The sequence below is a fragment of the Liolophura sinensis genome, chromosome 13 (assembly GCF_032854445.1).
Source record: "Liolophura sinensis isolate JHLJ2023 chromosome 13, CUHK_Ljap_v2, whole genome shotgun sequence".
Classification (NCBI taxonomy): domain Eukaryota; kingdom Metazoa; phylum Mollusca; class Polyplacophora; order Chitonida; family Chitonidae; genus Liolophura; species Liolophura sinensis.
The window spans coordinates 6,336,964-6,481,142 of record NC_088307.1 but is presented as its reverse complement, the minus strand read 5'-3'; the positions used below and the strand labels follow the sequence as shown (position 1 = coordinate 6,481,142).

Here is a 144,179-nt window from a genome sequence, read left to right as displayed (position 1 = left end):
TCATCCTGTCTTCTGAACAAAACTTCAAAACACCTTTCTAATTTCAGAACTTTGTCATTGTGATCATAGAAGTAATATATATTTGAATATAAGAACAAGGAAATGAATTCATGAAACCTTATGTAACACATTTTAGAAATTTTGGGCACTCAAAATCTAACGACTATTTTTAGGAAATAAATCGCCACAAGTAAAGCTGCCTGATGATTTAAATCTAACTTAAATTTTGTGTGTGGCTGAGTGGTCAGCGTGCTAAGGCAAGACAATGAATCATGAGCCTCTCACCAATGCAATCACTAGGAGTTCAAATCCAGCTCACCGTGGCTTCCTCTCCAGTCCTTTTTGGAAAGATCTGGCAGCAACCTGCGGATGGTTGTGGGTTTCCTCGTACCGTAATGCTTATTCCAGTTTGTTGTCTCCTGGTAACATGTAAGAATCAGTGTGACATTATGTTTTCTGGAAATTTGTAGCCCTCAGAAGTTTGAAAGGCAGTTCTGCTGAAGATATATTATATCACAGCTCTAATAGAATGCTTAAGACATATAATGCCTCAGTGACACCTGGGGCCCGTTCTTCAAAGGTGTTGCAACACTGCCTCAGTCACATTTACCAATGTGAGAGATCTCTTCACTTTATATTGTCAAAGAAATTGCGCCAGGTGCAGCTTGTGTCTACTTTACAAAATGGGGCCCTGGAGGCCTTTGCACCCTTATCAAACCAGCCTTCAAAATGAATAATAATTCTTACTGGGCACAGCTCGACCCTGACAACAAATAGGGCTGATTGATAGAGCATTTTTTTGTTGTTGTTGCTAATGAAATAGTTAAGGATTTTAAAGGCATTGAGGGAGAAACCCATAGAAATATTTTTCTTTGAAGTTCATTCTGGTTTAAACTTATTTTAATGATGGCCTGGAATTTTGTGTGTTTTCTTCTGTATTTAGACATTCATTGAAGGATGACGTGCGAAGCTCTCTCTATGACCAATGTAAAGAGTGGACTGCCGCCATTGGCAACAAGAAACCATTTATGGGTGGAGATCAGCCAAATCTAGCCGACTTGGTAACTTTGTTTTTACAGCATTTTCTAAATATGACAAAGATGTTCTTCACGTGCAAGTTTTCACAAACATTGACAGGATTTATGAGGAGGTACAATATAATGATAAGTATGGTTGAAGGATTATGAATTAAGGTATGAGAAAGAAAAACAATTTTTCTTGTGGTACATTTTATATTTTTTTAAACCCTTATATCTTGCAAATTTTGTGTCAGTGGTAAGAAATGTTCAGAATGACAGCATTGATGAACATACTGGGAATGCCTCCAGATCAACATACTGAGAACACGGGACCAACTTAACGCCTCCAGATGAACATACTGGGAATGCGGGACCAGCGTAACGCCTCCAGATCAACATACTGAGAACACGGGACCAGCTTAACGCCTCCAGATGAACATACTGGGAATGCGGGACCAGCGTAACGCCTCCAGATGAACATACTGGGAATGCGGGACCAGCTTAACGCCTCCAGATGAACATACTGGGAATGCGGGACCAGCTTAACGCTTCCAGATGAACATACTGGGAACGCGGGACCAGCTTAACGCCTCCAGATGAACATACTGAGAACGCGGGACCAGCTTAACGCTTCCAGATGAACATACTGGGAATGCGGGACCAGCTTAACGCTTCCAGATGAACATGCTGGGAGTGCAGGACCAGCTTAATGCTTCCAGATGAACATACTGGGAATGTGGGACCAGCTTAATGCTTCCAGATGAACATACTGGGAATGCGAGACCAGCTTAATGCTTCCAGATGAACATACTGGGAATGCAGGACCAGCTTAATGCTTCCAGATGAACATACTGAGAACGCGGGACCAGCTTAACGCTTCCAGATGAACATACTGGGAATGAGGGACCAGCTTAACGCTTCCAGATGAACATGCTGGGAGTGCAGGACCAGCTTAATGCTTCCAGATAAACATACTGGGAATGCGGGACCAGCTTAATGCTTCCAGATGAACATACTGGGAACGCAAGACCAGCTTAACGTCTCCAGATGAACATACTGAGAACGCGGGACCAGCTTAACGCTTCCAGATGAACATACTGGGAATGCGAGACCAGCTTAATGCTTCCAGATGAACATACTGGGATCGCGAGACCAGCTTAATGCCCCCAGATGAACATACTGAGAACACGGGACCAGCTTAAGGCCTCCAGATGAACAGACTGGGAATGCGGGAGCAGCTGAACGCCTCCAGATGAACATACTGGGAACGTGGGACCAGCTTAATACCTCCAGATGAACATACTGGGAATGCGGGACCAGCTTAACGCCTCCAGATGAACATACTGGGAACGCGGGACCAGCTTAATGCCTCCAGATGAACGTACTGGAAACGCGGGACCAGCTTAACGCCTCCAGATGAACATACTGGGAACGCGGGACCAGCTTAATGCCTCCAGATGAACATACTGAGAACGCGGGACCAGCTTAACGCCTCCAGATGAACATACTGAGAACGCGGGACCAGCTTAATGCCTCCAGATGAACATACTGAGAACGCGGGACCAGCTTAACGCCTCCAGATGAACATACTGAGAGATGAACAGACGGGGAATGCGGGAGCAGCTTAACGCCTGCAGATGAACATACTGGGAATGCGGGACCAACTTAACGCCTCCAGATGAACGTACTGGGAATGCGCGACCAGCTTAACGCCTGCAGATGAACATACTGGGAACACGGGACCAGCTTAACGCCTCCAGTGCAGGCTGTCCCCTGAGTTGTTCTGACAGTCATCACCAGATTGAATGAGGCTGTTCCCAGGACTTCTGCTTGAATTGTACCTGGAACTTGATCATGTATTCCTTACTTACGTTTGGGCTTATATGGGCACTGGTTTTATTCTTCAAAGCTTTAGTGGACACAAGCATGGCTATAATCATTTGTTTACTTTCACTCTTTGCAATGTCTAACTTCTGTTACATGTTGTTGTTGTTGCAGTCAGTGTACGGTGTTCTCAACTCTATAGAAGGATGCGATGCCTTCCAGGACGTGCTGCAAAACACCAAGATAGGGCCGTGGTACGAGAGAATGAAAAAAGTTGTCTCCCATCACGGTGGTGCCAACTCGTCAAACAAGCAACGGTGACCAGGAGAAATTTAGTTGGGAACATTACTGTACTTCCTTCATAACCTGTTGCGATGACAAATTTATGAAATATATCATTCAATGCTAGAAAATTTCGATTTTGCGCATAAAAAAAATGGTTTTGGAATTCTAAACTGTATTGGAAGGACAAAAGTCTGAGAGTTTATCTAAATGATACAATAATCCAACAACATGGTAAAAAGTTGGGTAATTATGGTACATGATTGTACATTGTGTGAAATATTTATTGCCATTGACTGAAGGATTGTGTGCATGTCCGACTTGATTATCATTGTTGTGAAGACAACAGTTTTAGAGATGATATATATGAATGAAAACAAGAATGGCTACTGAGGCTTCTGTGTGTTGAAATGCTTAAAAGCTTTAGTTAATGAATTAGTTTTGGATTTGAATTTGATTTATTCCCCTTAAAGTAAAATATGTGAAATGACGTGTGAAGTGCTGTGGGGTCTGTTTCATTTGAAAACTTAATGTTCTTGTGTTGAAAAGGCAAATTAAAATGGCTATCAGCAACCATTAACATCCATTAACCATCGATGGATTGTTGTAAGTGGGAAGGTCTACCAGCAAACTGCGGATGGTCGTGGGTTTCCCCCTGGCTGTGCCCGGTTTCCTCCCACCATAATGCAGGCCGCCGTCGTATAAGTGAAATATTCTTGAGTATGGCGTAAAACACCAGTCAAATAAATAAATAAATCAAATGAAAATCAATGAAATCAATGACTGAGAAAAATAGACTAGGTACATGGTTTCTGCTTTGGTTTAGCTGCCACAAGTCTCTGTAGGTCAGTCAAATTTTTGACACCCTGCATTGTAGCATGGGTCATTCACTTAAAAAAAGGTCAAAGTATAGGCCAACACTGACTGGTGCAATGTAACAGCTATTGCAAATTTGCACTTGGTATTGATAAAGTCACCTACCAGCCATCCATCATGTTGTTCTAGCTTTTGAAATCCAGGGTTTTAGATGTACATGTAGCAAGTTGAAGGATTGATCAAGTAGCATTGGTGAGAAACATATCTTAATCTACCTAAATGTAGGTATGCCTGTAAATATCCACCATCCAAGTTTCAGCAGAGTACAAACTGCATCCTAGTATTTAAATGTCGAATATAGTTTTATGTGAGAGAAGGAAAGGAACTTTCGGAAATGCCTCCAATCAAGAACTGGTGTGTGATAATATGGTACTGTTACGAAAATCATGTTCATACCAGTGCATGGGTCGCTAAGAACAAATGTCTGTTTTAGAATGAATAAAATCTGTTTTGCTTTAACTGTTTGAACTTTCTTCATTTCAAAAAATTGAACAGAGTTATATATCCTAGACATTGTGCTGTCAATTTGCTGTGCCATTGTCCTATTTATACAGCTGACTGACTACACAGGAACAGATCTAGCCACATTATATTGACACCAAACCAGACACCCCACCCAGCCAAACAAAAAACCCCATCCAGTCAGTGTTTGTACACCAAACCAGACAATCCACCCAGTCGCAGTATATGGACACCAACCCAGAGAAACTGCTCACCCTGCCCTAGTACATGTATATGGGCTTTAAACCAGACATCTCACCTAGTCACAGTATACCGACGCCAGAGAGGACATCCTGTCACACTATACTGACACCGCACAGTCCCGAACCAGTCACAGTATACAGACACCTCACATGATGCCCCATCAAATCCCACTACAGCGACACCAAATGGGACATCACACCGATTAACAGAATACTGACAATGGGTTGACAAGAATGAAGAGTGAGTGAGCGAGTGCTTTGGGTTTAACATCGTAATCAACAATTTTTCAGTCATATGACGACGAAGGAATGCTTAAGGTGCATGTATGTGTAATGTGCCTCCTTGCTGCAGGATGGATTTCCACCGCTCCTTTATCAAGTGCTGCTTCACTGAGACGACTTACCGAAGGCAAGTAAGCCGCACCGCCCAAGCCATTATACTGATACGGGTCAACAAGTCGTTGCACTATCCCCTTCATGCTGAACGCCAAGCGAGGAAGTTACAACTTCTAAAGTCTTAAGTGTGACTCGATCAAGGATTGATCCTGGATCTACGGGTCCCAAAGCGGACGCTCTACCAACTGTGCTATCCGGGCCGGTAACAAGAACGAAGAATCAAATGTTATGTGACAGCAGTGAAGATTGTATTCCTACTCATCCGAAAAGATTTTTGATGCAAATATTTGTAAAAGTCATTTAGGTTCAAAGGTTCAGTTTTATAGATTCCGAGCTTCCATTGGTGGTAGTTAGTGGAGCTCTCGTGTAGTTCTGCGCTACAGGGCACTACAATGTATCACAAATGGTGAAGTTTGTCAGCAACATGTCCCAGGTGTGTCGTTTACCCTGGGCTCTACACTTTCCTTTGAAATAAAACTGGCTGCCATCGTATAAGTGAAAAATTCTTCCAAAAAATATGTCACTGTTCAACAATCAAAACACAAGCACATTATGGAAATAAACAGGACACCAGGAGGAGACATCGGACGTTGAAATAAAAAGGACATGACATACACCTATTAAAGGGAAATGAACAGGACACCAGGAGGAGACAACAGACGTTGAAATAAAGAGGACGAGACAACGTGTCGAAATAAAGAGGACATGACATGCACCTATTAAACGGAAATAAACAGGACACAAGGAGAAGACAACAGATGTTGAATGAAGAGGACATGACATGCACCTATTCAACAGAAATAAACAGGACACCAGGAGGAGACAACAGACGCTGAAATAAAGAGGACGAGACAACACGTGTCGAAATAAAGAGGACATGACATGCACCTATTAAACTGAAATAAACAGGACACCAGGAGAAGACAACAGACGTTGAAATAAAGAGGACATGACATGCACCTATTCAACAGAAATAAACAGGACACCAGGAGGAGACAACAGGTGTTGAAATAAACAGGACAAGACAACAGGTGTTGAAATAAAGAGGACATGACATGCACCTATTAAACACAAACAGGACACCAGGAGAAGATAACAGATGTTGAATGAAGACGACATGACATGAACCTAATCAACAGAAATAAACAGGATGGGAAGTACAAGAGAGAACACAGACAAAAGAAGCAAATAAACCAAAACATGAACATGGAAACAGAAAGAAAAATAGTAAAAATGAGAAAAATAACTACATCAATGATAGATTGAATTAATACTGGTCTTTTATTTAGTTTCAGTATCCATGACAACGATAAACTGGACTGGATCACACCTTATAATATCTAGTGCTTCAGCCATTCAAAGTTCGAAGCTTATCTATAGCAACCATCGATCGGCAATTTTCTCCCCAAAAATTCTGTCAAGCATAATGACCCATTCAACAAAATTTGTTTAAGCAAATAATTACACAGACTGATTAAAAGGGGATATGCATGACAATTTTGTGGCATAACTCCACGCCATTTTAAGGTCACATAAAGTTCACAAACTGAAATTAAATACTGATTTTTAATTCAGAGCAGACCAAAATAAATAACCAACAACTTCAAAACCAGTAACAAAGTATAGAGAAATCATAGTAGGAATAAACACCATCAAACAACAGAAAATCAAAAAATTATTAATGCCTCAAAATTAAGCCTATGTACCAAGTAACATGTAGATAAGATGAACTAGATAATACATTTAAATAGACAGTTTGCACCAATGACAACAAATATAAATAGTGTGGAACTGAAATTTGCATATTTCTTAACATCCTGAAATTGTACACAATATAGATGTTAAATAGACTTTCAGAACTAACTATTTACAAGTGCAGGCGCACTGAATTAGTATCCATGGTAACCTTGCATGCTCTTGTCACATATTTACCTAGAATTTTTCTGCCAATGATCAATTCAATTCAGTCTGCATTTCAACATTCAGAAAGAAGGCTTTTTAAATGAAAACTTGGATCCCAAACTGAATGTTAAAACGTTTTCAGAAATTAAAAGGCCCAGAAAGTTGAATGAAATGAAATGCAGTCAATAAAGGGACTCAAAGACATGCACATAAGAATCTCTTAATATAAAGGTGTAATCAAAATTTGATAAGTGTTTATTTATAGTCCACTCACTGGTGTTCAGTACAAAAACAACTTGAGCATTAAACATTTTATTAATTATAAAATTACATAGCTGGGAATCTGGCTTAAAACATCTGACGAAATGACACACAAAAATCAGAAGAAACAACAAACAACATGGAAAACACTTCAATACTTCTTCAAAATATTTGAGCTTACAGTGCTGACTTATGAACTCTTACAAAATCAATAGATTCATTGATCATTACGGCCTTCGTTATTATAGTTAAAAAAAAAAAGAAACAATCAAAAAAAAAAAAAAAACTTGCATACAAGTGACTTTCAACCAGGATAGGTGAAGCTGTTGTTAACAATCACAATTGCTCCTATTAAATAAAGCATGTAATTACTGAAATAAAAACTAATACCGAAGGCAAACTTTCTGATATGTCTCTGGGTGATAAATTTGCTTTCAATGTGTGATCAAAAAGTATACGGGTTGTTAAAGACATCAAATGACATTGACATTCATGCGATTTTCTAACCTTAAACCTTTAACCTTTAACCTTAAATCCTGGATTTTTTTCATGACCTTTCATATGTAACATCTTGGAATTCTCCGTTACCTATAATGGTAAAAATCCTGAATTTTTTTTCCAACTCAAAACAGGACTGGATATCATGTTATGACTTTTCAGGCCTGGAAAATAATCGATATTCAATGATCCCGAATGTCCAAGTTCCAGGCAGGTACACTGTTTATTAAACAGACCTCTGTCGCCAAAGAACTTTTCATGGACATTTTTCTGCCGTAAAAAATTCAGTACATCGTCTGTATTGGGCCTGGTGTTTGGTTTTCACAGAGGCCAATCAATAAAGAGAGGCCAATCAGTAAAGAGAGGCCAATCAGTAAAGAGAGGCCAATCAGTAAAGACAGGCCAATCAGGAAAGAGAGGCCAATCAAGAAAGAGAGGCCAATCAGTAAGACAGGCCAATCAGGAAAGAGAGGCCAATCAGTAAAAGATCTGTACACTGCCTATCCACCAATCTTTCATCCAAACAGGCTTCAATGCATCAAATATACCATCTTTTAAAAGGTGTATAAAAACCGACTCTTTCAAGGTGCAAAGGCAATGAACAAACCACCAAAGGTCTGATCCCTATCACCACTCAAATATCTGTCTTCTGAAAATGCTAACAACACATGAATGACAAGATCTGTAAGAAGTTTGGGGCATTATGAAGATGACTGTCACTGAGAGTATTAACACAGTGGAGCTGTGGAAGGTAGGGTTGAACTTAAGGTAGGGCTGTCATAAATTTCAGTGATATGTACTGAATGCTACGCCACAGCAAATGCCACAATATATATATATATATCTATATTTATTCACGAATACCATCATGCTATAATCTACACTTATTAATGTCTTTTCACGTTCACATATTGTATGTACTTTGCGAAGCTTGACAGGTTTCATCAATCTTCTGGGCATTGACTTATACAATGACTCGCATATCAATATAAAAACCACTGAGCAATCAAAACCAACAGGAAACACAACCAAATCAAAAAAAAAAACAAAAAACATGCATTAAACTGCAATTTTTTCTTAAAAATTCACTGGTATTAATCATTCATAAGTTTGTACGGCAAATATTTTTCCAACACAAACACCTAAATACTTCAAGATATCTACCTGCATTGAGCATGTACATATAACAAAAAAAAAAAAAACCAACCCACCCCCGCCCAAAAACAAAAAAAAACCTATGAAATCCTTGCCTGATACGTCTTGGTTAAGAAATTATTACAAAATGCTTTAACAAAAAAATTTTCCACCTATAATTCGAATGTACACAAAATATACCTTAACATAATACTGTGGGCAACTAGAGCACTGTCAACTGAAATGACTAATAATCCGAATACCCTAGATGACCTATTACCTTTGGTGCTGAAACTTACAGTTTTCCAGTAGAATATCTTATTCTGTACCAACCAAACCTTAAAAGACCTCCTAAAATCAACATAACTCACAGAACCAGGAATATGGGCAAGTTAGTCATGGACAAAATTTATGGTCATTTAGGGTAAGTTAAGACCACTGATGATCAAAAATCTAACATTTCCAAAAATACAACTATCCATAAAATGGCAAGACAACTGATAAGAGCTATCAGAAAGATGCAGTCTTCTGGCACACTTTAACGGCCACAACAGAAGAAAAAATTGGCAAGTCCAGGATTTGACCTCGTGTTATCAGCAGTGATAAAATTAATTTGGCCATACATGTAGTTTCAAATGAGAACATTTTCTACCTAACCTTTTCTGGCAAGGAGAACAGATAAACTTTCATTGTAAGAGGCATATCATAAAATATTACAGATGGTAATGAAACATTGTTCAACTAGGATACTATCCTACCTTCCAACAAACTTCGCAACATCCATCTAAGATCAATCAAACTCTCAGAATCAGACAAAATGTGCAAATCACGGAACTACATAAAGCTGCATCCTAAATTTTTGTTATGAGTACCAGGGAAGAGACTCTTTTGCATCCAAATCAGCTGAAATTTCCTCTGCTAGCCTAACCCAAGTTAATAAGATTTGGCCACTTTGGTCAAAGATTAGATTCTTGGAAAATTATGATTTCTCATTGAATTTCCAGAAGTCAGCCAAATCAGCTGAAAATTCTCATCCCTTGACTACACTTATCTTTGGACATTAAACACATATATGTAATCAATATCACGATCATATTAATTTGTAAATGTGCGGGTGATCAAAATGATATGCCAACACAGTGAGTATAGTTATCTCCTTCAACTGAATCGGACAAGTCAGACAGGATTCGTACACATTTAACATGAAGGGGAAGGACAAGGACAATACCTTATTAAAAACGATCAACTCTGACAAAGTGTTGAATGAACAAGAACATCCGATGAGATGTAGGTCAGACCGTTGTTAACATAGCAATGATTTTACTTCTCACCCGACTTCATTTAAGTTGGGAAACAAAATGTCTCTCTGGTCTCTGATATCTGGTTTCAAAGCCTTTTAGACAGGGCTCAATATTAACTGGTACCCAATTCGTTTATGTCAGTTTACATTGGGCTCAGTAGTAGAAGAAAAATGTTTCAATGATTAGCATCAATTTGTATGAGTCTTAGTTTAACAAGGAAAATGTCCAATTTGTTAATGTAAGTTCATAGATGGCCCAGTATTATATCAAAAAGGTTGTAGGGTTTACTCTTCTTGGTAATGTTGAGCCCTATACAAGAAACATGTCTGATTATTTTATTTCATTTCATCGTTTTCTGTTTCATTTACGACAGTTTATAAACTGTTCACTATTCTTATATGGAAAACATCTGATTCGTTATTAAATATCAGCTTACAAAAAGCAGAGTTTTACATACATTAAATTCATGCTGTGGTTCAGCAATTTCATACCTGCTGTCTATTCAACTGCATTTACAAATGACAACTTTTTTAAGGAGAGGTGCAGCCCACCCCCAGCATTGCATTATAAAGTAACATTGTATTGAAACAAATGACACTTTTTGTTTCCACATATGCCTGATCCCATGACTGGAATATTGACTTTTACAAGTATGTACATGAAGTTAAAGTTCAACAGATCACAGCAGATCTGTATACTGGGTCAAAAGGGCGAAGAAAAAAAAAAGGCCTGAAGTTCTTATTGTGAAAGATTTATCTAATTTAGGTTTTACCCATTCTGAGGTCAAAAGTAGCTGTGTGGGATCAGTCCAAGATATGTTAATACATGTAAAACAATCACACCTAACTTCATACGATCATTTCTCATGATCCACTAAGGAGGCAACAGCAATTCTAAATAGTATGTGCAATGTACCGCAAGTCAATTGCTAGATTCTTCTACCAGGCTGTAATAAGGACATTTCACCGGGGCAAACACAGGCGGACAAAACAGGCAGACAGGCAGGCAGACAGACAGAACTGGCAGGTATGCAGGCAGGCAGGCAGACAGACAGAACAGGCAGGCAGGCAGACAGACAGAACTGGCAGGTATGCAGGCAGGCAGGCAGAACACGCAGACAGACAGAACTGGCAGGCAGGCAGGCAGGCAGAGAGACAGACAGAACTGGAAGGCAGGCAGATATACAGAACAGGCAGGCAGGCAGGCAGAACACGCAGACAGACAGAACTGGCAGGCAGGCAGACAGACAGAACACGCAGACAGACAGAACGCGCAGAAACACAGAACAGGCAGGCAGGCAGACAAAACACGCAGACAGACAGAACACGCAGACATACAGAACAGGCAGGCAGGCAGGCAGAACACGCAGACAGACAGAAATGGCAGGCAGGCAGACAGACAGAACATGCAGGCAGACAGACAGAACACGCAGGCAGACAGAAATGGCAGGCAGGCAGACAGACAGAACAGGCAGACAGACAGAACCGGTAGACAGGCAGACAGACAGAACACGCAGGCAGACACAGACAGAACAGGCACAAATCTCCAAATGCCATTACGGTAAATGAAGGATACAACTCTGGACACCAAATCTCATTTAAAAAAAAAAACAACATCTCCGTTGAAATTTCTTTCCTTCCTCAAGAAGGCAAAATATATGTTGCGGATTTACAAATCCATGGCAAAGATCACTAAGTACATGAAATATGGACAAGAAGGCTCATATGCTGCCACTGGGACTGAACAGAGTTCAATAATGCATTGACTTGAACTTGAACTTCCAGACAGTATCAACTGTACAGACCTGAGTTGAGTTCCAGTCAAAGCTGTCCTCAGGTTTAACATACAAGAAAACATGATCCAAACTTGAGATGACAAGGTGTGAAATGTTATTACGCAATATGGTGTTAAATATTTGCTTCTATTTCTCATTTCTCAAGGAGAAAAGGATATCTGAAAAAGATTTTTGTACGGTCGGCATTTGCAACTCGTACGTATGTATTATATTTGCATAACAATGCTCCAAATGAGGATGTGATGTATGTCTTATAAATTTATCTGAATGTAAATTGGTTGTTTATATCTAGACAAATGTGTTAAATTGGAACTGTGATAATATTTAGGAATATATTGAAAACTAGTAAAATATGAATAAAATTTAACACATCTGTCAGAAGACCCAAATGTAAGCTCCAATAAATTTATTAGATTTAGGTCATTGCAACAATAAAGAAATATAGAAAAATAATAATACCTAGACATGGCTCCAAACTCACTATACAAAAATTATATTTAAATATCCTTTTCTCCTTAAAGAAAAATGAAAATTCACGCATTTTTAACTTTTCTCCAATTTTCATAATAATACATGTACCAGATATTAAATGATCAGTTGTATTTGGAAAAGTCTTGAATTTTTGGCTGACATAAAACAGTTGTCAAATATCATAGTTGCCATAAATTTTGAAAAAAAAAAACTTTCTAACGGCAGATCTTAAATTTCAGGCTACTGGTAAAAACCCAAAGCATTTTTGAACGAGCAGACCATGTATCTTCACAAGAATTAGCTGTCACTGGAATGGTGTACTCCAGATATGTAGTAAAACTTTTAGAACAAATAAATCTTTTGTACAAATTATAACAAATTACAGTCATGACAGCTGCTCAGCGTTCTACATAATGGGCTGTACTGACGGAGAGAAATTGGCTTTCTGAGCTCAAGTCGTATTTGACTGATGGACAATTTCTTGTTGAATCTGCCATTCACAAGAAATACCAAATGAGCATGGATAACTCAATTCTTGCAAAGGCCTCCATGGGTGACAATGGGAAAAATAGTTGGACAGAAAACTGAGCCTAACTATAACATCATGCGAGTTTCACCCATAAAAACTATTCACCATTTACATAGTTTTATGTCCTTTTGAAAGAAAAAAAAAAATGTTGGCACTTCAACAGTGACTGGTAAAAATCAATCATATAAGTCCTGGCATTTAATATTCAGTGAACAGAGCCTTCATGTACCTTGGGAAAATTTTCTCCAAAAGTCATGAATTGCACCGGGCATAACCTATAGTGAAGATACATATATTCATGAACGTCACCATAGCAACTGCCTTGGTGCAGCCTTGCAAGGGTTTATTGAAACTAGCCCCAGACAAGAGGTGTCAGTGGAACGGACTCTATTCCAATTTGGCAATAATCTTAGATATCAAAGTTTGTTAAACAGCCAGACACAAAACTCTAAATTTCTATTCTTTAAAATGTGTCGTCAGTTAAAGTTCAGATAAACAAGTCAAATTGGGCCGTAACTAACTCTACCAAGGCCTATTCATCTTAACGCTGGAGGTCAACAGGACAATAAAACTGCCCATGAGCAACCAGTAATTTGTCACAGTGAAATCACTCACAGTATCAGATGTTAACATGGCTTACATAGGAGTGCTTTAATATTACATGCCTGGTTCATAGCCTTGACCTGTATCTATTTCTAGAACAGATACAGTGAGCATGTTTCCAAGCACTCTCCCTGGGTTATACATGTAATTGTAAGACCACTGACTGAATGAGTAACACAATTTTCTGTGTTTCTATTATACATCCAAGGCCATATCTTGAGTGAGTTTAGTTCTGGAAAACACCTGGGTTCCCAAACTGTTGGGCAGCCATGATGGTTTTACCCATAAACAGTTTAGTTTTCATACAAATGTCTTTCATTTACAGACTTAACAGCATAAGAAAGCATTACTTTGAGTTACATTCATAAGATGTCCCATGGTCCACAATGTCACCTTTTAAGTCTGGGAGCAGAACCTTTGTTCTAGATATGGCCTGGTACATGCGCACTCTCCAAATGAGCTTGTCTATATTTGGCTTGTCTCCACAGTGTCATCTGTGTTTCACGCAGAATCTATCATAGCACATACCTGATGCTGTTAAGTGTCTCTCTGAGATAATGGCCAGACATAACCCATGGGTTATGATGTCAAATGTCTCTCTGAGATACTGGCCAAACACAGCCCATGCTTTGTGATGTCAAGTCTCTGAGATACTGGCCAGACACAGCCCATGCTTTGTGATGTCAAATGTCTCTCTGAGATATTGGCCAGACACAGCCCATGCTTTATGATGTCAAGTGACTGAGATACTGGCAAAACTTCCCTTATGCTGTGAAGTGTCTCAAAAGAGATATTGACTAAACAAAGTACATGTTTAATAATGTCAAATGTCTCTATCAAACCTTTTAATTTCTGGTTTGTTCTGCTAAATGAGTTTCTTTACTCACTACTAACTTACCGCACACTTCTAACGAAGACTGACTCTCTGAGTGTTCAAATTTTAACCTCCTGCTTCAAAACTTACAACTTTTGAGTCAGCGTCTTTCATGACTCATGCATTTCTGATAACAATAACTGTCTGACCGCTAACGTTTTAGTTCAAAACCTTACCACTGTTTTTTTTTTATTCCTGTTTCTTTATACTTGCTCTTCATACATTTCTGATGAACACTTCCTCTCTCACTGTTCCATTTTGAATCTCTACACTCTGGTTGCAAAACCTCACAACTGTTCTTCTAAGTCAGTTTCTTACTGACCAACAAATCTGATCAAAAATACTTCTTTGACTATCCAAATTATACGTAAGCAATCCATCTTTAGCATCAATCGATCTTCAGCAGGCTACAAAAGACTGATTGGATGGTTAAATCAGAACATGGACATTCTCTCACTTAAGTCTTTCTCGAGTGTCTAGATCTCCTGCTGCGGGTACTTCTCCTTGTTTCTGGACTTGCAGCATCGGAGAGATCATCTTTCATCTCCTCCTGGGTGCACTCCTCACCCTGCTCATTCTCCTCCTCAGCCAACAACATTTCCTCGTCTTTCTCTGACAAATGCATGTTTTGATAATCTGAATCTTCCTTCTCCTCTTCTTTTCGCTGCAACATTTCAACTTCATCAGGAGAGTTCTTTGGAGTTTTATCGTCATCCCTGACTTTTACGCCGTTCTCTTTGAGTACTGATTGGACGGATGCAGTGTCGGCAGATTGGGCAAAAACTGTCTTCTCAGCAGGGGATTGTTCAATGAAGATAGGCTCATTTTTCACCGTGTTCTGAACCTGTGTACCTTTTGAAGCAACAAACTCCTGTTAACGAAGAAAACACCACAAGGATTTAACGAGCATGATACAGCACATACCACTGCCCGTGGAGCTAGTGCTCATGAAGGTTTTAATTACTCTAAATGCACTAAAAGTGCATTTATTGAATCTCTACACTCTCAAAAGGGCATTTATGATATAAAATATTACTTTCTGGACACTACTAACATTCCCGAGATAATTGACAAATCCAGCGGAAGACAGACTACAGCCTGTAACCATATTGTTCAGGGGCCCAAATCAAGAAGCATAAATGTACTTGTAGATACTCTCCACAGCAAATAGAAAGTGAAAGTGAACTTAAATTACACATCTCAAATGGAGTGACTTTACATTCAATCTCTGAGGCAAAAAGAAATGAATTTATTTTATTTATTTATTTATTTGATCGGTGTTTTAGGCCATACTGAAGAGCATTTCACTTATACGATGGCGTCCAGCATTATAGTGGGTGGAAACCGGGCAGAGCCCGGGGGAAGCCCACGACCATCCACAGGTTGCTGGCAGACTTTCACACGTACGACAGGAGAGGAAGTCAACATGAGCTGGACTTGAACTCAAAGCGACCCCACTAGTGAGGGACTCCTGGGTCATTATGCTATGCTAGTGCAATAACTAACTTAGCCACGGAAGCCCTCCAAAAAACAGTAAATGAAAGTGAACTACACGTGTACATTTCAGACAACTGACAGTGGATATATTTATGATGAAAAGTACATGTAATAGATTTACATTTCCTATGGGTGAAAGTGTTACCTGATATCTGTCATAATGAGTCTTTGAGAGGCAGTGAGTCACTCTGGCAGTCGTCTCCTTGTTGTAAAACTTGTAGCAGAGTTTACAGAAGAACCCTGACACGGGAACCACAAATTCCTGACCTGAAACAAAAAAAAACAACAGATAAAAATAACCAACAGAGTGCCATGAAGATGAAACAGATGATTAAGTGAACATGATAGTTTCATAACTTCATCCAAAACTTCCCAGTTCATGGTTATTTATTTATTTATTTATTTGATTGGTGTTTTACGCCTTACTCAAGAATATTTTCACTTGCAGACGCGACGGCGGCCAGCATTACAGAGGGAGGAAACCGGTTAGAGCCCAGGGGAAACCCACGACCATCCACAGGTTGCTGCTAGACCTTCCCATGTACGGCTGGAGAGGAAGCCAGCAGGAGCTGGACTTGAACTCACAGCGACCGCATTGGTGAGAGGCTCCTGGGTTATTATGCTGTGCTACAGTTCATGATTAGATTCTCTCGTGTAAGATGATACATGTAGTGGTTTTATTGTGGCACTGCAAAAGAATGAATGAATGAATGAAGAAGTATGACTCAATGCCATTTTGGGAATATTGCAGCTGTATCATGGCGATCATAACACAAGAGTAGTATGGCAAACGATTTGTGCAGCAAGTAGGAACTCCAAATTACAAATGCATCTTAAAAATTTGGGTCACTGCAGCCATATTTATTTATTTGGCTAGAGTCAATTTATGATTTGAGGAAAAACGGCACAACCATCAGAACCTTCTAACATTATTCAGCCACTGGACTAGAACGGTCTTGATTTGAAACAGCAGCCTCAATGGTCAAGGGCAAGTTATCTTCTAGCGATCATTGCAAAAGCGCAGCAGATCAATGAATTGTTTTAATATAAAGTAGGAATTCCAGATTACAGAACAGCCATGTTTATTCTTTTAATCATTACAGGACACCACGCACACCCAAAAAACCATCCTGATATTACTCAATGGTCAAGGGCAAGTTATCCACTAGTGATCATAGCAAAAGTGTAATAGATCAAAGAATTCTTTTAATATAAAGTAGGAATTCCAGATTACAGAACAGCCATGTTTATTCTTTTAATCATTACAGGACACCACACACACCCAAAAAACCATCCTGACATTACTCAATGGTTACCCTCAATGGTAAAGGGGCTAGTTATCCTTCAAAAAAAATTCAGTGTATCCCACAAGAACCATCTTTCGTCAGTTTTCCTACTCACCCACAACTGTGACACCATCATACACAGGGACAACAGCACAGTCTCTCCTGCCCTGGATGGCAGTCTCATTTTGTGTCTCATCTCCCTCGGTTGGCCTCGTCTCAGTCTCATCCATATCAGCTTCATCAGCATCGTTCTACAACCAACATAAAATACTTTATTTCCTTCTTTGGCATCAAAGGGTTTCTTTTTTTTATTATTTGCTTGATTGTTGTCCAACACTGTAATCAAGAATTCATGAGCTGGCCAGTTTTAGGGGTGATGGAAACCATGGTGCCAAGAGTAAACCACCAACCTTTGGCAAGTTACTGCCGAACCTTTCCACATGTGACCTACAGCATATAAACAAGTGGAAAGTGGTTTCCATCACCCATTAAGTAAGAAGACATAAGCTAGTGCCGTTCACCACTTTTTTACCAGTCAAGTTCAACAACATCAAGGGAAGCAGGAAAGTCTTGAAAATTATCTGTTTACTAATGACGCTGAATTCCACACCTGCCTGAAAAGCAAGCACGGTAATTTTAGTGTGTTGGCTGAAACCTACAGATATAATATTCCTGAGTATCATGAAGTAATTAATGGCATATCACCACTAACCCACCAACAAATTGGTTTCTGTCTGAATAACTAGTGCTAGATTTTGAACACATGCTTGTTTTCAATATGAGTGTAGTAGTAACTACTACTGGTTTCTCTCTTTTTTCCTTTTTCCCCATTTATCCGTCCATTCAAGAATTGGTGAATGCAGTGGATAATATTTCCTTTTACTCGCCGAAATTGTAACAGAAACTGTAAACCCTCAATCTTTTGGTTTACAAAGATGCTCTTTACTTTTTTAAGTCTCACTAACACTCACCTTGTTCTGGTCTAGATGTCCCTCATCAGATCTCTCTGTATCGGACTGGAAAACAAACCACACATTCATTTTCACAGGTGAATAGGACTCCAAATGCTTTCATAATATATTTAAGTCATCTTTAGGCCATTACAGCTCATCTGCTATTAGTCAATGTTCATCTCCAGTTAGACTACAACCCTCCTCCTAACTGACCACTCCCATCACCATGCATGCACAATCCATGTCCTACTCCCCTTAGACCATGCCCTGGTCCAGTAAAACCACACTTTGTTCCTTTAGACCACTCCCATCACTATGCAGGCCAAACCCATGCTCTACTCCCATTACGCCATGCCTAGCTCCAGCAAAACCACACCTTGTTCCTTTAGACCACTCCCATCACTATGCAGGCCAAACCCATGCCCTCCTCCCATTATGCCATGCCCAGCTCCAATAAGACCAAACCTGCTTTCTTCAGACCACTCCCATCACTATGCAGGCCAAACCCATGCCCTCCTCCCATTACGCCATGCCCAGCTCCAATAAGACCAAACCTTGTTCCTTTAGACCGCTCCCATCACTATGCAGGCCCAACCCATGCCCTACTCCCATTAGACCATGCCCAGCTCCAAAAAGACCAAACCTTTCTTCAGACCACTCCCATCACTATGCAGGCCAAACCCATGCCCTCCTCCCATTAGACCATGCCCAGCTCTAGTAAAACCACACCTTGTCCCTTTCGACCACTCCCATCACTATGCAGGCCAAACCCATGCTCTACTCCCATTACGCCATGCCTAGCTCCAGCAAAACCACACCTTGTTCCTTTAGACCACTCCCATCACTATGCAGGCCAAACCCATGCCCTCCTCCCATTATGCCATGCCCAGCTCCAATAAGACCAAACCTGCTTTCTTCAGACCACTCCCATCACTATGCAGGCCAAACCCATGCCCTCCTCCCATTACGCCATGCCCAGCTCCAATAAGACCAAACCTTGTTCCTTTAGACCGCTCCCATCACTATGCAGGCCCAACCCATGCCCTACTCCCATTAGACCATGCCCAGCTCCAAAAAGACCAAACCTTTCTTCAGACCACTCCCATCACTATGCAGGCCAAACCCATGCCCTCCTCCCATTAGACCATGCCCAGCTCTAGTAAAACCACACCTTGTCCCTTTCGACCACTCCCATCACTATGCAGGCCAAGCCCATGTCCTACTCCCATTAGACCATGCCCAGCTCTAGTAAAACCACACCTTGTTCCTTTCGACCACTCCCATCACTATGCAGGCCAAACCCATGCCCTACTCCCATTACGCCATGCCCAGCTCCAATAAGACCAAACCTTGTTCCTTTAAACCACTCTCATCACTATGCAGGCCAAGCCCATGTCCTACTCCCATTAGACCATGCCCAGCTCCAGTAAAACCAAGCCTTTTCCTTTAGACCATTCCCATCATTATGGAGGCCCAACCCATGCCCTACACCAATTAAGCCATGCCCTCCTCCCATTAGACCATGCCCACCCCCAGTGAAACCACACCTTGTTTCTTTAGACCACTCCCATCACTATGCATCCCCAACCTAAGTCCTCTTCCTATTAGGCCCAGCTCCTATAAGACCAAACCTTATTCCTTTAGACCACTCCCATCACTATGCAGCCCAATCGATGCCCAGCTCCAATAAGATTAAACCTTGTTCCTTTAAACCACACCAGGATTAAACAAATCACCCAGCCTCTATATGGCCACACCAAGGCCCTAAATGACCACTCCCTGATCCTTGCAGACCACTCTCAACCCATGTATGACCAATCCTTGCTCCTTGCAGACCACACCCACCTCTTCATCAGACTGCCCCACGGCATCCAGAGTTACCAGATCTTCAGGGTTTAGGCACGGCACTCCAGCCAGTCCTCTGCGTCTAGGTCATCCTCAGGTGACACATGCTTGTCTTGAGCTTTTTTTTCCTACACAGGAAAGTTACATACAGGCCATACATCATGGACACTTTTAAAACAGAACATCACCTTAAACCAGTTCAACAAGCCATCAGAGTATGCTGGCAAAGCAATACGAAAATGGGTCATGGATCATAGGTATGGAAATGTACAAGTTTAAGGTTTGGTTCTTCAAAAGCATAATAAAAGTAAGCCATGATCAAACATTAATACCCCTCCTATCGTTATACAAAACTGACCAAACTGAAGTTTATACCTGTCTTACTGAAAAGTCTTTAAAGACATTCTTAAACAACACAAATGAAGAATTTGTTAGAACATTTATCTAACGCTGTTTATGGTTCAATCATGATCTACAAGGAAATCAACACGTTTATACCTCAGTCAGGTAAAACAAAAAATTGTTAGACATGCCCAAAAGAAAAAAGAAAGGTCATATTCAAACACAAAAAGAAGGAAAGCCATGCCCAAACACAAAAGACAGCAGAGGTATAAAGCAAACCCACCTTGTGAGCGAGGGAGTTCAAGTGCTTCACGAATTTTAGGGGGGACTTGAACGTTTGGTCACATACACTACAGCGCGGCCACTTCACTTTCTCCTTCATCTGCCGAAGAGTTACAGGCAAAGGGAGACAATTAGCTAACCAGTATATAAAGGGAGGTAAATTAGTGTGCAGCCTCTAGACGTCTTTAACAGGACTTATGGAGAGTTTTCATTCAATCATGTCAAAGTGGTTAAAACCAATATATAAATAAAAGGAGAATGCAAACATGCTGAAAGTATGCTGGGACACAAACATAATTAGCCACAAATACATGAAATTTGTTCCAACAATCACCGGAATAATACAAATAAGGCCTAACTTAACTAATTTGTTTTTGGGGGGGGGGGGTTAACACATTTCTCTTTTGGCCACTCAATGCTCCTCTAAGGCCTCCACTCCTCTACCCTTTATTCGGCATTATCTCAGCATTTTGGTGAATATTCTCACGGAACTACATGCTAACATCACCTTTCTCACGAATATTCTCACGGAACTACATGCTAACTGGCTAAACAACTCGATAACCGAATGTTAATGTTGACATTATTTATTGTATGAATTAAAAACTCAGTTTCCTTCACCCATGCAAAAAGTTTGAGAAATGAGAGCAAGAAAAACTCACGTGCAGAAATATACAAACTGATAGAATATACATGTAGACTTGGGGTTTAAGATCGTACTTAACAGTTTGTCAGTCATACAATAATAGCGAGTCACTAGGTGTGTGTACAAAATTAATAGAAAAGAATAAATTCAGTTATCCAAACTTAGAGGGTCTCCCAAAAAAGGGGAGTATATTTAAACAAAGAATGTAAAAAAGTGCTTCTTTCTAGCCAAAAATTTTACAGAATTTTTCTTTAACAATACAGGTGCACAAGTACTGGAAGTCCTTCCAAGTTAATCAGTCCTTAAGGTCAGAGTAGTTTCAAACTTCACATAAAATTTTGATTATTCTGCCCAATAGTTAGTGATATGGCATAAACATGTTAAGGTCAATGCCTGGTAAATGTCAAAATACATATAAACGGTTTAAGGCTAGAACAGACACTCCATTAGTTGATCAAACTTTTGGCATGAAGCTTCAAATTCAGTTGGATTGAACTTGGCCCAGTACTTTTCGTATGAGTAAGGTTATTGCCTGTTACAATGTTAATAAACTGACAAACAGATGAATGAGCAGACGGATGAACATACCCACAATACCCTATTTCCTCAACATTTCCGCACATGAAAGTGCAACTTTCTGCAGGATTTATGCACAATTTTAAATTGATTTTGGAGAAAAGACTACACTGGTTGGGTTGGCCAATTTCAGGGCTTCTGGAAAAAGTGTACCGGTATTTTTACTTAGTCTACACAGAATAATACCTTCACCATATGTTTGAATAAACATGTTGCAAATTAGCAAAAAGGTTGAAGAGTTACTGTAGTCAATCAAATGTTAAGGTCATGAACCTTTTACAGAAATTTGGTTAAGACCAACCAATCAGCTCTCGAGATATTATGTGAACAAGGTTATGGTGGATGACAAATGATGCCAACTCAAACGAATATGCCTCTTGGACATCAGTCACCGCTGCACAGGGAAAGGTCACGTACCATAAATTTCGTCCATGACTAACTTGCCCATTTTTCCCCGATTCTGAGAGTTCTACTGATTTTAGAAAGGTGTTTTGAGGTTTGCTTGGAACATGGAATGATATTCTTCTACTGGATAATTGTAAGTTTCAGCATCAAAAAAATATTTTGTAACATTTATCTACCTCTATAAATGCACTTTTGGGGGTATAATTTTAGGTCATTTAGGGCAGCCCATTGACTGAAAGACTGACATGGGATTACTGGTGATTTGAGCATGATCAGGTTTTGAACTAGTGACATTTCAAAGGGTGAAGAGCTTTTGGTCACTGCTAGCAAGAATCCTCGTAAAAAGACTTAAGAGCAGAAATCTACCTTGGCACTGGCAGCCGTGGGTGTTTTGTCCCTGGTCACCATGGTTACAGTGGCCTGGTTTCGCTGCCTGAAGTTGTGCTCCCAGCGAGACTTATGACTTGAATCCCTCTGCTATGTTCACAGAGGACAGAGAGAGAAAACATGAGAGGGAAAGAACAGAGACAGGACAGAACGTAAAGCTTAACACACACACAAATTTTATGGCACACACAGGAGTTTAAGGGCATACCCAGGAGTTTAAGGACATACCCAGGAGTTTGAGGGCATATTCAAATTGCTGTCCCTGTGTCAATCCCATATGAAAAAGTGGTTTAAGAAGCCAAAATTTAACACCATTTCACTGTTCACGGAGAAAGTTTTCACTCTCAATTTCTCCAGAGTTGGGACGGGGTGCAGCCAGAACCATACTAAAATATATGAACATGTACCCTCTATTCTTATGCTCTTCTTGCACAAATATATTTGTATCAGCTGACACGAACACATTTGCGAACACAGCCTAAGACACAACTAAACTCGACTTTCATATGGATGACTTCAAGCTATTTTGTTTTTTTTTCTTCGGGGGCCCTTAGTAACGACACTGTTTCTGCCCCTGACATTTTGATAAAGTGTCACGTGATGAAGAATTGACGAGTCATTCGCTGCATCTCTATCCAAATGAAAATTGACAGTAACCTGTGGGTTATATCATGAGACTCATCTTAGATGGGGCAAGCCAATTAATTTTGCCAGTGTTGAGTGCAACTCGTGCCGAACTCATGCTGAATTATATCATTTCACATAAATGAAACACAGTGGTCAGGACTAAGGACAGTTGGGCCCCAAGCTCCTGTGTATGCTGAACATAACACGGGTTGATTTGTCTTTCCACTGGCTACAACCTAGTAGATCACTTGTAAAGTGTTTCACGGCATGCAATGAATGGTCTGCTACAGCAAACTCTGACACTGATATCTTCACTCTCACAGCTACATGTACGAACGCTTGTCCCTTGTATTCATGCAGCTTTTGTGAAATGGTTCCTCAAGATAACGGTAAGACCAAATCCCGTCAAAATGAAATTTTTTAAAACAGCAGGTCCATATCTAGAGCAATTTTTGTTGCGGAAAATGTTTGGGCTCCAAAACTCTTAGGTGCCCAAAATAATCAATCTGTATTGAAACTCAGTGAAAACAGGCCCAAAAAACTGAGATTTCATACAAATTTCTATCCTTCATACACTTATAAGCTCTCAGAAAGCATCATTTTGAGTGGCAATTCATAAAATATCTTTACGAAAGGTGACAAATGTCACTTTTAAAGTTTGGAAGCAGAACCCTCAATTTTTTTCTAGATATGGCCTTGATGTGATAATAAAAAAGTCAGTTTTTACTACACTGTTTTTTTTATGTCAATCAAGAAAACCTATCTGACCAATCACAAAGGCTACTACTGAATGCTAAGACCCGAAAAAAAAAAGAATTCACACTTGAACAAAATGGGAAAATATATCCAGAGAAAAGATGTTCGTTGACTGGAGGTACTACACACAATTTGCCTGTAATTCTTCAACCTTTATGCTTGTTCACATGTTGTTCAGTTGTTATATTAGGCTTAGTACTGACCAAGTAAATGTTGATAAAATTGGACTTCAAAACTGTCAACATGGTTTCACTGTGAATTACAAATTTGAATGTAAAAACTGTCAACATGGTTTCACTGTGAATTACAAATTTGAATGTAAAAACTGTCAACATGGTTTCACTGTGAATTACAAATTTGAATGTAAAAACTGTCAACATGGTTTCACTGTGAATTACAAATTCGAATGTAAAAACTGTCAACATGGTTTCACTGTGAATTACAAATTCGAATGTAAACATTCTGTTCCATGTTCAAAGCGAATGAAGAATTACAGTAAATTTCTGCTTTCACATTAAATCACATTTCTGTTGAAAGATACACAAAAAATGGAATGATCAGGAGATCTGATCAAATCAAAGGAGAGTTCAGGGTTTCAGGTGGAGCACATGCACAGCTTTGCAATCAAACAGAAAACTACGTTGAAAAGCATAAAAATATGAAGGGGGAAGGAAATAAGACGAAGACAACATACTCGTTTACATTATTTGTTGTTCACGAAAGGTTTCTCGTATTCAAGAAAGCTTCACTTTCACAACGGTTACCAGGACTGACAGACCTTCTGAATGACAGCCTGGGCAGTAGCACTGGGAGCTTGATTTGATTGCTGCATTGGTTGATTGTTCTTAAATGCCATACAGAGGAATTTTTCACTTATTCCAGGGGTAACCAGGTTCATGGGCACAGGGAAACTTTAGTAAACCATTGCCCTTTGGCATACCATTTGACTTAAAGATGTAGAAGAAGCACCACAGCCTGGATTTGAACCAGTCAACTTGTAGGTCAGAGGTCAAATGGCTGCAGCAAAAACAGTGCTGTAACAGACTGTGTCAGATAGGGTCCAACCAGCTATAAATCCACAGTATTTGGGACAATACTTGAAAACACATCCAAACCTGCTTAAGAGATTAGTTATGTCAGAATCAGGGTTACCTTGTGAGAAGACGTCCTCCTGTGTCTTATTACAGACCCAGTGTATGGTTCATCACACGTCTGACAATACCCCTCCCTACAAAAAACACACACACACAAACAGCAAGGTCAGACAAGCACAAAACCAAGGCTCATTTAGCACTGCAGACGGGATTAGGTGTAGGGTGGGTGTGATTGCAATGTGATTGCAGTGGCAAAAAATAGCCATATCTATCGTCATTTCAGTTCTGGTAAACATTTGGGCTCCAAAATTGATGGCTGCCCAAACTTAACTAGCTGTATTAAAACTACATGTAACAAGTAAATTGATTGATATAGCTTAATTGGGATAGTTTACCAATAAAAAGTTAAGTTTTCACACAAATTTCTTTCATTCAAAGACTTTAAAGATGTTAGAAGTTGCACTTTTGAAACTTTTTTATATAGTCACAATGTCACCATTAAAGTTTGGGATCAGAACCTGTAATGTTTTTCTAGATATGGCTCTGGCTCAGGTACTGTACCGTTTGTAGTTTTGTAGAATGATTCATGAGAAGTATCATTCAAAATGCACTGCATTCACCATTAGTTGTTATGGATTGAGCTCAGCTATAAACCTACATTCTGTCTGTTTGCAAATTACATGTAGCAGTATCTGTCAAATTTTCTCAGGTCCTACAAATAATCAGTATCTGTCAAATTTTCTCAGGTCCTACAAATAATCAGTATCTGTCAAATGTATCAGGTCCTACAAATAATCAGTATCTGTCAAATGTATCAGGTCCTACAAATAATCAGTATTGGTCAAATGTTTCAGGTCCTACAAATAATCAGTATTGGTCAAATGTTTCAGGTCCTACAAATAATCAGTTTCGGTCAAATGTCTCAGGTCCTACAAATAATCAGTATCTGTCAAATTTTCTCAGGTCCTACAAATAATCAGTATCTGTCAAATGTCTCAGGTCTTACAAATAATCAGTATCTGTCAAATGTCTCAGGTCCTACAAATAATCAGTATAGGTCAAATGTCTCAGGTCCTACAAATAATCAGTATTGGTCAAATGTATCAGATCCTACAAATAATCAGTATCTGTCAAATGTATCAGGTCCTACAAATAATCAGTATCTGTCAAATGTCTCAGGTCCTGCAAATAATCAGTATCTGTCAAATGTCCCAGGTCCTACAAATAATCAGTATCTGTCAAATGTCTCAGGTCCTACAAATAATCAGTATCTGTCAAATGTATCAGGTCCTACAAATAATCAGTATCTGTCAAATGTCTCAGGTCCTACAAATAATCAGTATCTGTCAAATGTCTCAGGTCCTACAAATAATCAGTATAGGTCAAATGTCTCAGGTCCTACAAATAATCAGTATGGGTCAAATGTCTCAGATCCTACAAATAATCAGTATAGGTCAAATGTCTCAGGTCCTACAAATAATCAGTATCTGTCAAATGTCTCAGGTCTTACAAATAATCAGTATCTGTCAAATCTCTCAGGTCCTACAAATAATCAGTATCTGTCAAATTTTCTCAGGTCCTACAAATAATCAGTATAGGTCAAATGTCTCAGGTCCTACAAATAATCAGTATCTGTCAAATGTCTCAGGTCCTACAAATAATCAGTATCTGTCAAATGTTTCAGGTCCTACAAATAATCAGTATCTGTCAAATGTTTCAGGTCCTACAAATAATCAGTATCTGTCAAATGTTTCAGGTCCTACAAATAATCAGTATCTGTCAAATGTCTCAGGTCCTACAAATAATCAGTATCTGTCAAATGTTTCAGGTCCTACAAATAATCAGTATCTGTCAAATGTTTCAGGTCCTACAAATAATCAGTATCTGTCAAATGTCTCAGGTCCTACAAATAATCAGTATCGGTCAAATGTCTCAGGTCCTACAAATAATCAGTATCGGTCAAATGTCTCAGGTCCTACAAATAATCAGTATAGGTCAAATGTCTCAGGTCCTACAAATAATCAGTATAGGTCAAATGTCTCAGGTCCTACAAAAAATCAGTATCTGTCAAATGTCTCAGGTCCTACAAATAATCAGTATCTGTCAAATGTCTCAGATCCTACACAGTTTCGGTCAAATGTCTCGGGTCCTACAAATAATCAGTATAGGTCAAATGTCTCAGATCCTACAAATAATCAGTATAGGTCAAATGTCTCAGATCCTACAAAAAATCAGTATCTGTCAAATGTTTCAGGTCCTACAAATAATCAGTATCTGTCAAATGTCTCAGGTCCTACAAATAATCAGTTTCGGTCAAATGTCTCAGATCCTACAAATAATCAGTTTCGGTCAAATGTCTCGGGTCCTACAAATAATCAGTATAGGTCAAATGTCTCAGATCCTACAAATAATCAGTATCTGTCAAATGTCTCAGGTCCTACAAATAATCAGTATCTGTCAAATTTTCTCAGGTTCTACAAATAATCAGTATCTGTCAAATGTCCCGGGCCCTACAAACAATCAGTAACTGTTAAATGAAATATTTTATTCTTTACATTTGCGCTTCTTACAAGCTTAGATCTGTCAAACGCAGTATTTAAATTCTCTGATCTTACAATTTACGAATATATGTGCAAAAAACAATATTTGAATCTCGTCCTACAAATTACCACCTTAGTCAGACCAATTCAACATATTCTACTCATACCAATTCTCTGTATCTGTGAAACACAATATTTAATTTGTTCACTTATCTGAATGTAATTTAATTTGTTCACTTATCTGAATGTAATTTAATTTGTTCACTTATCTGAATGTAATTTAATGCCCTACTCAAGAATTTTACACTCAGCTGGGAAAACGGTCACACAAATCTACACATTCCCTTTCCAAACGAACGAATGAATGCTTGGAGTTTAACATCGTACTTAAAAATCATTCCCTGTCCAAGGCTAGGATTCAACCCTTGTGTGCTCCAGCCATTGAAAGAGACAAGCCCCACAACCACTGCCCCTGACTGAGTCCTTACTCACCTGTCATTTATGTCTTTCTCTTCAATGGTCCTGAGGTGAGCCTCAGCCTTAAGTCTGGCCTGGAGCTGGGAGGACTTCTGCTTAGTAAGGTTCAGCAGGTCCTGTAGTCTCTCCTGGTGGAACTCACTCTGCATATGGCTGGTAAAGTTCTGAAACAACATGTGTACATGTGGCTGGTAACGTTCTGAAACAACATGTGTACATGTGGCAGGTAAAGTTCTGAAACAACATGTGTACATGTGGCTAGTAAAGGTCTGAAACAACATATGTACATGTGGCAGGTAAAGTTCTGAAACAACATGTGTACATGTGGCTGGAAAAGCTCTGAAACAACATGTGTACATGTGACAGGTAACGTTCTGAAACAACATGTGTACATGTGACAGGTAAAGTTCTGAAACAACAGGTGTACATGTGGCAGGTAAAGTTCTGAAACAACATGTGTACATGTGACAGATAAATTTCTGAAACAACAGGTGTACATGTGGCAGGTAAAGTTCTGAAATAACATGTGTACATGTGGCTGGTAAAGTTCTGAAACAACATGTGTACATGTGACAGGTAACGTTCTGAAACAACATGTGTACATGTGACAGGTAAAGTTCTGAAACAACAGGTGTACATGTGGCAGGTAAAGTTCTGAAACAACAGGTGTACATGTGACATATTAAGTTCTGAAACAACAGGTGTACATGTGACACATAACTTTTGGTGGCTTTTTGTCACTGGACCATGACAGTTTTTTGTTAGAGATCCTACATGGACAAGAGTGCTAGTCTTCAATACATACAGTTAGTGACCATCTGAAAAACAGTGTACGTCTAGTTGGCTATAAAGTTATGCAACAACAGTGTACATGTAGATGTGGTTTGTAAACTTCTACATGTAGTTCTGCACCACTTACAAGGGACGGTAACCACAAGTGTTGAGTGGTCTCTACCTCATAGGTGCTGATGAGGTTTTTCTTACTCCATCTGTACATCATATCCCAAATATTAAAAAAAAAGGTGTCATACGGTAGTCTTAGAAATATTTTTCCTTAGTCTCTCTGATGACACTTTATGTTTTGTTTTCTTTCATTTAAAATCGTAAAATTTCAGAACAAACAATTCACAAGTACCATTTATTCAGTGCTAATGTTGTCTTTGTGGTAAATCAAGCCAATGAGATGAGCCAATCCCCTGCCAAGGGAAACAAATCTTGTACACAATGGAACAGAAGCACCCTCTACCCACTTGAATAACAATACAGCGTCATTTCACTACTATTACAAGCGATCATGAATAATCATAGCTGGCAATGTTACTCTAGTAAGAATTACAAAGTATTACAGCTCAGGCTAAAAGTCAATTGCTTACCGCTCGTATCGCGCTATGAGGTACTGAATAACGCTCTACTGACGCGTGACAAACTCTTCACTGAACTGTGTCAAAGACCTGCTGAGGCACGTAGGATTATCCTTGAAAGGTGTGAAAATAGTTCTAAATAACGAAGGTGTGGTCATAGTCTATTCAGTTATGTGAAAATACACTAGCCGTGAAGGCGGACAATTTATCTTGCAAACTGTAACCTACCTGAGCACAACAAAATCAGTTCGTCACCTTGAGTAAGGGAGAAAATATGTGATCGGAAGTCTTTTACTGGTGTTGATGGTTGGCAAAGGCCTACTCATTTTGTTACACATTTATATTATGAAATGCAAAACCTTGCCACCAAGATTTTACAGTAAACTTGCCAAATCTCCACATAAACTTTACAAACCAATGCGACTTTATGAATAAAGCACGTGTAATATCGCAGGCTTCCTGTCTAGGTCATCGCCCCAACACAGGCAGACAGCAGTCTCATGTGGCCATACCTTTGCGTGATTCTTCACGCTCATGTCTTATCATCTGTTGCATTTGTATAAAGGTGACAACTAAAAACGTCATGCATTTACATTACTGCAAGGAGGGAGTAAGCCTCATATCAAAAGAACTAAAAGAAAACAACAACAACTAATTGTAGGTCAGAATTGGCCATCGCCAAGCTGAACAACTTTCACTGTAGCTTACCTTTCTAGTTAATGGACACTAGTTGGTGTGGCTGGTGACTGCTGCTTTTTTTTTTCAAGTTGACTGTTGCATTTGCAAAGTTTTCAAGATAGGCATACATCAATGATTGTCTACAGACTTGCAACCAAACTGCCACACAGCAAGGTGCACAAAAGAGGGATTTACACAGAAACAGTGAGACCACCACCAGCAATTTTGAGAGATTAATTTACTTGTCTTGTTTACCATTTGTAAAACCATATGTTGTGTATCAGTTAATAAAGCTCGACACTTGTGAGTATTATTTACTCCAAATGCAATACCGTGTGCCTATTGTTCTTCAATCTTTTCACTGCTGAACACTAAAGAATGGAGGAGTTCTTGCCTGGTCTCTGCATGACACTTCTGGGTAGTTCAATTAAGCCTACAATAATTTGCTTTGCTGTTGATGCCTAACACTCATGATATTTTCTCACATTTGTATAGTAAACAGCAAAATATTACTGTCCAAAACAAAAAAAAAACAAGACAACAAGTGGTAAATATATGTTTACACGTGATACACCTATAAGCTATTCACACACATTTTGTTTCACATTTTATACAAGTTCACTAATAACTGATTCCTGAATTCATCAGGTAATGATTCAAATCATGTATTGTTAAGCCTAACGAATAAGTCGAATGAATTCCGTGAAAGCATTTTACAGTCAAAAAGGAAAATATTTCAGGCATGCTGTACCCAGTAATCAAAAAATTCAAGTAATGTGTATTGGTGCAAATGGGAAATGATTAGTTCTTTTAGTGATGGGAAAACCCTTAAGAGCAAATAATTTTCTTTTGTTCATGCGTTTACTATGTGGGTGCTGTTCCTACAAACAAACTGTTCCTGCATGGTTTTGCACAAACTTCAAATTCTTCAGAAAGTCACACAGACAAAATCTAACTTGTCCTTCATTGCGTTTTCCTCTTTCACCATTTTTATACATGAAATTCGTATTGTAATGGTGCGTGGTTGTCGTTGCATGGCGTATCAGCGTCTAAGTGTCAGTTTGGTTTTTTAAATAACCAAGTGACAGATAATTTTTCCCTGGCAGAGGACTCCCACAACAAGGAAAACTTTCTATGGAAGAGATGAAATATATTTGTCCACTTTTTAACATTTTCAAGGGAGATGAAGAATGAGCTAGTTTTGGCAGTGGTGGTGATCCATTGCAAATCTTGTATGAACCCACTTGTAAATCATTAAAGTTTGACCCTATGCGATCAGAAGTACAAACATCAGACATTTTACTTCAGTTTCGTGTACTGTGTTAGCCCCTTCAAAAATCTTTTAAATCATTCATACAAAGAACTAGATTTTTCCCTGTCAACTTTCCATAGCCAGCCCATAGACATTATACCGCTCAGCCACATGAGAGTGATCAGTCACAGTTGGACGGACTCTGCAGGTGACTGTCTGTCCCAGAGCTTTCCACAGGCGCTCTACAAACTCTCTACAAGGCCTCGAGGAATGTGCTAATCTCCTGCCTGGATCTGACTTTTGGCCTGAGCTGTAGTGTATGCATAGGGCACTACTCTTCCATGGTTCACAGGATTTGCCTCCCTTTAGAGATGGCTCATGCAATGTAAGTCATGAAATAACATCTTCAGATTCTCAGCCAATAAGGGTGAACATATGTCATGAATATTCTTTAAACTTACAGCTTTATTGTTACATTCCACCTTACAGGTATGGCAGAAGTACGGAGATTTCTTTTCTTGGGATTTCTGCTTCCTCTCCTGAAAATCAGACACAGCACAATATACAGAAATCAACCAACACAACGACGACTGATTATAAACACTGAAAAATACTCTTATGAAAAAAAACAATGTACACATCTCAAGTCAAACAATGGAGGACATACATGTGCATGTAACAGTAATGTTGTATTTAGGCTGATTCAGTTCACTTCAATATTCGTTCATAAACTCATGCAATATACATAATCACAGAAAGTTTAAGTTTAAGAATGTTGACACATCACCTAAAATTCAGCTTCTTGTACCACTGACTATTGCTTGATTTATCAGCCTTGGTGGGCCACTTGAGAATACACCAAAACACATAAGTGTTGGCCTAAAAAGTATCATTTTAAGGTCTTTATATACATTCTGAAAGTGCAGTTTTCAGGCCAAAGTCAAGATGAAATACTATGCTTAACATGACTAATTAGTATGACTACCGTTACCTCCTTTTTGTCTGATATGGAACGGCCCGTCTTGTCCACGGTGACGCTGAAGTCCCCGTCCCCCTCCTCTAGCCCCAGGGGTGATGTCTCTCCAGACAGGCTCCCCTCCGTGCTCCCTCCACGCCTCTGTCACAAGACAGGGACAGGTTAGTGAATACACGCGGGAGTGTTATGAAAATATATACTTTCATTCTTCAACCTTTTCATATGTTTGCAAGATGTTTACTCAAGCATATTCTATGGATATGATGCAATATAGGCTTAAAAATTATACTTGTGGGACCCTAAAACTCACCAGCCCAATCAACGTATTATTGTCCCCAAAATCAAATTAAAAACATGCATAAATTGGACCAAGTGCATTTATCTTCATGATTTACTTGAATGTCCTGTTTTCCAGTAAGTAGCAGTGTCCTTCTCATGACACAAATCATATACATGAATAACATTAACCATACCTGAAGGGGATAACTTTGTAAGTATTGTAAAAATGATTGTTATGAAAATCAAGATAGTCTAGATCATAGGAGGTATACACAAAAATATCATGGAAGTCTGGGTAATGCGATTAAAAAGGCACTGTCTACCCAATATCGAAATTGTGTCTAAAAACAAACTAGTCCAAATTTTTGACTAGAACTGCAGCAAGTTCTAGTCAGATGTTGCTCGATTTAGAATCATTGACATTGTAAGAGATTCAGCGTGTGTGAGGTAAGCACTCTTCTTCTTCACAATACTGTTCAAAATGAACATACCAGGCAAAAAACTAACTGCGGACGAGTCTGACTAGAACTGCAGAATGTCATCAAGCTTAAGCAATATCTGCTGCAAGCTCATCAGAAAAACCGGACTACAAACGGGCAGACAGACCATCACGCCCCCTCCCCCCATCTGCCCTTCATTGTTGTGCGGGGCTATAATATAGAAATACATAAATCAACGTAAGAATAATGGCCTTGTATGAGAAGGTGCCCGCTGAATGTATGCTTGGGGTTTTACCTAACAATTTTTCAGTCATACTGAACACAATGGGTGATCAGGTGCCCCTGATGTGTACATACCTGTTCCTGGTCATCGGTGGGCTCAGCTGGGTCATACACATCCCTGGTCTGTTGCGTACTGCCTCCTGCTCACAAACACATGACAACGTGATTACACCAAGGTTAACAGTTGGAACAAGGAGACAAGATCAACCTTACAAACATGGAATTATACACATAGGAAGAAAAACATGTTACACAATGGTTTAATGTCATACTTCACAATTTTTCAGTCATATGACGAAGAGTCATTAGGATGAGTTTGAGTGAGTGCTTAGAGTTCAACGTCATGCTTAACAATTTTTCAGTCATATGACGACGAAGGAGTCCTCAGAGTGCATGTACGTGTAATGTGCCTCTTTGTTGCCACTTTTATCTCTAGTGCTATTTCACTAAAACGACTTACGGAAGGAAAGTAAGGCACCCCACCCAAGCCATTACACTGATATGGGTCAACCAGTAGTTTCACTATTACCTTAAGGCTGAATGCCAACCGAGGAAGCTACAACTTCCTCTTTTTACGTCTTAGTTGTGACCCAACCCAGGAATGACACAGCAATGACTCACCGCCGAAGCGGACGCTCGACCAACTCAGACATCAGTGCCGGTACAAGTCATTAGGTGTGCGTGCCTATTCTGTGATGATGGATGGCATGGAATCGCCCTGCCATCAAAGTGTTGCCGCCACTGAAGCATCACCAGACATGACACCCTACCCTGTCACATTATACCGACACCGGGCCACCTGGTCCTGTGTCCTTGCTCTAACCTCTCAGTGCTGAGGGCCAAGGGAGGCAGCAAAAATTACCCATTTTAAAGTCTTTGGAATGACACCACCCAGGTTTGATCCCAGGTCTGTTCTGTATTAAAGTGAGGAAACTTCAGTTCTGTGGCATACAGAGGTTATGATTCATTAGGTGAGAGGCCCATGTTAAAATAGGACAGGCCTTTGTCACAAATTTGACCCATCCACCTACCAACACACAGTACGACTAATCGACTTACAGAGGTGTTTAGGTCGTAGCTAAAAATGGCTTACGTATCTTTTTTCAACTACAAATAGGACGATGTACATGTTGGCAAGATGGTTTAATGATTAAACCTTGTAGTTGTCTCACTGTACAGGGGACAACACAAGGCAGCTTTGAATGTGATTTTTTACAACAGAGTGAGGAAGCATGTGGGGTTTGTCATTTGTTTCTTTGTTTTTTGTTGTTGTTTTTTTTTTGTCGAAGGATGCCAGCATATTCTGGACATTTATTATCACACATCTGACACTGACTGGCAGGTGCTATAAACATTTCCCAGGTTGTGGTTCATGCATGCAAACCAATTTCAGTTTTAAAATTTAATATCTAGTCTTCTGCCTATAACAGAGGCACGTAATTCTCCTCCTAGAAACAAAAAGTTTTGCCTGAAATAAAATAGAACTCAAAGTATTTTATCATTTATATCTGCTTAATGATACAAGGTCCATGTCCTGAAATAAAGTTTATATGCAAATTTGTGCAATATATGGCTGAGCATGATGTGCTGAGTGATATGCAAATTAGGCTGAATGAAAGGGATGTCAAAACAACTCATCTCATTCCGAACTTTTCTTAGATTTTTCTAGAAGCTAATTATGAACAATAAGCAAGCAACAGTTACTACAGGGAAAAGAAAAAGACAGCATTAAATATACAAACGCAAGAAATGGACCATAGTGATACCTATATCAGATCCATGGGCCCTGTCTTGTCTATTGCCACGGCAACGTAAGCAACAACCATGACAGCACAATCAGTTCTGAATGAATGAATGCTTGAGGTTTAACGTCCTACTAAACAATTCTTTAGTCATATGACAACGAGGTGAGTGTACATAATACACTGTGTCTTTTAGTCCGCTTATGTGTCATGCTGAAGACACCAGACATGACACCCCACCCAATCACATTATACTGACACCGGGCCAATCAGTCCTGTCTCCTAGCTCTAACCTCTCTGTGCTGAGCCACAAGTGAGGCAGCAACAAGTTCAATTTTTACAGTCTTTGGTATGGCCCGACCCAGGTTTGATCCCAGGTCTCCCGTCTTGAGGCCGACATTCTAACCATTAGGCCACCCAAGCGTCCAACCAGTTCTGACGTGACCTATAAGATCTGCAAGATACAGTTCCAATTTTGCTCATTTGTTTTTTTGAATAAACTGTAAAGTGTTATGAGTACTTCTGGACTTCTGTAGTTTGAGTCACAGATTAGAGAACTATGCATTCAACCTGATCCATGTCAATATAAAGGGATGACTAAAAAAAATATCGTATCAGAATGATGGTAACCATGGTACCTTGACAAAAGCGTCTGCACACAGAACCTCACCCACTGACAGACATTGAGTGTCATGTGAGCGGTGGAGCTATAATGGCCAAACGCATATTCATGTAAGCTGACCATTACAGGCGCCACATGTGCACTGTAGACAAACCGATGGTCCAAAAAGCCACTGCAATGGAAGAACAATAACAAAACATTTGTATCCGTTGAAACTGAAAAAGAAATTTTTGAAGTTTTGAACCAACAGAATGAGGAGATTGGAGAGGCCCTACAAAACCGATCATACAAATAACAAATTGTATTGTTTTCTAGGGCCATCACAACATTCAACAAAACCCACGAACTGAAACAAGAGATCACTGTTTGATTTTCCGCATATTTTACAGATAATAGTTTGAAGTTTTGCTCAGTTGAAAGAAGGAGAATGGAAAGGGCCTAACCAGCACAGCAAACAAAAAACATTCTCCAGAGCCAAACAGACAGTGGACAAAAGTTGACAACCTATTAGTAAGAGATCACTGTCTGATTTTCACACATGTTACAAACAGAGCAAAAAGTTTTAAATAAATGAAATGGGAAGAATATAGAGGGCCTAAAAACAAACAAAGAAGAATTTTCTTGAGCCATAGAGACAGTGGACAAAACCAACTTAGGGAAGAGACCACTGTTTGAGTTTACATATGTTTTGCGTATACGTGTATATAAATTTTTTCGAAAAAATGACATGGGGTGAAAAGGAAAGGGCTTAACAAAACAGGTGTCATTACTGAAATACATTCAGCAATTTCAGATATGTTGTCTGAATGAGGAATCGTGTGTATTGGAGAACATGCACATAATGGTACATACAGTTTGTGAAATAGGGCTCTTATGAGCATTAGTACGAAACAACACCAGCGCAGCAAAAGACAAACTGTCTTCTATAAGAGACAGCAAAAGTGAAGAACAAAAGCATTTACAGGTCTTGTGATATACAGCTTGTGGCTGGACACAAGTCCATATAAAACACGAAAAGACAAAGCAATTCACATGTTGAACACTGGAAAGACCTGGCAAGTTCACATGTTGAACACTGAAAAGACAAGGCAAGTTCACATGTTGAACACTGAAAAGACCTGGCAAGTTCACATGTTGAACACTGAAAAGACCTGGCAAGTTCACATGTTGAACACTGAAAAGACCTGGCAAGTTCACATGTTGAACACTGAAAAGACAAGGCAAGTTCACATGTTGAACACTGAAAAGACAAGGCAAGTTCACATGTTGAACACTGAAAAGACATGGCAGGTTCACATGTTGAACACTGAAAAGACAAGGCAAGTTCACATGTTGAACGCTGAATAGACCTGGCAAGTTAACATGTTGAACACTGAAAAGACATGGCAGGTTCACATGTTGAACACTGAAAAGACAAGGCAAGTTCACATGTTGAACGCTGAAAAGACAAGGCAAGTTCACATGTTGAACACTGAAAAGACATGGCAGGTTCACATGTTGAACACTGAAAAGACAAGGCAAGTTCACATGTTGAACACTGAAAAGACATGGCAAGTTCACATGTTGAATACTGAAAAGACAAGGCAAGTTCACATGTTGAACACTGAAAAGACATGGCAGGTTCACATGTTGAACACTGAAAAGACAAGGCAAGTTCACATGTTGAACACTGAAAAGACATGGCAAGTTCACATGTTGAACACTGAAAAGACAACTAGAGCAAAAGACAAAGTTTCTAACAGAGAATTGTTACAACACAGGCAAGTCCACATGTTGAATACTGAAAAGACAGCTGGAGCAAAAACTGAAGTTTTAAACAGAAAATTGTTACGGCAAGTCCAAATGTTGAATGCTGAAAAGACAAGTAGAGCAGCAGCCAAAGTTTTTAACACAAAATCGTTACGACTTAAGTAAGTCCAAATGTTGAATGCTGAAGAGCAAACTAGAACAAAAGCCAAAGTTTGAAAAGACAGTTGTTACAAGAGCTACATGTGTAGGACTTGAGGCAAGAATACACCATAAGCAGAGGGCTAGCCAGAAGAGTGTCACATTTGCAAGTATTTGTGATTGCTAACAAAAAGTGATCCCTTGCACCAGACAGTAATCTGACACCCTTTCTGTCATAAGTTGCTTGCTTCTGTATTTGTAAAATTTACTGTCTGGTATCATACATGTAGAGTAGGAAATGCTGTTGAGAAACAATATTAATGTGATGGAATGATTTCAAACTGACCCCTTAGTAGCGGAGTTTGCCACACCAAGCATGATACTGTCAATATGTAACTTATTTCACTGGAAGCTAAATAATGAATAATAGTCTAAAGCTGACCTAATTCAGGCTGGCTCAGTGCTAAACTATGGCAAAGGAAAACAGCTGGCAAATGAATCAGATTACCTGTGACCACAAGGAAGAATGCATTCACAAGATTTCAACAGTCTGGTACACCCTGACATTATATACACAGTGTGTGAAATTCGAGTGCATTAGCAACATTTCAATGCCAGTAGGACTACGTCACCCCAACTACATGTACTTCAACCCCTCCCCTCTCCCCCACCCACACGAAAAAAACACATTCGGAATTTCTGTGACATTAGGAAGCAATAGGATTCTTTAGAATTTAAAAAAAAAACAAATTTAAAAGGCAATCCTTACAAAATTTTTTGTCCGGCGTAACCCAACCCTATAAAAAAAAATTAGGTCAAGCAAGTACGGAATTTTTTTGTTTTTCTTTATTCTCACAACTAAAAAAAGATAAGGATTTGAAGACATCAACATGGACAGAAAAATTAACAGGAAAAAAATTTCTAACAAAATCTCAATAAAAACTTCAGAGTAAACCCTTTTGGGGAGAGGGGTCAGTCAGGCTAAAGTTCAAAATCCATAAGATTGAAAACTGTAAGCAAGGAAATGTTATCAAATTTAACAAATCAGACTGCAGAATACAGCTGTTTGTGCTGACATCAGGCAAGCTTGGTTTTACCTTTCAGCCGAAGTGGTAAGACATCTTCTTTCCAATTTCTCTAATTTAATCACCTGGCCATCTTATAAAGAATTCCACACTGATTATTGATTACAACAGTTAACAAGTATATCAGAACTAAATGACTGTAGCCGTTAAGGTCTGGATCACCTCTTCTGAAATCACTTTGATTATATTATTTGTTATCTTTCCTTTTGAGCCACAGATTTTTAATATGTCGGCCATATAATTTAATTCAGCCATGTATTTAATCCCATCTTGTAAGTGAAATATTCTCCAGTGTTCCATAAAACACAAATCAAATACATACATACATAAATATTCAAAATTTAAACAAGATTCATCAGTACCTTGTATATAGTGAAACCAATTTCCCTTCAGCAGTAACAGGACAGTATCAGAAACTTGACTAATGGACAAAATTGGGGTTTTAGTTACCACTGCAGTTCATTCATGTGAGAAAAGACAACTCAGATGTCAGAGTTTTCAGATTTGAACTCACAAAGACATGCAGACAAGGCTGAGAGAGTGACAGTGAAAGTGAAACTGAAAGGAGATCAGTGGAAGTGTCAGACAGAGGGCAGATAGCAGATTGGCAACCCACCAATCAGGCGTGTTATATGACAGGCTTGAGGCAAAGATGAACAATGATGTAACAAAACAAGACAGCAAGACAGATATGGAAATCAGGGGGGATAATTCAGTAGAGGTTACCTTGAGCAGGCTGCCAGCGAGAATTCTGGGATCTGTCAGAATGACTACTGCCACTGCTGTCCCGTCTACCGCCAGCAAACCTTGGGACTGACCTTCTTAAGTTGTTGTCATGGCGATCATTTCTATTATCTGGACGGTCAAAGGTGCGGGGTGGAATCTGACTGAAACTGCCCCCTGTTGAGAATTGCTGTAACCAGGACAACAGGAGGGGATAACCACTGAGTTACATACACAAAGAGAAAGCTCTGACCCAAACAGTAACAGAATACACAAGAGTTATGGCCCTTTGGTTTAAGACCCAGACAATGTCTTCAGAATGGTCATGAATGTGAAGAAATGAGAGAATATGGAATACAAGAGAATATCAATGACATTGTGCAGTCATCAGTGTACAAATAAGAAATTAAATCTGCCAAAACAACTATAGATGCAGCACAAGTACATTATTAACAGATATAGATATCCAAATATAAAAGATAAGAGGAAAGCTGGTGTTCAACATTTTTGAAGAGCTATGACATTGGGTCCAATATATGTGTCTTTGATATTAGCATCTGTGTGCCAGTAGACAGGAAAAGGCTGTCACCAATACATGTAAGCTGACAATTCAAGAAGAGTTAGGAGGGTTTCTGAGGTCAGATTTAAACATGACATTACATACAATGTAGAGGACAATGTTTTGAATACTGAAATGATCACACGAAAAGAAGCAATATGGACAGCATACATGTAGATGAATCAAGACGCACTGTACATATCTGTGCATGATAAGGAAATGAAAAGTGTAGACTGTACAAGTAGATGTATTTTGTGTAACCGAGTCAGATGTCACATACCAACCAGAACCATCTGAAAGCAGTTTGACGGTGAACAAGGAGAAAATGTATATGTAGGCTCAACATGTTGGCTATGTGTCAAACCTGTTCTGTGTATCAGTGGGATACACTTTGGAATACCTCTATAGGGCCTTAAGGGACACGGGGGCCTCCGTGGCTCAGTTGGTTAGCACGCTAGCGCAGCGTGATGACTCAGGAGTCTCTCACCAATGCGGTCGCTGTGAGTTCAAGTTCAGCCCATGCTGGCTTCCTTTCATGGGAAGGTCTTCAGCAACCTGCGGATGGTCGTGGGTTTCCCCTGGGCTCTGCCCGGTTTCCACCCACCATGATGCTGACTGCCGTCGTATAAGTGAAATACTCTTGAGTACGGCGTAAAACACCAATCAAATCAAATAAAAATCAAAACTTAAGGGACACATGTTCACGGGAGTTACAAGTAGTGGCGCTTGCATATATACTGAAACTTGGGGTTACAACCCTGGTGGTACACGGTCTTCGCGCACGAACAATGGGCGAATGGAGCCTTATCTACACCAAACTTTTGGTATATGCGCGAGCGCCCCCACACAAAACTCCCGTGAACTCATGTCTCTCATAGGCCCTATAAACAGGTCTAAAGGTCCAGGTCCACTTGTCAACTGATGGCAAAAACCAGTCTATTACCACTGAATTGTAGATGTTGCATGCTAGAGGCTTACCGAATTGTCTGTAAAACAAAGGTATTAAAAGCAAAGATTCCTACTAATCAATCATAGTTTATATATGGTACAGTACAATGCCAGTCACACTGACCACTGCCACTCACCCCTAGATCTTTACGGTACCTCTTCACATCCGGTTCAAACCTGTTCCTTCCGTCCATCATCCCAGCCCTCTTTCGTTGAGCAAGTTGATTGGTCGGATTAGTATTGAGGTTAAAGATGGAGGGAATAGGCGGGTTATCTAGCAGGCCCAGGCCAGAGGGCGCTTTTCTCCCCAAACCTGCCATCTGACCCAGATTTTGAGCTCCGAAATTTCCTCCTTTCATTCCTGCTATTCCCCCCGGCATTGAACCAGGTGGTCGAGGGAAGTTACCAAGAATGCTGTTGGCAGCTCTCATCTGGTTGTTTATTTGTCCTGATGCTCCCTGATTCGACATTGCCCCCTTTAGGAGACTGTTGACAATGTTGAGTTGGGTGTCGCGTATATTCTGTGTTGGCAGACGCTGCTGTTGTTGTGGTTGTTGCATTTGTGGCTGTTGACGACGTTGCTGATGCTGCTGTTGTTGTTGTTGCTGTAAGAAGTTTCCCATGATGCCATTCTGATGCTGCAAAATGTTGGCCATCTGTTGGTTGCCTCCCTTGGCGCCTCCCATTCCCATTAGGCTCTGGGCCACTCCCATGCCAGTCCCTTGACCTGCTGACCCAAAACTGGGCATCTGCATGCTACGATTACCTGGGCCAGGGGCTTGCCCAAGAAGTGACGTGTTAGCAGGGTTAAATCCAGCAGGGAAGCCCCCTCTACCTGGGGCATCTCCAAGTAACCCAGCTCCAGGCAAACTTGAGGGCTCAAAGCGGCTTGGCCGTCCGCCTCTTCGAGAATTCTGTTGCATCATTATCTTATTTAATAATTTAATATCCAGCTGAAATACAAAAAAATAATTACACAATATAAATTTACCATCATTTACTATGAGCTTTTTTATTATCATATATATTTATAACCACTATATTATGGTATTCACATCAGTCCTAATTACCCCTCTATTCTAAGCATTCATTTCTACTGAGTCATTTCCTGGTGCGCATAAGGCACATACATTGCAATTGCATGTTCACAGGTTAAATAGCATTTGACTCATGAGCTGCGGTTATTATGCTTGACTGATTTCTACATAAACAAAGTCTACACTTTATGTCGTGAGATTTAATCTTGTAGAACAAATGCTTATTAATATCATTACATTTCAATTGATACCATGTCCACTAATTAATATAGAATTCCTCTCAATACAAGACTTCGGCCGTAAGTGGGAAGGTCTGTCAGCAACCTGCGGATGGTTGTGGGTTTCCCCCGGGCTGTGCCCGGTTTCCACCCACCATAATGCTGGCCGCCGTCGTATAAGTGAAATATTCTTGAGTACGGCGTAAAACACCAATCAAATAAATAAATAAATACAAGACTTCGGAAACTATGCAACCGATAAATGCAGTCATATAACTATTACCTTACTTTAGAGAAGTGTGCTAATAGCAAGTAAGCCATAAGTTATCTATGGAATACAAACATAGTTTCAAATATGTCTAACAACTCCTGTCTATTATATACAGACACTAAAACAAAAAATGCAACAAAAATTTAGTGGTTAAAATTGCTCAGTGAATGACTGTGAATTGTAGAATAAAATATGCTGCCATAATTAAAAACTCCAGTATGCCAAGACAGCACTTTCAGATTATAATTTAATCATTTAAGTTGATATCATTGATATGCTATGGTAAACAATGCATCACTGAAAAAAAGTAACTTCTCGGACATCTTCTTTGTCATGATCATGCTAAATAATGCAAAACACCAAGTTATCTGGGTACTGAAATAATGTCACAACAAAACCTTGAATGGGAATTTTCATGCCAGTGTGTTTTTAAACTGTAGAAAATAAGAAAACAAAATTGGTCAAGTCTAGTGTGCTTGTGAGAATTAGACCTATATAAGCAACACTTTAGTGCTCTGAAGACCCAGTATACTCAAGAACTGAAGTGTTTCCCTGTGGCCTGCAATTGATGCCCCTTGAAAAGTTGAGTTTGATCAAAAGTATGGTAATTACGTCAGACGCTAAATTTATCTCAAATTTTGGCAAACTTATAAATTCCATCTCATCTGATGGTATATCGTTAAGATGAACTGCTGAGTTGAACATCAAATGCACGCTTTTGCAGAACATCAAATTCTCTGATACGATTACAATTTATTTTACATGTATTTACTGTCCGTTACTTATTTTACATTTTCATATGTAGGCCTATATCGGAACATGATATATCCCAAATAGTCGACTGACTAACGAGAGGGCAAGACTTGACAATATCATTAACAAATATTAAGAAAATTCGCACAATGTCATAATTAAGGGTGTCCATCGGAGTGCCCGTCCGCTGGAATGCAATGTTTCCAAAGTTGTTGTTGTGACCAGTTATGTCATTCGTTGCACAACGAATGACTGCAAGTCACAGTGCTCTCTGTTTTGAATCTTATTACGATACCTAGGCACACGAGACATCAAACCGCTTGTTAAAACTCGGAAGAAAACACTCGTGGAGCTTTAAAGACAACAGCTACCTGTCCAAATCAACCCCAGTGGAGGAAGCCATCGACTTCGAAAGAAAGTCTGAGTTCAGACTTGTTTTTCTTGGCAAATATGGCCGAGTTAACGAGGGTATATGTAAAACAAGCACCATGCATGTTTAAACCGAACACGGACTTGGCTCTTTCAGTTCTGACACATATATGTACGCCTACTTATTGATATTTTAGAATTTTCGCCCTCTGCGAATGAAGATGTGATTTTAGCATATAATTTTAGCTCGTGGCCAAGAAGATAAGATATGATATGCAGATAATTAATGAAGATACCGTTATGTATATATATATATATATATATATATATATATATATATATATATATATATAAGGCCATTGATCCAGGTGTCCTGGCAACCGCGTTTGTTGACAAGTTGTTTTCGTGCACTCAAGTTGAGATCAAAATCTCGCAAGATAAGCTAGGTATAATATGTATGTATGCCTGAGGCCTGTACGTCGTTCAGCCTTTTGACGACAAGGAGTCATAAGATGTTTGTTCATATCTGTGTCTTACGACAGGGCGAGTCCGTATGCCGCCGAAGTACTGCCGCCACTGATCCAACATCATACCGCACGAGATAGGCCAGCTGTCTGGTGGGTGTACAGGCCTATTACTTTGCCTATAGTCTTCCTAATAGGCCTATGTCACTGATATTTAACTAGTGTTAGTAGGCCTGTATGTATAGGCCTAGCAGTCGTCCCAATAAAGAAACGTGTATACCTATGAATTTTCACACAGGCCAGTTTGACCTGTTTAGTTCAAAGTATGCTATAGGCCTATAGCTCATTTAAAACACCGTCATTGGAAGCAAACTTGCACAAGTAACTCAGTATGCTAGTGATTATAAAGGCTCCAGGAAGTTGTAGGTGTTACATGCTCATCTGTGTGGTAGTTTATACCTCTATACGTCTATGGCGATACGTGCGCTTTTTATGCATGTTTGTTACTTGTATACGAACCTCTTGATCACCGCTGAGCGCCAACCGAGTCAGCAACAAGTATATAATATTTTGGTATGTATATAAGTCTTTGGTATGACCCGAACCAGGCTTGCGTGCGCATTGTGAAATACCCAAGCGCCAGGGATGATCACGGTTGACTCGTACGCGTATTATAATTTGGGACAGAAATTAGAAATCCTAGACCATTTGAAAAAGCCTTCACCCATGAGACTCAGTTGTTGAAAACTCAAAATAATGTCCTAAATTGAACATTAAATCTAGCTGATGCTTGAGTGATGCAAGAATATATTCGGGTATTTTAGCAGATTATTCAGCCCTTACCTGCAGCAGATTATATTCTTTTAAGTACAGCACATACATTCTATTATTTCAACAAAGGCTGTAGCCTATAATTCTAACAAGATATCATGTTGAATGTGACACAGTATTGCGTCATACTAATCTACCGTAGGCCTATACGTTCTGTCATCACTCAGACAACAGACTTCCCGACAAAGTTAACACTTTGTCAAGCGCCTGGAGCGGCTGTTCAAGTGCTGTTCAAGTGCTGTTCAAGTGGTGTATTGGGTAATGATTGATGAGATATGGAAGCCGGATAAGACTATCATCGTACCATCGGTCCATCGCCCGGTGATGGCACGAAGCGATGGAAGGATGACACGAAGCGATAGAAGGATGGCACGAAGTGATGACTCAATCGAACGATCGAAGCAATGGCACAATTTAAAGATGTCCTGGTGGAAAGTGAACAGAACAAACACAAGGATAATTTGCTCTTAAAGAATTTGCTCTTATTCAGTTCACTATTTTTATATAACGGCGTATCATTTTATATTGATATTGATATTCCATATATTTTTAACATCACTTTTAATGTGCTGTTTGAGAGATTTATTCTGAATGTTTGTGTGAACTAAATTTTATATGTCTTTGTTAACATGGAACAGTAGACTGATCTTCTGTCTACTTATGTATTTTTAGAATCGTCCTTTATTTTGTCTGCAGTCGGCGACGCTGATTCTGTTTGTCAGGTAATTGGATCAAAATTATGTCTTTGTTGACGTATGAAACATTAGATTGTACAAATTGTTAAAAAGTTTAAATGAAATACAATGAAGTCCAGCTCATACTGCTTTGATTTCTCTCAGATCAGACATGGGAATGTTTGCTAGCATTCTGGGGGTGGTTGTGGGTTTCCCTTGGGCTCGGCTTGGTTACCTCACACAAGCTGTAGAAGTGAAATATCCTTGAGTGTGGCGTCAAACTAACTAACTAAATAAATAAATCAAATATAATACAAGCAGCACGCAGGGTGAAAAACATACATATGTAAACCTGGAAATGACTGAGCTAATTAATTTACAGGCAGTATTTAGAATATGGTCATATAGTAAATGTTGAATGAAGGACTTTAAGACCAGTGTCTCAGCCTGGAAACAAAAACACTTAAGAATTATCTCACTAGGTCAGGGTAATTAATTAATCAGCAAAATTAGTGATTAGGGGACCAGAATGTCTGTTAAGACACGTAGCTACCATGACTCAGTTCTTACACCGTGTGCCTGCATATAATCTATATGATGGATAGATCTGTGGTCGATTCCAAAGTCATTTCTGACTTAAGTCAAAATTTGAGACATGCTTATAATGTTCACTTCTGCGCTCTGTAAAAAAAATTTTGACCAATTTCTAAACGCAACCCAAAGATAAAGTGTCGAAACCTAAGCATTGTGACGAGGTTTTTAATTATGGCTTAAGTCAGAAATGGCTTTGTGGAATCGGTTTCTGGGATTTGTTTCATTCTTTGAACCCAGCTTAGCTTTCAGGGTAATCTGGAAACTGAGCTAGGAACATGGCCAACTGATGTCAGAACTATAATAGATATAACTATTTCAAGATAGTGTGGTGTGCACAGCCCTCAAAATTTGAAAAATCTGCCTGACCAGGAAAAAGATTGCGGAATTTTTATTTTTGCTTTACCCATTGGCATGCAAACAGGTTACGCCAAAACGGATTTTGCAGGAATTGAATACGAAATTCAGATGTAATAGTGGACAAGTTTATACTTGACACCCCACAATACAGTGGTCCCCAGTCATATTACATTGAGTGGTCAACAACCACTGGACTTGTGAAGGCATGAGGATTACAGAATTGCTGGGAAACACTTTTGACCTAGGAAACATTTCTGACGTTCCCACCTATTTCTACTGGGGCAATCGATTTACCTGTATATAATAATTTTATGTTAATAACATTTCATCAAATAAATCTTGGTGTCTGGTATTTTAAATTAATTACATTTAATTATCACAGAAAAATTACGATAATCTCTCAGTATTTTTGTTTAAAATGTATCAACTGTCACTGACTGATTGATGTGTCTGACTGAATAAATCTTATAATTTCACGAAAAAAAAAAGGATGGAGCACTGGGCACACTAAACTCTGTGTCACTTTGAGTTATCTCCCCTATGTGAAGAGTGCAATGCAGCAGGTCATAAATACAATTTCCGGAACAACCTTTCTCTCATATGGATCTCAGAATTTCATGTGAAGAACAATTTCCTGTGTCAAAAGATACATTCTTCCTGTGCTATATGTAATTTTCCAACATCATCAGCCGTTTTACTTCCTGCCCATCGTGTATACAAATAGCTGCAGGTACACACACAGATTGAAAAAAGGTCCACACTCCACTGAGTGGTCGACAACCGCTCGACTTTTGCAGACATGAGGATTTCAGAATTGCTGAGAAATACCTAGGAAACATTTCTGACGTTCCAGAATGTGACGGACATCTCGATAATTTAGCCTCAATTTTAAAGCTTACAACTCAAGTTAACTACATGTAGGGGCCTAACTCTTTTCAATGTTTACTAAGCACGACTGAGTGAGTAACAAAGTCTTTTATCGTGTTGAAACAGAGTTTTGGATCCACGATTTTTTCAACCTGACATGTAATATGACATCCTTTGGTCGGTAGAAATACATGTACCTCCTGTGGCACTCATTTTGCGGGGGACCTCCGTGGCTCAGTTGGTTAGCGCACTAACGCAGCGTAATGACCCAGGAGTCTCGCACCAATGCGGTCGCTGTGAGTTCAAGTCCAGCTCGTGCTGGCTTCCTCTCCGGCCGTACGTGGGAAGGTCTGACATCAACCTGCGGATGGCCGTGGGTTTCCCCCGAGCTGTACCCTGTTTCCACCCACCATAATGCTGGCCGCCGTCGTATAAGTGAAATATTGTTGAGTACGGCGTAAAACACCAATCAAATAAATAAATAAAAACTCATTTTGCTTTCCTCAACAAAGATGACAAAGTTTTATCAGCGCACTTATTGTACATGCACTTAACTGATGAAGACGTGATAACATCGCCTTTTTTCTACTTGGGTCTTTTCTAAATTTGTGCCATTTGGCTCGAATGGGAAATGTTTTGCCTGTGCGAACTAAACGATCGTTTGCGCCAATTTTTGAGGGTTCTGTACAGTGCAGTCGCGTTCCTGCAGAATATCATACGCCCATCATGGATCCACGGTCGGCGTAATTGATGGGTCCACCATGGTCGGATCATGTTAAACTGTACGCGTGTGATGGACGTAGAATCCGATCAGAATTCGTGTCATGGGGCCATCATGCTCTTAAAATACCTGTACAGCGTAAAACACCAGTCAAATAATGGTTTGCCTGTGTTTGAATTTGCATACCGGTAACCTCTGAGTGAACTAAACGATCGTTTGCGCCAATGTTTGAGGGTTCTGTACAGTGCAGCCGCGTTCCTGCAGAATATCATACGCCCATCATGGATCCACGGTCGGCGTAATTGATGGGTCGGATCATGTTAAACTGTACGCGTATGATGGACGATCAGAATTCGTGTATCATGGCGCCACCATGCATGGTATCATCGTGGATGGACGATCCGAGCATCATTTTACAACATTCCACTGGACCGTCCGCGTATAGTCCCCTGGATAGTCCGTGACCATGGGTGTAGGATATTCGGCTAGGATCCGGCTGTACTGTAGATTGTCAATGACTGAAATACCTACTGAACTTGAATGACATCTCTATAGTTGTAACACATGTATCTGACTCTTCAACATGTTCAAGGTTTTAGATGGACACAATATCACCGAAATATTGCCGATGTGGCGTTCGCCATAACCATTCATTCATTCAAAGATTTTAGCTACCGGTACCATTATTGCCACTAATAAAAAGACAATGGAATGCACATGTACAGTAAAGCCATCAGTGACTTATGCGGCTATAGCTACATGTATTATGACACTCGGCAGTCATCAACTAATTTAGCCAGCAGTATACAGATAACTTGTATCTAGCACACGTGTTTGTTTGACGAAGACATGAGGTCACAGGGGTGCAGTGGTTGGAATGTTGCCTGTGTGCTCAATATAATCATCCATACAAGCAGATTGTGAAAGAGTTTATGGCCCCTGTGCATGTGTAGACTGTGACGTGTATGAAAACCGGCAAATTTCAGTTTGCATAAACTGTAATTGCATTAACTCTCGAAAGTTTAGATATAAATCTGTCTTTATAACTAAATTGCGTACAATGCACTTTGTATGAAGTTTATTAGCTACTCATGGGCTGTGACTTATATAATGTAGGGAGAGAGAAGTTGAATGTTAACTGTAGGCTAAATCAATTAACATAAAATCATAGTTTTTATTGAACAATTACATATACAGTACAGGCTATAACTTGAGTGAAGTTAGACTGCGGTTCGCAGTTATCAGTCATTCGGCTATATCTCGATTAATACTGCACCTACAGACATCGTACTTGGTACATTAATAACACTTAATGCGGGCTATCACGTCATGCCAAAAATTTCTGATTCTGACACCAGGGGGCGCTTCTGTGAATAGCAGTCTGAATAGCAGACCGGACCTTATCTCCATTAATAGTGCACCTGCAGACATCATGCTTAGTACATTACTGACACTTAATGAGGGCTAACACGCGATGCCAGTGATTCCCTATTCTGACACCAGGGGCCGCTTCTGTGAATAGCAGTCTGAGTAGCAGTCTGGCCCAGATCTCCATAAATACTGCACCTACAGACATCATATTTGGTATCTTTATGAGACTTAATACGGGTTATCACGTGATGCCAATGATTCCCGATTCTGACACCAGGGGGCGCTTCTGTGAATAGCTGTCTGAAAAGCAGTCTGGCCCATATCTCCATAAATACTGCGCCCACAGACATCATACTTGTTAATGAGACTTAATACGGACTATCACGTGATGCATATAATTCCCGATTCTGACACCAGGGGGTGATGAAAGATTACAGAATTTTTTCTGACTGGTTATACCCGACTTAAGATAAATTTTAGATATGGAAGATTTATTTAAAAGGTATCTATTATTTTTTATTCCATAGAAAACGTATTTTAATTGAACCTTATGTTACAGACACAAACAGGTTCTAATTCGTTCTCCAGCACCACTTTGCTAAAATTGATTCATTAATCTTTAACGCCCGACGTTAGGTGACGTCACAGTAAGTTGACCAAGGAGTAAGCTCAACTGCTTACTGGGCATGACGCCTGAACTAATATACCCTAATGTGAGGTCACACTGAAAATGTTTACTGAACCATCAACACATGAACACAGCTTGAAAAGCCCTTCTAGTCATTATTGCCTTACAGAAATTTTATTTATTATGAACTGTAACTGGTAAGCCATAATCAATATTTGTAGAGGTACAGATATTATATCACTTTTCAATCCGCGTCAGACGTTTTAACATCAAAGGTTAAATGACGTCACGCTGAACTGCTAACCAAACTGTTAGCTAATAATTAACATTCATAGTTAGTTATTAATTAATAGTTAGCGTCAATGTCTGAAGTATTAGGCACGCTAAATTGTTTACCAAACGATAAACTGACGTATTAACCGGCGCTCACGCCTTAGCCAATAGGCACAGACCGTGCGTACTTGGTAACGCCACCATTATTAAACAAGGCCCCACAAAAGGCCCGACGTTATGTGATGTCAGGTCTTACAGAACTCTATAATACTTGGTACACAAACACATTATGGCAGGATGACAGTGAATTGTTAACCGAATTGTTAAAATGCATTCACCAACAAGCATAGATGTCTCATAAATGTACTTCGCAGTCAAACATCATTTGGCAAACCCAACAAAATGATGCCAAAATTCAATAATTACGTCAGTTGTTAAAAACTTTTGATGTAAGAAAACTTTTTGTACGACTTGCAAGGTAGGCTTTGCGTACCAAGTATGTTCTGTCTATGCCTTTGGGCCAAAGCATTAACGACAGTCGGCAATTCAGTTAACAGTTGATCAACAATTCCGTTTTTAAACTTTTAAACTTCTGACGATCGCTGGTAGTGTTTGCGTACCAAGCATAAGACATATTGGTCAGTTTATTACTGTGCAAATGGTAGCTAATAAGTCCTCCTTTAAACCTTTATATAAAAGTAGTATAGAAAGGGCAGAACGTGCGGTATTGGAGAGATGGAGTTGGAGGTGTGTCGTTGAGTCCACGCTCCCATGAGCGAGGCGCATGTGCGTGACGTCACACGTCACGCGAGGCGCGCCAACGAACCAGTGTGCGCAACTCCTACAGCAGGCGCGTGACGTCAAGCGCAAGAGCAGCTCCCTAAGCTCCAATTTACGCCAAAACTAGCCCATCTCTGAGCTCAATTTCGCGCCAAAACTGAACAATGGGGAAAGTGAAGTAACGCGCGAGCGCAGCTCCTTCAGTTCCATGTTGCGCCAAAATTGACCAATGGATGAGCCCCTGTTCACGCAAAAACTGACCATTGGGTGAACAATAAATAATTATTGATTATTTTACAGCATATCGCGTGAAGGAAAATGCAATTTGACGAGAGAGTTTAACGGTCAAAGGCGTTTTATTTATTTGTGGATACTGGCTAACTTATAAGGTAAAGTAATGTCACTGATTTGCTTGTTTAGTTGGTGTGTAACGCCTTACTCATTTTTGCATTCATTTCTATGGGCATGTCTATGGGTTGGACTAAGCTGGGTATCAATAATCCTGTGAAAATCGATGTGCCTGGCCTGCATTCGAACCCACGATAGGTCTCATTGATGAAGGGCTAGGAAATTTCCAGTAGACGTCATATTTTTCCCCTCAGTGAGCCATGTCCCAGGCCTAGACATAGTCCAAGAAGTATTTTAGAGACAATCAGTGAAAATGTCGTATACGTATTTTTATGTTTGCAGTACCATTTCCACGGTGTTTAAATAACCTGATGACAGTACAAGTGCCTTTGATGTATAAGGGATATGATGATCGTTTGTTTGTTTATTTCTTTATTAAACTGTGTTTAATGACAAATTGCTTTTATTTTTGTACATAATCAGTGCCTCTCTGTAGTGAAAATATGACACATTTGTTCATTATATATATATATATATATATATATATATATATATATATATATATATATATATATATATATATATATATATATATATATATATATATATATATATATATATATATATATTACCCGAGGATTATATACGGTGTACGGACGAAGTAATTCGAATGAACATCCCTATGTGTAGTTTCATTCATTTTTACATTAAATACAGGTAGGCTTACATGTATATATGTACACATATATGGAATATAATATATAATGAATAAAGGTATAATTTTTGGGTTGTTGTGCTAGCGGTTGTTCTAAACCTCTCGCCTAACAAGTATTTAGTGAGACGAATACTATTTTAACCCTTTATAGGCCATCACTGGTGTAGAGTTGAAATCCAGATCGCGGCTGGATACGGGTTTAAGCCATCAACAGAATCAGCAATACCATTTGTGAGAGAGAATTTCAAGGACCAGCCTTTGGCGCTTATACTCTACTCTACTCTGCATTACTATACTATACTATACTATACTATACTCTACTATAGCTATACTTTACTCTACTCCACTATAGCTATACTTTACTCTACTCCACTATACTATACTATAATTATACTCTTCTATAGTTATGCTGTACTATACTGTACTATACTGTACTATTCTGTGCTATACTATACTCTGCTGTGCTATACTACAGTTATATTATACTATATTTGTATAGACAGATGAGTCGAACAAGAAAAAAGTGGAAAATCCCCAACGAGCCACTTCCAACCTGACCCAACCCAACCCCCTAGACTATATCCTGCCTAGCACTGCCAGTGAGAGCCACTTCCAACCCTTCCCTCGACTATCTCCTGCCTAAGAGTTAGAGTGATCTACGGGAACTGTATCGGCAGCATTGGCGTTCCGCCCTTTCAGCCTTTATATCGCGGCAAGCCGGTGCAGGACCTCTACAATTACCGACTCAGCGATCTCGGACCCACCCCCGCCTATCTGAACGCGATTTATGATGACCAGCCCACCGCATTCACCGTCAGCTACAGCTTTGGGTATATCCTTCGCCACAAGGAGACAGGGCAGGTGCGTTACTTTTACCCCAGCACCAATAATTCCCGGGTACTCGACGTGCCGTACCACGTGGCGAGTCAGGCTGACCTGCATGAACTCCTCACCCAGTATATTCCCACTCAGCTGGGCACAGCAACAACGCCCCCATACGAAATGGACCATGGATCTTCTCACCAACGTGTTGTTTTTTGTGCACAAACTACCCCATCAGCCCATCAGTGAGGGTGGGGTTACGCTGCTGCCTGGTGGCGAACATGAGGCTGCACACACTAGTGGCAGGAGACAATGGCCCTTACGGGGACCATTGATATTTGTTTCGATATTTGGCCGTCCATCTGGACAAGGCTGACCCCAAAAACTGCGAAAACCAGCACTACATCACCACCGAATTTATCTGGAGGCGGTAGAAATGGAATCGAAGCATTTCCGCGGGGTACCCTCAGTGCGCTGGACACGGTGGAAAGCCTATTCAACGTGAACATTTCAGTGTAACAGCTCGTCCCCATGAACAAGTCGCACTCGTCTCAACTCGTCCATCGCAGTGCACGGGGCTATGCTTCCACCATGCGGTTAAACATTCACAATTAGCATTTCAGCTACATCAAGGACGTGGCTCGTTACACCCAATCTTACACGTGTGAAGTGTGTCATAAGACCTTTTGTAGGCCGTATAAATTACGACGGCACGGTCAAACGTACACCGTCAGTATCGAGGGGTGTATTCCACAATCAACCCACCATTTTCGAAGCGTTGGCGGACATGGGTATATACTTTCGGGAAGGTGACGACGGAATATTCCTTTGCCGAGCGTGTTACAGCTTCGAAGCTTACCTGGCGCCCGTGGACGAAGCAATGACCGGCTCAATGGAAAGGACGTCCTAACACACGCCCATAAGTGTCGGCATTAACTCCAATGTGCCCAACTAGACCAGCCCGTGTGCTTCATCTCTACCGGTGATCCCTACGCGCTCGTCGAACGGATGATGGCTTACCTCAATACCATCAGCAAGACCAGTAGCGCCTATCTCACTGAGCGTTATGCGTACATCCCGGACGAGTTAGAAGAGCGTATCGATCCCAACGACACCAAGCCGTCTTACACTCGGCGGGTGAGGAACAAATTCGTCGCCTATATCAACCAGCTCCCCGTCCTCGGCTGCAACTCGGGCAACTACGACCTGAACTTGATCAAGCAACAGCTTTACCCCCACCTGGTTAAAGGCGGTGATTTGGAATGTGTTATCAAGCGTAACAACAACCACATGGCCCTCAGCACGCCGCAGCTGAAATTTCTGGACATTCGAAATTACCTGGCTCCTAATTACAGTTACGACAAGTGGGTGAAAGCTTACGACTGCCGCGTCGCCAAAGGCAAGTTTTGTTACAGCTACATAGACTCCCTCGCCCGGCTGGAGGAAACGGCACTTCCACCCCGCCACGCTTTCGACAACGACCTGACCCACCAGGCCCGCAGGCATTGCAGGCCCAGGGTGTATTGTTCCGTTGGTGAAGGAGGTGGTCTCGAGCGTAGACATCCCCCAGCACGGCGCGGATAAACACGTCCGCCTGTAGCACACGTTGCAATTGCACCGTCTCCATATTGTTTTATTTTTCATGGGGCGAAGTCACAGAGCACGTTTCGGCTTTTGTTTATTTCTGTGATATTGAATTCGGCGTAGCACACCACGTTAATGATTTCCGGCAGTGGCCCGGCAAACCGCATCTCCAGGCGCAAATCACCTCTCTGAACCAGGTTCAGTTGGTGATCGTCGTGGAGGTTAGGGGTCAAGTCGAAACGCTTGGGCGAACGTGGTGCAAAGGATGGAGTTCCCCTCGTCGTGAAACAATTTCGCCGCGTTGGTAGAGAGGTTCATGTACGTTTTGACCAAATTCCCGGTCTGAAAGTCGTGTGTCAAGAGCTTGGCAGGAGTTTGACGTCCGCCGACATGCAAGGTAACAAAATATTGGCCAGTGGTTTCAAATGCCCCAGTTGGACGCAGCTGGTGACTTTGACTTTGCGCACCAAGATCAACACCTCCTCCAAGCGGGCCTTGTAGTCGGGATCCTCCTCACCGGTCATCAAGGCGAACGCGTCCTTGGACAGGGTGAGTCGGATGCGGACGCTATCGTTGTTCAGAGGTGACGCCGTTGCAAGGGCATGTCACAGCGCAGGTGCCCCAGCATGTCAACCGACCGACTTTGGGCTGTGAGCTCCAGCCGTTCGTAAAATTCAATGTTGGTCTCATTCGTATCGTCAAACATCCCTGGGGTATCCATGTACCACAAGGCGGAGGACATTTGGGTGTTTTGGCCTCTCCATCGTAAGACAACAACGTCTTCAAGTAGGCACGGTACGAGTACATGTTGGTGGAAGCGGTGGTGAGTTCGACCTGTCGCCACAGCGTATGCAGCCACAGGTTATTCGGACCTACACTCTTGCAGACCCCTACAACCTCCGGTGTCGTTAAAAGTGTGCAGGAAAAACACCCCGTTGTCCTTTAAAAATGCCTGGAACGCTCTGCTCAGAAACTCTGTTTGCAGGTACAACGGTCGACGTCCCGTCTTGAAAATGCGGTGAAAAGCCTCGATCAGACGAGCAGCGGTTTTGGTGAGAAGTGGAACCACCCAAGCGTACTTGGAGAGGACATCGATGCAGGTAAGTAGGTAACGGTTGTCGTTGTTCCCTTTGGCAAATGCTGTCATGTCGACCAGGTCCGCCTGCCACTGACTGTCTATACCCCCAACCACAACTCGGTAACGAGGGTAGCGCCGTCGAGCAAGACGGTGCTCACGCGGGCCCGACTCTCTTTGAGTCCATCTTGCCGGGCTGTCTTGAGCAAGGGCGGAACGCCGCTGTAAGTCGCTGGACTGTTGGGGTCGTAGTACATTGCGCGGAGAGCTGTATCGACCGGGTCTGAGTCTCTGCCCGCGAGCTTTCTCTGACCCCCCTTCCTTCGCCGCCGCCACTGCGGCGGCAGCTGCTGCTGCTGGTGAGGTGGCTAGCGGCCGATGCAGATAAACGAGTACAAATATACGGAAATAGAGTAAAAGTGGGAAATGGATGGAATTGTGTGATCGGTAGTAATCATGTCTGCTACCGTTATAGGTGGTGAGTCCACTGGTTTCATCACCAGTGAATACAAGTATGGACGTCGTTGTCTTGGTAACTGGCAATGAACTTTTCCGGTTGCGTCGAAGTAAAAGGTCAACATCTTGCGATTTAATTGTGTCAGTCACCAGCAACACTTGTGATGAAATCGCGGTTCGTATAGATTCACCGTCACGTATAGAATATAAGCGGAATATCTGTCATCGGGGTTGTCGTCGTTATTTCGATACGCCTGCTTCAGCAACATTAGTCCTTGGACAAAGTCTCTGTGCAGACGTTGCTTGTCGACTCAGCAACAGCTTTTCGCATCACACTATGTGTAGGCAATGAGGTGAGGTTTCCACTGTGTAGCCTGTCCTCTGATGTTTCCCCAAGTTTCTCATAATAATAATTTGTTACACCTTTAGCGTGTGCCTCTTTCGCAGCTCTAACTCTTTCCTTTCCAGAGAGATGACGTCGACATGGTGTTGTCGTATGAAACACTTTACAAGACACCGTGCAAGAAATGTGGATTGTGGCCTCGCTTTTAGGCTCCTTGCCTGTTGACAGCAGAACTAAACATTTGCAAGCCTGTCGTTTACAAACCGATTGCCTTCGGAAGTATGCTGTGCCTTTTTTACGGCTATCTTTCCGTTTAATTTGGTTAAGTTTAAAGATAAATACACATTCTGGTAGAAAAATTTGGATCTTTTTTCGCAAACACAGATGTCCAATTACCAATCAAACGCCTATGATTAGTTGTGGGTTGATTTATTGGCCTTATACCAGACCATTCTGCCATGGTTAATAGGGACAGAAATTCATCAGGGTACGGTGTTTGCGGCTCAAACTCCAGGAGTGTATCCGATGGAATGGAGTCACAACGGTCTGGTAATACATGTACTAAAGATTGGTCCCCGTCACTATTTGCTTTGTGACTCTCTTCTATTTGGGACAGGTCGTTAGAAGAACAATCAACACCAGACGATTCCTCTGAACTGCCATTCTCTTCCACATCTTCAGGCGTGTTTGGTAATGGGTGACGATCTTCCACACCATCACTTTCCTCTCTCTGATGAAATACTTTTAAGCCTATAATACGCCTTTGTGATCCTAACGTATTTTCTGAGTGATGAAAATTTGGTTGGTATTCCAGTTGTCATCCAGATCTGGTAATTCAGCTGACTCATCATCTTCACCGTCACTTTTCCTTTCTGGCCATTTTAACTTCATCTGAAAAGTTTTGCTGCTCACAAGCGGGGGTTATTCTAGGCCGTTTTGCGAGATGCTGCAACGTAAAGGGAAATGCTGTCGGTTAATGTTAGAAATGAATAATCTACGTTGACAATGTATACTTGTAAGTATAGAAGTTATATGATGGTAAGCAGCTTGGTTATTGGTTAAATCACATACTTGTACCACGTAAAAGTTTCCAGCGACGAATTCCGAGATTTTTTTTTTTTTATTTCTTTCTTTCTTTCTTTATTTATTTATTTATTTATGTTTCATTGTTATTGAACGGTTTTTATAGGATTCCGGTGATTTATGGGTGGAGGAAAATAGAGTGCTCGGGATGAGCAACTGAGACGGGCAATATCAGCGAACTTTAGGCTGTGTGAACGACTACACGTGTAGAGGGCAGAGGTAATCCACAAACTTTCTGAGAAATACCGGGTTTTAACTTGCGTGTCTAACCACTGCACCCCGGCCGCTCCCAGTGGGGGTTCTATGTTTCAAGTTTATTGGTGGAGGCCCTATATACATGGAAATTAAACCGTAATGACTCATGATAAGCAAAAGAAACGTTGCAAAAAATTATTCATTTAAAGTACATTTGGATATATTTTTAATTTTGTTTTGTCCTTTGTTGTACTAATACAACACCTTAATTTATTGACTGATGTTCTCAGAGCACGCGAGCAACGGCGGTGGGAGAAAAGCCAGCCACTGGAGACAAAACCAGCATCTGTTGGATTTGAACTCACGCCGACCGAATATTAGTCAAATGTTACAAAATTATTGGTATCCGGGCATAGTTTATTCTAAATGTTCACGGCTATGCTTAAGATATTACACTGATCGCTCTATTCAGCAGCACGGATGGGAATTAATCAAAATGACAATGCCCAAATGAAACATTTCGCATTACGTCCAGAACAGTTTTGTTCAAGATGGAATACGCGCCTGTTGTATACAAATAACACATAAGGACTCTGTTATGAACTCGTGTGCAGAAAGACATCATGTGTAACTCAGCCAAGACAAGAACAGAGGTACTATGTGGAAACCTAGAGTTACACTGGCAGAAGTGTTCTGTCATTTTAAACGAATATTGTGGGTTTAATTTAAGGACTACCTTCTGTATTCAGAAAAAAACTCTCTAAATAGTCTAAAAGTACAACATTCTTGAATTAAATGTTACAGTGACAGCACTTACACTAATGTCAGATTACAAAAGATTTTTCTTTTTGTTTGGGATACTTTATTGAGGTACATATACGCTGGCCCTGTCTTATAATATCCCATATTGGCTACGAAATAAATGCATGTTAGGTCGAAAATTCATTGCTGTTTGACAACAATATTGAAAACAAGCTCGACTCCGAGTAATATATCTCTATATCTCGAGATATCATCTGTCTATCAGTTTGTTTTCGTATTGTCCCAACATTAACTTGAGATAGGAGCGACACCATATCGTATTGCCTTACTGATCTCTTAGTTGTCTACCAAACCCCATTGCCTTACTGATCTCACAGTTGTCTACCAAACCCCATTGCCTTACTGATCTCACAGTTGTCTACCAAACCACATTTCCTTACTGATATCACAGTTGTCTGCCAAACCCCATTGCCTTACTCATTTGTTAAGTATCACCTAACCATCTGAAACCTTTCTCATTTATGAAGATGTAAATCATGGTACATAACTTAGGTTTCGCTTTTAAGCATGACATAATTCTATTTGTCTGTTTTTATAATTGTTGTAGTTGAACGGATTTCAGCGAATGTGTAACGATTTTCTTGCATTTACTTTGACCATGTACTGAAACATTAAAGTAAATTGGTTATCATATGGTGCTATTGAAAGCTAAATTTATATTGCTTATTCCAATTTCTAAAAAAATCTTTTGTTGTAACTCACATTTGTGTGCAGGTTGTTTTTGATGTTCTTGAATAAAACCAGTTACATTCTTGCATGTTAACAATCAAAAACATGTGTCTTTACCAGAATACCCCCAGATTAGGCTATGCTGGCAGGCTCATGAAGTCAGTGTGTAACTTTCATTTTGTATATATATATATATATATATATATATATATATATATATATATATATATATATATACATATATATATGCCGTTGGATAATGAGGTCTTGATCTCACATTCAACCTTGAGGTGAAGCGTTAAGTCGCTGCGTGTACCAGTTACCTGGTGAAAGGCAGTGGCGTTTGCCTGAACTCTGCCAACTACCTGGTGAAAGGCAGTTGGGTTTGTCTGGGGTCTGCCAATTACCTGGTGAAAGGCAGTGGGGTTTGTTTGGGCTCTACCAGTTACCTGGTGAAAGGCAGTTGGGTATGTCTGGGGTCTGCCAGTTACCTGGTGGAAGGCAGTGGGTTTTGTCTGGGCTCTGCCGGTTACTTTGTGAAAGGCAGTGGTGTTTGTCTGAGCTCTGCCAGTTACTTTGTGAAAGGCAGTGGTGTTTGTCTGGGCTCTGCCAGTTACCTGGTGAAAGGGAGTGGGCTTGTTTGGGCTCTGCCAGTTACCTGGTGAAAGGGAGTGGGCTTGTTTGGGCTCTGCCAGTTACCTGGTGAAAGGCAGTGGGGTTTTGTTTGGGCTCGGCCAGTTACCTTGTGAAATGTACGTGGTGTTTGTCTGGGCTCTGCAGGCTTCCTTTACCACAAAGCTTACAGTGGAGATTAAGTGAAAATAATCAGTGGTATAAACCTCAAATCATATATCTACATGCATACCTCAACCTTATTCCTCAACCTTTTCGCATTTCGCATAGCTTTCAATGCAATTTATGCATATTGTAATTTGATTTTTGGAGAAAAATCTTCAATGGTTGAATTGATCAGTTTTAGTGCTTCATCATATAATTTCATCAGCTAAAATAGAATAATGCCTTCAGAATATGCTTGAACAAACGCCTTGCAAACATTGCAGAATTACAGTACATGTAAATGCAAGCAGGCCCTTGAATCATTGCTAACTGCTTGGTTGTATACCTGGGGATTGAGACTCTGCGTCATTACATAGACATGGTAAGAACGGAGGGCGGAAAGCGAGGGTTACCACAGTCAAAACCATCGGCCATTCCCAGTTTCCTGCTTCAAATAAAAATTGTCCAATTTTTCACTAAAACTTTCGTCATATTGTTCATTAATAATTAAGCCTTCAGGGCCCAGTTGTTCAAAAGTGTACATGTATTAGCCGTTAAAACCGATATTAACTTTAGTATTGACTGAAGTTCCATTAGTTTTGTGTTAGGCCAAGAATGGTATTAAGATTTAAGCCTGGCTAAACTATTAATATACTTTTGAGTGAGTGAGTGCTTGGGGGTTTAACGTCGTACTTAACAATTTTTCAGTCATATGACGACGAAGGAATCCTTAGAGTTCATGTGATGTGCCTCCTTGTTGCAGGACGGATTTCCACCGCTCTTTTATCTAGTGCTGCTTCACTGAGACGCCTTACCGAAGGCAAGTAAGCCGCCCCGCCCGAACCATTATACTGATACGCGTCAACCAGTCGTTGCGCTATCCCCTTCATAATATACTTTTGAACAACCAGCACTATGTTCTGTCTGCACATCATCCTCGCCGCCACCCCCCCCACCCCCCCCGCCAACCCCACCGCCCGTTCCTTGTCACATTCAGACTCCCCGCTCTCGCATGTCGTGACCAGTGACGTCTAATCAATTGCAATTAACAGCGGGCTTGTAAATTTGCTACTACTAACGCATTTACTTGAACAATACGAATAAAACCCCTGACTGAGATAAAACACGATGTTTCGCCGGTTACGTGTAACCCATTCACCAGCTATCACACTGTCGCCGCTACTCTGTCTCTTGTCTATGCTGTACGTCTTATATAATATATTGGTGACAAACAGAGAGATATTTAGAAGTCACAAGATGAAACTTGTAACTTCAAAGTAGAAGGAGTTTACTACATTCCAGGTTCAAGTTACAAGTTACAAACTGAACTTTTTAACTTCTACAACTGTCTCTAATAAGCAGTTGATTACGCTCTTTCGTACAGGTCAAACAATCCAGAAAACCATTCATCTGCCATTATATATATGACGTACATATCACTGCTTCGAATGTGAAAAAATTTTGATTCAATCTTGACCTAATATAAAATTAGTAGCACTTAGTCCAGACTAAAGCTAATACTGGTCTGAACTGCTGATATACTTTTGAATAACTGGGCCCAGTGACTTTTTCCACCAATAAAACCTATCAGTAATAAATCCTTGAGCATGGCGTCACGGAGCATTCCACCCATCAGCCGAAAGAGACATGGTATAAACAATGACATAATATTCTAGTTCGCCCTTTCTGTCAACATCAGACTTGTACTTCTGCCATATGATCCCGGTATATCAGACTAAACCAGGATATGGTTATGACCTTTAACCTAAGCATACACCACCAGGTTTCCAGTTTCTCTTCTCCAAACCTAGCTGTAGACATGGACCCTGTCTCATTCGCGTAGACGCAGCTGAAGCATGTGCCGGCCTGGCTAGACCACATGTAGGCTAGTCCAAGGCCAGTTACGGGCTACATCCGGTGTTAACAGTTGTTCGGCGTTAACCGATCTCAAAATGGAGATAAAGGATGTGAGCTCATCCGTCCTAATAACATATATGTAAGTACGATGACACGAAGCGATGACACGAAGCTAGTACCCATCGCTTTGTGTCATCGTCGGGCGATGAAACGATGGCACGATGGTACGTTGATGGCCCTATTCGGCTTCCATATACCAGTGATACCTTCAGTATAGACATTATTTCACAGCTAACAGACCAGCATTGAACCTATGGCGTGCCATTGGAAGGCCTATGCTAAGCAGATTTTTCATTGCATTTGAATGAAAAATGTATGTTTTTTGGTACCTGTAGAATGACCAAAACTTAATATATCAGACTCAGGACTAACGTGGCGGGAAAAATTGATGTTTTTTAGTACCTATACAATGACCAAAACTTGCTGTAATAAAACATGGCAGGATGGAGGATAAAACTTAACAGAACATAATACAACAGAACATCCAGTTTAGCAAGGAGTTTGACTGCATTTTGTTCGGAAAGAGGACGTGTCCGAAAATAATTCCCCAATGACTACAATAACAGTGTGCTTTTTGTTCTGGAATTTATTAACTTGATATGTGTTAAAATACTCAATGATATTTCATTTGTGCTTAAATACGGCGTACTCAAGGATATTTGATTTGTGCTTAAATACGGCGTACTCAAGGATATTTGATTTGTGCTTAAATACGGCGTACTCAAGGATATTTGATTTATGCTTAAATACGGCGTACTCAAGGATATTTGATTTGTGCTTAAATACGGCGTACTCAAGGATATTTGATTTGTGCTTAAATACGGCGTACTCAAGGATATTTGATTTGTGCTTAAATACGGCGTACTCAAGGATATTTGATTTGTGCTTAAATACGGCGTATTCAAGGATATTTGATTTGTGCTTAAATACGGCGTACTCAGGGATATTTGATTTGTATTTAAATACGACGTACTCAAGAATATTTGACTTGTGCAGACTATCTGCTGAGTAAGCCTACACTCAAAACAATGAAACTGTTAATTTTAACAGAAAGTCTGTTGTCTGAGTGATGCTTGAAAGTATTCTGCTATTGCAACAGATTATTCTGTTAAATATAACATACATATTCTAATAATTCAACATAAATATTCTATTAGGCTAACAGGATATTATGTTAAAATAACAGAATAGATTCTAGAATTACTCGGTTAAAATTAACTGTTTAATTTCTTTCGTTTTAATTTCGTTCAAATCACGAACCGAGTTTATTTTCGCAAAACTTAACGAAGCTGACCGACATTGATTGGCCAATCGTTAGGGCGTTCAGAGAACCAGATACCCTTCAGAAACCGAATATATGGGATCATATAGCTACATCAGGCTATCAGCCTGTGACAAATTAACAGTCTCCTGAATCAGTGTGACATGAGCTTAGTCATTCAAAACGTTGGACCAACTTTCAGACCTGATTTCACCGGTTCTTAGGGACAGCACTCTAAAGCAAACCAGCTAGTTAGTGGAAGCTTGCTCTTCATCATCGATTTGAATCAGGAATGTATCGGAAAATTTCAGGATGAAGCGCTAGAACACTAAGCCACTGTGTTACTTGACCAAGCGGATATACGTGGCCTAGTAGTGGTAAGAGTATATATATATATAAAATCGAATCTCTTTAAAATCATTTTTATTAGGTAACAAGGTCAGGTGACAAGTATTGCTTGTCAACATAAATTCTCGGTAAGTCATTGTTTTTTTTAAAACAAAATTTAGCTAAAGTGATGCAAAGGAAAATTACAAGTTTTAATAATTGAAATTTTGACTAATAATTCAATTTTGAAAAGTCTGAAGTCAGCCCATGATCTCGGAATTTTAGCAGGATTCCTCTTTACATGAACATGTTCGCCCTGAAATGAATGAGTTCAGCAGCAATAAAAGGAAGTAATCCTTTTAATTTGATTTGATATGTGTTTTACGTCATACTCAAGATATTTCACGTATACAATGATGGTCAGCAGTATAGAAAACCGGACATAGCCCGGAGGAAACCCACGATCATCCGCAGATTGCTGGTAACCCCTCCATGTACGGCCGGAGAGGAAGTCAGCATGAGGTGGGTTTGAACTCACAGCGACCGCATTGGTGAGAGCCTCCTGGGTCATTCCGTTAAGTCAATCTTCCAACAATCTTTGACGTTTGCCATAACCATATACAAAGGGAAAGTCGGTTACAGTTCATGTTATACTTGCAGGCGGCCATTACGGCCCCTGACATCATCACGGGCTACGCTATGACGTTTGTCCGAGTTTGCTGCGACATTATGTTTGACAAAATTTTGTTCGTCCACAGATGTCACCATCCTTGGCCGAACAAAATTTTGCCAAACCTAACATCAGAGCAATCTCGGACTATATGGATTTGAGACAGAAACGCATGCAACTTGTGTATTTGCCTCCATGCGCTGGCTCTTACAATAAATGCTGCATGCCGTGAAACCTGACCTTGGGAACGCTGCTACTTGTACGCATTAAGATCTACTCAATCAGCACTGTAGAATCTGGTCACGTATACAAATGCGTATCACTCAACGCGTAACCTGTGGAATGAACGAAACATCCGGAATGGACTGCAACAAGCGGAAAAGCAATTTTAACTATTATTCATTGAACAAAATGATCTGATCTGATGACGAGCTGTCAAAATGGAGGCCACAATCCATTTGGCTGACACCCTCGATTAAGAGGATTTAAATTGTAATATATATACTCTCAAAGAAGCAACTGCGTACCGTCTTGTGCACATTTGTTCTGTAGCTCGATGTGTAGCTCGCGATTGTACACATTGTAGGTTCATAAAGATGATGTATGCATAGTAGAGATTAATGCAAATTTGTTAAAATTCATGTGTTCTTGTGTTACACATGTCTCTCTCCTATAGCCCAGTTGATCCAAAAATAATGTTGGTGGATGGATAAGTGAAATATTCTGGAGTATGCCGTAAATCACCAATAATAATAAATAAATAAACAAATCAAATGGTGTCGTCTAATACCGATTTTCAACACATCATGGGACCACTCCATAATATATTTATTTATTTATTTGATTGGTGTTTTACGCCGTACTCAAGAATATTTCACTTATACGACGGCGGCCAGCATTATGGTGAGTGGAAACCGGGCAGAGCCCGGGGAAACCCACGACCATCCGACCTTCTCACGTATGGACTCCATAATATATAAAACACTTCACAATAGCCTGATATATTGTTAGTAAGGCGGTTCATGAAACAGTAAATCAGTAAAGTCACTTAATTTGCACAGAAAATAACTTTTTTTCTCAATATACAAAAATGTTTGAACCACGGAAAAAATTATTTACATCGCGGTAGAAATATTTTTACTCGACTGAGAGTGTGAAAAATAATATTCTGCGCAAAAAGTTAATTTCTGGTAAACCGATTGACTAACTTAGTGGACAAACAGCTTCATAAGTTGCATCTTTATATCAAAATTTTTAGAAAAAAATAGAAAATTGCACGGCGTTAATAAGCCACCGTTCATGTTCATGCAAATATTCCCCGTCCCCTGCCCCCTGTTCCCTGTCCCCTGTTCCCTGTCCCTGTCCCCCTCCCCTGTCCTCTGTCTTCCGCCCCCTGTCCCCCGTCCTCCACCCCCCCGTCCAGCGGAGAAGAGCTGATCTTCTGGGTTGCTGCCATCTTGGGACAATATTTTGTATAAGTTTGTACTGAGGAATACACTGGAACATGTGTGTTTTGGTACGTAAAGCGAATTTCTACTACCTTTAGTACAACAATATGCCGAGACACAGTAGGGCCGATCACCTGATTGCATGTTTTTTCTTTGCAGTGATATGTTCTCTGTGGCAAACGAATACACATCGATATTCATGTCGGCCATCTTTACACGGGACCTTAATTGAAATTGACGGACATTGTGGTGTTCCTGGCATGTCTGACCCACGTGACCATGGAGGAACCCGGTAAATACATGAGGTGTTTGTTTGTACATGTACATTTAGCTAATTATCCAATTTCAACGAGGGTTTACACAGTGTTGATACTATCACTAAGGGTCACTTCACTCTTGGGTGCTGTCATGGGTTACTTTTTACCTGGGTATTATTTATAGGGCTGAATAGTATGAGAGGTAATTCGGACATCGTGGGTGACCGCCATACGGTGGCCACTGTGCTGGAGGCTGAAAGTACTCGTCGACACAATATCCTGTAACTTTTAAAAGGAGGGGTACTAAAAATAAAATGTAAACCCTATACACGAGTATTTTTTTTCTGGATGGTTGCTTAAGATTCAGTAAGCTTACGAGCGCCACGGGATTTTTGCGAGATAGGGGTAATAGCTGCCCTGCCACCTCCACTTTCCCAATACAAGGCGAGGCGTGAAGAGAGATAATGGAAGGTCATCTGTCGGCTTTCCTATCAAGAATAGCGTTGACGTCTATAAAAGAAGACTAAAGTGTTAATAAGTTGTTGTTTTAATTCGGGCTATTTTAGCATCAAGATATTATAAACTATTTTCTGTAGATTCTTCATCAAGAGATATGGGAACTTGGAATATTTTAGTTTAGATTTAATCCCTTAACTAACTGAATTTTCCTGAAATATTCATCCTAATGAGAAGATATGGCTATAACGTTGTTGCTTCATTCCTTAACCATTCATTCATTCTTTAGGGATTTCTTTCTCCGTTAGGACAGTTTCAAAGGGAGATAATCCGTATGAAGTTTCTGAATCAGTTTCTTTTAAAAAGAATGGACAACACGAGGTCAATGCATATATACATCGATGAAGTATTCCACACAAAGATTTACCATTTTATTTCTGGGGTGTCACATGACCGAGGTATAGCAGTTCATAATAAGCAAGAACGACAACGTGGAGAAAATCGAAATCGTCGCCACGTCACGGGATCCCTGTTTTCACTTTTCTTCATATAGCTAGAACAGCAATGAAGTCGTGTGACACGGGATATGTTTCCGATTTCTTTATATTGGCGTAACCTATGCCATCACCACAATTCCAGATCTGAGTCATTAACGCAGACAAGACATATGCAGTGCAACAAAACCAGCAGCTATATGGTTGATGATTTTTATACTAACTGGAACCCTTGAATTAAAAGGGGTTATTGTGAAGTGCGATTACAGGATTATAAGGTATTAGCCGCCCGAATGCGGGGGACCTGCCCCTATAGCACGCTTCGGGAGCGGTAGATCAAGGGGTCAATCCTGGGTCGTGTCACAAATGGGAGGAGTGGGGGGGGGGGAGGATTTAACTTCTTCGCTTGGCTTTCAGCATGAAGGGGATAGTGCAACGACTGTAAGCCGCCCTGTTTGACCTGTATCAGTATAATGGCTCGGGGCTACTTACTTGATAAAAGAGCGGTGGAAATCCGTCCTGCAACAAGGAGGCACATTACATGCACTCCTAAAGATTTCTTCGTCGTCATATGGCTGAAAAATTGTTAAGCACAACGTTAAACCACTCATTCGGCAGGCGGTAGGTTGTGGTCGGGTCACACCTTAGACCTTTAAAGAGGGTGTTGTAACTCCTTGCTCCTCGTTCAGCATTAAGGGATAATGCAACGACTGGTAGACCCTTATCAGAACAATGGCTCGGGTTGAGCGCCTTACTTGCTTTCGGTAAGCCGTCCTTAGTGAAACAGTACTAGATTAAAGAGCGGTGGAAATCCGTCCTGCAGCAAGGAGGCACGTGGCATGCACTCGAAGGACTCCTTCGTCTTTAAACCACAAGCACTCACGAACGAAACGAATGTGGCTCATCTAATCTAGCGATGCATTGACTTATCGAGCCGTAGGCGTACCGAGCCACACTGACTAGCGATATTACACGATAGGTCCAATGGATCGGTGACTAGCTGCTGCAAATCATTAGGATTCAAACTATGCATTGTTTAGATTATCTATATTCACGGTGTGAAGATGAATTTTCTGTAACGCCAAGGATGAAATGAATTTTCTTCTGGCTCCGGCGAAAGCAAACCTGTAACACTGTACGTAATTTCGTTCAATCGTAGCAGTGTCCATGGTTTGTGTCCAGCAATGTTTGTCTCCCGAAGAAAGAAATATTCCAAAAAAGTATTGCGCTTCACAATAACGATGCTCTGGGCGGGATTACAAACCCAAAAAGATGAAAACAGTACGGAGATGCTAAAACACGCCGCGGCAGTAAACTCTAAAACTGGAACTGCTTCGGTAAATAGGTGACAATTGTCACCACCTCAGTAATGCCCTCATAACGCTGCCCGCTTCGCATCAAGACTCCAAAAATGTAAGTTTTTTACGAAATGTGGGAGATTTAGTGTCAAATAAAATAACCTTGTTTAAATTTGCTGTTAATGATACCAAATTGCTTTTGAATGAAGGAACGCTTTTTTTTTTACACACACACAAAAGGTAAGGTCGTGTATATAATTTTAAATGTATACGAGCCGCACCAAATTGTTCCTCTTTGATCTTTGTCAAACAGGTTGTGGACGTCCCCCAGAGAAGCCGAACGCCCATCATAACGCCACAGACGACACCTACCCACACCGCTCTCTGGTTCGCTACACTTGTCAGAAGGGCTTCTTCAGAAAGGCTATCCTGATATCTTCTGTTACGCGGGGATCTGGTACGGACACGCTCACGCACCCTTTACATGTCAGTGTAAGTATGAGTTAACACAATATAATTATGTGTTCTTTTGTGCCTGCCTATTTACTTTGAGTTTAAAAGCAAAGAAAATCACTGATATCAAATGAAAGACCATTAACCACTGTTCATAAAAATAGGCTGATTCATTTTTTTGGAATTTCTTCCCAGCTCCCCCGTTGTAACTTAGAAACATAGGTACCCTCCGAGCGGCTGTTCCCGGTTTTCTGCCATTATAATGTTGGCCTCCGTCCTGTAAGTTAGATATTCTTGTGTACGGCGTAAAACACAATCAAATAAAAAAAACACAACAGCATTTTGTTTAACTTCAAACATAGTATATACAAATTTATCTTACAACAAGCATTGTGATCAATATTTTGAAACATTCTGAGGGAACTATGGGGGTAGAAAAATAATTTGCGCAGTTTAATAGAAGTTTCATCTTTAGTGACACAGACAAAGCATTTTTAGCATCATTTTCATAGTAATTCTATGCACGGATTTCCCTAAAAAAGGCTTTAAAGGTATAAACTGATGAAGATTTACAGTATACACGAAATCTTTATATAGTCGGAGTCCGACTCCATATCGGACAAAGACTATATCATATAAAGCTAACTTTCAACGTTGTTTTCTCCCACTAAAATGCTGGCCGCCGTGGTATAAGTGCAATTTTCCTGAATCGGTGCAAAACACCAATCAATAAATTTTAAAATTGTTTGCATGTTTTGTACTCGCTGAAGGCCTTTGACCTATGCATTACTTATTTGATATCATTTATTGTATTTATCTGTCTTTATTCGTGTTTGAAATAAATCTTTGTGTTCATACTTCTAGAAACCTTGCTGCAGGCATCTGCATCTTCTTTGACCGAAATGTTTTGTTGCGCGAAAGAATATTTTACCCCGGGGCCTACGACGATTCTTTTCACAACTTTTAAATGTGAGCGTCAGATGAATGGTTCTGATCGTATACAAAGAAGATAGCAGATTAAAAAAATCTGTCATTCAGAATGGGTTCCTCACTCCATTGAGATGTCTGAAGGGTTATGGTTGTCTCAGCAAATTAGAAAATGAGTAAATAAGAAACCACTCCGCATCGTACCCTCTGAGCAAGGATGACATCTGAGTTAAGTTCAACTTGGTCAGGGTACGAGTTGTCTGGTTGACGGCGGCCAATTGGCTTTTCCCTCTAGATTTTCATGGTATAAGTAATTAACTCTGCGAAAGAAAAAAAAACAGTTTTGTAAAGACAGTTTACAATAACAGAGAGAGTTAAAATGTTAAATCAGCATTTAGGATCTGATCTAACGCTTATACAAATTTTTGCCTCACCACTCACATGAAAATCAACAATATTTCAGTCGAAACTGAATGGCACATTTTCAAAGAACTTTTTCATCCTCTTCCCTTAAAAATAGAGATAAGTAGCTTGCCAAATCCACATGCTCTATCGACATCAAATGGAACCAACTTCCACCAGCCATACACATGCTGACACTTAATTATTCTTTTACGCTAAAAACTCCATAGTACATGTATTATGCAATCTAATTTAGCATTACAACTCTGTTTTCATTTTATACGTCATAATGCTGTAAATAAATGCAATGAACACTAAAATAACTGAAGACACCCTCAGCAATATTTAATGAGTCTTGTTGCTCAAATAGATATTTAAAATTGAAATATTTATATTATTGAACACCTGCCTTCGCAGGATTGCACTCTGGAATTAGAAATTGCAACAAAATAGCCGACTTCTTTTAGCTGTTCACACCTTAAAAAAATATATGGAAGAAATTATTTCAAAAAACATGTTCAAAAATGACAATTCAGTGTAAATAAAACGTGCTTTTTTCTTCATTTTTTATGTCACTGAGGATAAAGAACACGACTCATAGACGGTAAATTATTTACATGGCACTGGACACGGATAAAGCACATGACTCATAGATGTAAAGTTAATTAAATGGCAATTACAATCCATAATCTACCAGATTTTACTCTCTTGGCATGGTGACTGAATTTTGGAGGAGTCGTCCTTGATCAGTTGATTGGACGAACAGACCTGACTGCATTGCAATTTTTAAGTGTGATTTCCTTAGCGTTTTTTTTTTCTTTTGCGTCGAGGGTTGCGCTACCAAGTTTTAACTTTACACGCACAACGGTATAATAAAAGTGCTACAAGAGTTCTTCTTTCAAACTTTAAAGGATGATGGTAAAAACTAAAAACACGAAGGAAAATTGGAAAATTATATTTTTATACGTCTTGAACAACAGAAAAATGCAGCAAATTGAGTAATACAACATATATTTACTATATGTACATTTTCCGAAATCACGTTGATTAAAAGTCAGCGTTGTTGAATTAACATGTAAACAAACATATATTATACTGACCTCAGTAACTTTTCACGGATTCTGGTTGTTGACTTTTGGTGAGTTAATCTCATGAAGTCTCGGATTGCCACGTGATCAAGCGAACCGAGGGTATGATTCTCAAGCCTGGCTAAGCAATGTAGACACCAGACATGACATGATGTCCCAAAAGTCAACTGTGTACTGACACCAGACATGACCCCACACTCCAACAGTCACATCTGTAGGGCACCAGACATGACACCACACCTAAACAGTCAGCAGTGCACTGACACCAGATATGACAGTTCAACCATGTTATCACCCATGTCACGACATTACGCCCCGCATTAACCTGTTTACAGACACCAGACATGACAACCATCCCAACAGTCACCTGTGTACTGACACCAGACGCGACAAGTCATTCTGTCATAGAAAATTTATAAAGACAACATACATTACGCCACCATCACAAACGTACATACAGACACTAGATCTCATCGTCCTAAATGTATGGAGACACCAGACATGACACCACCCTCGCTATATGACACAACACCACCCTAGCTATATAACAAAACACCACCCTCGCCATATGACATCACACGTTTCGATGCAAAGGATCCCATCCCATCAAAGTACATGTATGGAGAAACCAGACATGTGACAACCCTCTTCACAGAATATACTGATATGCTGCGAGCAAGGGAATAAGTCTTAAGGAAAACTCTGGGGCTTAGATCTCGCACACCTAGTACAATTCTAGGGCTAGCTTTAACAGTTTAGGCGTACCAAGTCGATTTCCGACTGAAGGTGAGATCTTACTAAAGCGATAGCAGCGCTTCATCAAAGTTATGCTTTGTGTGCTCCTACGTGTACTTGTATTCTTAGTAAAAAAAACACAAATTCCTTGGTCGTCCGCTTGAGACCTCAAAAACATCAAACCTTCGGCCCGACCTTTTCCTCCATGACCAAGCTTGGCCTCCTTTTGACATCGATACTTCCGGAAACTCGACCAGCTGCCATTGTAGCCCACTGTTCAAAACCACCTGAGTGTACATGTGCTCTGTCATTATGTGTTCATATCAATTAATCAACTTCCTTTCCAGTTTGTGCATGCGAAGAAAAAAACAATGGTCTAGAGGGGAGAAGGTAGAACCTCCAATCCTTGACACTGGACTTGAGCTAGTTAAGAAAAAGTTTATGCTTGTTATCCACCATATAAATACAAATGCTCAGGTGACAGCCAAGCAAGTTCTGAAGGATGCTACCGTGCACATAGGTCCTTGATAACCTTCAAAGAAAATACGTTATTGTTCCTGCGGACAAAGCTCCAAATAATATTATATTTGCAAAAATTATTACTATCAGGTTCTTGTGATTCTTGTGGGCCAAAAAGGTTGATTTAAAGGAAACCACAGACGCTCCAGATGATCTGGACCTATATTTGTACAAAGGCCAAAACGGTTTCCTCTCTCGCAGGCTTTTTGACAAGAAGGATAGATACAATTTTGATATATGGCATATGTCCTGCATATGGCGTGTACCTATCTCGGCTTGTAGCATTTGTTAGATCCTGTGAGTTGTGTGGAGATTTCAGTCAACGTCACAAGTTATTATTGCAAAATATAGTCTGTCAAAGTTATTCCATCAAACGCCATCAATGTTTCTGAAGTTTTCCGATGAGTGTAGTTCTCTTGTCAGTAAATATATACAGAGCGTCCAGAATCTCTGACGCGCTGCTTCACAATTGTGTCTAATTCCGCTTAACCCGGGGATATGGGCTGTATATTGATCGTTTTGAATCAGATCTCCACGCTGGATACATGAGCAGTTGCTATCAAAGCGCAACTGAGATACATATTTTGTTATCGTGAACTGATATTCTAGCGTGGTACACGATTTGAATGCTGATTTCACTCAGTTGCCTAGAACATACCTTGCGCCTGTTAAACAACATTAAAACTGTTGACTGCTTCTCTTTGCATGATTCCGTCCTATTTTCGTCTTTACATAATTTCTTAGTTCTTTTGTGGTTTGTGTTATACATCATTTTGGTACTTGGCCTTGCGATAATTGACTTATTAGTTGGCTGTTGATATACGAATGTCTGTTTCGACGTATAGATTCAACCGGACTCTGCCCTATTCGCTTCCAAGGCTGCTGACGTACAAGAACAATATTTTTGAGTGTCGCGTAAGACACCAATAAATAAAATAAATTCAGTCAATGAAATGAGCATTCAATCCATCCATTTATCAGTATCTGCTTTCAGCAATTAGAAGTTCTTGGCGGAATACGCTAACACTGCGTTCCTTATGGATACACGTCTAGTAACTCTAATTGTTACATTTAAACTCAGTACTCCAATTATGCCAGCCACTTGATAAGATAATGATGTTACTAACTACAATCAACCCAAGAAGTTGTATATCCACAAGGAACATAGTGTCAGCATTTACCTATGCACAGAGAAGCGAGGTAACCATTGAAGAATGAATAAATCAAATGACAATATGACCAATCCATTGTTGTTGGTTTTGTAGCTGTTCGTTGCCCTCGCCTCTCCCCACCTAAACATGGTAAAGTTCAACCGGATGGACTGGAATTTGGAGCTACTGCACGAGTCATCTGCGACGAGGGCTTCCGCCTGGTTGGACCAGAGACGAGAAGTTGCCAAGGTGACAAGACATGGAGCGGAGAGGGTAACAGTTGCAAAGGTAAAGGACAAGGGAAATAACCAAACAAACTTTACTCAAAAGCTTGAAAATTTGTTTTAAACATATTTATTTTCCTTTAAATACAGACTAAACTATGGGCTTCTAATATTCATAGTAATATGTACATTAATTAGTTTGTTACAAAGCAAAAATGTATTTTTATACAAATATATTTATATAAACAATAGGAAGTTACAGGTCTTATCTTAAGTGATATGAATAGAGTGTCGTTGAAATGCTATCACGAGGGGCCTCGGTGGCTCAGGTGGTTAGCGCGCTAGCGAACGTAATGACCAAGGAGCCTCTCACCAATGCGGTCGCTGTGAGTTCAAGTCCAGCTTATGCAGGCTTCCTCTCAGCTAGCAGACCGCGGATGATCGTGGGTTTCCCCCGGGCTCTGCCCTGTTTCCTCCCATCGTAATGCTGGCCGCCGTCGTATAAGTGAAATATTCTTGAGTACGGCGTAAAACACCAATCAAATAATATTTGTCTCCCTTTAAAACTAAATTAGGTGTAAATTTTGCACATATTTTCTTATTGTAGAAATTGAATGCGCGAAGCCGATGCTTGAGTATGGCAGTGTGATTGTCAAGACGCCCATAAAGTATGGAGACATAGCCATATTTAGGTAAGTGTTCTTATGTTTGTCAACAATTGCAAAAAAATTTATTTCTAACATTTTTTTACCAACGCTATTTGTGTTATGAGGCACACATTACAATTAGAGCGTCTAACTTTAAGCTTCAGCCGAATTCATCAAAACTGATTTCGAGCTTGCAATGTTATCGGTCAACGGCCCATGGCTTGTTTTTTGATTTGGTGTTTTACGTCGTACTCAAGAATATTTCACTTAAACGATGGAGGTCAGAATTATGGGGGAGGAAACTGAACAGGGCCCGGGGGAAACCCATAACCATCCGTACGACCACACTGGTAAGAGGTCACTGCGTCGCGCTGGCGTGCTAAACCTCTTGGTCACGGAGGCCCTCGATGGCTTGGGGGTCGTGGGGGCGGGGAGGGGGGTAGATTAGGATTATTCCCACAACACAGCTTCCACCAGGCCTCCCGTGTGATTCAAGCGATTGTTTCAAACTCAATCGAGACAAAACAATATCTAGTTGGCATCAGGTTAATGAACGACGAAATAACGGATTGACAAATATAATTAAAGATGTACAGAGTAAAACCAGAGCAGCGACGACAGTGTGATAGCTGGCAAATGGTCACACGTAACTGGTGAAACACAGCCTCTTGTTAATTTACCCCAGTCAAGGTTTTATTCTAACTGTCCATATAAATGCATAAATAGTATCAGTTTACACGCCCATTGCACTATGGCTTAAGCAGAATTAGGCAAAAAATAAATTCAGTGATATTAATTGCAATTTGTTAGACGTCACTAGTCTAGAATGACTCAAAATGCTGTTTTGTCATTTCATTTAACACACGATCACAATAAAACGATGCCAAGGGTTCAAGCCTCGGGGATGCTTAGTCCACCAGCAGAACCCTGGTTTGTGCAAGAATACAATATAATTAAAGACGTACAGCTTAGGGAATAAAACCAGAGCAGCGAAGACAGTGTAATAGCTGGAAAATGGTCACACGTAAATGGTGAAATACAGCCTCTTGTCAATTTACCTCAGTCAGGGTGTTATTCTAACTGTTCATGTAAATACATAAAAAGTAGCAATTTACATGCCAATTAGCACCATAGCTTAAACAGAATTGGTTTAAAAAATGCAATGATGTTAATTGCAATTTATTAGACGTCACTGATCTAGAATTCTAGAATCAGTCTAAATGCTGTTTTGTCATCACATTTAACATACAATCACATTAAAACAATGCAAAGCGACCAGGCCTCGTCAAGCCTCAGGAAGAATCAGTGGGCGCACGTGCGTTTATATCAGTCATTTGAAGGACCGGATGGAGGAACTAGTGGGTTTCATGTGTTTTTATACCAGTCAGGTCAAGGAGCTGAAAGAAGAGCAAGCGGGTGCATGTGTGTTTATACCAGTCACGTGAAGGACCTGAAGGAAGGACCTGAAGGAAGAACCAGTGGGTGCATGTGTGTTTATACCAGTCTCTTGAAAGTCCTGAAGAAAGAGCCAGCGGTCACGTGAAGAACCTGAAGGAAGAACCAGTGGGTGCATGTGTGTTTATACCAGTCATGTCAAGGACCTGAAGGAAGAACCAGTGGGTGCATGTGTGTTTATACCAGTCACGTGAAGGACCTGAAGGAAAAACCTGAAGGAAGAACCAGTGGATGCATGTGTGTTTATACCAGTCTCTTGAAAGTCCTGAAGAAAGAGCCAGCAGACGCGTGTGTGTTAATACCAGTCACGTGAAGGACCTGAAGGAAGAACCAGTGGGTGCATGTGTGTTTATACCAGTCACGTGAAGGACCTGAAGGAAGAACCAGTAGGTGCAAGTGTGTTTATACCAGTCAGGTGAAGGACCTGAAGGAAGAACCAGTGGGTGCATGTGTGTTTATACCAGTCAGGTGAAAGACGTGAAGGAAGAACCAGTGGGTGCAGGTGTGTTTATACCAGTCAGGTGAAGGACCTGAAGGAAGAACCAGTGGGTGCATGTGTGTTTATACCAGTCACGTGAAGGACCTGAAGGACCTGAAGGAAGAACCAGTGGCTGCATGTGTGTTTATACCAGTCAGGTGAAGGACCAGAAGGAAGAACCAGTGGGTGCATGTGTGTTTATACCAGTCACGTGAAGGACCTGAAGGAAGAACCAGTGGGTGCATGTGTGTTTATACCAGTCAGGTGAAGGACCTGAAGGAAGAACCAGTGGGTGCAGGTGTGTTTATACCAGTCACGTGAAGGACCTGAAGGAAGAACCAGTGGGTGCAAGTGTGTTTATACCAGTCAGGTGAAGGACCAGAAGGAAGAACCAGTAGGTGCAGGTGTGTTTATACCAGTCAGGTGAAGGACGTGATGGAAGAACCAGTAGGTGCAAGTGTGTTTATACCAGTCAGGTGAAGGACGTGAAGGAAGAACCAGTGGGTGCAGGTGTGTTTATACCAGTCACGTGAAGGACCTGAAGGAAGAACCAGTGGGTGCATGTGTGTTTATACCAGTCAGGTGAAGGACCTGAAGGAAGAACCAGTGGGTGCAGGTGTGTTTATACCAGTCAGGTGAAAGACGTGAAGGAAGAACCAGTGGGTGCATGTGTGTTTATACCAGTCAGGTGAAGGACGTGAAGGAAGAACCTGTGGGTGCATGTGTGTTTATACCAGTCACGTGAAGGACCTGAAGAAAGAGCAAGTGGGTACAAATGTGTTTATACCAGTCAGGTGAAGGACGTGAAGGAAGAACCAGTGGGTGCATGTGTGTTTATACCAGTCACGTGAAGGACCTGAAGGAAGAACCAGTGGGTGCAGGTGTCTTTATACCAGTCACGTGAAGGACCTGAAGGAAGAACCAGTGGGTGCATGTGTGTTTATACCAGTCAGGTGAAGGACCTGAAGGAAGAACCAGTGGGTGCATGTGTGTTTATACCAGTCAGGTGAAGGACGTGAAGGAAGAACCAGTGGGTGCATGTGTGTTTATACCAGTCACGTGAAGGACCTGAAGGAAGAACCAGTGGGTGAAGGTGTGTTTATACCAGTCACGTGAAGGACCTGAAGGAAGAACCAGTGGGTGCATGTGTGTTTATACTAGTCAGGTGAAGGAGCTGAAAGAAGAGCCAGTGGTCGCATGGTTACTGCAAGTCACGTGGATCTGATTTAAATGTTAAAGAGAAAGCTTTATGCACATTTCAAGAATATGTATTAATATATTTAATTACTTTTTATCTATGGCGCCTGCGTGGTCGAGGGGGTTAAAACGCCAGCACGCAATGACCCCGGAGCCTCTCACCAATGCGCTCATGCTGGCTTCTTCTCCAGCCGTACGTGGGAAGTCTCCCAGCAACCTAATTATTACTGTCACCAAGGCTCAACAAGCAGTGAGGGCAAAAGATTATATAAATTCCTTGGTCAAGGCTGGGTCTGAACCCGTAGCTTGTGTGTCCTAGAGATTGAAACAGGACAAGAATACAAAACTCACCCTGAAAATAAGAATGTATTAAAGGTTGTGTATATGGTTGTCTGGTACATCAAGTTCAGTCTCTGGTTTTTCCTTCCACCATAATTCTGGGCGCTGTCGTGTATATGAGATACATAAGCATCATACAAAATAAATAAATAAATAAATAAATAAATAAGTATTGAAAGCAAGTAAGTAAATAAATAAATTCCGATCTGAGCAACGGTATCTGATAATAATCCGATTTTAATCTACGCGAGTTTCAGAATATACAATCAGTTGCACTTTAGGAGCAAATGAGATAAGTACTTTGCACATTCCTTGCGAATTTCCAATAACATTGAAAACTGTTGTCTGTCTTTCTTTGCGTGAATCCGTCCTAATTTTGTCCTAATTTCGTAGTTTATATACTTTCCAATATATCATTGGTGGTTTGCTGTGAACGCTCTTCGGAATGTTGGCATTGCTATTATTGTGCCTTAACGGCCATCATTATTAATGCCTGGTGCGGAAATGTCCGTTTAGGGGCCTAAATTCTGATACATTTACAGCTGTGAGGCCGGCCGGACTCTGATCGGAAAGAAGACAGCATTCTGCGTTGGGGATAACGAATGGTCCCAGAAGATTCCTGCATGCATTGGTAAAAATAACTTTAGTGTATCTCATGCATTGGCTGAGTTAGTTTGTCTGCTGTTGATTTAACATTGCTTTCATTATTATTTAGTTCTTTCACGATGGTGGCTCTGTTGAAGGGGATCCTATTCATAAATAAAAAATACGCATCATCTCAAAGGCGATTTCGTGCAGATTCCAAATATGACTTTCATCCTCTGTTATTTAGATTCCAACTTCCGCTTTTACGCCATATGTAATTTGAAATGATTCTTCAGTTTTGTTAGAAAGTTCATAAATGGGGAAAAATTTTGTATAAATCCACCTGTTGTCGGTGTATGACAACATGACATTACCTGTTGCTCTAAGAAATGAAATACATGGGTGTTCGTAATAAATATGTAGTAGGTACCCCGTGTGAGCAAGGGCGATGTGCGACAACTAAACGAAGATTATTACAGTTATGCCAGATATACCCAGTTCTACGAGGACAGGGTAGAAACTGGAATGAGTCTCTATGTCAGGTGCGAATGGCGTTACAGTCTAATTCCAGAAGCAAACACATACGAGGGCTACAGAAAGATGACTTGTGTGGATGGCGCTTGGGACAGTGTACCAAAGTGCGAACCAAGTGGGTATATTTGATATTTTTCTCATTTGAAATGCCACAATATGAAATGTTTTTGACCTTTTTGGAAATCGTGATAATTTTGTTCAATTTAAGGGTTGTAAAGCGAAATCGTTTTGATTGATTTTTTTTTGATTGGTGTTTTACGCCGTACTCAAGAATATTTCACTTATACGACGGCGGCCAGCATTATGGTGGGTGGAGACCGGGCACAGCCCGGGGGAAACCCACGACCATCCGCAGGTTGCTGGTAGACCTTCCCACTTACGGCCGGAGAGGAAGCCAGCATGAGCTGGACTTGAGCTCACAGCGACCGCATTGGTGAGAGGCTCCTGGGTCATTACGCTGCGCTAGCGCGCTAACCGACTGAGCCACAGAGGCCCCGAAATCGTTTTGTATGATATGAACTTTGCAAAGCGAGACAATCCTACACTATTTGAAGACTGTAAAATGGGATCTCTTGGTGCAATTTGATGGTTGTAAAGCAAGCTTTTTCGTGCGATTTGAACGTGGTAATTTAGGAACTTTAGATGTACAATTAGAGAGTTGTATTGCTGAATCTCTCTACTTGTACGATTTGAACGTTGCACGGCCGGAATTCTGGATTTGTCCAATTCGGAGATTATAAAGCAATACGGTATGCCTTTGTGCTTCTGAAACATGGATATAATTTTTTGGCTAGCAGTGAGAGTAATTACCACCAGAGTAAATGTACTGCATGTACATAGATCGGAGATCTGCTTCAGTCTTCCCAGCTTAGCCTTCAGAACTACTGATCTGGACTCTTCAACTGATTAACCATTAATCGGACTTTTTGAGCCTGCTGTCGTCAACTTCTCAATGTTCTACGCTACAAAAACACGTTTCCTTTAATCCCACAGCAATTTTGACTTCTTACCACCTAGTTATCCGTGAATAATAAAGACCGTCAAGTGACAATTAATACAAATGTACCTGTAGCATCGAAAGCAAACCAAACTTTGCTAACCGCCATGTTCGATAGGCGACGATTCGGCCGCACAAGGCATTGTCCGGAGTAAGATTGAACTTGTGGAAGGTATGGATTGAAACCAAAAAGATTACACCTTTGAGAGCACGATTGTCAACTTTTTTGTGAGTCCGGATATTAACCTTTTGTTACAATAATGAATAGAAAGAACTGTACCGCAAGCATCTATTGTTGAAAATGAGTACGATATTACTTTTGAGTAAGAGCAACCGAGTCACGTGTCAATTAACGGACACACGTGATTCGAAAATAGTGGTTTGCGCTATTCGGATGCTGTACAAGTGGATGCGCCCGTTACATTTGAGTTAATTTCGACGTTAGGACCTTTATTTGTTTTACAGTCGCGCATAATGAGGTGATATGAATTACTTTAAGATCAGGGGAAACCTGTTTTCGTCGCGAAAACAGCTTTGAAGACAGCACAAGCAAGAGGATTTAATTCCAGAATGGTGAATGTAAGGATTCAGAGCTGTTGATGAATGAGTGAGTGAGTGCTTAGGGTTTAACGTCGTACTTCACAATTTTGACGATGAAGGAGTCCATAGAGTGGATGTACGTGCAATGCGCTTTTATCTAGTGCTGCTTCACTGAGACGATTTACCGAAGGCAAGTAAGCGGCCCCACCAGAGCCATTATACTGATACGGGTCAACGAGTCGTTGCACTATCCCCTGATTGCTAAACGCCAAGCAAGGAAGCTACAACTTCCTCTTTTAAGATCTTAGATATGACCCGACCCAGTACTGATCCTGGATCTACCGCCGCCGAAGCGGACGCTTTAACAACTGAACCATCGTGGCTGGATAGCGGTTGATTTATCTATTTGATTTAGTGTTTTACGCTGGACTCAAAAGTATTTCACTTATATGACTGCGGTCAGCATTATGGTGGGAGGAAACCGGGCAGAGCCCAGGAGAAACCCACGACTATCCGCAGTTTGCTGGCAGACCTTCCTACGTACGGCTTGAGTGGTAGCCAGCATGCGCTGGAGTTGAACTCACAGCGACCGCATTGGTGAGAGGCTCCTCGCTCATTACGCTGCGCTAGCGCGCTAGCCAACTGAGCCGCGTAGGCTTCCGTTAGCGGTTGATGAGGAAGCTATTAAAATTACTACTACATGACTACATTAGTGGGGTGGAAACACCGATTTTAGTTCCTGGTGTTAATTTTTTTTTTTCAGTTTTATTTTTTTGACTGTTGTTTAACACCAGTTGTTATTTTGGATTACATCAGTGTGTCAACGGGCTTATATGTTGAACTGCTGTTTAACGTCATTCTCAAGAATTTATAGTTTCACAAAGTCTGTTAGTTTTATAGGTGGAGACAACCGGGGTGCCCTCTGTGAACCACAGAACTTCGACGAACTTTTCCATCTGTGGCGTACACAGATATACAAAATATTTATAGAAGACAACTAGTCTTCAAAGAACAGTGCACTGAGCAAACGGCCACACCAGTATCGTCGACTTGTTATTATTACTAGGAGTCCATACGGAGTGAAAGCGTACTGAATACTGACGGTGCTTGGTTCAGGCACATCAATCCGTTAATTAATGCTCGTGAATTTGTATGGCTAGTGGTCACGTTTTTGTTTTTCGTGAACATTAACACTACCGAAAACCTAGTGTTTTGATTAATCAATGTATTTTGTCTGGTGTTACATTTTTCTATTGGTGAGATTCCTCATTGAAATTGGAAAGTATGTTTATGCATTTCTGAATCATTCTATCTCAAGTTTAGGAAAGAATGATTATTTCTTATTTTGATCATGTGAAACTGTGATATTTTTCATGAAAACGTACACGTAAATGTGCACGATACTAACTTGCTAAAATTTAAAAAATTGGGTACATACCATAACTGAAATGGGCAAACTCTTCGCCCAGCCCTGAGTGCTACTTTGTACTTATATATCACGACACGTTATACTTGTTTCTGACTGCAGAGTCATGTGAACAAACGCCGTCTCAGCTGAATCATGGGATCACAACGTTTGACGAACTGGAACACGGATCCCGAATCCGATATTCCTGTGATCCAGGCTATACTCTCTCTCATCACCAGAACAGAACCTGTGTACTTGGCAGATGGACTGGTATGAAACCCTGGTGCACAAAAAGTAAGTAGGAGCCTGTTTGCGTTTAACTTTAGTCCCTTCAATTAGTTTACCGGGTGTATTTTACCGTTCATCAGTCTTTTTGTCAGAAATCAAATGAAATTGAATATTCTGGTTTCACTGAGACCTAGTGGCTTACATGGAATTTTCTGCGAATCTAAGATCCAGTCGTTCACAGCCCTTTGTCCTTCAGACCAAATATTTAGATTCAATTCTTGATTCATTTATCGAGGATTCCCAATAGCCATTTTCCACAAGTGAGCCTCCTCCCTAAACAATACAAAAGTATATGGAACATATATACATGTGACCTTGTACAATTACTAGGATTTAACACTACAGCTTTACCAACATTATATACATTGTTATGTAATTGTAAATAATAAAATGTAAACGAAAAAAGTAATAAGTATGTAGGCTTAATTTTTTAATTATCAGTTAATCGTTTCTAGATTAATTCTCTCTAGATCTGTCTGTGGCATTTATATAAGTGTGCGCGTTCTTAAGGAAGAATACGTTATCACTTTGGTTCAAGTAAGTTGAACCTTTCAGCAGTAAATTAATTATATGTTTTTTGACAGAATATGTTAGATGATATCATTGATCTGTGTATACCAGGACACAAAGTAGTTACAAACGTAAGGAGCATGTGCTTCCTCTGACAGGCGTAAGCGGGACAAATAAAAAGGAAATGTTCGACGTCCTGCTTCCAGCGACCACAAAATCCACAAGTCTGACATGCAACGATATTATAAGTTAACAGATCAGCATGAAGAGCGCAAGGTCCCATTCTCATTCCACCATGGAGGATGGCGGTATAACTAAAAAACTGTTTATACTTGAGTTAATATATTTGGCTTTATTGTCGATAACTGTCGCTTAGATTTGTCGGAATGATGCTGTCTTATATTTTCAGGCAGAGTATTCTAGTTTTTGTTAATTCTTGGATATAACCACAAGAAAACTAATGAAAAGCGGGATTTAAATAAACGTAGATTTAAATTATTCCCCAAAGTGTACCTAAAATACAGGTATATAGCCTAATTTATCTGCGAATGTAGGATTTAGTCGTTCATAGATGTGTTTCCTTGAGAACAAATACAAGAGTATGGCCTAATTTGTCTGTATAGTATAGTATAAACTAATTTGTCATGAAATCTACAATCCATTTGTTCACACGCGTGTCTTAGAGACCAAATACATATAGTATAGCCTAATTTGTCATCAAATCTACAATCCATTTGTTCACACGCGTGTCTTAGAGACCAAATACATATAGTATGGCCTAATTTGTCATCAAATCTACAATCCATTTGTTCACACGCGTGTCTTAGAGACCAAATACATATAGTACAGCCTAATTTGTCATGAAATCTACAATCCATTTGTTCACACGCGTGTCTTAGAGACCAAATACATATAGTATAGCCTAATTTGTCATCAAATCTACAATCCATTTGTTCACACGCGTGTCTTAGAGACCAAATACATATAGTATAGCCTAATTTGTCATGAAATCTACAATCCATTTGTTCACACGCGTGTCTTAGAGACCAAATACATATAGTATAGGCTAATTTGTCATGAAATCTAGAATGCACTTGTTCACACGCGTGTCTTAGAGACCAAATACATATAGTACAGCCTAATTTGTCACGAAATCTACAATCCATTTGTTCACACGCGTGTCTTAGAGACCAAATACATATAGTATCGCATAATTTGTCATGAAATCTACAATTCATTTGTTCACACGCGTATGTCTTAGAGACCAAATACGAAAGTATAGACTAATTTTTGTGCGAGTATGGGATCCAGCTGTTCACTAAGAAATACGCCGACAGACAAAATCTGATGGCATAATCACTTTCCACTCCCCCTGTACGAATAGGGACAAACACTGCAGAAACAACAGGCCTAGCGGCTGGTTTGCTGTGTAAAACGTGTTATCAGAATATCTCTTGGAGAGTTCTCTCGCGGTTGTAACTAAAGCCGTTAAGTTTCGAAATAAGAATATAACAAAATTCCTGATTGTGTGTTTCCATTCTGCACTGTGCTATCAGAACAATGTAATGAGCGGACTAAGTTAAATGGGGTTAAAGAAAATGGGAACAGGGGATCTAAGCTGAGGATACCTTATCTGTAATCATCCAACCAACTATCAGTTAATCCGTTAATAAATCTGTTGATTAGCCTTCTGTTAATGAAACACTGAACGAACAGTCTGCTGACTGGATCATTGGACAAATAGCCTATTCCGCAACTGAAGGATTCAACGATTACTAAACGGTGAAAGAGCCAGTGCACGAGTCAGCCAATCAGTGATTTAGTCATTCAGTGAGTCAGCCAGTTAGTAACCATTGGAGTTTGTGGCCAAAACCATTGCTTACACTGAGCATCCCTGTCTAGTGATGAATAAATTAATGCATAAATACATAAATCAATAAATCAATAAATCAATGAATCAATCAGTCAGTCATAAAAAACATAGACGCTTTATTGTCTGCCCATATTTACGAGACAATATTCTTGTTTACGGAAGCCCACAAAAATAATTTTGTGGGCTTAATTAATGACGAAAGGTAATTAATCAATATCTTACCCAATCGTCCAGGCAGACTCTCTGCCAATTCACTTTTCATTCATCCCACTTCAGATTATTGTTCGTATCCAAAAGATTTACCCCTGGGTATGGAAGTGATGGATGACTCAACAGCTACTAGATTCGAGCACGACGCTATTCTGAAATTGCAATGTAGAAAGGGATATAGAACTGTTCATAAGGGAATCAGTCCGCAATTGACATGTTACAACACCACGTGGGAAATCAGTGGAAATCTTCAATGTGAGTCTGGTAAGTAATTGTCTGAACGAAGGCTTTGTAACCACACATTAACGCAAACATTAACCTGTGGCACTTGAATCTATAATGTGAGTTAACCCTAGGCATGAATGCAAACATTAAGTTGTGGCACTTGATTCACCAGTCTGAGTTAACCCAGGCATTGATACAAACATTAACCCGTAACACTTGATTCACCAGCCTGAGGTAATCCAGGCATTGGTACAAACATTTACCCGTGACACTTGATTAATTAGTTGAATTAACCCAGGCATTGATACAAACACTAACTCGTGACACTTGATTCACCAGTCTGAGTTAATCCAGGCATTGATACAAACATTAAGTCGTGACACTTGATTCACTAGTCTGAGTTCATCCAGGCACTGATACAAACATTAAGTCGTGACACTTGATTCACCAGTCTGAGTTAATCCAGGCACTGATAAAACATTAACCCGTGACACTTGATTCACCAGTCTGAGTTAATCAAGGCATTGATACAAACATTTACCCGTGACACTTGATTCACCAGTCTGAGTTAATCCAGGCACTGATAAAACATTAACCCGTGACACTTGATTCACCAGTCTGAGTTAATCAAGGCATTGATACAAACATTTACCCGTGACACTTGATTCACCAGTCTGAATTAACCCAGGCATTGATACAAACATTATCCCGAGACACTTGATTCACTAGTCTGAGTTAATCCAGGCACTGATACAAACATTATCCCGTGACACTTAATTCACCAGTCTGAGTTAATCCAAGCACTTATACAAACATTTACCCGTGACACTTGATTCACCAGTCTGAGTTAATCCAAGCATTGATATAAACATTATCCCGTGACACTTAATTCACTAGTCTGAGTTAATCCAAGCACTTATACAAACATTTACCCGTGACACTTGATTTACCAGTCTGAGTTAATCCAAGCATTGATGCAAACATTATCCCGTAACCCTTGATTCACCAGTCTGAGTTAATCCAAGCACTGATACAAACATTTACACGTGATACTGAATTCACCAGTCTGAGTTAATCCAGGCATTGATACAAACGTTTACCAGTTTGATTCACCAGTCTGAGTTAATCCAGGCACTGATACAAATATTAACCCGTGGCATTTGATTCACCAGTCTGAGTTAATCCAAGCATTGATACAAACATTAACCCGTGACACATGATTCACCAGTTTGAGTTAATCCAACCACAAATATAAACATTAACCCGTGAGACCTGATTCACTAGTCTGAGTTAACACAGGCATTGATACAACCCTGTGAAATTTATGAAACTTTGCTGAAACGCAATATTCTGACAGATATCCATTTATTTGGCCTTTATTTTTAATCTAAATAAGACACCCATGGCAATATTAAGGTGTGATATATCTCCACGTCTGCAACTTAGGGATAATCATGGGTGTCCCCCGGGGTTTTGCCCGATTCCCTCCCACCATAATGCTTGCCGCCGTCAGTGAAATATTTTTGAGAACGGCATAAAATACCAATGAAATAGATAAATAAATAAATAAAACTATTTGATGATGAACAAATGAAATTGAATTGAACCGATTACCGTTTCACTGCCTCGGGATCGACATCTGCTTTACTTGTACCTTTACAAGAGGATTTGAGAGGAAATACCAAGATAGAGAATTTTGAAGTCTTAGGCAAAAACCGAACTTGGGATTCAACCGGAACATCAATAAGTCTTGAGAATTCAACTTTATCGAAAGGTTAATACTTTATCGCAGCTTTGTCAGATATTTAATCCCTGTAAAATCACCAGGACTCCTGTTTGGTGGTCATCACGTGTTTTCTCAACCACAATTTTATGCTTTTCTAATCCCTAGTCTGCTAAATTTAACATAGAGCAGATTACGTTGTTACCACATGATATCTTCATATAGCTAAAACAATATCCCCTTGCACCAGCAGAGGTATATTCTGCGGGACTAACGGAACAAGACTGTCATATATAACACAGTAGTTTATAACAATAACATAATCTATTCTGTCATCATCCAAAAAGCACAATAAGCATGTATAGTGTACTCGAAAGTAGTTCACGTACTTCTGGGATTGTGGTCGATCTCCAAACCTGTTGTCAAACGTAAATCATAATAATTCTCAAGATGTGTGAAGCATAAATCATCTGGGCTCACAAGTCAGTCAATCAATAAATCAATCAATCAAACAAAAAATCAATATTACACCTACATGGGTGAATCAGTAAGTCGGTCAACGTGCTGACTGATGCCTTAATCTCGACTGTAGACGGCCACAGGACATTGGATTTCCACAATTTTTTTAATGAAAACAAATTCTGTGTCTAATCTTTTCGTCCTCGGTTATTTAGATTATCATTTGCAGCTTTATGCCATGTGTAGTTTGAAATTATTCGTCTGTTTCGTTAGAAATTTCATAAACGGGCAATGCGCACCATACTCGCGTTTTGGTAATTTATGACAATAGCAGTGCAAAATTAATCATTTAAAGTTTACTGTTTGTTTCAGTCACATTTCTTGAACTTCTTAGTTGTATAAAATACGACATTTTACATGACCAATTGAATTTTTTTAACATAGAGTTATGCATATTTTAGCCCTTGCCATTGTTTTAGAATGTAATTCGATTGGGCTTAACTACTGATGGTTTTATTGTATACATTCACTCCTTGATAAGGATTATTTTGACCGTTATATTGTTGTTCTATCTTTAGTATAAACAAAGATACGATTTTTATATTAATTTTCAGACATTTGACATAAGGAGACCATTGAGATTTTTTATTAATTTACAGAACCTTGTTTTTACGAAGCGAAACGGTTTGAGGAAGTAATATCTCAAACATACACAGAGGACGGCAAATTAAGTCACAACTCCACTCTCCAGATAAGATGCAAATATCCTAAACGGTTTCATTTGAAGGATGGTGTCTCCAAAGCCAGATGCCATTACGGAGAATGGCAACCCAGGGTCCCCAGTTGTGAAGCAGGTAAAATTGCGTGGCTCTTGTTTATTTCTTTTTCGCCGATCCATCTTGTTTTCCCGACCTGCTGAAGACATACAAGTATATACATTTTTGTCTTTCTGGTGATATGAGATTCATTTCCGGTACTGATAGCGATAGGCTCACTCTGTCTTGATGAAAAGAATAAAGTGTTCATCTTAACCAAAAGTCTGTTGTCTGAGTGATGCTAGAATATATTTCGTTATTGTAACGTAATTCTGTATAATATTTAACATACCGTCTTATTTTAGCACATTATGTTTGTCAAATTTAAAGGATGTGCGAGCTACATTTAATACAATAATCTGCTGCTATAACAGAATACATTCTAGTAGCATCATTTAGATAAAAGACTTTCTATTATTTGTCGTCACATGACAAAAATTGTTAAGCACATCCTAAAACCCATAGCATACATAAATACATACTTTCTTTTAAATTTAACACATTATGTTTTTCAGAATAGTGGAATTTGTACTTGTACTTTGATTATTTCTGTTTCCATTAGTTTTCTCTAACTTTAATCGTCTAATCGATTATCGTCGTCATATGTCTGAAAAATTGTTAAGTACGACGTTAGACCCCAAGCAATCACTCTAATCGATTGCCTTCTCATTTAATACAAACCTAGTAGATGTACTTTTGGTCTGCTGTCCATGTAAGCTGTAACAGAATGTCTATTTCCAAACTCTACTTTGCTTACAGAGTCGTGTGAATTACTGGAGAGTATTACTCACGGGAGAATCATCTATTCTGATGACGACACGGCCAGAGTTACAAAACGTGTCCCCCACCAAGCGACGGCTAAACTAGTTTGTGACATGGGTTACAGGATAGCGAAAAACAACATGACCCACTGTGTCTACGGAATATGGTCTCAGAGTAGTGCTCTGGCTTGTGACCCTGGTTAGAAACAATGATTTTGGAGTATCTCATGTCATATTCATTATAAAGTGACGAAAGAAACACCCCAGTTACAGAACCCTATGACGATGACGTTGAAAGTGTGAATTTGTTGTGGGGTCAGATGCGTCTGTGTTGAAGTTTTCCAGATAAATGCTGTTTTGTAAAGACACGTAACGTAAGAACTGACGAAGACCGCTTTTCAATACGTAGCGTAGTTACAGACGTGGACTGGCCCATCAGAAGTAGCGTCGTTACTGATGAATACTGGCACATTACACGTAGCGTAGTTACTGACGAGGACTGGCCCATCACAAGTAGCGTCGTTACTGACAAAGGCTGGCCCATCACACCTAGCGTAGTTACTGACGTGGATTGGCCCATCAGAAGTAGCGTCGTTACTGATGAATACTGGCACATTACACGTAGCGTAGTTATCGACAATTACTGGTTCATCACACGTAGCGAGTGTACTAAACAAGACTGGTCCATCACACGTAGCGTAGTTACTGACAAGGATTGGATCATCACACGTAGCGTAGTGACTGGTAGCGTAGTGACATGTAGCGCAGTTAGTGATTAGGACTGGTCCATCACATGTAGCGTATGTATTGACAAGGACTGGTCCATCACACGTAGCGTAGTTACTGACAAGGACTGGTCCATCACACGTAGCGTATGTACTGACATGGACTGGTTCATCACACGTAGCGTATGTATTGACAAGGACTGGTCCATCACACGTACCGTATGTATTGACAAGGACTGGTCCATCACATGTAGCGTAGTTACTGACAAGGACTGATTCTTCACGAGTTGCCCATATAGTTACTGACTAGGACTGGCCGGTGACGAGAACGTAGCAAAGGTACTGCTTAGAACTGACACGTATCGTAATTACTGACGAGGGCTCGTGCATCACACGTAACGTAGTTAGTGATTACAACTGTTCCATCAGACATAGTATGATTACTGGTCTATTAGAGATAACTTAGTAATCGATAAGACACAGTGTGATTATTGGCTAAGACTGGTCCATCACAGATAGGGTAGGTAAGAAATAAAACGTGAACGAGGGGCTGCAGGTCTCCCGAGCGATTTGAACAGGGCAAACTACTTTATATTTCTATTTTAACGTATCGTTATGAAATAATGGGGTCATTAGGGGGAAACAATAACACCGAAAACAATCGCTCTCTCCGTTTTGTTAATATGTAACGGTCTTGGTTTTGTTGTTATGATTTGGGGCAAGTTGATGCCAATGGAATGGGTGGGAAATAAATCATCCAATCCCTGCGAGGCACGTGATAATTATTGACCAATAAATGCAATAAATTTCCCGCCAGCACCTCTCCATGTCAGTTCAACCTCTACATTCGAACATAACAATTATGTGACGACAGAGGAATAATGCGTTTAAACTGTAAATGATATACCAGGCGTACTGTATCAACAGTTCAAGCAATGGAAGAAATATCCTTCCAGTATGTCCAATTTCCGAAAAACCTATATATCGCTTGGACCTTCATCGCCAAAGTGTACAAGTTTTATCTGCTATAGGCTACTGCTTTGAATATAATATGGAAAATAACTTCGACGTTAGAGAGCTAGAGTAAACGTTACGTCACCTTGCCCTCGATAGTGGAGACGTGCTTAAGCTGTGTCAAGACGAAGTTTCACCAGACTTTTACTGGGTTTAAAAATTCTAAAACATATTTAATGCCGGTTTAAGATACTTTGAATGGTAGTCTTTCAGTGGACATAAACATAAGTCAGGTGCTGTCTTTCACTTTAAGCTCACATCTAATGTGTACAAACTTTGCTTCACCACTCACATGAAAATTAGCAATATTTCAATCGGACTTGAATGGCACATTTTTTAACGAACTTTTTCATTCTCTTAGCTTAAATATATGGGTAAGTAGCCTGCCAATCCACGTGCTCTATAAACATCAAATGGAAGCAAATTCCACCAGCCATACACCTGCTGACAGTTAATTATTCTTTTGCGCCATAAACTCCGTAATAATACTCGATTTAATTTAACCTTACCGCTCGATTTTCATTTTCTCTGCCATACTGTTGTAAATAAATGCAATAAGCACTAAAACAGCTGAAGACACTCCAAGTGTGTTTAATGCGTCTTGTTGCTGAAATAGATATCTAAATTTAAATAGTTCTATTACTAAACATCTCTCTGCGCAGGATTACACTATGGAATTAGAAAAAAATTGCAACAAAACATCTGACTTCTTACAACTGTTCACATTTTAACAACAAAAATATAAATAACAAAGAAATTATTTTAAAAAATGTGTTCAAGAATGACTATTCAATGTAAATAAATAGTTATTTTTGTGGGCTTCCGTAAATAAGAATATTGTCTCGTAAATATAGGCAGGCAATAAAGCGTCTATGTTTTCGTTGACTGACTGATTGATTTATTTATTTATGTATGCTCAGTGTAAGCAATGGTTTAGCTCACGCCAGCTGAACTCTCCGTGGGTAAGGCTCAGCCCCGCTCCTATTCAACTGCAAAAGGAAAGTTTCGCTGACTTTACCACTCTAACACATCCTTACATCTGGTATACACTGATTCCCTGACTCACCCAATGTGTAGACAAGTTAAATTCTACGCCGGTACAATTTACATTGTTTCACTGCCTCGGGATCGACATCTGCTTTACTTGTACCTTTACAAGAGGATTTGAGAGGAAATACCAAGATAGAGAATTTTGAAGTCCTAGGCAAAAACCGAACTTGGGATTCAACCGGAACATCAATAAGTCTTGAGAATTCAACTTTATCGAAAGGTTAATACTTTATCGCAGCTTTGTCAGATATTTAATCCCTGTAAAATCACCAGGACTCCTGTTTGGTGGTCATCACGTGTTTTCTCAACCACAATTTTATGCTTTTCTAATCCCTAGTCTGCTAAATTTAACATAGAGCAGATTACGTTGTTACCACATGATATCTTCATATAGCTAAAACAATATCCCCTTGCACCAGCAGAGGTATATTCTGCGGGACTAACGGAACAAGACTGTCATATATAACACAGTAGTTTATAACAATAACATAATCTATTCTGTCATCATCCAAAAAGCACAATAAGCATGTATAGTGTACTCGAAAGTAGTTCACGTACTTCTGGGATTGTGGTCGATCTCCAAACCTGTTGTCAAACGTAAATCATAATAATTCTCAAGATGTGTGAAGCATAAATCATCTGGGCTCACAAGTCAGTCAATCAATAAATCAATCAATCAAACAAAAAATCAATATTACACCTACATGGGTGAATCAGTAAGTCGGTCAACGTGCTGACTGATGCCTTAATCTCGACTGTAGACGGCCACAGGACATTGGATTTCCACAATTTTTTTAATGAAAACAAATTCTGTGTCTAATCTTTTCGTCCTCGGTTATTTAGATTATCATTTGCAGCTTTATGCCATGTGTAGTTTGAAATTATTCGTCTGTTTCGTTAGAAATTTCATAAACGGGCAATGCGCACCATACTCGCGTTTTGGTAATTTATGACAATAGCAGTGCAAAATTAATCATTTAAAGTTTACTGTTTGTTTCAGTAACATTTCTTGAACTTCTTAGTTGTATAAGATACGACATTTTACATGACCAATTGAATTTTTTTAACATAGAGTTATGCATATTTTAGCCCTTGCCATTGTTTTAGAATGTAATTCGATTGAGCTTAACTACTGATGGTTTTATTGTATACATTCACTCCTTGATAAGGATTATTTTGACCGTTATATCGTTGTTCTATCTTTAGTATAAACAAAGATACGATTTTTATATTAATTTTCAGACATTTGACATAAGGAGACCATTGAGATTTTTTATTAATTTACAGAACCTTGTTTTTACGAAGCGAAACGGTTTGAGGAAGTAATATCTCAAACATACACAGAGGACGGCAAATTAAGTCACAACTCCACTCTCCAGATAAGATGCAAATATCCTAAACGGTTTCATTTGAAGGATGGTGTCTCCAAAGCCAGATGCCATTACGGAGAATGACAACCCAGGGTCCCCAGTTGTGAAGCAGGTAAAATTGCGTGGCTCTTGTTTATTTCTTTTTCGCCGATCCATCTTGTTTTCCCGACCTGCTGAAGACATACAAGTATATACAGTTTTGTCTTTCTGGTGATATGAGATTCATTTCCGGTACTGATAGCGATAGGCTCACTCTGTCTTGATGAAAAGAATAAAGTGTTCATCTTAACCAAAATTCTGTTGTCTGAGTGATGCTAGAATATATTTCGTTATTGTAACGTAATTCTGTATAATATTTAACATACCGTCTTATTTTAGCACATTATGTTTGTCAAATTTAGAGGGTGTGCGAGCTACATTTAATACAATAATCTGCTGCTATAACAGAATACATTCTAGTAGCATCATTTAGACAAAAGACTTTCTATTATTTGTCGTCACATGACAAAAATTGTTAAGCACATCCTAAAACCCATAGCATACATAAATACATACTTTCTTTTAAAATTAACACATTATTTTTTTTTCAAAATAGTGGAATTTGTACTTGTACTTTGATTATTTCTGTTTCCATTAGTTTTCTCTAACTTTAATCGTCTAATCGATTATCGTCGTCATATGTCTGAAAAATTAAGTACGACGTTAGACCCCAAGCAATCACTCTAATCGATTGCCTTCTCATTTAATACAAACCTAGTAGATGTACTTTTGGTCTACTGTTCATGTAAACTACAACAGAATGTCTATTTCCAAACTCTACTTTGCTTACAGCGTCGTGTGAATTACTGGAGAGTATTACTCACGGGAGAATCATCTATTCTGATGACGACACGGCCAGAGTTACAAAACGTGTCCCCCACCAAGCGACGGCTAAACTAGTTTGTGACACGGGTTACAGGATAGCGAAAAACAACATGAACCACTGTGTCTACGGAACATGGTCGCAGAGTAGTGCTCTGGCTTGTGGCCCAGGTTAGAAACAATGATTTTGGAGTATCTCATGTCATATTCATTATAAAGTGACGAAAGAAACACCCCAGTTACAGAACCCTCTGACGATGATGTTGAAAGTGTGAATTTGTTGTGGGGTCAGATGCGTCTGTGTTGAAGTTTTCCAGATAAATGCTGTTCTGTAAAGACACGTAACGTAAAAACTGACGAAGACACACGTAGCGTAGTTACAGACGTGGACTGGCCCATCACAAGTAGCGTCGTTACTGATGAATACTGGCCCATCACAAGTAGCTTCGTTACTGACAAGGACTGGCCCATTACACGTAGCGTGGTTACTGACGTGGATTGGCCCATCAGAAGTAGCGTCGTTACTGATGAATACTGGCACATTACGCGTAGCGCAGTTATCGACACATATTGGTCTAACACACCTAGCGAATGTACTAAACAAGACTGGCCTATCACACGTAGCGTAGTTACTGACAAGGACTGGCTCATCACACGTAGCGTAATTACTGACAAGGACTGGCTCATCACACGTAGCTTAGTTACTGACAAGGACTGGGCTATCACATGTAGCGTAGTTACTGACATGGACTGGGCCATCTCATGTAGCGTAGTTACTGACAAGGACTGATTCTTCACGAGTTGCCCATATAGTTACTGACTAGGACTGGCCGGTGACGAGAACGCAGCGTAGGTACTGCTTAGAACTGACACGTATCGTAATTACTGACGAGGGCTCGTGCATCACACGTAACGTAGTTATTGATTACAACTGTGCCATCAGACATAGTATGATTACTGGTCTATTAGAGATAACTTAGTAATCGATAAGACACAGTGTGATTATTGGCTAAGACTGGTCCATCACAGATAGGGTAGGTAAGAAATAAAACGTGAACGAGGGGCTGCAGGTCTCCCGAGCGATTTGAACAGGGCAAACTACTTTATATTTCTATTTTGTGTAGTGACCAACTATCGCACGTGCAATTACCGATAGCGTCTAGAACTGACCCTTCAGGCTTAACGTTAAGGATTGGAGACGACCCGTACTGACTAGGACTGGTCCAGTGGATGTACAGTGTGCCGTGACTTTCATGTACGTCAAATGAGGGACAGTAGCTTGCCAAAGCTCGGTGGTTTACGCCGGACATTTCGGTATCCTCAACCCATCGTATAATTTGAAAATGAAGTTTAATCCAGGCATTGATACAAACATTTACCCGTGACACTTGATTCACCAGTCTGAGTTAATCCAAGCATTGATACAAACATTATCCCGTGACACTTGATTCACCAGTCTGAGTTAATCCAAGCATTGATACAAACATTTACCCGTAACCCTTGATTCACCAGTCTGAGTTAATCCAGGCATTGATACAAACATTTACCCGTAACACTTGATTCACCAGTCTGAGTTAATCCAAGCACTGATACAAACATTATCCCGTGACACTTGATTCACCAGTCTGAGTTAATCCAGGCATTGATACAAACATTTACCCGTGACACTTGATTCACTAGTCTGAGTTAATCCAGGCACTGATACAAACATTTACCCGTTTGATTCACCAGTCTGAGTTAATCCAGGCATTGATACAAACATTAACCCGTTTGATTCACCAGTCTGAGTTAATCCAGGCATTGATACGAATATTAACCGGTGGCACTTGATTGATCAGTTTGAGTTAATCCAGGCATTGATACAAACATTAACCCGTGACACTTGATTCACCAGTCTGAGTTAATCCAACCACAAATATAAACATTAACCCGTGAGACCTGATTCACTAGTCTGAGTTAACACAGGCATTGATACAACCCTGTGAAATTTATGAAACTTTGCTGAAACGCAATATTCTGACAGATATCCATTTATTTGGCCTTTTTTTTAAATCTAAATAAGACACCCATGGCAATATTAAGGTGTGATTTATCTCCACGTCTGCAACTTAGGGATAATCATGGGTGTCCCCCGGGGTTCTGCCCGATTCCCTCCCACCATAATGCTTGCCGCCGTCAGTGAAATATTTTTGAGAACGGCAGAAAATACCAATGAAATAGATAAATAAATCAATAAAACTATTTGATGATGAACAAATGAAATTGAATTGAACCGATTACCGTTTCACCAGGACTCCTGTTTGATGGTCATCACGTGTTTTCTCAACCACAATTTTATGCTTTTCTAATCCCTAGTCTGCTAACTTTAACATAGAACAGATTACGTCGTTATTACATGATATCTTCATATAGCTAAAACAATATCCCTTTGCACCAGCAGAGGTATATTCTGCGGGACTAACAGAACAAGACTGTCATATATAACACAGTAGTTTATAACAATAACATAATCTATTCTGTCATCATCCAAAAAGCACAATAAGCATGTATAGTGTACTCGAAAGTAGTTCACGTACTTCTGGGATTGTGGTCGATCCACAAACCTGTTGTCAAACGTAAATCATAATAATTCTCAAGATGTGTGAAGCATAAATCATCTGGGCTCACAAGTCAGTCAATCAATAAATCAATCAATCAAACAAAAAATCAATATTACACCTACATGGGTGAATCAGTAAGTCGGTCAACGTGCTGACTGATGCCTTAATCTCGACTGTAGACGGCCACAGGACATTGGATTTCCACAATTTTTTTAATGAAAACAAATTCTGTGTCTAATCTTTTCGTCCTCGGTTATTTAGATTATCATTTGCAGCTTTATGCCATGTGTAGTTTGAAATTATTCGTCTGTTTCGTTAGAAATTTCATAAACGGGCAATGCGCACCATACTCGCGTTTTGGTAATTTATGACAATAGCAGTGCAAAATTAATCATTTAAAGTTTACTGTTTGTTTCAGTCACATTTCTTGAACTTCTTAGTTGTATAAGATACGACATTTTACATGACCAATTGAATTTTTTTAACATAGAGTTATGCATATTTTAGCCCTTGCCATTGTTTTAGAATGTAATTCGATTGAGCTTAACTACTGATGGTTTTATTGTATACATTCACTCCTTGATAAGGATTATTTTGACCGTTATATCGTTGTTCTATCTTTAGTATAAACAAAGATACGATTTTTATATTAATTTTCAGACATTTGACATAAGGAGACCATTGAGATTTTTTATTAATTTACAGAACCTTGTTTTTACGAAGCGAAACGGTTTGAGGAAGTAATATCTCAAACATACACAGAGGACGGCAAATTAAGTCACAACTCCACTCTCCAGATAAGATGCAAATATCCTAAACGGTTTCATTTGAAGGATGGTGTCTCCAAAGCCAGATGCCATTACGGAGAATGACAACCCAGGGTCCCCAGTTGTGAAGCAGGTAAAATTGCGTGGCTCTTGTTTATTTCTTTTTCGCCGATCCATCTTGTTTTCCCGACCTGCTGAAGACATACAAGTATATACAGTTTTGTCTTTCTGGTGATATGAGATTCATTTCCGGTACTGATAGCGATAGGCTCACTCTGTCTTGATGAAAAGAATAAAGTGTTCATCTTAACCAAAATTCTGTTGTCTGAGTGATGCTAGAATATATTTCGTTATTGTAACGTAATTCTGTATAATATTTAACATACCGTCTTATTTTAGCACATTATGTTTGTCAAATTTAGAGGGTGTGCGAGCTACATTTAATACAATAATCTGCTGCTATAACAGAATACATTCTAGTAGCATCATTTAGACAAAAGACTTTCTATTATTTGTCGTCACATGACAAAAATTGTTAAGCACATCCTAAAACCCATAGCATACATAAATACATACTTTCTTTTAAAATTAACACATTATTTTTTTTTCAAAATAGTGGAATTTGTACTTGTACTTTGATTATTTCTGTTTCCATTAGTTTTCTCTAACTTTAATCGTCTAATCGATTATCGTCGTCATATGTCTGAAAAATTAAGTACGACGTTAGACCCCAAGCAATCACTCTAATCGATTGCCTTCTCATTTAATACAAACCTAGTAGATGTACTTTTGGTCTACTGTTCATGTAAACTACAACAGAATGTCTATTTCCAAACTCTACTTTGCTTACAGCGTCGTGTGAATTACTGGAGAGTATTACTCACGGGAGAATCATCTATTCTGATGACGACACGGCCAGAGTTACAAAACGTGTCCCCCACCAAGCGACGGCTAAACTAGTTTGTGACACGGGTTACAGGATAGCGAAAAACAACATGAACCACTGTGTCTACGGAACATGGTCGCAGAGTAGTGCTCTGGCTTGTGGCCCAGGTTAGAAACAATGATTTTGGAGTATCTCATGTCATATTCATTATAAAGTGACGAAAGAAACACCCCAGTTACAGAACCCTCTGACGATGATGTTGAAAGTGTGAATTTGTTGTGGGGTCAGATGCGTCTGTGTTGAAGTTTTCCAGATAAATGCTGTTCTGTAAAGACACGTAACGTAAAAACTGACGAAGACACACGTAGCGTAGTTACAGACGTGGACTGGCCCATCACAAGTAGCGTCGTTACTGATGAATACTGGCCCATCACAAGTAGCTTCGTTACTGACAAGGACTGGCCCATTACACGTAGCGTGGTTACTGACGTGGATTGGCCCATCAGAAGTAGCGTCGTTACTGATGAATACTGGCACATTACGCGTAGCGCAGTTATCGACACATATTGGTCTAACACACCTAGCGAATGTACTAAACAAGACTGGCCTATCACACGTAGCGTAGTTACTGACAAGGACTGGCTCATCACACGTAGCGTAATTACTGACAAGGACTGGCTCATCACACGTAGCTTAGTTACTGACAAGGACTGGGCTATCACATGTAGCGTAGTTACTGACATGGACTGGGCCATCTCATGTAGCGTAGTTACTGACAAGGACTGATTCTTCACGAGTTGCCCATATAGTTACTGACTAGGACTGGCCGGTGACGAGAACGCAGCGTAGGTACTGCTTAGAACTGACACGTATCGTAATTACTGACGAGGGCTCGTGCATCACACGTAACGTAGTTATTGATTACAACTGTGCCATCAGACATAGTATGATTACTGGTCTATTAGAGATAACTTAGTAATCGATAAGACACAGTGTGATTATTGGCTAAGACTGGTCCATCACAGATAGGGTAGGTAAGAAATAAAACGTGAACGAGGGGCTGCAGGTCTCCCGAGCGATTTGAACAGGGCAAACTACTTTATATTTCTATTTTGTGTAGTGACCAACTATCGCACGTGCAATTACCGATAGCGTCTAGAACTGACCCTTCAGGCTTAACGTTAAGGATTGGAGACGACCCGTACTGACTAGGACTGGTCCAGTGGATGTACAGTGTGCCGTGACTTTCATGTACGTCAAATGAGGGACAGTAGCTTGCCAAAGCTCGGTGGTTTACGCCGGACATTTCGGTATCCTCAACCCATCGTATAATTTGAAAATGAAGTTTAATCCAGGCATTGATACAAACATTTACCCGTGACACTTGATTCACCAGTCTGAGTTAATCCAAGCATTGATACAAACATTATCCCGTGACACTTGATTCACCAGTCTGAGTTAATCCAAGCATTGATACAAACATTTACCCGTAACCCTTGATTCACCAGTCTGAGTTAATCCAGGCATTGATACAAACATTTACCCGTAACACTTGATTCACCAGTCTGAGTTAATCCAAGCACTGATACAAACATTATCCCGTGACACTTGATTCACCAGTCTGAGTTAATCCAGGCATTGATACAAACATTTACCCGTGACACTTGATTCACTAGTCTGAGTTAATCCAGGCACTGATACAAACATTTACCCGTTTGATTCACCAGTCTGAGTTAATCCAGGCATTGATACAAACATTAACCCGTTTGATTCACCAGTCTGAGTTAATCCAGGCATTGATACGAATATTAACCGGTGGCACTTGATTGATCAGTTTGAGTTAATCCAGGCATTGATACAAACATTAACCCGTGACACTTGATTCACCAGTCTGAGTTAATCCAACCACAAATATAAACATTAACCCGTGAGACCTGATTCACTAGTCTGAGTTAACACAGGCATTGATACAACCCTGTGAAATTTATGAAACTTTGCTGAAACGCAATATTCTGACAGATATCCATTTATTTGGCCTTTTTTTTAAATCTAAATAAGACACCCATGGCAATATTAAGGTGTGATTTATCTCCACGTCTGCAACTTAGGGATAATCATGGGTGTCCCCCGGGGTTCTGCCCGATTCCCTCCCACCATAATGCTTGCCGCCGTCAGTGAAATATTTTTGAGAACGGCAGAAAATACCAATGAAATAGATAAATAAATCAATAAAACTATTTGATGATGAACAAATGAAATTGAATTGAACCGATTACCGTTTCACCAGGACTCCTGTTTGATGGTCATCACGTGTTTTCTCAACCACAATTTTATGCTTTTCTAATCCCTAGTCTGCTAACTTTAACATAGAACAGATTACGTCGTTATTACATGATATCTTCATATAGCTAAAACAATATCCCTTTGCACCAGCAGAGGTATATTCTGCGGGACTAACAGAACAAGACTGTCATATATAACACAGTAGTTTATAACAATAACATAATCTATTCTGTCATCATCCAAAAAGCACAATAAGCATGTATAGTGTACTCGAAAGTAGTTCACGTACTTCTGGGATTGTGGTCGATCCACAAACCTGTTGTCAAACGTAAATCATAATAATTCTCAAGATGTGTGAAGCATAAATCATCTGGGCTCACAAGTCAGTCAATCAATAAATCAATCAATCAAACAAAACAATCAAACAATCAATATTACACCTACATGAGTGAATCAGTAAGTCGGTCAACGTGCTGACTGATGTCTTAATCTCGACTGTAGACGGCCACAGGACATTGGATTTCCACATTTTTTTTAATGAAAACAAATTCTGTGTCTAATCTTTTCGTCCTCGGTTATTTAGATTCTCATTTGCGGCTTTACGCCATGTGTAGTTTGAAATTATTCGTCTGTTTCGTTAGAAATTTCATAAACGGGCAATGCGCACCATACTCGCGTTTTGGTAATTTATGACAATAGCAGTGCCAAATTAATCATTAAAAGTTTACTGTTTGTTTCAGTCACATTTCTTGAACATCTTAGCTGTATAAAATATGACATTTTACATGACCAATTGATTTTTTTTAACATAGAGTTATGCATATTTTAGCCCATGCCATTGTTTTAGAATGTAATTCGATTGAGCTTAACTACTGATGGTTTTATTGTATACATTCACTCCTTGATAAGGATTATTTTGACCGTTATATCGTTGTTCTATCTTTAGTATAAACAAAGATACGATTTTTATATTGAATTTTCAGACATTTGACATAAGGAGACCATTGAGATTTTTTATTAATTTACAGAACCTTGTTTTTACGAAGCGAAATGGTTTGAGGAAGTAATATCTCAAACATACACAGAGGACGGCCAATTAAGTCACATCTCCACTTTCCAGATAAGATGCAAATATCCTAAACGGTTTCATTTGAAGGATGGTGTCTCCAAAGCCAGATGCCATTACGGAGAATGGCAACCCAGGGTCCCCAGTTGTGAAGCAGGTAAAATTGCGTGGCTCTTGTTTATTTCTTTTTCGCCGATCCATCTTGTTTTCCCGACCTGCTGAAGACATACAAGTATATACAGTTTTGTCTTTCTGGTGCTATGAGATTCATTTCCGGTACTGATAGCGATAGGCTCTGTCTTGATGAAAAGAATAAAGTGTTCATCTTAACCAAAATTCTGTTGTCTGAGTGATGCTAGAATATATTTCGTTATTGTAACGTAATTCTGTATAATATTTAACATACCGTCTTATTTTAGCACATTATGTTTGTCAAATTTAAAGGATGTGCGAGCTACATTTAATACAATAATCTGCTGCTATAACAGAATACATTCTAGTAGCATCATTTAGATAAAAGACTTTCTATTATTTGTCGTCACATGACAAAAATTGTTAAGCACATCCTAAAACCCATAGCATACATAAATACATGCTTTCTTTTAAATTTAACACATTATTTTTTTCAGAATAGTGGAATTTGTACTTGTACTTTGATTATTTCTGTTTCCATTAGTTTTCTCTAATTTTAATCGTCTAATCGATTATCGTCGTCATATGTCTGCAAAATTGTTAAGTACGACGTTAGACCCCAAGCAATCACTCTAATCGATTGCCTTCTCATTTAATACAAACCTAGTAGAAACAATGATTTTGGAGTATCTCATGTCATATTCATTATAAAGTGACGAAAGAAACACCCCAGTTACAGAACCCTATGACGATGATGTTGAAAGTGTGAATTTGTTGTGGGGTCAGATGCGTCTGTGTTGAAGTTTTCTAGATAAATGCTGTTCTGTAAAGACACGTAACGTAAAAACTGACGAAGCATAGTTTTCCACACGTAGCATAGTTACTGACGTGGACTGGCCCATCACAAGTAGCGTAGTTACTGATGAATACTGGCACATCACACGTAGCGTAGTTACTGACGAGGACTGGCCCATCACAAGTAGCGTCGTTACTGACGTGGGCTGGCCCATCACACCTAGCGTAGTTACTGATGTGGATTGGCCCATCCCAAGTAGCGTTGTTACTGATGAATACTGGCACATCACACGTAGCGTAATTACTGACGAGGACTGGCCCATCAAAAGTAGCGTCGTTACTGACAAAGGCTGGCCCATCACACCTAGCGTAGTTACTGATGTGGATTGGCCCATCCCAAGTAGCGTCGTTACTGATGAATACTGGCACATCACACGTAGCGTAATTACTGACGAGGACTGGCCCATCACAAGTAGTGTCGTTACTGACAAGGGCTGGCCCATCACACCTAGCGTAGTTACTGATGTGGATTGGCCCATCAGAAGTAGCGTCGTTACTGATGAATACTGGCACATTACACGTAGCGTAGTTATCAACAATTACTGGTTCATCACACGTAGCGAGTGTACTAAACAAGACTGGTCCATCACACGTAGCGTAGTTACTGACAAGGATTGGATCATCACACGTAGCGTAGTGACTGGTAGCGTAGTGACATGTAGCGCAGGTAGTGATTAGGACTGATCCATCACACGTACCGTATGTATTGACAAGGACTGGTCCATCACACGTAGCGTAGTTACTGACAAGGACTGGTCCATCACACGTAGCTTATGTACTGACAAGGACTGGTCCATCACACGTAGCGTAGGTACTGCTTAGAACTGACACGTATCGTAATTACTGACGAGGGCTCGTGCATCACACGTAACGTAGTTATTGATTACAACTGTGCCATCAGACATAGTATGATTACTGGTCTATTAGAGATAACTTAGTAATCGATAAGACACAGTGTGATTATTGGCTAAGACTGGTCCATCACAGATAGGGTAGGTAAGAAATAAAACGTGAACGAGGGGCTGCAGGTCTCCCGAGCGATTTGAACAGGGCAAACTACTTTATATTTCTATTTTAACGTATCGTTACGAAATAATGGGGTCATTAGGGGGGAAACAATAACACCGAAAACAATCGCTCTCTCCGTTTTGTTAATATGTAACGGCCTTGGTTTTGTTGTTATGATTTTGGGCAAGTTGATGCCAATGGAATGGGTGGGAAATAAATCATCGAGTCCGAGCGAGGCACGTGATAATTATTGACCAATAATTGCACATTTCCCGCCAGCACCGCTCCATGTTAGTTCAACCTCTACATTCGAACATAGCAATTTTGTGACGACAGAGGAATAATGCGTTTAAGGAAGTCGAACTAATACAAAACTATTTCGCAGAGAGAGCTCTAAATTCAGTTGAAAATGAAATGGAAGGTGCTTCCTGAGATGGTAGCGTTGCCGAAAATTTGATGACCATGTGGAGCCGATTTCGGCAAACTCAGGCCTACAACTTCAAGTTCAAGTAGGGTCACACTCTGCTTGTGGGTGACGGTAGCTATAGAACCAGACGCGCTAACACCAGTAATAGGGATATCTGACGACTGGGAGGAGACAACAGTACCACACTGCTCCAAGAGCGGCATTGTTCTTCAGATGGCCTGCGTATGTAACTCCTTAGGCTGGGCTCGTTCCGGTGGCCAAATAAGGACATTATCGCATGTTGCGGAGACAGTGGTTAGTGTACCGCCCACTTAGTCCTGCATCGCGCTTAAGCTGTTCTTTCTTATCGCTTGCTTGTAATACCAGCAAGCTGCCGTTTTGGACAGGTTACTAGTAAAGAGGACGTTGAATAAATGCATCGTTGTCCATGTTGCGCTTATCCAGATATATTGCCTAAATGCTTGTTGTTTGATAACACATCTTTGTACCTCACTAGACAAGTGCCTATTGGCCACATGATGTCTGTAACGGTATTAAACTAAACTACCTGACCAGTTATATGTAGATTCATTTGGCCTTTTGTCCTCGGAAAATGTGAACTGTCAAATTTAAAAAAAAAAAACAACAACAAAAAACAGACGACGTTCTGACAGCACAACCCAGCTTCCCTATTTCATTAGCGAAATGGAACCGTCTCAGCGTCCCTGGCAAGGACGGCAACTATGTATAGATTATCAATTTGAGCACACTTCGCCCACTAGTGCTTTTAGTGTTAAAGTTTTTGGAGGTATGTTAGAATTATCGATAAGACACAGCCTGATTACCGGTTAGGACTGGCCATCAGATGTAGCTAAGTTATCGATAAGATACAGCGTGATTACGGATTAGGACTGTTCCATTAGACGTTGTGTAGTGACCGACTATTGCACGTGCAATTACCGAGGGGCTGCAGGTCTCCCGAGCGATTTGAACAGGGCAAACTACTTTATATTTCTATTTTGTGTAGTGACCAACTATCGCACGTGCAATTACCGATAGCGTCTAGAACTGACCCTTCAGGCTTAACGTTAAGGATCGGAGACGACCCGTACTGACTAGGACTGGTCCAGTGGATGTACAGTGTGCCCTGACTTTCATGTACGTCAAATGAGGGACAGTAGCTTGCCAAAGCTCGGTGTTTTACGCCGGACATTTCGGTATCCTCAACCCATCGTATAAGTTGAAAATGAAGTTTTCAAAATCCAATAAAAATGGAATTGTGTATGTGCATGAGAATAAATTGACGAGCACAGCAAACATTAATTTATTTTCCCGTACAGAATCGTGTCAAGGATATGACGATTTAGGCAGAGCAGAGGGTTATCCTGCATCTGACGGCGATATAAGGCAAGTTTTCTGTCCTCGTGGCTATCACATTGACAAGTTAACCATTGAGGGAGAGTTTCTCTATACAAGGAACGTCACTGCTGAATGCTCCTTGGGCGAATGGCGGCCGATGGTACCCGAATGTAAACCAGGTGAGTATCAAGCCGCCTTATATTCAGGCAAGGTGAATTGGGTACCATAAATTTCCAGTTGACTTTTGTATATTAATATGTTTGTTTTTACGTCGTCATTAACAAGTTAATTGAGAACGAGGGGGTTAGGTGTGTGTACATATACTGTGTCTTCTCGTGGCAGGGGTGTTCATGTCGCCAAATTGCCACAGCCACTGAACTGTCATGTCAAAGACACCAGGCATGACCGTCACACCATTCTGACACCGGGACTCCCAATCTTGTTTCCTTGCTCTAACCTCTGAGTGCTAAGACCGAAGCGACGCTCTAACAAGTCTTTGGTATGACTCGACCCGGGTTTTATCCTTACTTCAAGGATGACGCTATAACTATTATTCCGTTGAAGTGGTCTGTTCACCTGTTTGTGATGCCTATGTCCAGACATCAGATATGACACTTATGCCCTGTCACAGTATACATACACATGACTGGTCAGACTCCAAACATGACACTTTAACCCTGTCACAGAATGCATACATTTTATTTATTTATTTTGATTGGTGTTTTGCGCCGTACTCAAGAATATTTCAGTCATACGACGGCAGCCAGCATTATGGTAGGGGGAAACCGGGAAATGCCCGGGGGAAACCCACGACCATCCGCAGGTTGCTGCAGACCTTCCCGCTTACGGCCGGAGGGGACGCCAGCATGGGCTGGACTTCAACTCACAGCGACCGCATAGGGAGAGGCTCCTGGGTAATTACGCTGTGTGAGCCACGGAGCCCCCCATCCCCCGTTTACCCTTATACCCTGTCACAGTATACATACACATGACTGGCCAAACACAACACATTTTCAGATCCGTGCAAGTTACCGTCCTGGGGAAATGTGGACATGCGCTACGAGAATGGGACAGGTGATGTTGACGTCATCGTTAGTCATGACATCAACGTCACGTTCTCCTGTGTCGATGGTTACGTATGGGAAAACGAAACAACTGACATCACAGATCTGAGTCTCAGCTGTCAATCTGGAGAATGGATTGGGCCTCTTCCTCCTAAATGCATTCCAGGTTTGCTTCTTTTTGAAAGTTTATTTCCTCAAAATAACTGGGTGTCTGCACAAATTTTCTTTATGCGGTCGCATTGCGGGCCTTTATATTATGGCGGGTATTGTCCGCCCATTCATCCGTCCTTCTGTAAACGTTTGCGCTTTATACCATAATACTATTTCTCGTATCGACCGGTCCAATTCCACATGTGGAAAAATGAAAGGGAAGTTTGTTCATTGAACCGCGTTCAGACGATCTGATTTGTTGAATGCAACAATCGCATGAAATATGACATGTTTATTTTGGTTCGACTGATTCTTAATGAAAATGAGTTATGCCCTATATATATATAAAATAAATCGCCTCTCAACTTTCTACATTCTGTTATATTCCAACTGCAGTTTCAAACTTCATGTTATTTTCAAGGAATATGAATATGAATGTCCACAGAGGTCTTTATACAGGATATGTGTTACCAGTAACTAAGGAACATGTTACGTACATGTCAAAACAGACAGTGGTTTAGTTAAATGGCATAATACATGGATAAATTGTTTGCTGGGAACAAGGTCCTACATGGCATAATACATGGGTAAATTGTTGCTGGGAACAAGGTCGTACATGGCATAATACATGGCTAAATTGTTGCTGGGAGCAAGGTCCTACATGGCATAATACATGAGTAAATTGTTGCTGGGATCAAGGTCGTACATGACATAATACATGGGTAAATTGTTGCTGGGATCAAGGTCGTACATGACATAATACATGGGTAAATTGTTGCTGGGAACAAGGTCCTACATGGCATAATACATGGGTAAATTGTTGCTGGGAACAAGGTCCTACATGGCATAATACATGGGTAAATTGTTGCTGGGAACAAGATCGTACATGTATAAAGCTGTTCAGTTGCGAACAATAGATTAATCTGTGACATAATATTTGTACATATACAATGAATAATATATACAATGAGTAAAAAATGAACTTGTTTGACAAAATTAATCAACATAACTTATACAAGCACGTGGTACATCATCATATTATGAGATACAGTATTAGGGCCGGTGACTACCATTGAGACATGGGTTGTATTTATTTATGAAGAAAGTTTCTTTTACATCTAAGGTGGTTTGCTTTCCATCTAATACTTTATAAAATGGAAAGACTTTAAACGAGGCAGTCAATGACAATGCGCATGAGCGTGTGTGCTTACTGACTGGAAGATTACAATATTCTTCCTTGTTGATATGTTGTCGATGCAGTATCAGTCTGGAGCGGAGATCTGAGGTCTGGCCAATATATTGTTTGCCACACCCCATGCAAACAAGTGCATGTACGACATTTTTTTGCAGTGCAGCACATGTCAAATTTTACATTAAACAAAGAATCATCCCTCTCAAATTGAAAGCTTGATCCTTCTAACCTGTGTATGAATGCTGCACATCTAGGTTTATTGCATTTAGAAACCGATGGAAACACGGATTTTTCTGAAAAGTGAGCGCCAGTTAACATTTTTGAGGCTTGGGGCCTGCCGTTTGCTATTAATAACCTTAGATTGGGCTAAAATATCTTTCACACTGTAACTGTTGTTTAGAATTGGTATGGTATTCACAATGATTTGGAAGATGTTATTATTAGCATTATGTGTTGAAACAAATGGAATTACCTTCTCGTCAAGTTTTTTTCTGGAATATAGTAAATTGTGCATAAGAATCAGTGTTAAACAAAGTGTTAGGGATGGTTTGTATTTAGCTCAGAATTTGCACACATGTAGAGCACAATAGCTCGAAGGGGATATTCTTTCGTTGATTGGGTGTGTGCATATTAAATCCCGTAAATTACTGAATTCCTGATTTGATGTATTTAGTATTAGAATCACTGTTAATCAAAATATTAGGACTGGTATCTTAAAAAGGATTGCATGTGTTAACCTGAAGTTTTGTATGCATATAAAGCACAATTGTGCAAGGGGGATGTTCGTTCGTTGGTGATCTGTTAGAATACTAATTACCGTAAATTACTAAATTCACCATTTCAGTTCTTTATGCTTTGATCTGAAGTTCTGCATTTGTGAGTCTCATACAGGCGTGCTCATGGGTAGCCTTGCTACCAATTCTAAGCTAATGGGTGCATCAGTGTAGATAACTTGACTTACGGTCTTCCAAGCTTGACATTAGTTACCATCCAGATAAAGGTATTTGCACTAGAATTTGTTTTTAAGCCAACAAATGTGTTCCACTTGGATTTTGAACATATTTATATCTTTAATATAATGCGCAGTGTTTCGATATAAACAACAAATTTACGTTTCAGTAAATTTATTATAGTCTATTATTTAGCTGTCTGTAAATTCAGTCATAACCAAAATTACTTTTAGTCAGTGACACGTAACAACACAAGTTCTACACATCGATATGTTGAAATCCATATTCTTGCAAAGATACTGAAGTCAGAATTTTTGTTCTGATTTATAATGTTAAACTCCATAAGCCTTGTATCGACACTAAGAAGTCATTGCATCGGATGACGTCAGAATTACTCAGACATTGTTAGTACGTTTTATATAATACAACCTTCATAAATGAATTTTTTTATCTTGTATAGTGTATGATCTTACAGCAATATGCTTTTAGAGTTGCTTGGTAGAAAATTCTGTTATAAAAACAATATAGTCTATTCGCTGATACAATAGTGTAGCTGTGTTGCTTCGTGGAGTTTGTTTTAACCGCATGTTGGTGCAACTATTTTAGAACAAATTACTCTCCACGCCCATTGCTCAGCATGCCATTTGCTTCCATATTATAATGACGGCAATGAGTTCTTGATGTTGAAACCAGACTTACGGAGTTTAACATTATGACTTAGACTTTATGACTTAACTGCATTTTCCTTGCCATGATATAGATATACAATCTATCAATATGTAGAACCTGTATTGCTATGTGTCACTATAGAAAGGCAGTTTTGGTAGCGAGTATCACTGATTTTAGAGACAGCTGAATACAGACGACTGGGTAAAAGAAATAAACTATAGACATCCATCACATCCTGATATAGAATATTATTAAGCAAAGACGATATATACCAAATTGTGGTCCCAAATACCCACGGTACAAAACTGTTTTCAAAATACCGTTTTCTCCTGAAAGAAAAAAATCGAAAAAAAATCCATCTGATTTGGACATCATTTTTATGTTTTCTTCTCCTTTGACTTAACATATGGGATATAGCTCTGTTAAAACATTCTAACGGTAAGATATTGTATTTCGCAAAGGTGAAAACAAAGATATAATGCCTTCTTAATCATATACCACAAACTGTTTATCATTGTGCGTTAAAAACCCGAAGACAAAGGATCGGGTATGCTAAAGCGGGAAATCGGCCCCGTTACGAGAATGCACCTCAAAAAGCGAAACTGACTATAGCTGTGACTGATTTGGTGTTCTGAAACCAAATTCGAAAAAATATTTGTAGGGGTACATATCGTTATAAACGAGTGTATCTCTTTCGCTAAACTACTAAGCTTTTCTCTATTTTAGAGTATGGGCACTGGTAAGTGTTCACCAGCTGGAGCATAGGTGTCGGTATGACAGGGACATTTCTTAAAGTTATAGTGTAAGGAAGACCGTGGTCACAGTCGATGTGTGACGCTGAGAAAAAATGTTATGCGGTGTTGGTGTTCGTTTTGTTTGATATCGTTAAATAAAAAAAGGATTAGAACCTGTTTAAGGTTTGAATTTGTAGATCCAAGGAGGGCGGTTTAAGTTTGTGCAATTCCTGAAAAATAAATAGTGTCAGGCACACATGTACCTTCTTGTATTCCATAGATGGAACGGGCTGTCTGGATCCTGGGGACATCCAAAATGCAAACAAGACAAATGTCCGGATGGCGGACAATGGATATTATCCCAGCGGTGAATTGCTGACCTACGAGTGCCACAAAGGTTTCCTTGTTGACGGGATGATCAGGAACCAGGAAATCTTCTGTTTGGGAAATGGAGCTTGGAGCGACAGTCTTTTCAATTGCACAGGTAATCAGTAGTATGACTATGGTCCCTTGTTCTTTTATTTATTTATTTATTTATTTACTTGATTGGCGTTGAACGCCGGATACAAGAATATTTCACTTGTACCTGACTGCCGTCGATACTGCTCCGTGGTTTCTCCTATGTTCTGTCGCCACGGTATGGCTGAAATATTGCCGATGTGGCGTTAAGCCATAATCATTCATTCATTCCTATGTTCTGACCAGTTTTCTCTATCCATATACCTAACTACCATCATGTACAGGTGCCGTGGTTTCTTCTATGTTCTTACCAGTTCCCTCTATCCACATACCTGACTAACATCATGTACAGGTGCCGAGGTTTCTCTTATGCTCTGACCAGTTTCCTCTATCCATATACCTCACTACCATCATGTATTGGTGCCATGGTTTCTCTTATGTTCTGACCAGTTGCCTGTATCCATATACCTGACTACCATCAAGTATAAGTGCCGTGGTTTCTCCTATGTTCTGACCAGTTTCCTCTATCCATATTCCTGACTACCATCATGTACACGTGCCGTGGTTTCCCCTATGCTCTGACTAGTTTCCTCTATCCATAAACATGACTACCATCCTGTACAGCTGCCGTATTTTCCCCTATGTTCTGAGCAGTTTCCTCTATCCATATACCTGACTACCATCCTGTACAGATGCCGTGGTTTCCCCTATGCTCAGAGCAGCTTTTGTATCTATATACCTGACTACTATCATTTACAGGTGCCGTGGTTTCTCCTATACTCTGACCAGTTTCCTCTATCCATATGCCTGACCACCATCATGTACAGGTGCCGTGGTTTCGCTTATGCTCTGAGCAGTTTCCTTTATCCATACACAAGACTACCATCCCGTACAGCTGCCGTGGTTTCCCCTATGCTCTGGACAGTTTCTTGTATCCTTATACCTGACTACCATCATGTACAGGTGCGGTGGTTTCCCCTATGCTCTGAGCAGTTTCCTCTATCCATATTCCTCACTACCATCATGTACAGGTGCCTTGATTTCTCCGAGGCTCTTAGCAGATCCCGCTATCCATTCAACAACCGTGCAGTCAGGGCCTATGTTGTGTCCATGTAATACGTCAAAAGCCTTGTCTAATCAAGGAAACATTAGCTGATGAATAACTGGTGACCTGACAAACCGGTCACTTATGTAGCTGGCAGCGGTGTTATAAGTGAAACACGTATCATATAAATCACTAAAACACTTTTCTGCATACATACCTATTGTTTCGCTGTAAGCCCAAAACTGATTCCATCTTTCACAAATTTATTTTTAGCCCTGACCTGTGACAAACCTGAAAGCATTAAAGACGGATCGTATTCTCCAGTAAAAGAGCTGTACTTTTATAATGAATCCGTCACCTATTCGTGTGAGAATCCTAAGACAGTTTCTGGCTCAGCGATTTTGACATGCACGGAGGATGGACAGTGGAATAAATGGAAGCCTGAATGCAAAGGTAACGCTTCAAAATAATTGTTTGATTAATTTGTTCATTTTTTTTGTCGAAGACAACGCAGTTTCTCGCATACGTTCTTTAAACATTTTAAGGTCCTGGAAAATGCTGCGTGAAAAAAAAAACACCGCTAGGACACTCGAGGTATGGATTATATTTCAGCCTTGAAGAGGGAATTTGTGGATTCCCCAACTATCTGTGTTCGTTGGATATAGTTGACAATAAATGGGCCTCGCTCCTGCGGCCATTTGCGCGGCTGAACGTTCGTTGAAGGCCATTTTCCACCGATGTCATCTGCACATTTGTACGTCAGATATTAGAAAGTTTGTCAGTAACTTTCCAAAGATCTGTGGTTTACCCCGAGAATTTCGGTTTCCACCACCCATAAACCTAACTTCTGTGGTGTGAGTGAAAAAGTTGAATATGACTAAAAAATAATGAACAAAAGTGTTGATCCACATCTCACGGAAATCTCCTGGCGGTCAAAACAAGTTGAGTGTATTGATATTATTAAGTCAACAAACCATGTATTGTTAACCGATAAATTAAATCTACCCAAAAACTTCATCAGCCAAATAAGCCACCCAAACGGACATCCAGTACATAAACAGTTCCCAAAGCACAGGTTTTCAACAAAGGGTTAAAAGAAATCCGCGATTCAAAGGAATCAATAAACCGTCAGGTATTATCAACAGAGCGGCTCATGTCATTTCATCAACCAAATAAAACAATCATACAGTCAATGAATCGTATCCCTCAATTTTTACAGTCCTTCAATTAGCCTTTCTTTAGTGACATCTTCTTTTAGTACCGAAATGTCCCGATCTACCTTGGCCTGAGAAGGGGCGTCGAGTGGGCAGCGGTCGGCAGGTCGGGGACATTGTTTCTTTTGAATGTAGCGCTGGGTACAGTGTGCACGGCTCCAAGGAGAGAACCTGCCAAACCAACAAAGAGTGGAGCGGAGAAATAACAACATGTGTTGGTAGGTCCACTGATTGCGCACCAAGCGCAATTTGTTAAACTCTTTTCCACAATTCACATTGGTAGTCTTTCTGACGAGGGTCAGTCGTTGCAATGTGATATGAGATATATCGTGTTCAATCTACCTTCTCGCTGGCCACATCTGGACCAGATTATGTCAGGGTACTGCAAATCTTTAGGATATGAACAAACATGTTGTCATCTACCAGTACAGTTTTGGAACCTCGTTATATTTATTTGTGAATTCAGAAGTACAGAATCTAGCATGCCAAAGGGCTTAAATTTATATTTATTTATTTATTTGATTTGTTTTGAATTGATTTGGTGTATTAAGCCGTATTTCACTTATACCAAGGCCAGACACGCATAAGACAATTTTGGACAAACACGTCGCTGTACAGTCTACCTTGTGTTAATATGGGTTTTGTTGAGTTTTGCCTTACAAGCTTTTTTTTAGAAACGTATAATGTGTTAAAAATTGAAAAATGTCCAGTTCATTGTGATTTTCGTTGTCAGTCGCCCAGATGAAGTTAAATGTCATGCAGTGATGGCCTTTTTTCACTTCTACCGCCTGTGATCAGTCAGTCCGTCCTGTCCGTATTCTTGTAAACATTATTTCTTGATCTCTTGTAATCAGGTATACCTACATTACACGATATGCATATACTCGTCTAGTGGTGTGATTCTCGCGTGGGTTGTGAGATGTCCCCGGGTTCATTTCCGGGACAAGTCCTCAGTTTGTAAAGGTATCACTACCGATCTCCTAAGCCTGAACCTACTGGCTTACTCACGGAGTTAACAATGGCCATTGGCCTTCCCTGATCCCTTTTCTTCAGTACTGGGCATTCAGATATCAAGTGGCCTACGGCCTACAGTACCGACATGTATAGGTTGCCTGATATCACTTGTGTTGGAGGGAAAGTATCTGAAGAACAGGTGGAATCTGACTCTTCTCGCAAGCCTGTCCTTCAGTGATTTAATTGGAAAGCTTTTAGTCAACATTCCATTTCCGGTGAAATCAATCCTATCCTTTCTTAATGATTTTGGTCTATTATTTTGGTAGGTTGGTATCATTTAATATACATAATGTGACAGTCTGGCAAAACGATAGATCTCTTCATCAAATTTGTACCGTGTCTGCACATAGTCATTTTCGGTGACCTTGGCCAATTATTTCAAGGTGAATGCTGTGTCTCCGTTACAACCCTTGTAAGCACACTGTCGTTTATACCCATGTAGCTGGATTTAGCAATCTTACACTACATAGGAATTGGACAGAACCCTATTCACTTTCGGTGACCTTGGCCTATTTTGCATGGTCATTTAGGGTCATTTATATTTTGTGACAGAGGATTATAGCACTAGTTTTTGTTCTGCAAGCCTATTGTTCGTGATATTCATTGCATCCCACCGGCTGACAATAAAACTGCAATGGACGACACAAAGGAAAACAACAGACAGCAACGGGTCAAACGAAAAGTATTTAGCGGTTTACAAATAGTTTCCCTCGGTCATATTGTGTAAGTGATTCGTGCGGCGGTGTGTCAGTTATAGCAAAGGTGAATCCGGCCAAGGTTTATATTGTGAATAGTTGGATTTATTGACTTGCTTTATAGGCAATACTCATCACAGCATGGTGACAGCCAGTTTTATATGTGTTAAAGGGATCAGGCGATCCTTGAGTGAATCAAATTATAAAGTTTCTTTTCATAAAGAATCTTACCTGGGAATATTGAATACTTGAAATAAGGCCCTTTGTCCATTACACCATTCTGAATTTAAATTTTGCTGCTTGTCTTTGGTGCATATAAGGGATGTTTTTTTTTCTGTTTTCTTTTATAAAATGCAGTAAAATTATTAAAACGCCGTGTTCAGGCTGACATGGTTGAGGTGCTTTCTCTGACGTCCGCAATAACTTGGACATCGTAGAAGCCATCACCACGAAAATGGAGCATAAAATTCAGCGACAGTCGAATGGCTTGATCAACCTAAGTGGTGCATAGATTTATTTCCTTATGTTTCAGAACTGAACATGAATCTAATTGTATAACAATACTATTGTAATTTTATAAATATATAACAGGGGCCCAAAACACCAGCACATCCTCACCGGAGGCTACGACCTGAACCGGTATACCCACGGCCGTGCGTCTGCAGGCTACTTAAACTGTAAATGATATACCAGGCGTACTGTATCAACAGTTCAAGCAATGGAAGAAATATCCTTCCAGTATGTCCAATTTCCGAAAAACCTATGTATCGCTTGGACCTTCATCGCCAAAGTGTACAAGTTTTATCTGCTATAGGCTACTGCTTTGAATATAATATGGAAAATAACTTCGACGTTAGAGAGCTAGAGTAAACGTTACGTCACCTTGCCCTCGATAGTGGAGACGTGCTTAAGCTGTGTTAAGACGAAGTTTCACCAGACTTTTACTGGGTTTAAAAATTCTAAAACATATTTAATGCCGGTTTAAGATACTTTGAATGGTAGTCTTTCAGTGGACATAAACATAAGTCAGGTGCTGTCTTTCACTTTAAGCTCACATCTAATGTGTACAAACTTTGCTTCACCACTCACATGAAAATTAGCAATATTTCAATCGGACTTGAATGGCACATTTTTTAACGAACTTTTTCATTCTCTTACCTTAAATATATAGGTAAGTAGCCTGCCAATCCACGTGCTCTATAAACATCAAATGGAAGCAAATTCCACCAGCTATACACCTGCTGACAGTTAATTATTCTTTTGCCCCATAAACTCCGTAATAATACTCGATTTAATTTAACCTTACCGCTCGGTTTTCATTTTCTGTGCCATACTGTTGTAAATAAATGCAATAAGCACTAAAACAGTTGAAGACACTCCCAGTGTGTTTAATGCGTCTTGTTGCTGAAATAGATATCTAAATTTAAATAGTTCTATTACTAAACATCTCTCTGCGCAGGATTACACTATGGAATTAGAAAAAAATTGCAACAAAACAGCTGACTTCTTACAACTGTTCACATTTTAACAACAAAAATATTAATAACAAAGAAATTATTTTAAAAAATGTGTTCAAGAATGACTATTCAATGTAAATAAAACGTGCGTTTTTGTTTGCTTTCTTTTAGTTAATTTTGATGCCATTGAGGCTAAAGAACACGACTCATAGACGTAAACTTAATTACATGGCAGTAACAATCCGCAATCTTCCAGATTTTAGTCACTTAGCATGGTGACTGAATTTTGGACGAGTCATCACTTGATTGGACGAACAGACCCGCTAGCATTGCAGTTTTAAGGGTGATTTCCGTGGCGGTTTTCCACATCCGTTGAAGGTAGTTTTTCCAAACTTTAATGGTACACGCACAACAGTGGAATGAAAGTGCTACAATAGTCCAATGCCTAAACGAAACAAAATCTAAGACTAGTTATAAACATTAAAGGTCAAGGGTGAAAACTGAAAACTGAAAACACGAAGGAAAATAGGAAAATTCTATTTTTGAACGTTTTCAACAACAGAAAAAATGCGCAAATTGCGTAATACAAACATATATTTGCTGGAGGTACATTTCCGAAATCGCGTTGATTAAAAGTCAGCGTTGTTCAGGCTTGGGGTGCACTGATGTTTCTTTGAACAAAACTGAAGAATAACTCCTCGGCCAGATCAAGCAGACATTCGCCATTTTGCCGACACTCTCGGTCATACCACAAGAAACGAAGAATTAATTTCGGCGGTAAATACCCGTCGAATTGATGATAGTTGAATTTATATGTAAGCAAACATATACTATACTGACCTCAGTAACCTTTTCCAGAATCTGGTTGACTTATTTTGGCGTATTTTCACCAGCAAAGATTAAGCGCTGTCTTCTTTAAAATTCTGTTGTTGGTGAGTTAATCTCATGAAGTCTCGGATTGCCGCGTGATCAAGCGAAGCGAGGGTATGATTGTCAAGCCTGACTGAGCGAGAACAATAGAACTTCATATCCCTCCGTCTGTCTTAATCCCGGCTCTTACCAATGTCGTCGCTGTGAGCTCAAATCAAGTTCATGCTTGCTTCTTCTCCAGCCGTGAGAAGGTCTTCCAGCAACCTGCCGATGGTCGTGAGTTTCCTTCGGGTTCTGTCCAGTTTCCTCCCACTATAGTGCAGATCGCTGTCGTATAAGTAAAATATTGTTTAATACAGCTTAAAACACCAATCAATAAATAAATACAGGGACATAATTTTGCGTTTTTGTACCGTTCTCCCGGTACATCATATTCTTGTCTTTTCATCGCATATCGCATTTGGTACGACTTCGAGTCTTTAAGTGATTTTCCTCAGCTTGTATCACACATGCATTACCATTCACTGACCTTGAACTATTTTTTTCAAGGCCGTGGTTTACGGTCTGTATTATTTTGCAACCACTGCTCTCTCATTGCCTGGTATTTCCTCTACTGATCTTTAGAAGAGGTAATGTTTTAGCGTTTTATTCCAGCTCTTCATGTGAATGCTTATATAGTAGCAAATTACATACCCCCTATCACCAGAGCTTAAGCAGAATTAGGTAGCGAAAAATGGTGACGCTGATTGTAATTTATTAGACATCTCAGAATTACTCAAAGCCTGTCGTGAATGATAGAACCATTGAGGTCAGCGTATTGCCAGTTACGCCTAAACGCCAATAGTTCTTACATTCCTTTATTTTATGACCTTTTTTATTCTCAAGTCGTATTTCTTATCACCCACAGCGGATCTCGACCAGTGTGTCATTCCCAAAGAAGGTAAGGATGTCAGATCGGTGTACCATGATGTCGGCAAACATAGCCTGGATGTTAGAATGGGGGACCGCGTGAAAGAAGGGACCGTAATGCTGTCCCGATGTAAGCGGTTTATAGACATGTACTTCACCGGGGACCCAAAACGTGTTTGCGAGCACGGACAATGGATTGGTGTGGAGCCCAAGTGTACATACACTTACCTCACTGAAGGTAAGAGTACAACTGAATGGTTAATGTTTGCAGTCTGGTGTTTTAAGTCGTACTGCTTCTCTTCGCATGATTCCGTGCTATCTTCATACTTTATATACGTTTTTTGTTCTTTGGTGGTTTGTGTTATACGTCGTTGATGGGAGTTGGCCTTGCGATTGTTGACCTGGAACGTCTTTATTACCTAACGGCTGGTGTACAGATGTCTGTTTCGACGCATAGATTAACAGTTTTTCAATCATATGACGATGAGGAGTCATTAGGTGTGGGTACATACACTGTGTCTCCTTGAGGAAGGACGAGTGCTGGTGCCACTGAAGTATCATGCCGACGACATCACACGTGACACCCACCCCGTGACATTTACTGATGTTGAGCCAACCAGTCCTGCTTCCTTTCTCTAACGTTTTAGTGCTGAGCGCCAGTCGAGGCATTTTTAATGTCTTTGGTATGAATTAACCTGGGTTTGATCCCAGGCCTCCCGACTTCGAGGCGGACAAGCACAAATGGAAAGAAAGAAAGTTGCTATAAGCTGACGGGGTGGATTCTTATAAAATATTCCAGAAGCAGATACAACCAATATATAAATACAGACCACACAATACCATAAACACTGACTACGTATGGCTGATCCAATCGAAGAATTGGCCAATGGGTGCATTAAAAGATTAGTCATCACTAGATCAAATGTATGTTACGTTGCATCATCCAGATGTCCGAATTCGAAATCAACAATATCGCTCACATTGGGAAAATCGAAAGCGCCGCGATATTATCAATTTTAACCAATCTTAACCTTGTTTTCCAATTTAACCGCATATGTGCGTGGGGTACGAGTGACGCGACATCGTGTTTCCGGTTGGGCTAATGATCCCATATGATAAAACTTAAGCGCAGCCTTTTTTTTCACGCGATCAAAGACTGTTATCATGAGTCGACGTCATAGCGTTCGAAAGAATTGTTCCAACCACAGGCACTTTTAAGGAGGATAGGTTAGCACTGTTCATATCGTCTGCCGATATATAAAACAATGTTACAAACATGAAGCTGCACAGTCTGTGTAGGACTACATGTAGTTTGAGGGTGAATTATTCAGTATAATTTTGTTGATAGACCTATGTTTAGCAGCTGTAGTGTTATGAAAAGTGATGCCGCTTTTACATGGACATTATTTGTTTTAACAGCAACCTGCGGATGGCCATGAGTTTCCCCAGGCCCGATTTCTTGAGCATGGCTTGTAACATTCTTGTTGCCCTCCATTAGTGCACCGAATACATACAATGCTGATAACTGCATGTTGCAGCTTCTTGAACACATTCCAGTTGACGATTGATGTGCATCAGGCTCTTGTATCTAATTCCTGGCTAGGGGCAGTGAACGCGTTCATGTTTATTACACCAACAGAATCTTTTTTATGAACAGTTGCAATCAAAGCTCGACTGAGATAGCCATATTTGCATACTGACTGAAAGGTGTCCAACAACTGCGCGTTTGAAATTTGAACTGGATGTCAAATCTAGAATGTCGACTGTCTTTCCTCCATTATTGAAAACTGTTGGCGGCTTCTCTCTGACGCGTTACCAACTCTATTTCTTATTTATATATTATTTCTTACATATTCCTGAGGTAACTCGTGTTATAGGTCGTTTTTGAAATAAGTCTTGCGATTATCGACTAGTTCAAAACCATGGACACTTCCTTTTTACTGCGGCTATTACCGATTATTTCTGAAAACGAATTCATCAAGAAATCTATCAGTTATTCAGGGATCAGATAATGGACTATTGAAAGAACAGATGAATGAATTAATAAATGTTTGAATGAATCAGTTATAATCAATCAGTCAATTGTTCATTTCAGGCGCATATTCCCGTCGGTATTATCGCGAGGTGTCTCGTCCTGCACGCGGAATCTCCATATCAGATGAAGGTCATTTAGAGGTCAGAAAGGGTTCTACCGTCATTCTTGCTTGCCAGTTTGGAGAGGAACAAGTTTGGTCATCTATGAAAGGTTTACATTCTGCTGACATGGTAGAAAAGCCCGTAGAATATTACGCTGATAGAAGAAGAAAAGTAGTGAATAGCAAGCTGAGAATTACAGATGCCGACTCGCATCACTCGGATACTTATTTTTGTTCCAGATCACGCACATCCATTCCCACAGGAACATTTACAATAAAGGTAATTTGAATCCAGCCACTTGAATTTTTATTGCCGTGTACGTGAATCTTTTTCTGCAACGATATTTTGTCGTCGAAATACAATAAAAGCCTTCATGTCACACAGAGATGAACTGGGTTAATAACTGCATATAACAAGTCCAGCTCGCATTAAAAGCACTAGTGTATAACGTCAATTTTAGAACAACTTCCCAGGTCGCCATAGCAACCATTTTCTCGCCTTGTTTTTGACCTTTAGATTTAATCAGCGAACCTGATTGGTCGTGTTAACAGATAAAATGAATGAAGTTTTTATTAAAAAAGCAAGTTTTTATATCTGCTGATCAAATTATTTGACTGACAATCTGTCGTCTAAGTGTCGAATAAGTAAAATATTCCCCTGAACGATGTCCCGAATTCTGCACAGCTGGGACCGCAGATAAGGGAGATTACCCTGTGGCAACAAAACACTGTTTGTTGCGAGCGATCTTGAGGTGGGGGACAGCTGATCGCGTCGAAAAAAATTGAACAGAAGGATTTGTTAGTGGAATGTCAATTTCCCGCTCCTTGTACTTTTCAGTCATATGACGACGAGGAATCATTAGGTGTGTATATATATTGTCTTCTTATGGCAGGGCGAGTATAATGCCGAAGACACCAGATATGAAACCCCACTCAGTCACATTATACTGACAGCGAGCCAATCAAACATGTTTCTTTGCTCTGACCTCCCAGTGCTGAGCGCGAAGCAAGGTAGCAGCAGGTACCATTTTTAAAATCTTTGGAAAGAGCCGACCCTGGTTTGATCCCGGGGTCTCTGGACTTCGCTTCTGGGGATGATTTGTTTGTTAGACTTGGATTTTTTGTTGTAATATTAGAATATGTGTAGCCTACAGTTTCTCTTGAAATGCATTTCCAACACCATCTCATCGAATGGAATTTTTTTTCATAGAATCAGCTGTTCATGCGCCCAAAACCAACTAGAAGAAAACATACCTGTCTCTGTATACTAACCACCGTAAGGAGGCTCAGCTTTGCGATGTCGCCAGCTACTGTGCCTATATGGTTAATTCTGGGATCGGTTGATAAAGTTACACGTACCACCTTAGTCGCCGTGAATCGTTGTTTTTGTTGACCACCAACTTCGATGTTTTGCCTGTGCTAGCTGTCTTTCACGTGTCAAGGTCGCATACCACAAAATACACATTTTTTCGTCCAGCAGTTATTAGTTCCCTATGGGTAACGGGGGGCTGGGACCATAGCTGTATACCTCGTCTGCCAGTCTGTCACCAGTAATGTTTTCGAACATTTTTTCAAAATGGTTTATCGTATGAAATTGACACTTAGTAGACCGCTTCATCATGGCTACTTACAGATCTCGTGCGAGTCCTTTGGGGGGGGGGGGGGGTATATTTTTATCAAAATTATGACCGGTTTGGGGGTTTACAGTTTCCCACTCTTCTTTCTAAAACGTGTTGGTTACTTATTCTGTCATGGATTTTGACATAGCTATATCATTCGGACGACTGAAGCCGTTAGGCGGCATATATAATGGATTACTTTCTGAATCATTGTTTACATCTCTTGGTAGTTTAAAAAAATCGTGAACAACTTTACACTTAGTGAAGTCTAGGATAACTTCGGGCGCAGAAGATGCAGAACAAGTTAAATTTATTTCTTGAGACGCATTTTCTAGGTGGTAAGACGTGTAGTTATAACATATGGATGATATCTCAGTTTCTCAAATACACTAGTCATCCAAGAGTGAGTGAGTGAGTGCTTGGGGTTTAACGTCGTACTCAACAATTTTTCAGTCATATGACGACGAAGAATCATTAGGGTGCATGTACGTGTAATGTGCCTCCTTGATGCAGGACGGATTTCCACCGCTCTTTTATTTAGTGCTGCTTCACTGAGACGACTTACCGAAGGCAAGTAAGACGCCCCGCCCGAGCCATTATACTGATACGGGTCAACCAGTCGTTGCACTATCCCCTTCATGCTGAACGCCAAGCGAGGAAGTTACAACTTCCTCTTTTTTTAAAGTCTTAGGTGTGACTCGATCAAGGATTGATCCTGGATCTACCGGTCCCGAAGCGGACGCTCTACCAACTGTGCTATCCGGAGTCATCCAAGAACGAACAGTGTGTATTTAAAACATCAGTTGGAAAGTGATTGTGATCCAATTAGCTTGTTTTGGCGAGGACTTGCACTCTGCTATGTATATGCACCTTGCTAACTCAGCAGGTGTGCCAGTGTTTGTGTCATCGTGTGATCAACTTCATACTGAGGTAGGCACTACTGTTGTAACATTCTTAATTCATCTAAGACTATCAACAGAATTTGTCCTGATGCTCCTCTTTGTAAATGTGAGTATATTTTTACAGTGTTCTGTTTGTCATTTGACATGATTTGAGTTCAGTCTCTTTCAGTTCTGTTCTTAGAGTGAGTGAGTGCTTTGGGTTTAACGTCGTACTTAACAATTTTTCAGTCATATGACGACGAAGGAATCCTTAGAGTGCATGTAATGTGCCTCCTTGTTGCAGAACCGATTTCCACCGCTCTTTTATCTAGTGCTGCTTCTCTGAGGCTCCTTACCGAAGGCAACTAAGCCGCCCCTCCCGAGCCATTATACTGATACGGGTCAAACAGTCGTTGCTCTATCCCTCTCATGCTAAACGACACGCGAGGAAGTTACAACTTTCTCTTTTTTTAAAGTCTTAGGTGTCACTCGACCCAGGATTGACCCTGGATCTACCGCCCCCGGTCTCTATCGTTAGAAAAAGCAGTCCTACATGGGCGTGGCTTCAATTTTTTTTTCGATTCATTGGAGTATAAACGCGACACTTTGACCAATCGGATTGCGCCTTACAGGCATACATTCATGAAAATTAAATTAAGTATATTTAACTATGCTGTAATATAAAAGATTACACAGAGAGTAACATCAGAGCAGCGACGACAGTGTGACAATTGGAAAATGGTCACACGTAACCGGTGAAGGACGGCTTCTTGTTGGGGTTTTATTCCAACACAGGGAATTTATTCTTTACACAGAGATAAAATCAGAGTAGCGAGGATAGTGTGACAGTTGGTAAATGGTCACACGTAGCCGGTGAAGTACGGCAGCAATCTACACACTCCCTAGCAGCAGAATTAGGTGAAAAAATGCCTTGATGTTAATTGCAGTTTATTAGATTCCCTTGTCTAAAATTGTTGTAGGGTCTACTTTTAACAAAACGGAAAAAAAACAACAAACAAATATACACACATAAAGTTAGTTGAAGAATGCGTTGCAAACCTGATGTTTCTTGAGCTTTGGTTTGTAAGAACTCGGGTATGTACATGAGCGTATGGAAGTTTGGGAGTTCAGAGTCTGTTTTGACTAGGGGGCCTCCGTGGCTTAGTTGGTTAGCGCGCTAGCGTAGCGTAATGAGCCAGGAGTCTCTCACCAATGTGGTCACTGTGAGTTCAAGTCCAACTCATGCTGGCTCCCTCTCCGGCTGCGGATGGTCTTGGGTTTCTCCTGGCTCTTCCCGATTTCTTCCCACCATAATGCTGGCCACCGTCGTATAGGTGAAATATTCTTGGGTAGGGCGTTAAACACCAATCAAATAAATAAATAAATAAATCTATTTTTTTGACTACCTTCGTCAAGGGGTAAACCGATGCTCCATAAAGGAAGTTTCCGAAGACATCAGCCAGTTCAAGTTACATCGCCTTTCTATTACCTTTATCCCGTCCCATTATACAAATAAACAAATAACAAGTTTACTCCTCTCAAAAAATATTATTGTACTTCACAGAAAGTCTGTTGTCTCAGTGATGCTAGAATGAATATTAAAAAAAAAAAGAAAGAAACTTCACGTGTTACTTTATGTTCCAAACATATACCCATACTGAACTAAACGTGTTGCTAGTGGATGAATGTGGTTTATGGACGTAATCAAAATCTTTTGTAAGCTAAAGGTAAAAAGAAGATCTGCTGTGAAATGCTACACTTAAAAGATGTAAGGCAGCCGTGTTTGATCATATCTGCTGCAACAAGGGCGTCTGGAAAAAGGTTCACAAAAGGTAGACGTAGACGAGCGACAAGTAGATGAGCCAAGGTGACACATATTTATAATTTAACGTACATGCTCAGCTTCATAGTCTGAGATTTCCACTCTAAAAAAATCATCTCTTAAACCTAACAGAGAGTCTGTGTGATGCTGGAATGTATTCTGTTATTGCAGCGGATTATTTGCTTGAATGAATGAATGATTATGGCTTAACGCAAGATCTCGCTTGAGTAAAGCACACTTATTCTACTTATTAAATGCAAAGATTGTGTTAGATTAACATTTCTTTATTTATTTTACTCGTGTTTTACGCCGTACTCAAGAATCTTTCACTTATTCGACGGCGGTCAGCATTATGGTGGGAGGAAACCGAGCAAAGCCCGGTAGAAACCCTAGGCCATCCGTCGGTTGCTGAGAGACCTTCCCACGTGCGACCGGATAGGAAGTCAGCATGAGATGGACATGAACTCACAGCGACAACATTGGTGTGATACCCCTGGGTCATTGCGTGCTAACCACCTCGGCCAAAGTATCCACGTTTGATTTAAGATGATAATATGTTAAATATTTACTGAGACAACGGAAATAATAAAATAAATAATGATAAAATTAACCGGTTATTTTACTTTATTGGAGTCTAATGACAATAGGACTCGACATCTCACGAGATTCTGTGTTATTTATTTAGCTGCTGGCTAAACTGTTTTCTTACCCGAGCTCAGAAGCATAACATAAAAGACTACAGAAAAGAGGGTAAAACCAGACCAGCGACGACAGTGTGATAGTTGGCAAATAGTCACAAGTAACCATGGGTGGCAGAATAATCCGACCGCAATTCATACCTAATAGTAGTATACTATAGCCTGGTTCCACCACTTGTAATAAGTCAGCTGTGCTCTGATTTTCTTACAACCAATCAGAGCTAAGCTTTTATCGCCCTGACGGATTACAGTGATGGAGGCAAGTTGAACAGATTTGCGTTCATGGGGTAAAAAACAGAAAATGCAGCATAACTGCCGTAGAATGTAACCAATCAAGGTATTTCAAGTTTTTTTAAAAGCACATTTCATTTCGTCGATAGCAGAAATATGATGGCTCCAGCGTCTTACATCGCTGAGAAATCAAGCCAGAACTGTCGCCTGACGGTCTTCTCCCTGTTACCGGATTTTGTCCGACTAAACAAAAAACCTGCAAACTTACGGGTTTCCGGCTTCGTGTAGTCAAGTGAAAGCCTGCTTGCTTGCCGATTTATAGACCAGTGTAAAGCTGAATGTGTCAGCTTTCGAACGAACGTTGTTTAGTTGAGATTGGACTATTTTTTCGTGTTTTAGATCCATTTATATAAAGGTTTGTCCCCTGTCCTGGCATTAAGTTATGTACTTTGTTATATATATTAGGTATAAATAGCGTTCGGACGATTCTGCCACATGTGCACTTAACCGGTGAAATCCAATCTCTTTTCAGTTTAGCTCTGTTAGTGCTTTATTCCAGCTGTTCGTGTAAATGCTTAACAAGTGGCAAACTAGACGCTCCCTAGTGCCATGGCTTAAACCAAATTAGGTCAGAAAAATGCAGAGGTGTCAATTGCAATGTATTAGACGTCGCTGGTCCAGAAATAATCAAAACGTTATGCTTTCACACGAAAGTTGTGAAAAAAGGGCCAGGCTTCGAGGATGCTTTATTTTTGCAATTTTGAGTTATTGCAAACTATCGTGGTTGTGTGCGTCAGTAACCTGTATGCGCTAAAAGAGGCTATGCCGAAAGAATTTGATTCGCTAATCAAATCACAATTTCTCTACTTTCCACAAACAGCTAAAATTATTGTGCTGCAGAAAATAGACTTCTTCCTGCACTATTTACAGTGTTAAAGTGATTGCAAAGTTTCAAAAAGTTACAATGGACAATTACAACTTTATTACCGATTTTGAACGGTAACGCGCGCACAGAGGAGGTGAATATTTCGTGTAGGGTATGAATATTTGGGCTGTATACTAAAATAACAGCAAAGCTCTGTTTGATTTGTGGTTATTGACATTTTGCCATAAATCTCATAGTCTCTATAACACATACTGACCGGCAGAATATGAGCAGCTGCGAAATGTTAAGCATGTGACGTCCATATGTCAGATGTCGGCGAGCGATGACGCCCTCGTCAAGCCCCAAGGCTGGTTGCACCGAGCTATCCGATAGGCAACTAGATGTACATGACTCACCTTAAAAGAAAAAAGAAAACTAATTATCAGTATGTTTGAATCGAAAATGTTCGTGCATGAAAAGGAGGATTAAAAGCATTACAGTTCAATTATAAGAGCAGCCAATGTAGGGAGTGGTTATTAACGTGTTAACAAGAAGCAAACAAAATTTACTTTTTTATTTGATCACTACAATGACTTGTTTATTTCACTGGTGTTTTACACTGTACTCGTGAATGTATCACTCATACGAGATTATTGTGATTCGCATCTAGGCCACAGAACCGGGGGGGTGGGGGTGGGGGGGGGGGGGTGGAAGGGAGCAACAATTACTCGCAGGTTACTTGTTACTATCACATGCTCAAGAATTTTTTCACTCATACGCTACCCGTCAATTTTATGGGTGGAGGAAGCCGAAATGAGCGGGGTAAACCGCCGACATCTGGCAAGTTACCGACGAACTTTCCCCCAGGGGACGCACAGATATGCACACTACACTGGGGCAAGTCAAGCGGTATTCACCGAACTTGAGACTGCGCAAACGACCACAGGAGTGTCGTCGATCTCTTGTTGTCAATTTTTCTAATCCAAAGTCGGTTTATTGCACAAGCGGCTGGAAACGTCCAACAGTATGTTGAAGAGCGTCAGGCTGCAGTTTAATCTGTCAGTTCCTCGTTAGATGAAGAACTGTCACACTATGCTTATATTATCGAACATGGTCATGGTCGAAAATTATCCACGTGTGTCTACGAGGACATCATTGACGATAAATTGGCAAAGACAAGCGGCTGAAGAGTGAACAGGAAATGGAAGCATTTGGCCGTCATAGGTTAGTATACACCCGCCCACGAAGTGACTACTTTTCAGATAATCCTGTCGTCTTCAAACATTGTTTTAACTTTTACTCCAACAGACGTATTGTTTGCATGTTTTGTCGTTAGATGAGTGACATTACAAGTTGTTTAAACAAGAGTGCAAGCAAGCAGTAAATGAGGGCTCTACAATGAGCTCAGAAAGTTACATACTTCAAAAAGGGCTGCTTTTGTGTAGTTATATCCGACATAGAGGTACTTTTTCAATGGGGCCAAATACGGCGGCACGTTTCCACGAGTTTAGGTATGAGAGCCTCACTTTGGTATCCTCGTCTTGCCAACTTTGACAGGAGCCCAGTGCGCTTAAAAAGAGATTTGACAAAGTTTAGCCTAAAATTATGGTTACAGAACGTGAATTTAAAGTGAAATGAACGATTAGTTACGTGGTAAGTGCACTATTCGACATACTATTGGTCTTTAATTTCGACCAGGTTTTTTCACAAATGTACATCCTACTAACACTTGATTTTGCTCAACCCGTATTAACGTAACAAAGCGCAACCGTTACTACGAGGGGTAACATGAACTTAACAATTACCAAAGTAACTTCAGTTACCAATGTTTTCCTCTAGACTCTGACGGAGGGCTGTACATTCTAAAAAAAGGAATCTACAGCTGCTGAATACTGTGACGTCACATCTGTCGTTTAAAGTATTACAAGACATTTTATATGCTTGAAGATAAAGGGATTAACGTCATCTGCACACACTGCGTTTTCAACTTCTGGATACAAACCCAGTAAATATGTCTTTGTCCTTTGCACATTTCTGGGTAAGCATTTATTCTGCTGCTTTTTTTTTCTTTCAGTTCGCCATAGGTTGGGATATTGTTTCCAATATCAAACCATCTAGAATTTTTTTTAAAGTTAGTCTTTAAATATGAGAGACGGCGTTGTGAAGCTCGTAATCATTTACTCAAGTCCACTTGAGAGCAGTCATATTAACTGTCATCCACTGTTAAGGATTTTACCGGGTTACCGGCTTTCACGCCATTTGACATTCGTCATTTATACTCCATTTTCTGTAAGTAGCACTTTGCGAGCTTGTATTTCGCCACTTGCTGATTTTTTTTCAGACGTTATTTGGGAGCTTTCATGGCTCATTGTCTTTTGTGCGATTGCTTACTTTTCATCCCAGTCTATCCTAAAAGTGACTATGTATATTTTCGAGATGTGAAACATACATCGACAGCTCGTCATCACGGACGCTACTGTCAACCCGTCGATCCTGAGAAGTTACACCTTTACAAGTAAATGGGGATGAACCATACTCAGCGTGCCTTGCCCACTACAGCTTGTCCTTTATCGGACTGTCATCCTTCGATTGGGGAATTCCTCTTAACTGTGAATTCTGTATTTACATGGACTGATTCGCCTTTGGAGCCGGAATATTCCACCAGTATTTGGACGCTGTCATCATTAAGAGACCACATGTTTATATTTTTGTAGTTATTTGTATTGTTCTGTATATTATTGTCAGTTGCATTATTTGTCTATTTTGTTCAAATGTATGTATTGAACTTATTCAACCGTCTTCGTGTTTCTTTGTTTGACCTTGTGTAAGGCCTATCGCTGATATGAGGGTTGAACAAGCCAGTTGTTTCTCATCTTTAGTCTCCGATAGTGGTACCCTTACAATATGTACTCATGTCCAGCTCATGCTGGCTTCCTCTCCGGCCGTGCGTGCTAGGTGAGGTATATGTGAGTGTCCACGAAGACCCTACACGTATATAAAACTTTATACACGCCATCGTGTGTTTTGCGACTATACCAACACAAACACAACGCCTCTTCGGCTCGCCTTCGGATGCTGACGGAGATTCACGATGACTTCTAGCAGGGCACAGTGAGAGACTGTCTGAAAGAAGGGCAAGAACAGGCAGGCCTAGGGTAACTACGCCCAGAGAAGACGGGTACCTGCTCACCTTCCCGCTTCCTTACACTGACGTCATCGTCAATCAATGCCTTAGGTCACCGGGTCAGTCGGCAGACCCTCTCCAGGAGACTCACGGCTCACGGAATTAGGGCCTATCCACCATCCGGAGAGTATTGTTGACAGCCGAACGTCGTCGGCAGAGGTTGCGATGAGCTCGAATTGTTGGCATCGACGTGAGTTTACCGTCGAAGAGGCGAACGAACAGCTGCATCATGCGTCCAGGAGGTGGTACAGTTTGGTGGCTGCAGCGTGATGGTATGGGGTGGGGTTTGTGGAAAGAAACGGGTACCACTGGTCATCATCTACGGGAACCTAACAGCTCAACGTTACGTAGATGAAATTCTACGTCCTGTAGTCCTGCCATTCCGTCAACAGCAGCCACGTGGTGTCCTCTACCCGCAAGACAACCCCAGACCCCATACAGCTCGAGTTGTGCAGAACTTCCGGGACGCCAACGATGTCAACGCCTTGCCGTAGCCTGCACGTTTCCCAGATATGTCCCGAATAGAACACTTTTGGGATATCACTGGTCGTCGAGTAAGACAACGGCCACACCTTGCAGCCAACCGACAAGAACTGGCGTTCGCTCTCCAAGATGAATGGCAACGAAACCCACGTCATCTCATCAGACGACTGACTTTTTTCTGTGCGTTGAAGCAAAGGGTGGCAACACGCGATATTGATTGGTTTTGATATTGACTGATTTTAATCAACTTTTTGTATACTCTGCCCATTGTTAAAGGAGAAGAAAACTTAAAATATGACACTATAGGCTGAAAAGAGTTTTCTATCTGGTGGTGCCTGCTGCATAATTTTGCGATTTTTCCTCGCCATACACGTAAAGCGTGAATACGGCAAAGCTGGCATAATCGTTGAGTCCATCGTATCCTCCATCTTTAACACCCTGTAATTTACGCTGGAGGTGTGTTGCCTCTCAACCAGTGCTAGTCGTTAAAACTACCGGCTTGTTCGTGTAAACTCGGAACCTACGTCCAACATTCCGGTTTCCCGATCGTCAGGCGGAAAACGAACTGTAGTGTTCGCTACCTTCTGGGAAGAAAAGTTCAACCAGAAATGTACGAACTGTACTTCGGCGGTTTCCGGTGGCAATTCTCCTCCTAACACAGCCGCCCACAGCGGATGTTGGCGCTGACTTTATTCATAATTTATCAACTTGAGGTACATATTGGAATGTTTTTTATGGCATGCACTTGCGATGAAATGTATACTCTTTTCAATGTTATTTGATTGATATTCATGCTGGCTTCCTATCCGGCCGTAAGTGGGAAGGTCTGTCAGCACCCTGCCGATGGTCGTAGGTTTCCCCCGGGCTCTGCCCGGTTTCCTCCCACCATTATGCTGGCCGCCGTCGTATAAGTGAAATATTCTTGAGTACAGCGTAAAACACCAATCAAATAAATAAATAAATAAATTTTATTGATTTTTAACGTTTCTTCTCCTTTAACCAAGATGGAATGGCTATTTTTCTACCCCTGCTCTGTTTGTTCACTTGTAAAATGATTTGAGGGCTGCTTTGTCCGTTCTTTACTCAATATCTCAATCAATATTTCAATATCTAAAGTCATTGGTCTTTTCAAAATATTAAACTTCAGTCATCCTGTTTTTTGCTTTGGCAAAATAAATTGATTTGAACTCTTTGTAAAGTTTCTTTTGGCCGTCAGTTTATGTGCATGGGATTTCGCTTTTGTTGAACATTTACACATTTGTTAAAGACATATTCTTGATGCTTATTTTTCTCTTTGCAGAAATGGGATACTAGAAAAATACTTACTTACTTCTAGCTGATAATTAATTGAACAGTGGATAATCTTAGTGTGACTACGTACATCTGGCCACAAAGTACGGGCTACTGTGGGAATTTACGTCAGTCCATTATTTCTTTTTATTCTATTGTCTTCGGACATTTTCAACAATATATATGTACATCAATCCATGTAAGTAGACATAAAAATGCAGTTAAAATATTTGTATGTGTATGTAAATTCTGGCTTTTAAATTATGCCCATGCCTAAAAAAATTATACCTCCATATTTTTCAACTGATGTACAATGTACATGTGTAGATGACGGATGTTGAAATAGGTAGGAGATCAGCAGGCCAAGCCAATAACCCAGCAGGGAAGTGTGCTGACTCAGATGCATGGTTAAGAGCGACATTTTTTGAGTACGCCATTAAGCATCAACCAAATGAATAAGTACTGGCCCCAAAACATTTATAAATAAACCCATGACAAAAACGGTGTTCTGTGATCTGCAGCTAGGAAATATATTTATTTAATTTTAGTTATACAACTGTTACTTTTCCCTGTTATGTAATCTACCTATACAAGTTCATACTGTCCCACAGGGCACTTACGATAGGGCGATGACAAGCCTGGCTGTCCAGCATTTTCAGGTTTGTGTGAAGTTGGGCCAAGTATTATGTAACTGGCCCACTCATGGTCTTGGGGCCCACTGTTACATAATAGGACTACAGAATCGTCCCTTACTGGATGGGTATGCTGGAAAGGCTATACCTATAACTGGATAAAGCTGAATTTTGGGCACAGTGCACTTATTCAAGCATAAACAACACTACACACTTTAACTTGATCTCACCGAGGAAATCTTATGTACACTGTCAGCCAATAAGCCTCGTTTTATAGATAAATATAAAAATGTAAATAAAGATTTGTAAACGCGCTGATAAATGATAGCTGGAAAGCAGTACGAAATAAAGAAATAAATAATAAATAAAAGTAAGAAACTGTTGTGTTGAACTCATAAACTTGAATCACTAGAAATATGGGAGTATTTGAATAGTTGAAATTAATATATCAATACTTATTTAGTTAGTTGCCAAAAACATTAACCCCAAAAATAAGATACCATCTTAGAGAGCAATGAATATTCTTGAGTACGGCGTACAACAGCAACCGAACAAATAAATAAAATGCAGAGCAAGTGAAATGGCTATTTGAAATTAACAAGGTCCACGGACATGAAACAAAGTAAATTTGAAGACAACAATGAAACACAATACATCTATCACTTAAGTCATTTTCTTCACAAGTAGCATAGATGAGGAGTGAAGAGTTTTTTTACTCCTTTATCAGGTTGTGTAAAAAGGAGTGGGCCTTCATAATCAGAATCCGCCATTTTTCATATAACGCCCCACAGACATTTGACCACTATGTGGGACAGGTAATAATTATTAATAACCCATTTGTCAAGCTAAAGTTTCAGTTTCAGCTTGAAGTGTATCTTTAAGGTACATTAATGTGAAAATAGCTGTTTGTCACATATAACATGTAAAATATAACTTTTAACATGTTTTCCATAGTGGTCAATAATTCACACACATGCTTGTTAATGGTTGTAAAAATACACACACAAGGATCGTGAGAATGAGTTGTAATTAATTGTATGCTGCCTAATTATATGAAACGGATAATGCATGTATGAAATTAATACCGGAGGTAAAAATTTCTTAAAAGCCCTAAAGGGGATGTATCCCACACATATTTTGACTGACTGGTTTACTGGTATAGCCCCACCTTCCATATAAATCTCAAAACACCATTCTAAGATCTATAAAACGTAACACCAGGCATTATGTGCAACAGCCACAGGCAATGTTTTATGTCATTTACTGTATAACTGCATTTCACAAAGTTTGGCCTAAAATGCACATTCAGGAGTAGGAAGTTTAGCCTAAAATGCACATTCAGGAGTTTGACATAAAATGCACATTCAGGAGTAGGAAGTTTGGCCTAAAATGCACATTCAGGAGTAGGAAGTTTAGCCTAAAATGCACATTCAGGAGTTTGACATAAAATGCACATTCAGGAGTAGGAAGTTTGGCCTAAAATGCACATTCAGGAGTAGGAAGTTTGACCTAAAATGCACATTCAGGAGTAGGAAGTTTGACCTAAAATGCACATTCAGGAGTAGGAAGTTTGGCCTAAAATGCACATTCAGGAGTAGGAAGTGTGACCTAAAATGCACATTCAGGAGTAGGAAGTTTGGCCTAAAATGCACATTCAGGAGTACTTTAAGGTTTTACAATTAGTTTTAGAATGCAAACATTTCTGGTAAGAAATTTGGCAATCTTTCCAAAATACCCTTTCAGTGGCCATATAGGGCCAGATGAGTTGATCGGAATCAAGCAAAATGCATCACCTGGAAAAAAGTTAAACTTTAGGTGAAGTACAGTATTCTTATGCTGGCATCTGAACTAACTGGCCAGGAATGTTACAGATGACATTAATCTGCATTTAATGCTATTGTACATCACAGATTTGTAAATCGAATATATTTTTATCTGTTACAGGCATGGCATGTATGCAATATACAAATGCACAAATGATACACTCCTGTTCTGGATTACCAGATGGACGATACAATATAACTGAACTAATGCATCTGCTGGAAAACAATGAGAAATTCGTTCAGAACATTTACTCAGCTGACCTTCTGATAATAGATGAAATTTCATTGCTCGGTTAGGTACTGTTTGAATAGTTAGAAGCTGTGTGCAGGGTTGTTCGTAAGGCGTATGTTGTCTTTGCAGGTCTTCGAGTTGTAGCGTTTGGTAATTTCTACCAACTGAAACCAGTTCCGTCCTGGTACGGTGACGCTCCGGAAGTCTATTTAAATGCACAGATCTGGAGTGTGGTGTTCCCACTTCACATAAACCTGACAGAGGTTCATCGCCAACATCAGAGAAAATTGGCCCGTGCAATCAGAGAACAGGCCAGGGGAAACCTGAAAACAAATAATTTCATAACAAGTTTGTCAAGACCGTTGTCATAAAAAAGGAAACAGTCAAACTCTTCGCAAGAAATTTTATGACACCTCGATGGGCAATGCTACTCCAGAGTTACCATCATCATCGTGCTTTAGAGCCAAACAGATCTACTCCTCATGTATACCTGTACAAGAGGGCTAAACAAGCCTGGACTCAAGAGTTTTCAGACTTTGCTGAAAAATAACTTCAGGAAACAGGAAATTAACTCACTGGATGCTGAGGCAGGTCTAGCTCTCTCTGCACAACGGAACCTTCTCAGACATCTGGAAGCTCAGGTTTTACTGAGACCAAGTCAGAGAGCGAGACACCTGGAACATCCACCCGTGAATGCACAAGTAGCGCTAATGTAACGTCAAAATCCAGTTCAAGTTTGCCAAGAGATGTATTCGAACCAACTTCCTGAGTCCAGACCCTAACTACCCGTCTCTTGGTACTCGTGAACAAAAAAATATAAATGAAATCATCGCTACATTTTTAAAGAAAGAAGCACTTGAGAGATCCTCATATACCTATGGAGTGAATTGATTTAGTTGCATAACAAGTGTTCTACATCTGGAGCTAAAAGTCAAAAACATTATCAACATTATGCTTACTTGGTTAGCAATGACTGACAAATGTGTTGTTTTTAAATGTTAAACCATTTAGGTGCAAGTAGTGATTTGTAATCTACATCGCAAGATATAGGAATAGTATGTTTTTGTCACACTAAAAGTCGTTTTACCTGCGTAAGATAAACCATTGTCTGAGTCCAAGAATTGCTCAGCTAAGTGGTTTCTCATTTTCATTGAGATGTCGGGAAATAGATGGTCATCTGTCAGTTTGTGGTGGATCATCATGGAATTCGCCGCCTTGTCCAAGTGGTATGCTGTGATCCAGGTTCTCCAAAAATCTTCTGACCATTTACCAGCAGATTTCGCTTGTAATGTTCCCCAACACCACTCTTCAGTAGATTGTTGCGAATCTACTTAAAAGTATGCTGAAAATATATTTTTTTTCTTAGTTAAATCAGGCTTAAGGCCACTTGTAACTCTTACACTCATTTTTAACGTTTGCATTTACAGTGAAGAGATCAAGAAGGAGAGATTCAGTGTTGACCTACACGAATGACAGATTTATACCTTTCTTCGGTGAAAATATATCCCGCCCTTGAAAAACGTATTCATCTGGCATCCCTGTCATAGCTTAACATTGAATCTGTCCTTCCTAAATATTTGACACAAGAAAAAAAAATGAAAAAAAAGAGAGAAGTCTTCTTTGGACATAGCTGGATCAAGGACTACATTTAAACTTTTAGTCCTTGTTTTGTTGTTGAACACACATATCTTGTAGACTAATTGGTTGTAGGCCAACTCCTATCAGGTTTTGTAAAGGTGAACTTCAAAAAATACTGAAGGCAACTTAAAATGTATGTGTGTTTATATACCTTTACCCGTTTGAATTGCCTTCTCAGTGAAATTTAAGACTATCGGTTTAGCAGAATTGCATCCTCCTCCAGCACCCCTGTCAAACGGCAATACGATTAGCTTATTTGGTTGAATGATATCGATCATGAGGGAAAGCCATTTGAAACAGAGGGTGTTCAGGTGAAGAGCATGAATAATTTGTAAGATTTTGGAGCTGAAAATATCCCAGAATGATAATAATTATGCATGTTGGCTTAAACATATTTAACGGCTTTTACATACATGGTCAGAAACCTAGCTATCACATGTGCAAGACAAACTACTAATTTGTTATGGAATTTTGTTATGGAATCCCTTAACTCAGTGAAGAATATCCAGAATATTATGTTGTTGTTTGGTGGCATGAGGTTCTTCACCGTAAAATTCTGCCCTCTCACACCGTCTACAGAACTGTCTGCAAAGTACAGGTTCATAAATCACCTGTTCGTGCTGGCCCCATCAATGCTGATGTAGTTGATCTACAATAAATGAAGCCAAACATCGTAATGTTCATGATGAATACTTTTTAGCTCATATTAGGCTTGATTAACCCGTTAGTCTTTATGGTGGCAGAAGTGTGCGTTATGGACTTAGAGATCGCAGGTTCAAATCTCCAGATCGTAATTAAAAATTTTGCTTCTCACTTATATAGGCATAGGAAAGCAGAGTCTACTTTCAGTTTACTGTGAAATAATTCAGTTACCTTGAATGTGAAATCGCAAAGTGCTGCTATTTTGCTTCCCACACTCTGTAAAACAAGTCCCCCGAAGTAGCCTCTGTACAAAGGAAGTGTGCAAAACGGAGACAGAACCCAGTGTCCCCTAAAAACACCAAACGAAGCACACGGGTCGCCAGTTTTACTTCACGTTTTCCCCAGAGCAAGAAGCAAGCAATTATGTAGAAAAGAACAACTAAATGTCCGGCCTTTCAGTCAAATAATACTGTGTTCCTATTCTGCCAGCGATTGTATACAGTTGCACTTCATTGTATGGAACATGTACTCCCCAAATTGTATTTGGATTTTTAACAGGTGTATTTGTATTCTCATTATTATATCACTGTTACATTACCTCTGCGTGGAATTTGGAATAATACATACATACATACATACATACATACATACATACATACATACATACATACATCTCAAGAGTTTTCCAAACTTCCATTGATTGACAGACTTGCCAAACCAAGGTCAACCAATACATGCAGATCAGGTTTGCCACTTCTCCTCTGCACGTGGAGATTTTCCCAGTGTGAAAAAGTTGCTTGAGGCAGGCATATGAGGTACTTGGATCCTATGACTTCAGTGTGTATATCGTGTATTCACTAGATGTATTGAAACCATTTACTTAATATCTATGCTCTTTTTCACAAGTTTGACATTTGGAATGTTTCCATTATTACATTAAACATGGTAAATATTCAACTGGACCGAAGGTTAATAGAAGCAAGAATATTTTATGTTGCCCATGAATCGTAATAACTTTTACTGAGAGGAAATTGCAGTGTCTGATGTATTTTCTTGACGACTTTATCCTTACTCGTAGGGACATTTCATCTAACAGCAATCAAAATTCGCGTCCAGCTTCTGGCTAATTGATTCAGCCCTACTCAGCCTTCATCCACAGAAACATTTTTGTTGGAGACCTGTTTTTCTTTTTATTAAGGCTTAAGTCATAAATTCTAAGTATTTAAAAGCCAACCTCAGAACAGAATAGAACTAAACTTATAGTTAGTATATTGCTCTGCAGTAAAGAATCAATGTACAAATTTAAACTTTCTTATGCTGAACATTTTAATTGTAGCTGTGTTTGAATTTGTGACTCAAGTCGTAAGACGTTTGATAAGTACGGACTCTGATTTCTGCTCTGTATAACTTTTACAAAACTGCCGCAGTGGAACAATTGGTAAGAGTAGGAAGCCGCCTGAGCCCGGGTCCTGATGCGCTTGAGGGCTCCTTCCCTACAACATCACACACAGTCGAATGATCCTGCATAATATCACAAAAATATCACACCTGATTTTAGGCCCTAAAGCATAAATTTCATGGCATGTGAGGGTGTACATATACATGTATACATGTTACACACCGGTCAGCCATATGAAAGCATGATCCAGGCATTCAGTTGTGAACTGATGTGATTAAGGACATTAGAGATCCAATGAGGTGGATGTCTGTTTCTGTTTTTAATATAACTAGTATCTGAAAGGACACAACAAAAACTAATTGTATGGTACTACCCAATCCTGGTACATGTAACTTCACAAATTCAGCAGTGGTAATCTTCGTTTATTGGCATTGAGCATGTAATAGTGCAATAAGTGTTTTTTGCACGATGGCTCAAAGATAATGAAGTCTTCAAGGTAGATTCATTGGAATCAAAATTTTCATCAATATATGCGCTGTTTGGCGTCATTATCATAGTGCTATGTAGCAGCTGATTGTCAAGGAGGCCATTCAAGAGTGTTACGACCCAAACTGTCTGTATTATAAAGAGATGGCTTGTTCGAAATACACGAGAGTTTAGCCGCACAAAAAAGTAACCAAAACCAGCAGATTTTATTAAGTTTAACAAGAACAGATAACAAGACTTATACAAATACTAACGTACTTAAGTTTAACAGGAAAGGATAGCAGAATCTATACAAATGCTAAAGTACTTACATGTACAACGGTGTCAAGTCCAAATGGACGCATATATTCCACAATGTGGAAAACCATACAGGCATAAATGCACAAATAAGAGGGAAAATCCACAGTATATGACGAAATATACACAAAATTCCACAGACAGGGTCCGTGTACTAATAAGCACTGTGTACACAAGAGCACAAATTAAATATACAAGTTCAGACTGAACAAGTGCTCGGTAGAGATAGGATATAACAAAGCCAGAGGCTATAAAGACACCAAAATTCAGCACAAAAGGCCTACTAAAGTAATACACATCGAAAGCATCCAAAACTCTCAATAATTCTTCTTTCTCCTCCTTTGACCTGCTTTCATAGGTCTTTTATAGACTGGTGGAATTGTCTAGAATAAGAAAATTCTTGGACACTTGTTGTAAACAAACAGGCCCCGAACTGAACGTATTCTGGAACATTCTAAGGCAGAGGCAGAGAGCAGGCCCTGAACTCAGCATATGTAAACAGTGGAAAGCTAAATTTAGAAGCTGACGGCAGTTGTGCACACAACAATGAGGGTTTAGTAAAAGACAATATATTCGCTATTTAACACCACTATGATAGTGCTATGTAGAAGCTAACTATCAAAGAAGCAATGTCTTTGTATTTTCTGGAAGTGTAATATATTCGCTATTTAGCACTGCTATAATAGCGCTATGTAAAAGCTGACTATCAGAGACGCTCTGTGCGGATTTGGTGAGAGGACAGTATATTCATTATTTAGCGCTGCTATGTTATATCGCTATGTAGAAGCTATCTTCCAGAGGCCAGCTATATCGATTTATTGAGAGAACAATATATGTGCCTGTATGCAGAAGCGAACCATGGAAGAGAGCAGCTCAGCAGATTTTTCGGAAGAGTACAATATACATGTACTCGCTATTTAGCGACGCTATCATAGCGCTATGTAGAAGCTATTTTTCAACGGGTTCATCTGTGTGGATTTGTTAAATTACAATATATTTGCCATTTAGTGCTGCTATGATAGCGCTATGTAGAAGTCAACTATCAAATAGGCTGTCTCTGCGGATTTGTTGAAAGACAATATACTGGGTACTTAGCGCAGCTGTAATAGCGCTGTGTGGTTAAAGCTAACTATCAGAGACCTTCACTGCGGATTTGTTGAGAGGACAATATATTCTCTATTTTGTGCGGTTCTGATAACGCTATGTAGAAGACAGCTGTGCAGAATGGTTGAGAGAGCAATACATGTGTCCATGTAGAAACTATCAAAGCGGACAGCTGGAAGAACAATATATTCACTGCTTAGCGCCGCTATCATAGCCCTGTGTAGGAGCTAACCATCAAAGCGGACAGCTGGAAGAACAATATATTCACTGCTTAGCGCCGCTATCATAGCCCTGTGTAGGAGCTAACCATCAAAGCGGACAGCTGGAAAAACAATATATTCACTGCTTAGCGCCGCTATCATAGCCCTGTGTAGGAGCTAACCATCAAAGCGGACAGCTGGAAGAACAATATATTCACTACTTAGCGCAGCTATCATAGTCCTGTGTATGAGCTAACCACCAAAGAAGACAGTTGGAAGAACAAAATATTCACTACTTAGCGCCGCTATCATAGCGCTGTGTAGGAGCTAACTATCAAAGAAGACAGCTGGAAGAACAATATATTCACTGCTTAGCGCCGCTATCATAGCCCTGTGTAGGAGCTAACTATCAAAGCGGACAGCTGGAAGAACAATATATTCACTACTTAGCGCCGATATCATAGCCCTGTGTAGGAGCTAACTATCAAAGCGGACAGCTGGAAGAACAATATATTCACTGCTTAGCGCCACTATCATAGTCCTGTGTAGGAGCTAACTATCAAAGAAGACAGCTGGAAGAACAAAATATTCACTACTTAGCGCCGCTATCATAGCCCTGTGTAGGAGCTAACCATCAAAGCGGACAGCTGGAAGAACAAAATATTCATCCTTGCTTTTGGACATACAGACGTTCACACTCTTCAACATTGCTTTCCCGGTTTTTGGACGCCGACACACGGTGTATGACATAAGTTACGGTACAGAAGAGCTAAGGACAAGTGTTACAATTTAAGGCCCATGGTTCTAGTCAGAGCATCCTTAACCTAGAAAACTGACCGGTTCTTCCTTGTAGGTTGGCTGAAACAAAAATAGTCCATGGTAATGACACAAATGGACAAAAACAGGACATTGTCAGGTTCTACCCTGCTCTGGCCGCCATTTCGATTTGTTTTAGGTACCTAATCAGTGTGGCTACTGAAAATATCATCAAGGGGGAATAATCCCTGCACTCATCCATACATCTGTCTGCATTTAGGCTGAGAAAGGTCATGACCTCAAGGTCGATATAACAATAGTGTTCAGGTAGCATGTTGAAGGCGGGCCCACTAACTGCTATGGTATAGGCTCGGCAAATGGGATCGCTTTCCATGAAGACATGACTGGCATGGACCCTTTCAGTTCAGCGAAACTCGCAACACGCTACTTAACTAAGAGGCCACAGCATGGAGGTTGATTTGTGATAGTGAAGTATCGGATATCCTAATTCTTCAAAATTTTCAATCGCTTCTGCAACCAATATTTTGAAACACCCTGAAAGAACTGTTGGATGTAGAGAAGCAAGTTGCAATTTATGAAACAATGAAATCATTTTTAGCGTCATTTTCATAATAATCTTTATGCATAAATTTATGCATTGGTTCAATGGTTGATAAGGCTGAAGATTTACGGTAGCTACTACACGAGTGACGCCACTAGCGTATTTTGTACAGGAACCCTTTCATTGATGAAGGCCTATTCATAGCATTGCCGTGATGTCATAGTTGTTATGAGTCAATCATCATCACACCCTTTGAACACGTGACTAAAGTACTGCAGGTGGAAACAAAGTGAATTTAACCTAAGGTCCGAGATATAACCCAGATGAGACAGGCATCGAAGATTTTAGCGTAAAAAAGAGCTCAGGTAAACACAGTATATGCCCGAACAAATACATTTGTTTGAAATTTATTAAAGAATAACACCGCAGCATTGTGATGAACTGAAAAGTAGTGCTTGGGTATTGATGTTAGGTTTTAGTATTAACGTGCTGAATCCTTCCTAAGAGAAGCTAGGCGGAAATGATATGATATGAAGGACACCCTAGGGAACACAGAGGTTCAAAAAGATTTACGACGAATAACCCTACGGGTGAAGAGTTCTCAAAAACAAAAGCAAAATTTTCCTGATGTGATAATATTCTTTATGTGACGCTGAATCAGTTAATGTGACGTCAAGTAACGCGATTATGCTGGAATGACGTCATGTGCATTTGAAAGTATATGTAGCCATACATCAGCGATGGGTGATGCCAAGTGTTCTTGCATGACGTCACACCAGGCAAAATTGGAAACGCTAGAAAACTTTTGTTTTCGTGTCATCCTTCGAAACTAATGACAGCGGTTTTAATACACTGCAATTCTTGCACAATTTAGGAAAGCCATTCAGGTCTCAGTCCTTGTCGTTGAACCATGCTTTTACGACATCGAGTCTTCACACTGTAATAGCTCCTGAAATAATAACTTGAAAATTATACATGAAACATCCTCACATTTTTTTACACATGTAGGTCTATCTATGTGAAAAATCTTTGCATATGGAAAACAATGCAGCGGGTGTATAAAAATGGACAAATGTGAGGCGCGACACATCATCACATCTGTACCCTTCAACGAAAAATCAAAGCTGCAGAACAATTGGGGTTGCAGCCTGGACACAAAGTTCACGTCGACCTATACAGAAGATATCAGAGAACGGGCAATCGGGTTACCATGGTAGCCTGTCGAAACGGACAGATTTCTCGTCACATGTTCACATGTTCATGTATACTATCATGTATCATGTTCTACTAAATATCCACCAAGAACATGAAATCAATCTGAGTTACCATGGCAAACACAGAAATGGACAAATGTGAGTCGTGACACATCACATCTGTAGCTATGCATCCACTAAAAACCTGCATGTGGGAAACAATTGGGTTAGTAGCCCAGACACAAACTCATATCTTAACTTATGTAGTGTATGAAGGGGTGATGGCAATGAGGTTACCAAGGGTGAAAATGGACGATTTTGAGTCGTGACACATCGTCACCTCTATATCTAAGTATCCACCGAGAATGAAAATAGAATATGGAAAACAATTGGAGTTGTAGCCTGGTCACGAAGTTTATGCCTAACTATAGAGTAGATATCAGTGAAACAGAAATCTGGTTACCATGGCAAGAGCAGAAATGGACACAAGCCATCTTGCTTAGAATAGAAATTTGTCTCTATCCCTGTACAAGGGAAATAACCTATAGGGCTAATCTTCAGGGCTATATATAGTATAGTTGCGGAATGTAACTCCGAAGTCGATCAACACGAAGTGTTGGGAGAGTTTCGGGGGATAACTGCTCATAATGTGTCGGATCGACGGTAAGCCATATTTGCCGCATTTTCATACGCACATTATATCTTCCCTGGCGTAAATCGATGTTAACCGAGTGGTCCCCATGATCAGCTAACCTGTTCTGAATCACACCGAACGAAAAACGATCCATGACAATCGCACAGATTCACAAAATAAATACATTTTCACACACTACACCCACTGTTGAATTAAGAGAACGAACGAGGCTGAAGCGATTAGCGCCATCTGCCGACAGGGGGAGTGAACCACCCAAATGGACGATTAGACTTGCCTAGTGTTACTATAATGAGTGCCATAAGTATTTCTCCCTTGAACAACCGTATGTTTTTCTTTGCTCACATCAGTCACGTGAATTGTATGTACGACTATCAGAACGAGATGGCGGCCACAGTGCGTGTAGTGTCTAAAAATATATTTATTTTGCGAATTTGTGCATGCGGTTGTCAAGGATCGTTTATGGTACGGCGAGACTCAGAACAGGTTGGCTGATTATGGTTACTACCCGGTTGACATCGATTTACGCTAGGGAAGATTTAATGCGCGTGTGAAGAATTGTGGCTTTCCGTCAGTCCGACACATTAGAAGCAGTTATTCCCAGTAACTCTCCCAACACTTCGTGCCAGTCGATTTCAGAGTTACATTCCGCAACTATATATAGTAGAGCAAGATGGCGCGTGGACACCACCGATGTCTTATGGGCTGAGATAGCACTTATAAGTGTCAATGGGACAAATTACAATTGATTTGGAAATACGGTATTACTTGAATTTCTTGAGACATTGCGTGGTGCCGGTCTAAAGCCGTTTTATACCTTTACTTCCTTATGTAGGAGGCCGGTATATGGCATACATATGGTTTATGAAGGAGGTCGGTATATGGCATACATATGCTTTATATAGGAGGGCGGTATATGGCATACATATGGTTTATGTAGGAGGCCGGTTTGTGGCATACAAATGCTTTATGTAGAAGGCCAGTATATGGCATACATATGGTTTATGTAGGAGGCCGGTTTGTGGCATACATATGCTTTATGTAGAAGGCCAGTATATGGCATACATATGGTTTATGTAGGAGGCCGGTATATGGAATACATATGCTTTATATAGGAGGCCGGTATATGGCATACATATGGTTTATGTAGGAGGCCGGTTTGTGGCATACATATGCTTTATGTAGAAGGCCAGTATATGGCATACATATGGTTTATGTAGGAGGCCGGTATATGGCATACATATGCTTTATATAGGAGGCCGGTATATGGCATACATATGCTTTATGTGGAAGGCCGGTATGTGGCATACATATGGTTTATGTAGGAGGCAGGTATGTGGCATACATATGGTTTATGTAGGAGGCCGGTAAATGGTATATATATGGTTTATGTGGGAGGCCGGTATATGGCATACATATGGTTTACAGACTGGATTTGAGCGCCTGTGGCTGTAACATAGATCCACGAAAAAAATTTCAATAAAAACAACAACGCGAATCCCACTTTACATTTGGAATTCCCAGATCCCCCCCAAACGCCCCCTAAATTTGTGAAAGTCGGTTAACCATCTTTCCACTGTCATCCAGCAGTTTGAAGTTTTGAAAGTGGAACCAACATTTGGTATGTTCGCATTTTGAACTTTCGGTGCTCGGGTGATAGGCTGCGAAAATCACACTCCTTACAACGTATCTAATCCACCGCTCTCTGCCTTTCACGTGTTGTTTGAACTCCTGTCAGTGTCAATAGCTATAAAGGTACCTGTCACC

The 144,179-nt window shown here is 40.1% G+C and overlaps 4 protein-coding genes across 4 annotated transcripts in view; 3 read left to right on the top strand and 1 right to left on the bottom strand.

Annotated features, from left to right (window-relative positions):
• The window catches only part of LOC135480291 (prostaglandin E synthase 2-like), a 10,861-nt gene extending 6,437 nt beyond the window's left edge, over positions 1–4,424 (top strand). The window contains exons 5-6 of the mRNA XM_064760092.1: positions 944–1,061; positions 3,018–4,424. Of these exons, the coding sequence (XP_064616162.1) occupies positions 944–1,061; positions 3,018–3,164 (265 nt within the window). The 3' untranslated portion in view covers positions 3,165–4,424. The remainder of the gene's footprint in view (positions 1–943; positions 1,062–3,017) is intronic.
• A 6,682-nt stretch (positions 4,425–11,106) lies between these two features.
• Positions 11,107–11,688, top strand: LOC135480506 (octapeptide-repeat protein T2-like). The gene has a single exon (XM_064760352.1). It carries the CDS (start codon positions 11,107–11,109, stop codon positions 11,686–11,688), a length of 582 nt encoding a protein of 193 aa, XP_064616422.1.
• On the bottom strand, positions 11,475–43,742 carry LOC135480504 (uncharacterized). Its single transcript, XM_064760351.1, has 14 exons — positions 43,667–43,742; positions 41,154–41,969; positions 39,513–39,699; positions 33,526–33,590; positions 32,465–32,590; positions 31,935–32,012; positions 28,198–28,346; positions 25,224–25,299; positions 22,668–22,778; positions 20,676–20,774; positions 18,224–18,268; positions 17,368–17,503; positions 16,112–16,233; positions 11,475–15,340 (listed from the first exon to the last, which is right to left on the bottom strand). Exons 2-14 carry the CDS (start codon positions 41,940–41,942, stop codon positions 14,927–14,929), a joined length of 2,397 nt encoding a protein of 798 aa, XP_064616421.1. The 5' UTR covers positions 41,943–41,969; positions 43,667–43,742; the 3' UTR covers positions 11,475–14,926.
• Positions 43,743–68,610: 24,868 nt separating this feature from the next.
• LOC135480095 (sushi, von Willebrand factor type A, EGF and pentraxin domain-containing protein 1-like) lies at positions 68,611–121,342 on the top strand. Its single transcript, XM_064759849.1, has 14 exons — positions 68,611–68,733; positions 73,631–73,804; positions 74,348–74,432; positions 79,002–79,090; positions 82,041–82,214; positions 84,868–85,065; positions 101,369–101,563; positions 105,148–105,345; positions 106,184–106,396; positions 110,206–110,409; positions 111,703–111,882; positions 112,688–112,861; positions 117,587–117,826; positions 119,684–121,342. The coding sequence occupies exons 3-14, from the start codon at positions 74,368–74,370 to the stop codon at positions 120,010–120,012; spliced, it is 2,259 nt and encodes a 752-aa protein (XP_064615919.1). The 5' UTR covers positions 68,611–68,733; positions 73,631–73,804; positions 74,348–74,367; the 3' UTR covers positions 120,013–121,342.
• Positions 121,343–144,179: the final 22,837 nt, after the last annotated feature.

What these genes read in the sequence shown, in the direction of transcription:
- LOC135480504 (XM_064760351.1), bottom strand. Translation starts at nt 41,942, where the DNA reads ATGATGCAACAGAATTCTCGAAGAGGCGGACGGCCAAGCCGCTTTGAG. An exon ending in GGTACCGTAAAGATCTAGGG is followed by an intron (nt 39,700 to 41,153) that starts GTGAGTGGCAGT and finishes TCCTGGTTACAG; the next exon opens with CAATTCTCAACAGGGGGCAG. An exon ending in CCACGGCTGCCAGTGCCAAG is followed by an intron (nt 20,775 to 22,667) that starts GTAGATTTCTGC and finishes ACTCTTCGGCAG; the next exon opens with ATGAAGGAGAAAGTGAAGTG.
- LOC135480506 (XM_064760352.1), top strand. Translation starts at nt 11,107, where the DNA reads ATGTACCGCAAGTCAATTGCTAGATTCTTCTACCAGGCTGTAATAAGG.
- LOC135480095 (XM_064759849.1), top strand. Translation starts at nt 74,368, where the DNA reads ATGCTTGAGTATGGCAGTGTGATTGTCAAGACGCCCATAAAGTATGGA. An exon ending in TGTACCAAAGTGCGAACCAA is followed by an intron (nt 79,091 to 82,040) that starts GTGGGTATATTT and finishes TTCTGACTGCAG; the next exon opens with AGTCATGTGAACAAACGCCG. An exon ending in GAAACCCTGGTGCACAAAAA is followed by an intron (nt 82,215 to 84,867) that starts GTAAGTAGGAGC and finishes ATCCCACTTCAG; the next exon opens with ATTATTGTTCGTATCCAAAA.